The sequence below is a fragment of the Adiantum capillus-veneris genome, chromosome 25 (assembly GCF_014529385.1).
Source record: "Adiantum capillus-veneris isolate H3 chromosome 25, ASM1452938v2, whole genome shotgun sequence".
Taxonomy (NCBI): Eukaryota; Viridiplantae; Streptophyta; class Polypodiopsida; order Polypodiales; family Pteridaceae; genus Adiantum; species Adiantum capillus-veneris.
In genome coordinates this window covers 90518278-90662456 of record NC_140955.1, presented here as the reverse complement: position 1 = coordinate 90662456, position 144179 = coordinate 90518278, and the positions used below count along the sequence as shown (strand labels likewise).

Below are 144179 nucleotides of genomic sequence, written 5' to 3'. Positions count from 1 at the left end.
ACACACCACCTTCACCTACATTCCATCATCTGTAGGTCTAGACCCCACCTTTTGGCATTCATTAAGCACCTCAGCTTGCTCTGTTCCCTGCTCTTCTTGCACATGTGCTATTACCATATCATCAAACATATAAGAGGGCAGCTTTACCTTTACCAGTTTGGGTTCATCAGATTCCGTCTCTTCGTCATAGGATGTGGACTCATCCGCTCTATCTTCCTCTCTTGTCTTCCAACAAATCGAGCTTGTGTCATCATCGGCATCAGCATCATATACCGACTCCGTATCAGCATCTGCATCCACTTGCTGCTCCACAAAATCTTGACCATCTTCACCACTTTGCTCACTTTCTCCACCAGCTTTTGAACCCTCGGTATCTGCATCTCGATTGCATTATGCTACCATTTCATGCAAACTTTCCACAAGACCATGCTTTACCTCTTCAATCTGTATTGGAACCTCCACATCTGCTACCACTTTTGCATCTTGGTTCACCTCGACATGGAGCTTCTCCTTGTTGACAAGCTCTTCCACCCTCGGTACATGCACATCACAAACTGGAAACCTCCAAGGAACATAACCAATAGTAGGTGTTACCTCCACAGGCCTTGCATCTTGCACCACTGGAATCACCTTTGGTTGGACCAAAGAGCACTTCGCTACCTCTGCAACATGCATATAATCTGTTGGCTTTAGCATACCCACCTCCAACTTCCGCTTCACCTTTCTGCTCTTTACCTTTGCCAAATAGACCATGTCTCCATAGGTATCGGCACCATCTTCGACCTTTTCTCTAATCCTCGAATGCAAGCACTCTAACAGCTTTGACAGCTTCAAAGATTGATTGCTTTTGACCCCAGTAGCAATCTCTAACTGCTTCCAACACACTTCAAACTGCTCAATGAAAAGAGAGAAATCTTTACTTACATCCTGGCGTACCGCCTTCAGCTTTTCACCGGCTTTTTCCGCCGTAATCACCTCTCGAAATCGCTTCAGAAACTGACTCTGCAACCTTTGTCATGTTTCTCGATCATTGCTCTCTAAGCCATCGAACCACACCTTGGATCGTCCTTGCATCAACAACGGCACCGTCTATAATCTTTGTGCATCCGTCGACATACGCATCGATAGCAACCATAATTCGAAATCTGATAACCAATCCTCGGGATCTTCCACGCCCGTAACTATGGGGCCAAAACCTGGCTCCACCATCTCTGTCACCTTCAACCTTGACCATCAAACATCTCAATCGTGAGCCAACCGTTTCGTCGGCAAAAAAACACCACTTTCAACCGCAAATTGGAGCATCAAACAACTCCTCAGTGGGGGCACCAGAAGATGGAGAGGGGGAAAGGGGAACACACCCAGCACACAACACAATGCCTCACTATAGACAAGGGTATATGCAGCGCCCTAATCCACTAGAGTTCACCTTTAAAACTGAAAATTATCCGCAAGCAAACCATTGCTGTCCCACTATCATACGCACATAGTACTTGGAATGCATCAGACAGACTCAATCACTCCGCTCCGCTCAATTCACAACCTTCCACACTCACAAAACCTCTCTCTATCTCTCTTTGCACGACCAACCTCGGGGGGCACACAAGCCTACACACACCCGGAAACACACGCACACAAGCAGAGAAGAGAAGGGGGAATGAAGCCTTCAAACAGTAGGGAATAGTCTACTAGCATAGGCAATATCATGTACAACCAACACACCGCCGGCATGAACCTCGGCAACCAAAAAACAAAAGCTCCAAAAGCCTTGGAAAAAAAACCCTCCTTGGTCAAAAAGCCCTCTTTGGCCAAAGACCCTAACAAATGAACATAAGCACCCTTTTATAGGGGTGTGCCTAGAAATCTCAAAAAAGAAAAATGGGGTCCCCTTCCATGTCATGTCGTGCACTCCATTTGGAGTTCCTTTTAGAAGTTTTATGCATTGCCAACACTTGGCTTAGTTATTTTGGAAAGCTTTGCATGCAACACCATGGCCCTTTCCCTTTGGCCGGCCGGACTTTCCTTCTCCCTTTGAGCATCCTTAGCCTTACACTTCAACTACCCTTAACGGCACCTCCTTGCAGTGGGACCCCTCCCCCTCATCGAGGCAATAGCGGTGTCGTTATAGGGGGCGGCCCTTCCCCTCAAAAAACTTTGCCGCTTACGGGCGTGGGCACTGCCCCTTAACTGCCAGCCACGTCACCACAGAAATCACCATCACACCTCCATGCGGCCACCCACGGGTGCACCACCACCTCCCAAAGCCGCCGTCGAACCGGCCACGCAGCGCCACAGCATCGCCCATCTGGGCTTCGCCACCGGCGCCATAGCCATGAACTCCCGCTCCCTTCATATCTCCCAAATGGGCGCCCAATTGTGGCCTTATACCCCGGACACAACAGACGCGCGCCCGCATGTGGGGCAATAGCATGCCACGTGGCGCCTTCTCAAGCAAAGCCCCTTGGGCTATCCAAAATCCTTCAAAAAAAAACCATGTTAATAAAAAAAACCCATTTTTTTGGGCCTCCTTCTCTACATGTCCTATTGCCGAGCCGCAAAGCCTGGGTGAAAGCTTGTTCTGCCGCCTTGCTTCTCCATAATCCTCATTGCTACCCGATTTTTCCAGGCCCAAGATCCAATGCGACCAAAACACGAGCAAACCATCTGCAATCAACTTCGGGCAAAGATACCCAATCTTACAACTGCCGTAACTTCTTGCTCCAGACTCCGTTTGGCATGCAGTCACTTCCTGTTAGCTCCGTGTAATGTACACTCCGCTCTAGAACTTCATCGCGGCTCAGAAGATGCCAGATGGCACATTCTCCCATGTGGCTAATTGGGCTCAGACCCCGCCAAATTCAACTGACCATATCTTGCAAACCATGGATCCAATCCGCAATCCGAAAAGATGGGTAGGCTCCATGAATTGAGCTCTACACATCTATACCTCAAGCTCCACTTGGACCACCTGTCTCCAGCCACCCTGTCCGGCAAGAATCTGCAAACCACTGAAACTTCAACCTTCAATAACTTGGGATTCGTAGCTCGGTTTGATGAATCGTCTGGACCTGTTCCTTCAGTACTTCAAGCTCATCATTCCTGGATCCCATAACTACACTTTGAAGCTTTTTCACCTGCTACCCTAATTAGCCCATTATGTAGCCTTTCTTGGCCTATAAGCCGCATCATGCATACACTTCCGTTGCTACCTGTCATCCCATGAACTTCCTAGCTGCATCATCCCTTTGCCATGTTCTGCTTTCCTGTATACACCTGCCCATGCCACCTTCTAGCATCGACATACTTTGGCTGCACCATCATTGCCCAACCCCCTGTTGACAATTTATGCTCAACCACAACAAAGCTTTATTCCACTATAAACTGCAAAACCTTGCACACACTATCAGAAAAATGAAGCCATATGTACACTGTTTTATTATACCCTATTGCCAAACCTTCAAGTGGGTTGCCCCACCCCCTGCATCACATAGCTTCCACCTGGCTCTGTTCACTTGCATCCATCTGCAACAATCTCCAATAGTGCCCTACCCAAGCACATAGCCATCCATGCACACAAAAGGCCCATAGCACTTTAGCACCTCTTCGAACATCATCTTGCCTCATCAACCGATATGGCTCTGCAAGCACATCATCTGTACGAACCAACACTTATGACCCCCCCTCCCAGCCATGTAAAGTAGAGATCCTGTAAAAGGAACCCCGTATCTGATGGATAATATACTGCACAGCTGCACTTACAAGCATACCTTTCAACCATGGGTTGCATATCTCTTTTGAAAGCTTGGACACATCCTGGGAACCTCCTTCATATGCCATAGAACACATCTCTTGCACTGGCTTCATGCTCTCTTGTACCTCCGCTTCGAACTCACTTACACTGTCATCAAGCCCTTCATCATTGATTGGCCCTTCAAGGTTTCTCAGCACTTCCTTCTGTCCAGCTTCAGTCTCCTGCTATTCAATCACCTCTTCTACAGCTGCATCATGCTCCTCTAAGGAAAAGAGAAACTCGTTCTCTACTGCATCCATCTCAGGTTCCTCCATAGACATGGCTACTTTATCACCCTTGGCAAAAGTCTGCACATGTTGCATCACCATGGCAAATTCCACCACCGCTACTTTCATCAGCACAGCCATTAGCATGGCACCACACACCACCTTCACCTACATTCCATCATCTGTAGGTCTAGACCGCACCTTTTGGCATTCATTAAGCACCTCGGCTTGCTCTGTTCCCTACTCTTCTTGCACATGTGCTATTACCATATCATCAAACATATAAGAGGGCAGCTTTACCTTTACCAGTTTGGGTTCATCAGATTCCGTCTCTTCGTCATAGGATGTGGACTCATCCGCTCTATCTTCCTCGCTTGTCTTCCAACAAATCGAGCTTGTGTCATCATCGAACGTGTATGCCAAACTTTGGCATTTGAAACAACCTTTGAATCCAAAACTACATTTGAAAAATTCTTCCCACACTTGTCATACAAAGTGAGATTATACATCCCATGGCACAAAATACCAGATGCAACAATTTCATCACCAAAATTGAGATCATGAACCGTACATCTGTCATCCATAAATTTCACAACAGACCAAGTCTAGCAATTTTAGATGTGCAAGCCAAAATTACTCAACAACTTCGTGCTTATGGGATTTCCTTTCCTCTCAAAGAGCAGAGAGAGAGATCTTAGGAGGCCTCTTGGTGAGACCCCCAAAAGAAGACTCTCTCCCATAGGACAGGAGGAATCCAAAGAACGAGGAAGTAATGACTCCGTAAGTTCCTCAAAAGATGTGGCTCCATGAAGATGGTGGTCTAGATGATCGCCAACTCGTCCCAAGATGAAACGGTTAACCCATAGTCTTTCTCCTCATCACTCCAAAAGGGAAGAGAGGAAACAAAGGAAGAAAAGGGCAAGAAAGAGGTCACCCTCTTCTCCTTCTTCTTCACCTTCCTCCTCTACCGATGAAATCTATGGCTATTCTCCTAGAGAATACAAGAGGGGAGGACATCGCAAATCTTACCCTGCATGGCGAAGGTCACAAAAGCTAAAGAAGTTCAAAGAGGGAGGAAAGAGTATCTCTTTTCTCACCTATGATGGAACCTTTAGTGCTACCGACAAAGTATTGGCCTTCATCCAACAATTTGATGGGCATTTGGAGATGAGGTCTTCACGGAGTCCTCCAAGCTACACCATGTAGCTATGCACTTCCAAAAATTGGCTCGTCAATGGTGGGCTAGCCTTCGTGGCAATGGCAAAGCCCCAAAGACATGGAAAACTCTATGAGTTTCCATCATGAAGCAATTCCTTGCAAGTGATGCAAAGGAAAAAGTGCTTACTAAATGGTGAAGTTTAAAGCTTCTCTCTCATGAGTCTATCCACAAATATGTGGACAAGTTTTGGGATTTACATCTCAAGGCCACTATCTTTCAAAAGATAGATTTTGTTGAGCAAAAGCAAAAATTCTGTGCGGGATTACCCAAAGAGATGGCCGAGTGTGTCAACTCTCAACGGCCTGGTTCTATCACCAAAGTAATCCATCACACCATGTTTGCTGTGCACATCAATTTCCAACAAGGGGCTAGACGGAATTTCAAGCCCATGGAAAATAAAGACAAAAATGATGCCTAGGGGAAAACCAATGCCCAAAATTTTTACCAAGGCAATGCACCACAATCTGGAGGCTAGTTGCAAAATTTCTTCGGTTTTAACTTTGATGCAAGGGTGGTAGAGGAAATGTTTTTGGCAAAAAGAGTGAATGAATTTTTCAAAATCAAATCACATGGAGAACATAATCATATGAATATGCAGGAGGTTCAAATTTGCAAAGGGTCAACTTGTATATGCCTAGATTTTCAAGATTGTTCAATGTGTAAGCAACTGTATCTTACTTGTAATCACATTTACTTCATATTTCTGTGTGTGCTAGGTTTAAACCAGAACGAGAATATATTTATCCACCAACTAGTTATCGGTTGGTGAGGTCCAAGTATTCAATGCACACAACAGAGAGCGCGCCTATGCTACCATAGATATGTAATTGGTTTTTGATCCTCTTTTCTCTACATTGGATTTTGTTGTCTCTCCTTAATGTATTTTCCATGTTAGAATTCCATGGATGAAGGTTTTTTATAATATATGTTTTTTGTTCGGCTCACTTGCACAGAGTGTTGTTTAGAAATATGTCTTTTGCATAGTGTCATAAGGATTAATGAGACTATTGAGATGTCTAATCAGTCATCTATTCAATTTAATAGCCTCTCAAATGCTATAAAAAAGCTTCATGTTTACATCTTCTTTTGTTCACCACTTTAAAAAACTAACGTTGTGCACTACTCTCTCTAACCACAATATTTGACTATCTTGAGACGACCATCAAATTTACTTTGGGGGGGAGAGAGAGAGAGAGAGAGAGAGAGAGAGAGAGAGAGAGAGAGAGAGAGAGAGAGAGAGAGATGTGCTTTGATTTGTAGCCCATTTAAACATACACATTCTACCCAAAAAATGTTTCCAGGAGGGAGGAAATGCAAAATATTTGGTCACAATGACATCTCATAATGAAGACACTCGTCATATCTTTTGCCAGGCTTACATTGGATCTCACTCACACCATTACAACTCGCTAGAAAAATCTTCCCACATGTCCCCCCGAGCCCTTGATGACACCTTCTACCGTGCCCGCATCCTCTATCCCTCCTTCTTGCACCTTCTTCACTTGCCCGCACGCTCTACCCGTTGGACATGTCTTGCACATTCTCCCATTCTCTTATGCACACAGCTTGGAGAAGACAAAGGAAGCTCAAGGCACACAATAGAGAGTGTGTTACTTTTTGTGCAATGGAAAGATAGATAGCCCTAGAGTGATGGGCGCATATACAATGCACGGGTGAAAAAACCTCCTAAAGAGGGAAAAAATGCCCGGTGGTCCTAATGTGTTCACACACATCACTACCACATGTATATTGTAACTAAAAGTTGAAAAATCCCAAATTTTGTGTTTGAAATGCCTGTTTTGTTGGTTTTGCACTAACATCAATTTTGAGTGATTTTTAAGTTTTTCTTTCAAGCAAACTTGATTAGAGCAATATCCCACTGATGCTCAATATCACTGATCACTTTTCAACAAAAATGGTCTCTGGAGTACATGGATTGCTATCCATGTTCCTCCACAGATTCTGGCCAAACTTTACAGTTTGTTTCTAGAGAGTATGTTGATGCCCTTGATCCACAAATTTTTGAATTTGGATCACTTTTGAGGTCTCTACCATCAAATTTTCATAATTTCAGAGTTATGGTCATTTTGGCCAAAATATGGTTTTCACCCTTTTTTCCCTCAATCTTTTAGCCCAAATTTGATGGTGGTAGTTTCTATTTACCCTACTCCTAAGTACTAAAATGAAACATGAAACGAAAATAAACAAAACAACACAAAATAAAGTCAAAATGAAAAATGGAACAACACTCTGAAAGCATAGAGAAAATCAAAGAATGAAATGCTTTTGGCTATCTCACTCACAACGCTCTTTACTTCTCAAGAACAGATCTAGCAAGTCCTTGACTTCTAGACTGTATCAAGCACTAAACCCCGTATCTAGCTGCTTCACTGCTAATGTGTAAATGGAATGGAGAGACAAATCTTCAAAAAAAGAACGCTCTAAATACGCACTAGGTCCCTCACCATCTAAGGATCATATCCCTGACAACAGCACCAATGTTAGCGGGTCGCTATGACGGATGTTTGTAGCATATCTATTTGGCACTAACATAATGCCAATACTCAGGGAAGTGACTCGAATGGGGCACAAAGACTCTTTGAGGTCCTCAATCTCAAGAAGTGAACCTTAACTAGCAAAAACAACAACTTTACAAAAAAATCAATCACTCAATGATCGAGGAATTTTGCCTATGTCCTTTCTCATAGCTCTAGGTCATCACGCGCACTCAAATGGACTCGAAATGCAACAAAACTTTGGGAGGAGGTCTAGGACACCTAAGGACACTATCTTACTAAGTCTGGTTGCAATCCGACAAGGTACCAAAATCACAATCCATCATGAAAAAGGTCTTGAAAACTACAGCAGAACATACCAGAAATGTCACCCTATGATCTAGGAACACTCTCTTACGATCAAAACAATTATAAAAAATGATTTAAGCACTCAAATTCAAAAATTAGGCTCACTAACGCGTAGTTGCGAACCTCAACAAAACTGACAATGCTTACACTTGAATGAAAGAGCAAAGAAAGAGGAACACAATGCAAGTTTTGGTATTGAAAGCTGATTACCCAATTGTTACAAAAGTCGATTACAAGTTGGAGCAGCTTCGTGGCTTGAGCGCACGTTTTCAAAGATCCCGTTTTCTCTAAAGATAAGCCTCCCTTTCACATTAAGTTTATTGACCTTTATACCTAGGGCATTCTAAATGGCTAGTGGCCGACTCACACAGACCTTTATAATTATCATGACATCATTACAACTCAAGAAATCGATTGCTACTCTAGAATTAGGATTTACACAGAGTATCACTACACTAGCTCGACAAAATAATAAACTACAATTGTGGTGTCAGGCTACATGTTCGGTTAGGTGGGCGCCCGTTTGATTTGTCTCTTAACTCTCTCTCTCTCTCTCTCTCTCTCTCTCTCTCTCTCTCTCTCTCTCTCTCATTTCTCTCTATCTCTCCCAAGCACATTATGTGTGGCTAGCACTCACCACACATGATGAGCTTGGGAGAGATAGAGGAAATGTGGGGGAGAGAGAGAGAGACGGAACATTCCGGAGTGAAAGAGGGAGAGATAGATAGTATGTTGAGCACCTCAATTGTATGGTTAATCTCTTTGGTTGTGCTGGTCAACTGGATCTGGTCATGAAATTGATAGAGAATTTACCAGTGGAACTAGATATGGTGTTGTGGTGAACTGTTATGGATGCTTGCTCTAAGAGTGATGACACCTATTTTGGAAGCCAGGCATTTAACCAAGCTCTTATTCTGGATGGAAGACAGACTGGGTTCTATGTTTATATGGCCAATCTATTTGCACAGGAGGTGCACATGGGTTAAAGAAAGATTTGGAGTTTGTTTTTATTTGCATGTGCCTTACGACCGGCATTGGGAAAATAAAGGTTAAACTTCATACATACCTACATTTCCAAAGTGAACGATTGATCACTGTGTAGAGTATTTAGAGGTTGTCTGGTGTGGAAGGTTCTGCATATGATATGTATCCTTCATATGCATTGGTAGGATTTCTTATCTTGCTGAAAGTGTAAGAATTATGGGAATCCATACCCAATCTGGGTATGTACATGGATTATTCTTATAAGGAGAAGTGACAAGTCTAGAGTCATGAGTGCATATGTGGATATACGATGATGTGAATGGTTTGCAAAGGTAGTCAAAGAAGCACAGTGGTTTGTTGGTGGCCTCTGAAAGGCTTGAGTTTTATCTCTAAGAAAGTTGTTTTGATGTATGTGATGTACTAGATCATGCTAGCTATGGGAGTTATGTGGACGTGTAACAAAGGACAGAGTTAGATGCTCTCTTGAGCTCAAGCTTGAGAAGCACAAAGCAAGACAATAGTCTAAACACTGTGACACACCTAAATTTAATGAAGGCATCAACATATAAACATTGAAAGACCATAATAATGGAGGCGCTTTGACATGATAGGTTGTGAGGAGTCTTACACCACAGCTGGGAAAAGATTCACATGGAATGATTGTAATGATGCTGCAAGCTGTAGTCTAATGGATGCATGTTTGGGAAAATTTACAACAAATGGAGTGCCTTGTCAGGACGAATTAATTGGGTGGCACATATATTTCTGCAGGTGGGATGCTGCTCATTTATTCAAGCCCCTTCTCTTAGTAGAATGCAAATCTTCAGATAACGGGCGCGTGCGCATTTGGTTGATAGGTGGGAGGTATACAGGAGCATTCTATCCACTCTTTAAGTTTTCTTTAAAACATGGTTTGTGGGATGCATGCTGCCCACCGGCTAGCCTCAAATTTCTCTCTTCAAGCAATGGAGCCAATAAACAAAGAAGTGAGACAATGCAATTAAAGCACAATATTACTCATAAACCAAAACCATGCAATTGAATGATGGATGCAAAGATAAAAACATGAGCAAGAAGAGGTGAAAGATTGTTAGTGAAAGCTTTTGGAGGTGCTTTAGGGCTATTGGGGCTGCCCATGTGTGAATGGATGGTCATAAAACCTAAGGTCCCATACATGTGGAACTTTTGTGAGTATGACAGATGAGGATGGGGTCACATATAAAGAGGCCCGTTGTTAAGGCTCTGCCCTGGTCCTGGTCAACATGTCTGAAAAAACCCTTGCAAATTAAATCTAGTCCACTTCATAATACTACTTACAACCTCGCATGTTGTGTCTCTAAAGTTAAGGGTGGCCAATCCTCAACCAACAACCAAAAAAGTTGACACAGGAAAGCAAATGCATGATGAGAGAGTTTGTTAGAAGCTATTGGAGAGTAATATTGTTCTTGAGCATGTGTCGATCAAAGTGTATGCCAAGTGTGGTTCTCTACAAGTGTTTTATCTTTAATGTACCTTCTCTCTCTCTCTGTCTCTCTCTCTCTCTCTCTCTCTCTCTCCCTCCCTCCCACATTTCCTCTATCTCTCCAAAGCTCATCATGCGTGGTGAGTGCTCACCACACATGATGAGATTTTGAGAGATAGAGGAAATAGTCCCTCTTGGAGTATATATGGATCACGTAAATCCCCGTTAGTCAAGGTTGACCACGTGTGCCAACTATAGTAGCAGCATCTACATCTATCATGCTAGGTAGATATTCTAAAATGATTTGGATTCTTGTGCATTATAAGAGATCATAATTTGCATAGGTTTGGTTTCCCAAAATGTAAGAAACAAAGAAAAAATACATAATAAAAAATGAGCATACCTCATTCAGTAAAAGCAAATATCTCTTTGGCAATTCTTCCTTCCCTAAAAGAAGAGCAAGTATGGTTGCATAAATTGTCTCCTTGTTCTTTATCCTTCATGAATGCATCTAAAAAATCAAGCTCTTTGTAGAAATTCATTGATAAGATGATCAAGCTCGTGTTTGTGTTTCTCTGCTTTGGGTTTCATCTTACCAGTATAGATGCTTTGCCTTGTATTGTTTTGATGTTTATGTTGCTACCCTTGTCTTTTGATTGCTTAGATAAAACATTAAAGAGGAAGTAGACACTCTTTTTGGAAAGAAATTCATGGCAATATGCATGGTTTGAATCTCTTTTCTTGCTTTAACGACTTTTGGGAACCTCAACGTGACTTCTTTCCTCTCTTTTAGAGAAACCCATATGCATTCAAGATTTGAGCTACTAATCATGTTATCCAGATTGCTTGGCAAATAAAAAAGGGAGAGCTTCCCTCCTTATCTAATTGGAAACACAAGAGAATTAAACTTTGAATGATAGATAATAAATGTTTGCACTCTTTGCCTTAATTTTCTCTTACAATTGCTAATTACTCAATGAAATATTTTTGAATCTTGCCTCAAGAGATGATGGAGTCTCTTAGATTGGGCCACTCCATAGCCTTGATTTCCATTAAAGAATTTCTAATTAGTAAATGAAATTAAGACATCCTTTTTATGTGATCATAATGTTTCTCTTTCTTACTTTGAATCATCTTTTGATTTGATAAAGAGAGAAACCTCTGACATCTTTTAGATATCACTGTAATGGCTATTGCCCGCACAGGAGCAATAGGCATTACGGGAATGAATACCCTCAAACTGCCTTACATTCTGTGAACATCAAACACATAGAAAAAGAATAGAAGACAGTACACAGGAACATAACACCTTCTTCTTCATTCATAGGTAATCCGGACACACATAGTTACAACAGAAGATGTATGGATAACATAAGGTAAGGTACATCAAAGATAGGTATGCCCCCACATATACAACCGTTGCTCCAGTGCAGATCGGGAACGGTGCAAAACCTCCTACTGTCCCATGATATCTTGTGAAGAAGTGCCACCACGGCCGCCGCATGATTTCTGATCCGCAATGTCCAGACCACCGCATTGTGCGACTTATGCCGTAACACCTGGCACGCACGGTGGATTGCGCGAACCCACACTCAGCCCCTCCGGTTGGAAGGTTCCGGTTGCTGATCTTCAAACTGTTCTGGTGAAGACAAAATGTAGATTGTTGAGCCAGCAGAGGATCACACCCGCATTTTTGCTCACACCCATCATTTTGTAACCATTGATTGTAATAAATGTCTTTCCGACATTAATTTTGATTTGAGCCATTCATTAAGTAACGGGACTCAATTGAGTTTCCAGCTTGTAATCCCAAAGTAATTTCACTTGTTGATGTAATTAATTAGAGATGTTCTCACCTCCAAGGCTGAGGTATATAAGCCAAAGTTTTGTAACCTAAGGGAGATTCAATTATTAATCAAAGTGAGTTTTTGAGCGCCGTGACTGTGTCTGAGAGAGAGAGAGAGAGAGAGTCTTATCTTCTTGCTACGCGAGCTACGGGGCCGCCATTGGAGAAGCGTCACCGCCATTGTGTTAGCAACGGTGAGAGCTACGCACAGATACCAAGAGTGCGCGCTATCGACTTCTACGTGTGGTAAGTTCCTACGAGCTTCGGTGTGAGTTTTCTTTCAACTCGTGTGTCGGAATAGAGCGTGCAGCATATCTATAGAACCACAACGAGTAGAGCTACACATTAGTACCATCGGGGTCAAGTTTCGGTCACCTGTATTTTTCGGCCTGTCTTCATACGCGTTTGCCGCACGGAGTGGTTATAGGTTGATTTTGCAGTTCAAGTCTTTAGGGTGTTGTTCTTACCTAGTGTCTAGACTTCCCCTTGAGTTTGAGATCGATTCAATGATTCTAGATCCTGTTTCGTATAGCATTTGTTCGTAGTACGGATTTCAGTCACTTGCGTATTCTAGAACTTAGATTTGATTTCCTTAGTAGTGATTGTCATTAGAAGGTCGAGTAGGTGATTTGACACCCACCTAGTTGTTTCCATGCGCCTGCGGGTCAAGCTCCGTCCTCGTCTGACAAATTCTGTTGTTGGTTGAGTTCTCGCTATTTAGCTTCCGCTAGCGGCGTAACCGCCTTAACATTTGGCGCCGCTGCCGGGGACGAGAGCCCTAAGTAGGTGACCTTAGACTAATCCTACGAGGTGAGTCGTATAAACTACTTTGTATACTTTAGTTAGAAAAGATCTAGGAGTGGTGGACTCCGAAGGTCTCGAGAGATACTAGGAAGTGGGGTATTCCTGGGTCTTCCGTGTTGACAGTATTTTTAGTTTAGCTTAGATTAGATTGTTTTTGATGGTGTTTAAGTGGTTGTTGACATAAAAAGCATTTGCTACTCCTTGTGTGGTAGTAAATCTCTTTATATTTTCAATTGCAAAAAAATCCATTTTATGATTAGAAGTAGCTTAGGAAGGGCCTGATTTGATCCTGATCTAGAGCTATCAATTGGTGTTCTATTTGCTTGATGTGTTTGATTGCATGTTAGATCACTGAAAAAGTCGCTTTGGTAGTGAAATATGCAATAAACAAAGTTCAGAAAAATTTTCTGTGTAACTGATTGTTGCTGAGCACTTAAAAGAGCTATTGGAAGAGTTCTGTGCTGAAAAACTGGAAATCTGCAACTTTAGACATCATACGCGTATGATGTCTCAGGACCTAAACAGAGACTAAAATTGAAAATTTGACATTGCCAGAGTGTTTAGAAGGGGGGTTTTACCTTAAGATCAACTTAAAACAAGAGCATTAACACTCAAAGAAACCCAAAAAGACAAGTCGGAGTCCAAGAAACGCAAAGAATAGGAAATTTTGGATTCAAATCTTGTTTTTACATTCAAACCTGACAAAAACACTTGAAACTCAATTATAAACATTGGAGAAGGCTTAAAACCAAAAATAGTCGAAATCTGGGACAAAAGACATCATATGCGTATAATGTCTTTTGGCATAACCACTGCTTATTTTTGATATCTGACCTGACAAGATTGTTACAGGCACTGTTGGAAGCATAAATATCAAGTTTGGACCCAAATTGATGAAAAAGACATCATACGCGTATGATGTCTTTGACCTAATTTTGGACATATTTTGATACTTTGCTAACACAGATCCATTGTAATAGCTGTCTAGAGGTTATATTTCAAGTTTCATCCCATTTGGATCACAATTGACCCAAAAAACAAGTCAAAAGCGGAAAATTGCCAAGAAAAGCCTAAATTAGCCATAACTTGCTCAAACAGAGTTCAAACTGAATTTTGTGAGTGAACAGAGCATAAAGGGGTCACTGAGAGTGAGCATAACCAAAATAGTCAAAATCTGTAAAAAAAAAAGACATCATACGCGTATATTGTCTTTTTCAGCATAACTGCAACAAAATTCTCACTTGATGAAACAGAAGTTGTCCAACTGACAAGATTAAACACTTGACCAAGTATCAATCAGTTTGGATCAATTCTGACCACAAAAAATTGAGGAAAACAAATTGCCGAGACGGAAAAGTTAAAGTCCTTTAGGGGAATTGATGAATTTGAGATCGGGCAGGAATCTCCGGAATAATCAACCAAAACAAGGGGAACCAGCAAGTGTCATATCAACCGAGGGAAGTGTAAACCAAAGTTGGGTGCAACCATTAGATCCGATCTTTGAAGGAAGTGTCTCTGATACTTCTTCGGAGAAATCTTACGAGATTTTCACCGAAAACTTGGAACACTTGAACCTGAACAACAGAGAAAATATGGCAGCAGGATCATCAAACCCTTCCGCCACCATGAAGCTATTGTTCATAAAATACCAGTACGACAATGAGCAAGGTGCCAAGATCTACTAAGATGGAATGGACCGCTATTGTGTAAAGATAGAACAGAGACCTAGTGAGTTCAGGGACTTAGTGCCTGTGAGCTATAGCGGAGATAGATATCTAGATGACGAGGGTACCATGTACTTGGTAGTCCTAAACCCTAACATTGTGGACAAGTGGGGATTGATGGGCACCAAAGCCAAAATAGATGAAGAACTCGAGGAGAAAGCACCAATAATGAACTTCCCTAATGCGAGGTTAAGAAGAGAGAATGAAACTACAAGGATCAACACTGATAACATCTATGTGGGGCTATACAAATATAATAATGGGGAGCAAGATCTCTATTATAGATGTGAAGAACCCTACACCGGAGAGTTGACAGACCAAAAAAGACTCTATGTCTTTACCTACAAAGAGGGATCAGAAGTGAAAATTGCCGCTTACGATAAGTATGGCAGGCAATACTCAACAATGGGCAAGAAAGAATTAGAAGGATATACATACTTTGGGGGACCACTACATCAGTATTATGTTACTTCTAGCTCACATAGACCAGCACCAACAACTGGAGTGCAAAACTCAATGACAACAGGAGGACAAAGAACTCAGGTTGCTGACTCTTTCAGCCAACCTTGGAACTCGAAGCTTGGACCAATGGGATCATTACATTCCAGAGAGTCAATGGAGACGAATTGAGGTAGTGCAGTTCCAATCCCCACCTATACCACTCCAGGTCCAAGGTTTGAAGCGGAACCATCACATTTACCTCCCAGTAGTAGATTCAGGGCAGAGGAACCGACAAGGGTAACCCATGAAGTCCATGATGCTAGAGAAAGCTTTAGCCGAGACACAGGAGCAATGAGATTGGTAGCAGATCATAGATGTATGAGACCATCTCAAGTAGCCAAGTGTATGCCAAAGAAGTATGGTGGTTCAGGAGATCCGTATGCACATGTGTCACTCTTTAAGCAAGTCTTAAGAGCTGAGCAGATAACAGATTTCCATACACAATACGAGGGATTCGGTCTTACTCTAGAAGGTACTGCATTGACATGGTTTCAACCAATGAACATAGGGGGATTCCATGACATTGACCATTTGCTAAGAGAGTTTGCTGAGGAATTTTCAAAACGAGGGATTAAGCACAATACGGTCTCACAAATATATGCTTTTAAACAGAGAGAACACGAAAAAGTGAAGGAAGCTTCACTTCGCTTCAAACAATACATTGAGAGATGTCCAGTACGTGAACGACCACAAGATGACAGACTATCTGTTCTCTTTATTGAGGGATTGAGGAACGACACTCTCAAGAAGGACTTGCACTTGAAAGCTTGTACAAGTTTCGAGCAAGTAACGAGAGAGGCATTGTACTTAGTGGATAACTGTATGGTTTATGGAGAGGTGTCAGCGGATACAGATTTTGCATCCAGTAGCTCCTCCTCCGCAGCGAGCGAGACTACCACTAAAAAGAATGTTCAAACAACAACCATGCCAAATGTAGAGCAAATGATAGAAGATGCTCTAAAAAGGATGGCACCATACCAAAAACCATTGCCAAAACCACTGAAATGGTGTGCTATTGAACAAAAATGGACAAATCATCCAACAGAGGAGTGCTATTACAACAAAGGGTATGTAAGGGAGCGCCAGTATGCACCTCCTGCTCAGTTAGCACCACCTCAGATACATCCAGTACCTCGATACCCAACGGGAAATGTACCGGGACCTATGGGGATAGAAAGACCACAACCGGTATTGGGACAACAACCACCTTTACCAGGAGCAAGACCAGTGGGCATTAGATATGCACCAACCTTAGAGAATCAGGAAGAACAAGCCTTAGTGCCTGTTCAAGCCTATTACGAAGAATCGGGTGCACACACGTCTCCGACAGTGTATTACCCACCAGAAGAACCAAAACAACCAGAACCATGGGGCATGATGGGGAATGTTGGAACACCAACAGTTACAAGTGCTTCTGATGAAGAGAGATACAATATGGACGCAAGAACATTGATGTTCATAGCTCATGGAGGGTTAACAGGACAAAGACCATCCTATCCACAAAGGACGAATCAAATGGAACCAAGACCAGCACTAGGACCCTGTTACAAGTGTGGAGGTGACCATCTGATGAATGTTTGCCCACATACGGAAATCATTAGAATAAACGCTTATTGCACTAAGTGTGGGGTTACTCACTTCATTGAGGATTGTTCAAAGAATCCAAACAAAGTGCAAAAGACGACATTGAATATGTTAGAAACTATTCCTACCAGCAGTGGGTCTGAAAATGAAAGTCTGATACCAACGCAAGTTGTTACTAGAGCTCAAGCTAAGAAAACCACTAGAGAACCTGAGAATGGAAAGTTAGCGACTGACGTGGTTAGTCAAGGACCGCGGAGTCAGAAAAACACATGGAAAGCTAGAAAAGCACGCATGAAGTTGAGAAAAGAACGTGAAGACGCTATTCTAGCTGAGGAACTAAAGCAAACTAAAGCTAGATTAGAAAAACTTGAGAGTCAAAACGGAAAACGAGAGATGAGCCCGGAAAGAACGAAACAAAAGAGTATCAAAGAAACAATGAGCTTAAGCTCAGGGGGATCAGTGCTAGTCGACAAAGTACACGAACCATTGGACGCACTGATGAGAGCTTACGAAGCTAGGTTAAAGAACAACCAAACACAAGAACAGAGGTGGATGACATACCCAAACGCGGAATTGGAAAAGCAGAGACTTGAAATGTGCCAGAGAATGATCGAGACTGCACAAGCCTTATTAGAACCACCAAAAGAAACAATGAATTGTGGAAAGGAAAACCCAATTCAGCAAGAGACTATCGTTTCACGGGTAGCTGAAAAGACTCCCAGTGCACAAAAGCCTGAAAATACACAAAAGGATGACCGCATAGTATTGAACACAACCGATCAGGAGATAGAGAGTTTTCATCCAGTCATACAGAGGAGTTACGGAAAAGATGAGGATTACAATGAATTTTGGAAACAAGTGAGAGAGGCAAACTTTGCAAACGAGCTAAGTTGCCAAGCTAATCAGACAAATTGGGAAAAGGACATCAGGAATCCTCCCATAGTGGAATTTGAGGCAGGATCTCAAGTGGACTTGGATCTGCAATCTTACTGGGGAGATGGGGGCTCTGTTAGAACAATGGAGAGCAAACCTCATTCACTGAAAACCTTACCTTCATACTTAGGAGAGTATGAAGCAAAATCCGAGATTAGAGCACTTCCCTCACGAAAAATCTCATCAGAAAAAGTCATGGACTCGCACGGATTGATAGAGATTTTGTCAACACCAGTGACATGCACTATCACTCTAGCTGAGCTTTTGCGGCTAAGACCACATATGTGGACCACTGTAGGAAAATGCTTGGAGAAATTCGGGATAAAAGATCCAACATCGAGATTGCAAGAGAGCATAGAGGAGCTGAGCAAGCCACAAAAGAACGCTAAGCCTGTACCCTTAAACAAGGTCGGAGAGTATTGCGAAGGTGAAGAGGGGAATACAACCTTACCAGTTGAATTCCAAGGAGTGAAGACGATGGCAATACTAGACAGCGGATCAGGAGTAGCCATTGCTACAAAAGAAATCTGAAAAAAATGGGGGAAACCAGCAATAAGGAAGACTAGGTTGAAACTCCAATTAGCAGATGGACACATGGAGAAACCTATGGGCTTATTAGAGAAAGTCGCAATGACTTCTTGCGGCATTGAATACGAACATACTTTTGCTATTGTCGATTTTGCCAAGGAGAATAACTATAATATCATATTGGGAAGACCATTCATGAGACAGTTGAAAATGGTCCAAGATTGGGGCTACGATCACATATACTTGAGAAATATGGAAACCACTACACGTGTGAACCTGAAAGACCATAGCTACAAAGATGTGAACTGAACACCGGTGGAGGAGTTTGATTCAGCTACTTTGGCGGGATCCGAATTTCCAGCTTGGTTAGGTAAACCCAAGGAGTTATGGATGTGTGGAGCTTCGAAATGTGGAAGTCTGAAACGAGAAGATTGTGTTTTAGAAAGGGCTATCGAAGACGAAACTTATGTAGGAGAACCCTTTCCAGAGGACACGTTTGAACCATTAGAATGGACACACATTCTAGCAACCCTAGATGTTTGTGCAATTCCGGATGGTCCCACAACGAAATTTTGTGACAAGGACGGGTACGACGTGGTTCTGTATTTCATGTTGAGAACTGTACTCGAAAAAGAAACTGAAAAGAACGATACACTGGAAAAGGAAGATGAAGAAGAGGTGTTTCACGACATTCCCAATCATCCAAAGTGGGGAAATGAAGCAGACAACGAGTCAACGGACAATTCAAGCGGAAACGAAGAAACTATAATGGATGTCCGATTTTATGATTTTTCGAACCAAACTAAACAACGCCAGAAACACTATAGAGCAAAGAAAAAAACAAAAGGGGTTAGAACCAATCCGATGCCTAGAATAAGAGGAAAAAATCAATTCCTAATGCTAGTAAAGGCTGAAGATTGTGTTAAGGATAAGATTTCTGGAAGAATGAGAGGCAGTGATCAAAAGAGCTTACGAAAAGACAAAAGAGGCTCAAGAAATCAAGTTCAAAAGAATGGAACGAAAACTGAGACAGAAAAATCAGAAAAGAACAAGCGCAACAGAGAATACACGGAGTCCAAGTTAGAACGTAGAAACAAGTACAGAGAGCTCAAGAAAACTCTGAAGAAAGTTTGGACGACAGAAATTGAGAGCGGAGAGGACGAAAACGTCAAAATCAAGGAAAACATGGATGTTCCCTCTCACTATAGGAAATTCACAATAGAGAATAGGAAGGTGATATTAACCCCACCTATTCGAGAGAGGAAGGAGAACAAATCTTATGACGGACCGGAGGATGCAAAAAAAGTTGATTTAGCAGCTCCAGGTGAGCCACCTAGACCGGTCTACATAGCCACAGATTTGTCTCCAGGCGAGGAAGAGAGACTTTTGAGTCTTCTCAGAGAGTATAGGGATGTGTTTGCATGGTCTTATAAGGACTTAAAGGGAGTTGACCCATCGATATGCCAACACTCAATCCCACTGAAACAAGACGCAAAGCCTAGCAGACAGAGACCATACACATATAATGATACTTTTGCTAAGCGAATCAAGGAAGAGATAGATAAGCTAATGGAAGCTGAATTCATATACGAGATTGAACACACCGATTGGGTATCTCCGATTGTGGTAGTACCTAAGAAGAACGGAAAACTCCGAGTGTGTGTCAACTTAAAGAAAGTGAATGCTGCAACAATCAGGGACATTATCCCCTGCCGATAACTGATCATGTTCTAGAGCGTGTATCAGGGAAAACAACATACTCCTTTCTTGATGGTTTTTCAGGATATAACCAGCTAGCATAGCGCCAGAAGATCAACATAAAACAGCTTTTGCAACGGAGTGGGGGATTTATGCTTATCGAGTTATGCCTTTTGGTCTAACCAATGCTCCCGTAACCTTCCAGAGGCTGATGACACATGCTTTCAAAGCATACTTAAGGCTGTTTCTAGAAATCTACATGGATGACTTATGTGTACATTCTCTACTGAGAGATGAGCATCTAGAACACCTAAGAAAAGTATTTGAGAAATGTAGGACATATCGCATTTGTCTCAATCCTGAGAAATGTGTGTTTATGGTCCGACAGGGCAGAATTCTGGGACATATTGTCTCACAAAACGGAATATCCACGGATTTAGAGAAGATAAAAGTTATAGTGGATATGCCTAGACCAACCAATGCGAAACAAGTACAGAGCTTTATGGGACATTGTGGATATTATAGACGATTCATTTACATGTACGCTATAATAGGCCAACCACTTTACAGGCTAATAGTGAACTTTGAATGGACAGAGGAGTGTGAGGAATCGTTCAAGAAATTGAAAGAGGCACTCATTACTGCTCCAGTCTTGAAATCACCAGATTGGGAGAAGATATTCCATGTGCATATAGATGCTTCGGCATATGCAATAGGATGTATTCTGGCTCAGCCAGAAGAAGGAAACATGGATTTTCCTATCTGTTACGCCAGTCGACAGCTCAACAATGCAGAGAAGAATTACACCACAACAGAGCGAGAAGGATTAGGAATGATCTATGCTGTGAAGAAATTTCGGCATTATCTTCTAGCCAACAAGTTTGTGTTTTTTACGGATCACCAAGCCTTGCTCTACCTAGTGAATAAACCATGCAATACCGGGAGAATAGTGAGATGGTTCATTATCTTACTGGAATTCGACTTCACGGTAGTAGTAAAGAAGGAAAAACACATCTTAGAGCTGATCATCTTTCGCGATTGACGAATGGAGAAGACCCTATAGGAGTAGATGACGACATGCCAGACGCGTACTTGTTCAACATAGAAATGATACCGAGTGGTCTCAAAATGTCGTTAACCTATTAACCTATGGAGGAGAGTTCGATAGAAGAGAATACAACCTGAAACATATTGCTATTCAGCAATCCAAGAATCTTCAATTGGTTGCAGGAAGGTTGTATCAATTGGGAAATGATCATGTTTTACGACTATGCATCAATCCTGAGGAATATAGTATATATCTGCGCGAAGCACATGTTCAGGAATGTGCATTTCATTGTTCAAGAAGGAACACATATAGGAATTTGTTACAATTGGGAGTCTATTGGCCAGGAATGAAAGAAAGCGTACATGAATATGTCACTGTATGTATTGTATGTTCATCAAAACCGCCAGCCGAGTATTCGACATTATATCAGATAATGATCGCTCCAGAATGGAGTCAGTATATTGTTGAATATCTCACAAATAGAACTTTCCCAGAAGGAACGTCAAAAGCTCGTCAGAAATCTGTAGAGACAGAAGCTAGAGATTACGCTTTAATAGGAGATCAACTCTATAAGAGAGGTAAAGACAACCAGCTTAGGATTTGCGCATCAGAGTCTGAGTATGTGATAATCCTGGAGCAAGCTCATGGAGGAGTAGGTGGAGGCCATTTCTCAGGTGATAAGACAGCAAAACTTGTCTTAGCCGCAGGAATATGGTGGCCAACATTACATATGGACGCTGAGGAATACGTTAAACGGTGTGATGACTGTCAGCGGACCAAAGTACCACTTAAAAGAGATGATATGCCGCTTAGACCAATGATGGGGGCAAGAGCTTTTGCAAAATGGGGGATTGATTATGTCGGACCCATTTCACCTCCTGCATATAAGACTCATGCACAATACATCATTGTGGCTACAGACTATCTAACAAAGTGGGTCGAAGCAAAGGCAACTCAAAAAGCAGATGCCAGGACCACGGCACAATTTCTATATGAATACGTCTTTGTACGATATGGATTGCCAATAGAAATTGTGAGTGATCGAGGCACACATTTCATAAATGAAGTGATAGAGATCCTTCTAGATGAATTCATGGTAATCCATAGGAAATCAGCCCCGTATCATCCACAAGCAAACGGACAAGCTGAAGCAACAAACAAAACCATATGCACGGTCCTTACGAAGATTGTATCTGAGTCGAGAACTGACTGGGACCAGAAGTTGCATTCAACATTATGGGCATATAGGGTAGCATATAAAACATCAATAGGAACGACCCCATATAACATGGTTTTTGGGCTAAATGCTATCTTACCAATAGAATTCTTGATTTCAACCTTAAGGGTGGCTAAGGATCTAGAGTGGACAGGGCACGAGCTCTCTGATAGAATAGATGACCTGGAAAAGCTAGATGAGCTTCGCCTAAAAGCAGTAGCTTCCATCTACGCTCAAAAAAGGCGACAAAAGGAATTTTTTGATAAGCATGTGCGGACTAAAGAGTTTAAAGTTGGGGACTATGTCCTAGTTTACACTCTGAAACAGCATGCTAAGAAGCTTAAAAAGCGAGGGATGGGACCTCTGGTGATTAAAGATCTATCACCAAGTGGAGCCGTCAAGCTTGCTACATTAGACGGAGAAGAAATGCCAATTGGATTAGTGGATGCAGAGTGAAAAAGTATCTGTTGCCGCTAACACAAGACATGCTTCTCAAAATACATCAAGAAAAGCTGCGTGTCCAGAAAAAGAAAAAGATTGAGGAGGAAGCGCAAGCCGAGGCGAAGGAAAGAATGGAGAAAAGAAGACTACTGCGTCAGAAACAGCGCAATGAAGGAGCAATACGAATAAACGCAGTCAGTATAACAGAAATGGATAATGACAAAGAAGAACCCATCATTGAATGCAAAGTAGGAACCAACCAAATCAAAGCCAGAGCACTATTGGATTCAGGAGCTCAAGCTAACCTACTTTCACTCAGTTTGTATAGACAATTGACAAATGACACTAAACTACAAACTGCCAAGCAAGAGTTAAAGAGTTACTCTGAGAATTCAATCAAAACTGTCGGATGCACAGTTTTACATATACAGATTAACCAATATGTGTATCCTCATATGTTTTACGTGGTTGAAGACCAAGCTACACAACATCCATTATTGCTAGGACAACCATGGCAGAAGCAATACAATGCAATGATTGACTGGAGTTCTAATTCAGTGCTTATCAAATACGAAGGTGAAAGTCAATCAGTTAAGTTCACCAAAGGAGAAGAGCCAACTCCAAAGGACGAATCCAAAGACAAAGATAAACAACAACCAGAGAAAAAGAAGAAGCAATGGCAACCAAAAGTTTCTATACAACCGGATTACTCTTCGACGAGGAATTCTCAACAGTGGATAAGGAAGACAAGCAATAATATAACAGCTCAACCTTGGAAAAAAACGGAGTCAAAGTTGGTATGGAGACCAAAAAAGGCTGTGCCAGAGAACACAAAGGTGGAAAACAGAGTCTTCAATACCAGACAACAGAGTGATTCCAGACAATCAAGGACAGTGAAACAGATCTGGATTCCAAAGAAGTTCATGACGGCACAAAGCTATAGCAAGCAAATTTGGATCCCAAAGATTTGTAAACAGGAACTCCCTTCAATACAATCAACGGAAACTCCTAGGTATTTCAAGGCGAGGAAATCAACACACAGAACAAAGCAGGTTTGGGTCGCAAAGAGTTTGTGGCAAGCACAAGCAAAGCGGAAGCAGATTTGGATTGTGAAAAAAGACAACAAGGTAACGAAGAATCCATCTACTGATTCTACTATCGAAGTGCCAAAACCAACCCAAAACCCGACCACCAATCCTTCAATCAAACAAAGAGCAGCTTTATTGGAAAGACTGTTGTATCATCGCTCTACAATTGCATTGGAAACTGATGACCAAAACAACTACAATGCTTCACCCACAGACACTTCATAGTCGTCCGGGAGGACTCAGACTAGGAGGGGGGGAGGTATACAGAAGCTACAAAGCAGCTACAAGCGGAAAAAAACAAAGAAAAATAAAAATTATATTACAAGGGCAGTGTCTTACATGATTTTGCAATTTTTATGTTTGATTGCGGATATTGATAATATTTATGCCCTTATATACCTTGTTTTGCAACAAGAAGAGATCAAATGATGAATTTGGGTCTCTAGATGTGTAAATATCACTAAATAAGAGTGTTTTTGGAGCTAAAAAGTGGAAAAAAGTGGTAATTCAAATCCAGAAATCACAAAGAAGTGTATATTCATATACACAGGGTTACCAGCTATTTATCGTGTATGTTTGGAATTTTTTGGCTTCAATTTGCTATTTTCCTTTATTTTTTATGATTTTCTTAATAAATATAAAAGAAAAATAAAAAAGCAGGTGAAATGAGATCGGAAAAAAGAAAAGAATAGACGGTGATGATCCTAATGACAAGGGCAACCCATGGTAAAAATGGGGTACAATTCTGAAAAAGTTGCGGAAAGCCCGAAATGACAGAATTTTGGCAAAGTGGACAATTTCTCAGAAACAGGTCAAACGGAGTCCAAATTGAGAAATTTCAAATCCTAAAGTGCATTTCACGACGAGATAGGAGCACATGTCAAATTTGGTAACAAGTGATCCGGGAAGCCCGAAGTTAAGTATTTTTCACTCACTATCAAGCTCATTTCCACTATTACCTTCTTGGAGAGAGCAAAGAGCACACAGGAGCATCCGACCTTCTACCGCCTTCTACGACTGCTACGAGAGCTCAGAGGACACCAGACATGAGAGGTAGACTCGTTGCCATAAGCTTTTGATGCTTATTGTTAACTTTTGTCGCGAAAACTCACCAAAACCAAGAAACAAGAGCAGACGGGGAATGGGGAGGAACGCTAGGTAGGGGCACAACCGCCTAACCAAACCTTGCAAGAACTTAGAGGTGGGTTACCCTAGTATAGGAGATGAGTTTCTAGCACTCAAAGCTCGAGAAAGAACGACTGGAAAAACCCTAGGTCAACAGAGCCTGCAAGAGGCAAACAGAAAAAAATTGTCGGAACGACACAAAACTTCTCAGGAAGCTTAACAACATCGAGGGCAATGCAACCATGGAGTATCTCCGGGTTTGGATCACCAAAAGTAGGTCGGAACAACCGATTCGGCTGCGGACACACAAAGCGTCATTTTGGCATAACGGCTGAAATTGACGACCGAATGACATGAAACTTCACGAGCAGTTTCAACTATACATGGATGACTTATGTTTGCAAGCAAAACCCAAAAGAAAGCTGATTCACTTACCGATGGTGAAAAAGACGCTTTCGGGCAACCAAATGGAGAAAGATGGAGAACGGGGAGCCAAAGTCAAGTTCAACCAAATAGGTGGCTTCACAACATATCCAATGAGCTGGAAATGCAACTCTCGAGAAGAAAAGTTGAAGAAATTCAACTCCAAGGCAAAAAGACGACTTCGGAGACTGAAATGCCTATAAGGGGGCTTTTTAGCTAAACTGATGACTTTTTAAGTTGAAAACTAGTTAGCAGGGCTTAGGGCACTAGCACAAAGCATTCTTTGCACAAAAAGACCAACATTTCAAGAAAAGACATCATACGCGTATGATGTCTCACAGCATAATTTTCACATCCATTTCAACATTTGAGTGCATAGCCTCATTCCACATGTTAATCACATCCTATGAACCAAGTATCATGAGAATTGGAGTTAGAAAACCCAAGGAAAACCAAAAAGACGCAAAGTAGGCCATAAAATTGATTTTTGGTCCTAATTTTGTCAAAATAACTCCAAACTCATTGAAACTTTGTAGGATTGTTGATTAACACATCTACAAGCTATCTGGAACCAAAAAGCACCATTTTGACACAAAAGACATCATACGCGTATGATGTCTATTTGCACTTACAGAGCCAAAAATGCTCATTTGTCATCATACATCCATTATATATATCTAATACATGCTACATATGAAGTTTGGAACCATTTGGTCAAGTGGATCACCCCATTAGCCCAATTAAGAGAAAATCCTTCATACAAAGCCTATTTTTGTCCCAAATCCAACATATTCAAGTCCAAACCAAGATTTGAGTATAAACAGTCCTTCACTAGCACATGGAGAGTCCACAGAACCAATCCCATGAAAAATTGATGAAAAAGACATCATACGCGTATGATGTCTCCAGAGCCATTTTTAGTCCAAATTCTATCCAAACTTGATAAATCCACTGAATAAACCTATCTAAAGCCAAAACCAAGCTTATAGAGAAAATTGGTCCAAAAATGCACTAAAAGACATCATACGCGTATGATGTCTCACTATGTGATTTTGGCACCTCAGGGCTTCAACCACCAAACAGAAGTGATCTACATGCCATTTGAAGGTGAACCACCAAGTTTTATCCAATTTGGATCATAAAATCCATTTCCCTTTCAAAATTTTGCCAAGAGCCTGAACTGGACTGAACTGGCCAAAACTTGACCAAATGGGATCCAAACTCAAATCCAAGCATATGACACTCATGTATACACTATCAGCTACAAGCACAACCAATATGAAGTCATTCTGACACAAAAGACATCATACGCGTATGATGTCTCAAGCATGTTTTTGAGCCCAGTTTGCATAGTTTTTCACCTATATTGCATCCTTAGGCCCTGAATAGCTCATGTTTCAATTTTCAAGTCATTTGAATAGTTAAAAGCTTCATTTCGGCTTTCAGTACTAAAAAGACGCTAACTTCTGAAATTGGAGTTACAGGATCCATGGATTCCGCTAAGTCATCGGCAACTAAGAGAAAAAGACCAACCATCAAGGATGCTCTTGCAGAAGCAGAACCTTTTGATATTCCCACAGAAACCCTCAAGCCAACCAAGACTTGGGTGGAGGAAGCAGTACTAGAAAAGGAAGGAATAAAGATGTACCTATGATCCCACGAGAATTAGTGGATTATAGCAGATCAGAGAACATCAGCAGATACCTGGAAAAGGCTGACTTACACAGGTTCTTCACCTCGAGACCATCAGGTGTAGACACAAGAAGAGTGTATGAGTTGGCAACATCCATTCAGAAGGATGGGAAAGCCACGTTGACAGCCATGGATGGAGAAACAGTTGAAGTACAGATCACTCCACAGCTCATTGCAGATGCATTGAAGCTGCACAACAAAGGGAGTTCTGTCAGAGAAAGAAGGGAGGCCATAGAGGTCTATGGATCAAAGAAACAAAATACAACCTACGAAGATATGGCAGATCAACGAGCGGCAACCATTTGCCGATTATACAACCAGTTTTTCTATGTGTGCAGTAAAAGACCGCAGAAGTATACTACACCACCCCATGCCATTGCGACAACCATCACATGGGCACTGAAGAGCAACATGCCAAAAGAGGTGAATTATGCTCAATACATCCACGAGCAAGTAATCGCCATGCATAACCAGAAGCCAAAGTACATAGGAGGAGGAGAAATCCTAACAAGAATAGCTTATGAAGCTATTGGAGCTAGGGATCAAGGGCCACGGGTTCCCTCCCAGAATGAGTGGCTTAGAGAAGCCGATGAAGAGAAAGAACAGCAAGAAGTATCCAAGAGGGCGTCCACAAGAGCACGCCGAAAACTAGAAATAGTTTCAGAACCTGAAGAGTCTGTGGTCGAGCCGCTAAAGAAGAAAGCGAAGAAGAAGGCTGATCCCAAGCAAACCAAAAGTCAAAAAGCCGCAAGAATGGAAAGGCTGGTGGAGCAGTTTAGAGCGGAAAGAGCTCTAAAGGGGGACTTTGAAGAAATGTGGGTGCCAGACCCCACTAAAGTCGGAACCAGCTCTGCCAGGCCACATGTTGATCAATATGATCAATATATTAGAGCTTATGAGGAGTCGGAGGCCATACTGGAGCAGCAACCTGTCGAGCCTTATACTGAAGAGGAAATACAGCTTTTAAAAGCTGAGCTGAAAAAGGACGACAAGGAGAAGAAGGAAGTAGATGAGTCTACTGAACTTCGAGAGAAAGACGGGCAAGCAAACAAAGGGAAAGCCAAGATGTCTGAGGACAATCAGGCCTCTTTTACTGATGTACCAAGCCCGAAGAAGATGGAAATTATTGTGGGGGAGACCACAATAGAAATAGAAACAGAAGTTATGGAAAAGCCGGAGGCCGGGACCAATGTAAAGGAGATAGATCCAGTTCAGCAAAAGAAAGATGATTATGAGGATCTGGTAGCGATCGGATACAGTGAAGAAGAGGCCCTGGAGGCAGTTTATGGGATATCCCTACGAAAACAAGATGATCGGAAAGGGACGAAGGAAAAGACAAAAGGTACAATGGAGAGTGAAGAGAAAATGGACGAACAGAACATACTAGAAGAGCCGAAGCCATCGGAGGTGGTGGCAGAAAGAGCTGTCAAGTTGACAGATGAAGATGAAAAAGACATGCACATGGTGCATGAACTGCTCAGCAAGATTAAAGAAAGATCCAGAGCAAAGGAAGTAGCAATTGAGACAGCAAAACAAAAGGAATCAGAGTTGCAGAAGAAGTTAGAGAATGCTATGATTGAATCTGAAAGTCATAAAGCATCACTCTACGACGCAAAAAACGAGAGAGACGGCTTGATACTCCAACTAGCCGAAGCTTCAAGAGAGGTAGCAAGTTCACAGGAAGCAAAGGAGGGAATAGAAGATGAGCTGGAGGCAGTCAAGGATGAGAGCTCATTGAGCTAAGGGAAAGAGTCGAACTTCAAGAAAGGACAATCACGAGACTCAGGACCACCCCTAGAGCTAGCAGAGCAGGAAGAGAACAAGAGGGAGCCCTCGTACCAGCTATGGAAGATCAGGTCAGAAGTTTGCAAAGAGAGCTAAGGTTAGAGCAAGTGCAAAGATTGCACATGGCGGAGGGATCATTGGCTGCAGAGGAGAGGCTCACATCAGAAAACCAAACACTAAGGACAGAAAATGAGGCCCTCCGCAAACAGCTCCAAGACCTCCAGGAGCAACAAAGAAGAGAGACAGAGCCACCACAAGAAGAAGCAGGGGGAGCAGCCATAGAGCTACCAGAAACTGGAGAGGCAACCACAATTGAAGATCCAGCCCCAGTTCAAGAAGTGGCCTCGACTTCAGGAATCTCTGAAGAAGAAGAACAAAGGCTCCAGAACCAAATAGAAAAGTCAACAGAGGAAAGTGCCAAGGCGGAAATGGAATGGAAAAGGAGACTCCTCATCTCCATTAGACTTCAAGGTTTAGACACAAAAGTGCTCCATGAAGAGTGGATGCAACCCAGCCTGCCTTTCCCTCTGATGAAATTTGAAGTAATAAAGACGAAAAAGAGAATAGAGGAGGAGCAGTACGTCGCTCTTTACGAAGGCGACATCACAAAGGATGAACAATCAAAGAAGATTGTAGATTCTCAACCTAGATGGAGGAAAGGTTGGCTGAACAAATACCCAGCCTACCTCATCTACTTGGTAGAGGCTCCAAAGGAGATTCGGGAGGATGCAACCTTCTGCCCGGTGCCAAGAGTCAGAAACTGGAAAGAGCATGGCAGGATTGCAGAAAAGAAGCCAAATTGGCTTAATTATCCTAGGATGCCAGGACCAAAGGAAGGAGAGAGAATAGGTAAAGCCTACATGGTGAAAACCCTAACGGGCACCATCAAACTCTTTACTAGCTCTCCTGACCTTTCGTGTCAGATGCTAAAGAAAATCTGCAGGACTCTCTTAGCATGCATTGAAGTGTTCGCGCCTGATAAAGCCACGACCTCGAGTCTACTATCGACGGCCGACACAGTGACGGATATGATGTATGATCTTTCATTGCAGCCATCACCAAAGGTGTTACATCTCTTGTACCAAAGAATTATGTTTTTGCCTAGCTTCCACATGCAAACATTCGAAGAAGCTTTCTACACCGGCTTTTTCACTCACGAAAGCAAAATATTCGGCCCAACCTTGACCATCGGCAACCTACGCTACGAATCACATTTGCAGATGCTCAAGACGACAGGACTCTATTGATCAAGCCTAAAAGTCATGTCAGGGACGACATGAACGCGGAGGGGGGGAGTGTTGAGCCAGCAGAGGATCACACCCGCATTTTTGCTCACACCCATCATTTTGTAACCATTGATTGTAATAAATGTCTTTCCGACATTAATTTTGATTTGAGCCATTCATTAAGTAACGGGACTCAATTGAGTTTCCAGCTTGTAATCCCGAAGTAATTTCACCTGTTGATGTAATTAATTAGAGATGTTCTCACCTCCAAGGCTGAGGTATATAAGCCAAAGTTTTGTAACCTAAGGGAGATTCAATTATTAATCAAAGTGAGTTTTTGAGCGCCGTGACTGTGTCTGAGAGAGAGAGAGAGAGTCTTATCTTCTTGCTACGCGAGCTACGGGGCCGCCATTGGAGAAGCGTCACCGCCATTGTGTTAGCAACGGTGAGAGCTACGCACAGATACCAAGAGTGCGCGCTATCGGCTTCTACGTGTGGTAAGTTCCTACGAGCTTCGGTGTGAGTTTTCTTTCAACTTGTGTGTCGGAATAGAGCGTGCAGCATATCTATAGAACCACAACGAGTAGAGCTACACATTAGTACCATCGGGGTCAAGTTTCGGTCACCTGTATTTTTCGGCCTGTCTTCATACGCGTTTGCCGCACGGAGTGGTTATAGGTTGATTTTGCAGTTCAAGTCTTTAGGGTGTTGTTCTTACCTAGTGTCTAGACTTCCCCTTGAGTTTGAGATCGATTCAATGATTCTAGATCCTCTTTCGTATAGCATTCGTTCGTAGTACGGATTTCAGTCACTTGCGTATTCTAGAACTTAGATTTGATTTCCTTAGTAGTGATTGTCATTAGAAGGTCGAGTAGGTGATTTGACACCCACCTAGTTGTTTCCATGCGCCTGCGGGTCAAGCTCCGTCCTCGTCTGACAAATTCTGTTGTTGGTTGAGTTCTCGCTATTTAGCTTCCGCTAGCGGCGTAACCGCCTTAACATAGATATATATCCAAATCCTCAAAAATCTGCGGTATGGGCCCGATACACCTCAGCCAATAGATGTGGATCTATCTCAGTGTGCTCCGGCCAAGGAGCCTTGGTAATAAACTGTGTCGGCAAGGAAATAGACTGCGGCGCTTGCGGAAAAGGGGCAAGAGGCGTATGCAGAGGATAATAACGAGAGAGGTATCTATTGAGGGCAGACCAAAATGGAGGACATGGGGGTAAACTGAGGGAGAAAGAGTGAGACAAAGTCTCCACCCAAACACACCCTGCGTCGCTCCTTACAAAATCGATGAATCACTCTCTGCAAACGAGAGAATGAGCCTGGGACTCAGCACAATCCTCTGTAGCTTGCGCCCAATCAACAATATCAAAACCTTCTGGAACGACACTCTTACCTCTGTTAGTGTTCGATGGCTCAGGTTTCCGCATCACATCCTGCTGAGTTGGTTGCTGTGCTATCACCTCAGCAGACAGCCGTGTGCTCCAGCTCTGTATTTGATTTTCCAAAAAGATGTGGAGGTCCTGTTGCATCTCCACTGCTAAAGCATCCAAATCATTCATATTTATCGTGACATCACCAGGATGCGAGGCTAAAAATATGGCAAGGCTATTCTACGTTCGCAATTGAAGCAACTCATCTTGAATGGAAGCCACAAACAAAAAATTAGCCCCCTAAGCGTTTGTATTTCTTCATTTTGCTTGCGAGCCGCCGCAGTCAAGTCTTCATTTTTCTTGGTTAAATTGGCAATGCGAGCCTGCAAAGCTGTTACCTGCGTTTCCAGCTCATTAACTCGGGCCTCTCTTGTGGGAGCTGGCCAGGCCGCATGAATAGACTCCGTAAGTCTATTCAAAAAAGTACCGCAAGCATGGATTTGGTCAGCAGGGTTTGTGGCCATCGCCTCCCATGGCAAAACTGCGGAAAGAGTACCGCACGTTGAAGCAGCCGCATTGGTGGTTCTAGAATTCCCTGGTTGCGAGGGAGTGTCCGCACTCGGAGAGCCCGTCCTAGTTAGAGTAGCAATTGCCTCCCTTTCCTGCATTCGACGTCTCCAGCATGCCACCGCAGAACCCTCCGACACAGTAGATGTAGTCGCAGGAGGTGGTGAGAAAACAGATGTTCCTCCCGCACGCGCTTGCGCCTCGATAGTCTTGCAGTGGCCATCTCTTGTGCTCCAGAGGGTACCACTGCAGTCGATGGTCCCGGCATATCCTCAATACAAACATTTTGCTGTTTTACCCGCCTAGCAGGAACTTCCAAACTCTAAGTTTGTGATAGAGGTGCAACAGTACCTTGGACCATCAGTCTGTCATCCTCAAAATGGCATAGAGGACGGAGGGCAAGAGGGAAAAATTCTCGCAATGGAAAATCAGTGTCAATAACTGGCCGACTTTTGTGTTGGTTGGGGTGCTTTGCCCCAGCTGTGCCACCACTCTTTGGCATTCTGGAAGCAGTCTCTCTCTGACAACTGCTGCCCAAGCAACTGGCCCAAAGTTGGCCGAATGCAACACATTTCGCGCTTTGGCCGAGATGGCATAGGTTTTAGCTTACAGCCAAATTGCCTCAAGAAACCAGCTGTAAGCATCCCTTGTCGCTGCATCTGTTAACCCTGAAAGCTTGTATTCCCCTTTCACTTTCAACCCAAATTCCTGCTCGACATCGGTAGCAGGAATCACATGCGATGCTCACACGACTCCATCATTGGGCAAACAACAGCACCTTGAAATTCTTTCCGCTGTCAGCTGAATCTGTTGGGTATTAAACTGCACCATATCCCCAACAGCAAGTTGCTCAATCAATACTGTGGCCTGCGGGTGGACAAGTATCCCTTGCCAATCCAAGTTGGCAAACACTCGTAGCCGCAAATCTTGCAGCCAGGCATCCACTCGGTGAAGTGCTAACTGCTGGACTAGAGTAAAGGGGATGCATTGCAGAAGGGAAGCCGTCATGGCAACGAAGAGATTCAGAAGCAGAGAATACTGAGGTAAGAACACCTTGAGAGCGCGATCCACAAAACAGGAGAAGCACAAAAGTAATCGACTGCATGCAAAAAACCCACTCACAACGAGTTCCCAAAATAGGGCGTGCCACGGTGTCGCAACCATCATTGCCCTTTTCCCACTTTCCAAGATTGCATGCAAAAGAATTTCCAATCATTATTAGGGCGGCTTCCAACTCTTGTACCACAGCAAAGGGGCACTGAATCGGGGTAGGCGAAAAGTAATGACGCAGTCTAAAACCATTGACCGGTAAGAAATTACCTCCCTCCGTAAATCCGCCAAATAAAAAGAGATGGCCCCGCATGCTTTAAAGATCCAAAATGGTCCTGACCACCGTAATTTAAGCTTCCCAGGCATCTTCCCAAGGCGGGAATTAAAGACAAGGACCAACTGTCCCCGTACAAATTGCCGTGCTTTCGGGTGATCCAGCCATTTTTTTCGCCTGGACTGCAGATCCTGCAACACCGCAAAACTATGCAACCGCTCTTCGTCTAGTTCCTGCAAAATATCCAAACGATAAATAACCGAATCTTCCGGAAGAAACCGATCCACAATCAGCATCCGCAGACTTGGAATCACATGCTCCACTGGGGTAATTGCCTCCATGCCAAACGCCAACTTGAAAGGAGTCAACCTGTTGCCACTTTATAAGCTGTCCGATAGGCCCATAAGGCGGAAGGAAGTCTCACATCCTAATCCATTCTATGCATATTCACTAACTTTGTTAATATCCGAACCAATTTCTTATTAGTTGATTCCGCTTGCCCATTCGCCTGAGGATAATATGGAGAAGATTTCTTGTGCAATACAAAATAAAACAGTATCATTCTCTCCATCACTTTATTCAAAAAATGACTTCCCCGATCACTAACCAGCTCAATAGGGCAGCCATATCTGGAAAAAATATCCTTATATAAACACCCAACCACACCGAAAATGCAGTATTATCCCTCAAAGGCCATGCCTCCACCCATTTGGTAGCGTAATCCGTGGCGGTCAAAATATATATATTACCCGTGTGAGCTGCAACTGGTTTAAAAGGTCCAACAAAATCCAATCCCCACTTTTGAAAAGGCTCCAAGGGCAAGACCGGTTGAAAAGGCATTCTGGACCTTTTAGTAGGTTGCCCCAACCGCTGACACACATCACATTGTTGCACATAACTTCTCGCATCCTGAAACAATGTAGGCCACCATAATCCAGATTGGAGAACCTTTTGAGCCGTGATCAATGCTGTAAAGTGGCCTCCCGCAATACCGGTATGGACTTCCTCCAAAACCGCTTCCTGTTCTTGTGGTAGCACACATGTGAGTAATACATCCACCACCGTACGATAATAGAGATTCCCCATAATAATCTCAAAATTCCTACTTCTGATAGCCATATGTTTCCTCTGATGACTGGACAAGAATGAAGCCATTTCACCACTGTCGAGAAAATGAAACATCTCCTCATACCATGTCCATGGAATGCTAGGGATGACCCTTGCTTGTTGCGGAACTTCCATATCCCCTGCAACCACACCTGTTAGAAATAGAGACGCATCCGAAAATTCATCAGCTACATCCGTCGGCGGCTCACTGGAATCTAACCTGGATAGGTAGTCAGCCACCGCATGCTGAGTTCCTAGACGATGTATGACCTCAAAGTCAAATTCCTGCAACAAAAGCACCCATCTGGCCAATATTCCCGTCAAATTCTGTTGACGCACCAGGTATAAAAGAGCCGAATGATCCACATGGAAGAAAAACCGTCGGCCCAACAGATAATGTCGGAACTTCTTCACTGAATAAATCATCCTTTAACATTCCCTTTCTGTTACTGAATAATTCCTTTCTGCGGATGATAATCGTATGTTGGCATAATAGACAGGCCGGAACCATCCTTGACTTTGTTCCTGCATCAACACACTGCCAATATCCCGGTCCGAAGCATCCACAAACACATGAAAATCCTGACCCCAATTCGGAGGAAGAATAATCAGAGCTTTGGACAGCTAAAGTTTTAATCTTCGAAAAGCCAAATCACATTCCTGCGTCCATTCAAAATCTATAGCATGGGCTGCCTGAGTAATCAGGATTGCCAAATGCGCAACAAACCTCAAATGCCTCCCATGCCAACGAGCTTGGCCCAGAAAAACCTGACAATGCTTCTGGTTCACCAGTGGAGGTGCTTCCATAATTGCGGCTATTTTATCCGGATCCACGGAAATGCCATCCTCGGAAATTATATGCCCCAATAGCTGGCCACTGCGAACAGCAAATGCACACTTTAAAGGATTCAAACTGAATTTCACCTCTCTGCATTTCATAAAGCATAATCGTAATTGCTTCTAGTGCTCTAATTGTGCTCCAAGAACACTGAGATCATCCAGAAAAATTCTCATAAAATCCGTCAAATAAGGACCAAAAATTTGAAACATATCCCATTGAAAAGTTGAAGGCGCATTCCGCAATCCGAACCACATCACTGTGCATGCAAACACACCCCATGCAGTAATAAAAGCTGTTTTTGGCTGATCTTGCAATGCCATTCTTATTTGGTTATATCCACTAAACCCATCCACAAAAGTATACATCTCATGTCCTGCTACATCATACAAAATAGAATCCAGAAATGGAAGAGGAAAAGGATCTGGAACAGTAGCCGCATTCAGTTTTCTGTAATCCACACAAATTTGGATTTGCTTGTTTTTCTTTGGTACCACCACAATGGGAGAAATCCACTCCGGATTATCAATAGGGGTAATAAAACCCACCTCCAAAAGACGATCAATTTCCATCTTAACTTGCTTTGCCACATTCGGATTCATCCTATATGAGTGCTGCTTCACTTGCACCGAATCCGGTTTCAGATTTATCGTATGCTGATAAAACTTAGGGTCCAATCCCTGCATATCCGCATATTCCCATGCAGAAACATCCTTAAATTATGTCAGCAACTTAATCAAATGGCCTCTAAAAATTTCCTCAAGCTTCTTATTAATATATATGGGCTGCGACTCCGCTTGCTCCCCAAGAAAGACCTTCTCCAATTCATCTTCTTTAACCCTTGTAATTTTCCCCATCTCTGCTTCAAACGCACGTTCTTGCTGATTAACGTCCTCGATTCAGGACTTGGCAACGCTTGTTGTTGCTCCCCTATCCCTGCTCGAGTTCCTAAAACCCCTACCGAGTTCCCCTTCGGAATCAGAGAAATATCTGTCGGATATAAAGAAACCAAATCTGGGTTAGCTTTTAGAAATTGCTCCTCTTCTAATTCTTCCACCATATTTATGGTCTCTGCTATCACAAGCCATGCTGCCTGAACTGGTTGTCTGCATGTTCCCAACATCACCCGCACTTTCCTTCGACCCTTTTTTACTGTAAGCATATTTGCTTCCCAATTAGGCTTTACCCTGGCTTGTCTTAACCAGGGTCTCCCCAAGATAATGTGATAATCCTGACTATGATCCTCAATATTCAAGACTACTGAGGAAACAACAAAAGATAAGCCAGCCACATCTAGGACAATGCCCCGAAGTAACCCCACTGGTTGCACTCTTCTTTGATTTGCCATGCGAACTACAAAGGGTGCAGGCTCCTAATCACTGAGTCCAAAACTCTCACAAGCTACTTGAGTAATAATGTTTACTCCCACTCCTCCATCCAATAGTACCTTGTCAATGTATGTTCCATGATATCTAACTGAAAGCTCCGGAATGCGGGTATCCGTGATCCTATTTTCCGGCAACGGGGCTAAATCATCCTCCTCGCCTTCAGCTTTCGTGATGGCTACTTCTCTCAGCTCTTTGGAATTTTGTCTTAGCAAGGCATTATGAAAATTCGGGACCAATTTCAGTAATGAACCCAAAGGTACTTCTATTGGTGACTTGAGGATCTCTTTCCAAATTGAATTCCAATCCTTTTCTTCTCTAGTATCATCCTTGTTTCCAGCTTTTCCTTCCTTTGTTTCCAAACCCACGGTTGATGGCCCTGATGATTTCAATGGTGGTGCGGACTGTGGCAACCAGGTCACAGTCTTTTTCCGCACTTGTTCTTGAGCCGTCCAATCCGAAATCTTTACATCGGGTGTTGGGACCACATTTTTACTAGATCGCGTGATTAATGAAACCACCAGATCGGACTCCTCCAATCCTTCAATCTGAACCATAGCCACACTAGGATGTTTCCCTGCAGCGCATTCCTGCTTCTTCCGATCATATTCCATAGCTTCGGTACACTCAGATCTCCAGTGCCCATCCCCCAAACAAAAAAGGCATGTCTTGGATCGAATAGGATCTCGGCCACCTCTTCCGCGACCTTGTCCTCCCCCTTGACCCCGTCCTCCTGCTTGACCTTGCAAAGGCGTCTCTTATGTATGAGCATGAGCCATCACCACAGAAGGCTCTTGTCCATGCCCTGTCTGTGGTGGTTGCCATGTAGAAGAGTCTCGACTCCAACGACCCCGACCATTGAAATATCATTCCATTGTATTATGAGTGTTGGCTGTACAAATCGCACACCACTTCTGGTTCATTGCGCACTCTTGAGCAGCATGGCCCGGATTCCAACACTGGGTACACCACAGTTACTTCAGACTTTTAACCACCGCAGTAGATTTTGACGATCCGGATGAAACACCTTTCCCGTGACGCTGGGATTTTTTCTGAGGTGTCTCCTCCAACTCTTTCCCCGAATTTTTGCTTCCTGAGTTTGAGGAATCTGATGCTGCGGACTCCGACTCTGAACTATCACTGCCGCTGTCTTGCGACTTACGATGAGATTTCTTCCTCTCTTTTTTCTTTGATTTGTTTGGGGATTTCGTATCCTCCAAAGCTTCTCCTGCTACTACAGCCCTAGCAATTACATTATCCAGTGGAGTAGTTACCTTATCCACTATTGCCATAGCAGTTCTGAGATCCTTGTTGAGTCCCCGCAAAAAATAATCATTCAACACCTCTGCTGCCGACCTTTGTGCCTGAGGTACCCTCTACAAAAGCATCTGAAATTTTGCAGCATAATCCTCCACTGGAAACGACTTCTGCCGTAGCGTTCGAAGCTTTTCCAAATGTTGAGGGACCGTCTTTTCCATTCTAAACCTTTGTAAGAACGCTCTTGATCCTTCATCATACGTCTGAAAATGATCATCAGGGTACTCTGACAACCATTTAGCAGCTTTCCCTGAGAGTGTAGATTCAAACACTGATTGTTGATGGAGAGGGATCACCACCCCAGGATGATTCAATCCATAAGCTTTATTAAATTGGCACAAATGTGCATCAGGTTCTTCTTTGGAAAGACCTCGAAACCGGCTATACTTAATCTGAGGATGTGCCATCATCCCTTGCCCAACTGTACCCCGGAAAAAGCTGTCGAACACTAGGAGGTGGGGACAGTGGCAGAGACACCCCCAGACTACTTACCAGAGACGGTGGTGGAGCAACATGTGTGGGTGAGGGTGAACGTACGGGAGGAGGACATTACTGACTGTGTGGAGTATGCTGCGCCCGCCGAAACCGCCTACCACGCACCGAACTTGGTGATGGAGATACATATTCCTCAGCCTACGGTGTAGAAAGAACAAATTTATCCGAACCACCTCTCCTCCGACGTCTCCCTACAATTGGACCAAAGGGTCAAGAGGACCTTGCGACCTAGTGTGCATGCATATTCATTGCAGGTCGCCCATCGTGCATCGTGGTTGCCAAATGTAATGGCTATTGCCCGCACAGGAGCAATAGGAATTACGGGAATGAATACCGTGAAACTGCCTTACATTGTGTGAACATCAAACACATAGAAATAGAATAGAAGACAATACACAGGAACAGAACACCTTCTTCTTCATTCATAGGTAATCCGGACACACAGAGTTACAAGAGAAGATGTATGGATTACATAAGGTAAGGTACATCAAAGACAGGTATGCCCCCACATATACAACCACTGCTCCAACGCAGATCGGGAACGGTGCAAAACCTCCTCCAGTCCCATGATATCTTGTGAAGAACTGCTGCCACGGCCGCTGCATGACTCTTGATTGCAATGTCCAGACCTCTGCAAGACTGCACTGTGCAACTTATGCCGTAACAATCACTTTGAGTTGGTGGATTCTCTTCGATAAAACCACTCTATTGAAGAAGAAGCCAGTTTGGTCTTTAATACCAATGTAATGAAGATTGAATGATTCAATGACATTGTCACTTGTAAATAATCAAAATAAGAACCTAGTTTGGTTGCTAATATCAATGTAACAAAAATTGAATAACTGACAATTATCATCACTTGTAGATAATCAAAATAAGATATCCATAATACATGGACCTAAACATAATCAATTGGCAAAAGAAGACCATTGCATGCATAAAAGACCACTCAAAGACAGTTCATGATAGAGATAGACAATACATAGTATTGAGGGTCATAATGGCTGATGTCCCCTCTCTTGGTGGGCTTTTTGTACTACTATATAAGCTTACAATGAAGAAAAATATAATAATGATACATTATCTTGCCAATAAGTTGGTCTTTCATTATATTCTTTGATCAAGCCAACAATTTTGACCTTCTTTGATTAGAAACATAGACTCACAAAGTAATCTCATATCATCTTCTTTCTTCTTTGACATCTCTTCTTCCTCCTGTAGAAGCATCACAAAAGTACACAAAACTCATAGAAACATCTGCATGCTTATCTTTAACACTAGTTTGGTACCAAAATAGGACACTTCAGTGTCCTTTTTTTACAAATTTAAATTAAATCCTACTTGTATCAAATCATGTATTCAAGAAAACCCTTTTGGTATGCTTAAATATGTCAGCTAGAAAGTCTTTTAAAAATACAACCTTGCATTTTAGAAGTTATCATGATTAAGAACTATACTCATCAAGTGGACCCCCTTAAGATTGCTATTGATGCTTTGAATAAATTGACTTTATAAGCTCAAGAACAAATGAAGAGACCTTGTAGAAAATTGTAAGTGAGTTTTCCACAATTGTGCTATAAATAATTGCAATTTTCATGTGAAAAAAATCTTACTTGAGAGTATATAAAATAATGTAAAGTTCTACGTGTTTGATATGGCCATTTCAATCATATTGTTGTATACAAAGAAAAATATGTTTTTGATGTATTTGTGCATTTTATAAAGTGATACATTGCTTACCTCTCCATTGAGGACTCAAGGAGGCGAGTATTAAGTGCTTTGGTAAACAAACATTAATGGATCATTTGAAATATTCAAAAGTACACATGAGAAAGTTTGATAATTTAATTCCTAAAACACAAGCATTCAAAACCTCAAATAACTTCAAATTCTCCATGTAGATCAACTAAATTTATAAAAGTACATAGTACGAACACAATTTGGACACCTTAAACCTTGATCTCAATGTTATTGTGGAAGATTCAAGATTTTTAAGAGATTTTGCAGAAGAAAAAAATCAAGATAGGTTTCAAGAAATAAGATTTAACTAAGTTTGGGAGCCAAAAAAATACTTATTTTCTTGGTTTCAATGTAGAAATTCATTTTTAGTTGTCAAACTCTACTATAAGAGCCCCAATCCATGAGAGGACATTTGGAAGGCCAAAATTATTCTCTTAGTCAGGAAATACTCAAGTATGTAATTATGTCTATAACTTGCAAGTGACTTGGAAACTAGTCCTTGAAGGAAATTCCATTGTTTTGTAACACTAAGTACTAATACTTGGATTTTACAAACATAAAAAAGGTCATCTCTACAAAACCGTATAAGCATTTTATGGTTTTTTTGACAAAATAGCTTGAATTTTTTCTAAAATTTATGACTTAAAACTTACCATAATTTTGTCCATAGGACTTGTATATTGATGTGGCAAAAATTACCCAGTGTTTTCTTTCCCTCATAACCCACCTATGGTAGAAGCAATGTGTAAAAAAACTTGTTTCTAGCTTGACAAATAAATTGCCAAAACTTGGTAGGAAAACAGGACACCTTAGTGTCTCAAGTTTCTCCAAAATCTTCCACATGTACATGCCTTTGCTTGGACAAAAACATTGATTCTTTACTTCCCATCATCTTCTCTTCTTTTGAATCAATGCCTTGTATGTATGCAAATGACTTTGATAGTTGTCTTCGTCCATAGTTGCATCAAAATTTATCAAGGAATTTTGAGCGTCTTGACATTCTTTATCAAACCACCTTTTCCGTTATCTATTTTTGTTGATACCATGGACATGCTTTATGGAAAAGCATTCTTTGAAACTAGAACAAATAAATTTCTTGAAAGCTTTCCATGTAGTTTTTCCAATGGTGCATCATGTTGAAGCTTTGTCATCCATAACTTCTGATCAACCATTTCAATATACATTGATGCCCGTTTGAAATCCATAAAAAGTGATAACTTCTCTTCCCTTTGGCTGAGATTATCATACTAAGTTGCTTCTTCACATGCAAGTTCAATATATAAGGATCAATGGTCTGATTTTAGGATCCATTGGCCATGCATATAACTATTTATGTAATATATGATGGCTTTGGAGACTAGCATATAGTCAATCACACTATTCCCATTATGTTTTCTACATGTAAATCCATTAGTTCCACTCCACAAAGATACAACATTGGAAATGAGCATACCCGCGCTAATACACATATGTAAAAGTAACTTTCCATAGTGATCCGGCTCTTTCTCATCCATTGCAGTACGATCATACAAGCGAACTTCCTCCACTCCCTTGAAATGTATGGCATATCAAATTATTGAGTATCATGTTGCAATGTTTTTGTGAGAGGAGTCATATCTCCAAATACAATAATATCACCTTTGCCTTTGAAATAAGCAATGTCCTCTTCTAAATCAAAAAATGGATGATGTCTATCCATGCAAGCATAAAAGGGGTAATCATGATGAGGAATGTAGCAACCGGCTACAAAAATGGATGCTCTTTTTGGTGTCATAATTTTCAGCCATACATAGAGTTTGTGCTTGTCATCTCTCACAATTGATACAAAATCCTCCAATCCTTTCTTAACCATACATGCTACCCCTCCTTGCCCTCTTTGTTACTTGAGATTATTTGACCACATCAATGAATGTAAATTGTAATCATGCAAGTCTTTAATCCTTTGTGTATCATTCTCCCAAGTTTCAATAATAAGTACAACATTGTCTTTGCTTGTTAGTTCATCAATGCCAACCCCCACATTTGATGGTTATTTATCGCAATTCCAAAAGCATATTTTCAATTGTAACTCGACCTCATAGATCACGCATTTCTATTTGCTACTGGGAATTGCCTCCTCCTTGGGCACATTTTCTTCATGAGAGATCTCCTTGTTTTTTAAAATTTCTCTCCTCATATACCTTGCAAGGCATATTTTGTTGCTTGATAGTGCGACCTTCACATACAAAACATTTTTTATTCCTTAAATAGATCCAACTATTATCAATGATAATCTTTTGTTTGTTCTCATCCGGCATGGTGCATACAATTGGCCGTTCTCATGAGCGAGTAGGTCCTTGCTTACCAACTCTATCTGCTCCATAACCCATAACTCCTAGCATGCCAAAGTGGGTTTGAATACATCTTTGATAACAATGACAAGAGCAGGGGGTGTCTCTAACTTCTCTTTGTGAAGTCCACGAATAATCATGTTCTTGGAACGTCACTCCCGTTCCATAAACTCCTCTATATCCACACTCTCAACATTCTTTGTTTGAGCCATAGCTTGCATGAGGGACGGATTAGAAGCCACATTATTACCACATATATCAACCCAAAACTTGTTTGTGTATACAATTTTCATGTTGCATACATTATGGCTCACGGTGTCAAATTTTTCTTCTTTCAATATATGGTCATGCTCTACTTTGCTCATGCGTTCCTTCAAAGCATTCAAGTCCACAAGAGAGCGTTTATATTCCGACTTCCATTTCAACTTGCAACAAACTTACTTGTACCTCAAATGTCCTCTTGAGATTTGGATTCTCAACCACAAGAACCCTTAAGTTCCATTCTCCACTGCAAGTGCTCGTAAGTCTTTCCTTGTTTGTAGATGGTCTCTTGCAACGATACCAAGTATGTCATGATCATGATTTTTGATGTTGTTGATTGTGTGGTTGTGTTGCTATCTACACACTTAGGAGAGTTTGGATCATTTTCAACAATGTTTGTGGACCTTGTTCAAGAAGAAGAACCCTTGCAAGTGCCGAAAGACATTATATTTAAAATAAGAGATGAGAGTCAACTTCTTCAAACCTGTTCACTAAGAAATATTGTTGCAACAAGGCCTTCCATATCTCTGAATTTATTATTTTTACATCAATGTGTTGAGGGCATTATGCTTCTTGATTGAGCCTATAGATCACCCAAATTGAAGTTTGGTTGAAGAAGTTATGATCCAAAGGATGAGCTGTTGTCTACTAGGTCAAAACCGGTTGCACTAGAGAGAGAGCGAGAGAGAGGGAGGATATAAAGCTAGAGAGAGAGAAGGAAATATCTATCTATCTATACTTCTATACTATATATAAAGCGGGGAAGAATTTTGGCTCCTCCCCCTAGCCACGTGTCACAAGAATGTTGATTTGACGAGTGCTTTTTGCAACCTAGTGACACAAAGTGAGTGAGAGAGAGAGAGAGAGAGAGAGAGAGAGAGAGAGAGAGAGAGAGAGAGAGAGATTAGATAGATTGTATTATCATCCGTGGAGGTCAAATATGACCCATGGAACCGGGTGCAAAACAGTACAGTGGCATGCTTGAATGTAAAGACATAAGATACATATTAGTTAAGGACTGAGGGTCCATCAGGAAGGTAAAAAGAAAGGGGAAAAAAAAACCTAAGGGCGGGTAGTTGAGGGGAGAGCCCCTTTGGAAGTCCAGAACTCCTAAATGATAGTTTTACCACCTCGGTAGACTGCCCATTTACCTTGTTTGCGAGGTTTATACATCTTCTTGAGCTCGTCCTTCTTACTTTTCAGTTGATTTCAACTCCTCTGTAATCCAAAGCTTTGTTCCTTTGAGGACACGGGATTGGTGTAGAAACTTCAACCGCTTGTCTTTGTCCTTGAAAGTAAGGACAAAATGCTCGAGACGCACATATCAATCATTCGTCATTGATCCAAGCGACGACCTTTGACTTGATGTTGGTTGGTTGATGAATGACGTTGAGCTTAGAAATTGATTCTTCAAGGGTGTCCTCAACGGTGCACCACATCAAGGGAAGCCCACCGATGTGGACCTTGAGGGCATTCTCTTCTTGAAGTCTTCGTTTGTAGAGCTCCTTTGTTATAGAAGTCTTCACTTGGGTGATGGTTTCTGAGTGAGCTTGGCTAACCTTTGCCTCCACCTCCTTTACCTTGTCGATGGCGAGGTCAACCATGGAATTGAAGCATTCTTCTAACTTGTTGAGGCGGTTTTTGAGCTCAAAATACTCTCCTGTGACTCGGTCAAGTGTTGCTTGAAGCTGGCTAATGCGATCAAGTTTGCTAGGGGCTGCTATCACCACTGCAAAACTCGGTCGTGTTCTCGTAGGTATCTTTGGGGTATTCATCCCAATGCTTAAGATGGTATACAAATCCAAGAAAAGCTTAAGGGAAACCTTATCAGAATCTCAAGCAGTCCGTGAAGGGAGCAACAAAGAAAAATTGCAAAACTTGCACAGGCCTGCGTCGAGTAGCTCGTGCCAAGAAGAGTTGAGCCTACTAGGCCAGATGTGGAGCAACAGAAGCCCCAAAACGCGGGCCTGTACTACTGTGGAGAGGCTGTGGAGCGGCTCCTGGAGGTCACGACCTACCGATACTGTTGCTGAGAAACTGTGGTGTGACAGACACGGGGTGCACTTTGCCTAGGGCAGGGCAGTGGAGCCCGATGCCCTCCCACAGGGCCACCCTTCGCCCAGGGGAGGACAACCTCAGAGCGACTTCTCGTAAACCCTAGATAGGGAGTGGGGCGAGAGAGAGAGAGAGAGAGAGAGAGAGAGAGAGAGAGAGAGAGAGAGAGAGAGAGAGAGAGAGAGAGAGAGAGAGAGAGAGAGAGAGAGAGAGAGAGAGAGAGAGAGAGAGAGAGAGAGAGAGAGAGAGAGAGAGAGAGAGAGAGAGAGAGAGAGAGAGAGACAAGAAGCCCGACAAGACTCCGTAGCTTTGAATCTGACCACAAGGAGCAAAAGCACGGTGTAGGAGGACCATCACCCTAGAAGATGACCGGTTGTATGTTTGTGCTTCTTGCACCCTACAGATCGTGGCTTGTCTTCTACGGTTTATGCTATATACCACGTGTTGTTCCCGCTTTGTTTCTCCTATTTTCTGGATGTTTTCACATCAGGTGCAACATTTACCATGGCTGACAACAACACAGATGTGTTCAAGATGTTTGCTACTAAGGACAGGTTGGATGGGGAAAATTACCGTATGTGGGCTTATATGATGCAACATGTTCTTGTGTCAAAGGGCGTCTAGAATATTGTGCAAGGCATTGATGTACGTCCTGGTTCTGAGGATGCAGGTGATGTTGAGGATGTTACAGGTCTTGTCCAAGGATTGGTGCTATTAGAGTTGTTTTGCCTACGACATAACAATCTCGTTGGGATGTAAAGGATGCACAGGCTCATGCACTGATTGTGTTGTCTGTGAAGCGCACCATTTTTTCTCACATTCGTTCAACAAAATCTGCAAAACGGGCTTCAGATATTTTGGCTGGTCTTTATGCAAGTCGCAATGAGGCTAAAATTGCTTTGTTGTGTAAAGAATTGGAATCAAAGATTATGCATGAGGAAGATGATATGGACACTTTCCTTGCTGGTGTCAAGGATATCAATGAGCAACTTATTTTTGTAGGTGAAGTCATTTTAGACAGTTCCCTTGTGCAGACTTTTGCTAGTACTTGGAGACTTATGACCCAAGGAAATCCTGAAGTTGTCAAGGTTAATGCATTATGCACATTACTGTTGCAAGAGTCACTTTCTAGAAAAAAAAAGACCAGGCAACATGCAATTGAACAGGCTTTTATTGCTTCTCAAAGAAAGGGTGGTAATAGCAATGCAGCCACTTCTTATGGTTCTGCTGCTCCGAGTGGCAAAACTTCTGTTCCTAATGCTTTTGCTGGCAGCAATTCGTCTCGAAATTCTGGTGATAAGGGAAAAAAGAAGATGCTTTCCCATTATTGTAAATCTAATGATCACTTGATCAAGCAGTTTCCTAAGTTGAAGGTCAAAGAGGCTAAGAAGAAAGAGGGTGGTTCCAATGCAAATGCTAGTTCCACTACAAATGCAACCATTGTTAAGTCTTCTGTGAAAGGAGACTATGTTGCTGATGTTGATGCAAAATGGGCTTTTAGTGCAGAGTGCACTTACAATCCTGTTGTCCATGATGCATGCATGTCAGTTGTTGCAGATTCTCATGTGTGGTATTTTGACAGTGGTGCTACAAAGCACATTGCTACATCTAGGCTTTTGTGTCGTGGGCCGTATAAGCTCACTTTGTATGACAAGTGTGGAATTTTTTTTGCAAATGCAGTTGAAGATTCAAGGGCTATTTCAGATGCAAAACTTTGGCATGCACATTTTGGTCATCTGAATTTTGCCAGTTTACTGCGTTTATAGAAATCTGATATGGTTGCTTCTTTGCCGTCTCTTGAAGCACATGTCAAACATGTTTGTGAAGGCTGTATTCTGGGTAAAATACAACGTTCTAAGTTTCCAAAGGAGGGTTCAGCTAGGGCCACATGCAGGTTGCAGCTTGTGCATAGTGATGTTTGTGGGCCCATGCAAACTCCATCCTTGGGCAATTACCTATACTTTGTGACTTTCATTGATGATTACTCCAGGCATGCATGGGTATTTTTGCTTAAAGCAAAGTCCAAAGTTTTTATGTGCTTCAAACAATTTCTGGCTATGACTGAAAATGTCTCCAAATGTAGTATGGGAACCCTCCGTTTCGATCGAGGGGGGGGGTATATGTCTCATGAATTTAATGCAGTTTTGGCTAGTTGTGGGATAAAACACCAATGTACAGTGCCTTACACACCTCAACAAAATGGTGTTGCTGAGAGGAAAAACAAGTCACTTACGGAAATGGCATGATGTATGGTCAAAAGTCAAGTTTTGCCACATTCTTTTTGGCTTGACGCCATCATGTGTGCCACGTTGTTTACCAAACTTTTGTTGGATGCCTCATTTATGTATGTAGCACAAGGCTAGATATTCAGTTTGCAGTCTCACGGGTCAACAGATTTATGCATAGCCCAGGGTCTAAGCATTGGCAGGCTGTCAAGAGGATTTTCCGCTACCTTAGTGGCACTTTACATCTTGGCTTGTTTTATCCCAAGGGGGGATCATTGCCGCCAGACTTACAAGCTTTTTGGACTTAGATTGGGCTGGTTGTTTTGACAGAGAGTGTCTACAAGTGGTTTTTGTTTCATGCTTGGCAGTTCATGTATATCATGGTTGATCAAGAAGCAACCTACTGTGGCCACTTCTAGTTGTGAGGCTGAGTGCAAGGCAGTCTTCACAGCTACGATTGAGTGTGTATGGATCAGACGCCTTATGGTTGATTTGGGTGTTGGACAGGACACTATCAACACTATCTACACTGACACTCATAGCGTATTGGTACTTGCGAGGAACCCAGTTTTTCATGTTCGCACAAAGCACATTGAGGTGCATTACCACTATGTCAGGGAGAGGCTCTCAGCATGAGAGATCAGCTTGTCTTATGTGCCAACACAGGACAACCTTGCAGATCTTTTCACAAAGGCATTGTCTCGTGAGAAGCTTGAAGCTTTGGGCTTACTCTCCTTTGTGGACTGATCATGTCCTCAGGGCATGGCAATTCCCTTTACTCATGTGCTATCTCTCGTTCACCGCATCCCTCCAAGGGGGATTTGTTACCATATACATGTGGTAGTGATGTGTGTGAACACACTATCTCTCGTTCACCGCATCCCTCCAAGGGGGATTTGTTACCATATACATGTGGTAGTGATGTGTGTGAACACACTAGGACCGCCGGGGCATTTTTCCCCTCGTGCATTGTATATACGCCCATCACTCTAGGGCTATCTATCTTTCCATTGCACATTAAATAACACACTCTCTATTGTGTGCCTTGAGCTTCCTTCGTCTTCTCCAAGTTGTGTGCGTTTCCTTGCAACCCTAATTCCAACACTTTTTGGGATCCAAATTCAAAATTGGGTGAGAGTTGGCTTGTACAGGGGATAGAGAACGTGCAGAACCAAGTTCATGAAAAAAATGCTGCCAAACTGGATCGTGATCCATGTACTTTTTGACATCTGGGACTGATATCTGACAAGCACATCCCTGATAACTAGTGGAACAACTTTGCCAAAAGGGACCATAGCAAAAAACTGTAAAGTGTTGATCAAAACACCAAAATTTTTCCAGATAGCCAAAAACCGCAGGACACATATAAAAAATCAGTTTTGATTGGGCAAAAGTGATCGAGATTCAAAACGATTTGGGGAAGAGTGCCATCATAACATGAACTATGATATGACCAAGTTTCATATCAAAATGAGGTCAAACATGGATCGCGATCCGTGTACCTCATGAAAAAAATTTGAAATTTTTTTTGGCTGATATTTGAGCAGTAGGTAGCTCCCAGGGGATTCACTAGTAATACTAGGAATAAATCACCTGCGTGCACCAAAATTGTCATTTTACCCCCTATATACGGGACCCTCCTTTGTAAAATCCACCTTTTTGGACTTATAAACCCTCCCTATTGTACACTCACATGACATCATACGATAATCCTTAGTGAAGGCCCCAGGAGGTAGCTGAGACATAGACAAACAATTTTCCCAAAAGGCACAATGTCAAAAAAGTAAAAAAAAGTTGGTCAAATTAGCCAAATACAGAAACTAGTCAAAAGCTGCAAGAAAGACAAAAAAAACTTGCTTTTTAATGACAAAAACTAGTTCGAATCCAAAACTTTTGATACCATAGCATCTAGTAAACATGCTGATCCTAATGGTACCGAGAAAAGTCAATTTGGCTTCAAAACATGGATCGTGATCCATGTACCTTTTTGAAATTTTACACAAGAACTAGACCAATAGCTAGCTGGTACCATTTGGAACAACTTTCCCAAAAGAACCATATGAAAAAAAGTTATAAAAAGTGGTCAAAAGAGCCAAAAACTGGACATTCTCAAAACTATCACAGCAGACTATAGAAGTCAGTTTTGGTTGGGCAAAACTGCTCCAAATCCAAAAGTTCTTTGTAGAGCAAGCTACCAAGATCATAAGCTTTCAGGACACCAAAGATCAAGTCCAAAGGTGGTGGAACATGGATTGCGATCCATGTACCCCTGAGAAATTTTTGGACAGAAACTTCTCCAACCTATAACAAAGACCATTGTGAACAAAAGTCCCCAAAGAAATTTGGTCAAAAAAGTTCAAAAAGTGAGTGAAAAGAGCCAAAAAAAGTGCAAAGAGAAAAACCCTAAAACAGACCCAAGGATTGACTTTTGCCTGACCTAAACAAGTTCAAATCATACAAAAGCCATATAGCAGGGATCAATGGACCAAGGGGAAACTGTGTGCCAAGTTTTAGTACATTTTGACACATAGGTACATGGATCGCCATCCATGTTCCTTTGTCACAGACTGATAGCATACTTGCCCCGTAGCTAGAGGACATCACAAGAATCTAGTGGTCTTTTCAAAAAAGTGGATTTGGATATCAAAAACCAGAACACAAGCCCAGAACTGTCAAGTACTCTGAGCAAGTGCCAGAATTGACATAACTTCGATCCAGAGGTCCATTTTCAAAAAACTTGATACCATAGGACCTACTAATCATGTTGAATCTGATGGTACCAAGAGAAGTCAATTTGGGCTCCAAACATGGATCAGGTCCATGTACCCATAGTGACATCTTGACCTAAAAGTTTCCAGATTAGTAGTGCATACACAAGGAAACATATCCCACATCCGATTCTGAAAAAAAAAACAAATTTGGGTTAAAAGGGAGCAAACACATTGAAAACCACAATGCAAACCTAGTATTGGGCATTTGACTTGTCAAAACAAGTCCAAATCCAAAAAGATCTGAGATTTAGCTTGTGGACATAGTCAGGAACAAGCTGCCAAGAGCTCAACTTCAGATGTGGTTGAGCATGGATCACGATCCATGTACCTCAACCTCATAATTTGATAAAAACTGGTATATAGCCTGCATATGACCTTGTCTACACACAATCAAAATTTGTGGGAATTTTTTTGACAGAGGAACATGGATTGTGATCCATGTACCTCAGCATATTGGGGGTATCTGACTTGATGATCTCGTAGACATACTTGAGTACACCCCAAATCTCAAGTTTGAGCTAAAAATACCTTCTGGAGACCAAGAGCACCAACCAAAGTTTCTATGTTCTAGTCCAATGACTGTTTTGAGTGTTGTTTCAAGTGTAGTTCACTAAAATTGCTCTAATTTTTTATAGACAACTCCAAATTGAGTAAGGTATAGCTAGGAAGATAGCTTGTAGGCAATAGGACCCACCTAGCCATACTTTAGTTTTAGAGCTGAGTTTTTTCAGGTTTCTTAAATCCAAACTTTTAGGGTACCCCAAAACCAATTTCTAGAGACCAAAAAGCCATAAAGACTTGACTTTTGAGAGACCGGTTTAGGGTCAAAAAGGGGATAAGTTGCACTAAGCCAAAGTGGGCTTGTAAGAGACTATCTAGAGAGTTTTGAGTGAGTCTTGAGCATGATAAATCATCCACCACCAGGGTTCTCTACTCCACTCAGAGAAAATGCAACAAACGCTGTAATGCCAACAACAGTGGGATTGGGAGAATACCTAGAGGAGAGGCATCCTCTGATCAACAAACCGAATGTGAGATTCATCTAAGCCAATGAATCCATGACAGTGCTTATGGATTATTTTCATGAGGGCTTTATATAGGTTCACAAATGGAGATCCATATATTTTCTACAAGTGTGTTAAACCCTATGGTAGAGAGTTGACCACCCATAAGAACCTCTATGCATTCATATACAGATGCCCATGAAGTGCAAGTTTTGATGGTAGATAAGTATGGAAGAGAGTACAAACTTGTCAACCCAGTTGACTTGAAGAGATATACATACAAGGGTACTCCGATCCCTACTTACTTTCAAACAAAACAATGCCAGAACATGCATCAGAGAGGATTCCACCGGGGTTTTCTCCAAAACGAGAGGAGACAACGAGACGTCTTTCCACAAGACCACAAGTTGATTAGATTATGGATGAACACAAACAATTAAGACCATATCAAGTGGCTCAATGTGTCAAGACAAAATACGATGGGTTAGGGGATCCATATGCTCATGTCTCACTCTTCAAATAAGTTTTGAGAGCTGAACAGATTGCGGATTTCCATACTCAGTATGAGGGATTTGGATTGACATTAGAAAGGATGGATTTGACGTGGTTCCAACCTCTAAACAGAGATGATTTTCCCAGCATAGCACAACTCTTACAAGAATTTGTAGAGGAGTTCTCAAAAAGGGAGATCAAACACAGCACAGTGTTCTAAATCTACGCTTTCAAACAAAAAGCAAACAAAAGAGTGAAGGAAGCTCTGCTTTGCTTCAAACAATACATATCTAAATGTGATGTGATCACCCCACTCCATTATGTAGCACTCAACCAAAGCCGCAACAAATGCTAGGGTAGCAACCGCATCTTCTAAACAATGATATAGTAGTAGTCAACTACACTCAGCCAACACACATGCCACAACCTACAAGAAATCTGTACTCCATGGATACAAATACGTTCATGTTCCTTACCAATCAGGAGTATGATTTGAAGAACATTCTTACCAGGCCAGAACAACCATTGGCTGGATCGTCAGCTATGAAACAATAAGGTCCATGCTATGAATGTGAAGGTGACCATTGGGCACAAAGTTGTCCAAACAAGGGTCCACAAATAGAATTATTTGTATTCTATGAACGTTGTGGTAGAGACAATGTACGCCAAAACTATGCTAAGAATCCAGACTACAGGGGGAAAGCAACAATGAACGTTGTAGGTGTGATGCCTTCTTCAAGCAGATTTGAGGTAGAATCCACACTTCCTGTAAACGTGAAGACTCAAGCTCAAGCTCAAGCTCAAGAAGCTGCCAAAAATGCAATCGAGGAGGAGGAAGCCACATTGCCACCTCAAACAAAAATCAAAAACATATCGATGAGAACTAGAAGAAGATCATGGAAAGCCAAACGAGACAATATGAAATCAAAGAGGTTACATGAGAAAGCTGCTTTGGAAATTGAATTAAATTAAACAAAGGAACAACTTAAACAAGATCAAGAAAGCAAGAAAAATGCAAAGGGACCTAAAGAGTCAAAGACTAACTCGAGAGGTTTAGTCCATGTCGACAAAGTCTTTGAACCTTTAGATGGAATTTTGAAGGCTTATGAAGCTAGGCTAAAACCCAATCAAACCCAAGAAGATAGATAGTTGATGTATCCTCATCCAGGGTATGAAAAAGAGTGGTTGCAAATGTGCAAGGAGATCATTCAAACAGCCCAAGCTCTTATGGAACCACATGTTCCAGATGCTCCAAAAACGGAGGTTCTAATCCGCAAAAGTATCCAGGAATTGAAGAGCCATGGTATTGTAAACAGAGACCAGGAAGATTCAAGAGTTGAGGCACCTTTAGATACAAGAGAAGTAGCCAATACCACAGGTGGGGTGGGCTCACAAGAAATAATGTCAATTTTGGAGGTAGAAGAACCATGGCCACAATCCTTATGGGAATCAATTAGAAACCAAAAATATGGTAGTACTACTTTATAGTCAGCACCTATCCCTGAGATAAACATGGATCACAATTTATTCCCAGGGGATATAAAATCTTTATATGGGGATGCCAGGTTTGTTGCATCTGAAGAGAGTAAACCACGCTCTCTAAAGACTTTGCCATCTTTCATAGGAGAACTTGAAACAAAATCGGAGGTTAAAATGGTACCTTCTTAGTGGAAAGCCACACAAAAAATGATGGATACCAAGAGCTTGCATGAATTGATGTCTTCTCCTATACAATGCACACTTTATCTCTCATAGCTACTAAAAATTAGACCACATCTATAAGGCCAAATGGGTAAAATCCTGGAAAACATGGGGTTGAAAATCCCTTCACATGACCAACTTGCGGACAAAAACATGGATGACACCTTGCCTAAGAAGCCACAGACAAAGCCAATACCAATAAATAAAGTGGTTGATTACTATGAAGGCGAAGAAGAAAACACCACCTTACCACTTGAGTACAAAGGAGTAAAGATGGTTGTGATATTACATAGTGGGGTAGGAATTGCCATTGCAATCAAGGAAATGTGGGTAAAATGGGGAAATCCTGCTCTAAGAAAAACACAACTGAAACTGCAATTAGCGGATGGATACATGGAGAAACCGATTGGAATATTAGAACAAATCATTGCATCCTCTTGTGAAATTGAGTATGATCACACCTTTGCCATAATGAATTTTGACAAGAGCAGCAACTTTGATATCATACTGGGTAGACCATTCATGTGTCAGCTCAAAATGGTACAAGATTGAGGCTATGACTATATCTACTTAAAATTAGTGTCAAAAATCATAGTTATAGAGATGTGGAACAAAACCTTGGAGAGGAATTAAACTCTACAACTAACCAAGAAGGAGAAATACCGGCTTGGCTGCAAAACAAAGCTCACAATTGGACATGTGGAGCTTCTAAGGGTGGTAGTTTGAAAAACGAGGATTGCATTTATGATAGGTCAATACAAGACAAGGCATATGTACTAGAGCCTTTTTCGAAAGAGATGTTTGAACCTTTTGGATGGGTTCAAATACTGGCAACTATTGATGTTTGTGTAAATGAGGCAACCAACACCAAATTTTGTGATGAAGATGGCTACGCTATAACTCTCTTATTCACAATAAAGGTATTGAAGGAAGCTAACGAAGTTTGTGAAAGTGAAAGCAGAAACGTTGATGCAGATGGCTACGTCTTGGAGGATGAGGTAAAAGTGAAAACAAAGGAAGCAGAGCAACCACGAGAATATGTCATCATTAACATACCAAAAGAATTAACAAAATCTATTTCAAAGAAGTCGACTCTAGGAAAAGCACAAATGAAAGCAGATGAAGGAAAATAAGTTTTTTAAGTTCAACGTCAAATGTTTAGCAAACACAAGACCAAAAGAAGAACAGGAACCAGGAAGAACGTCGATTGTCTCCTACAACAATCAAATTCAGCATATGCAAAGAAACAAGACTCAAAATCACATGTTCAATATTAATAGATCCAAAAGCAACAAAGAATCTAATGTCTTATGGAACATGGATAATGATGGGAAAGCCGCCAATCAATGAGCTAGAGTACATGGTCATTACAAGTTCTAAAACGGTAGAAGCTGTACTCAAGTTGAATACCGGGGAGTATAAGGATACTCTCCACATAATTGACTCCCATCACATCAAGGAGAGTCTGATCCTGACAGGAACATCTTCTTTCGACAACAATCAAAAGATTCAACAACAACAACGGTAAGACTCCATGAAGCTTCTCAAACCCATGCGAAGAAGAAATCGCCAACCATCACGGAAAAAGGTAAAACAAAGGTAAACACTGAAGTATATCAACCTCGCAAGACAACCTTACCTTCAACAATCCTACATTAAACTTCCAACAAAACTTCAAGAGCCAAACCATCAACAATGCAATGGAAACCGAAACAAAAAGTTTATCAACCAAAGTTTCCATCACAAAAAATCATTAAGAAGAAGCCAAAGGGAATCAATTAAGTGTTACTATCCAAAGAACACATCCAACTCAAAGACCCAATTTGGATACAACAAACACCAGCTCAACCTCAACAATATAAAGTGACAAGGTGGGTAGCATCAAACAAGTCAATCACTGCTTAGGGATACTTCCAAGGAAACGCTAATGTTTAGGCCAAAAAGTTTAAAGTAACATCCTCGATCTACTCACCTCAAGAAAGAAGTTCTACAAGGATAAAGCCGAGCAATCAATGAAAGACCAACAACTCACGCAAGAGAAGGAACAACAACAAAACGTGGAAAAAAAGATCTTCCAAACAAGCAAAACGACAAATATGGGTGTCGAAGTCAAATTTTGGCATAGCTACCCAACACAAACAGATGCAATAGTGGATGATTCCAGTCAAGCTACTTGAAGCACAAGGATTTTATGAAGGTAACACTCAAATATGGTTACCAAAACTTGTAGCTCAATCTGGAACAACAAAGAGAAGTCATGCAACAGAAGGTTCTACGCAAAGTCAAGCAATGACAACCAACAGCAAACAGAAGCCAAATGCAACCAAGGCTAATACAATCTCTAGATGGATATCGTGTCATCTACTCCAAAATCAAGGCTTCTACAAAGGAAACAGTCAGATATGGATATCGAAGCCTAGTCTCCATCAAGCCAAAGCAGAAGAGAAAATGCCAAAGACGGACCCTGGCCTGAGCCCTTGTATAATATACGCGAGAGTGTCTCCTACCCCTCTCAGACATTCATCATCCCTGAAAAACATCCATACACAGAAGAAGAATACCAGAAACTTGCTTATGTCCTCACAAAAAGAGAACATAACCCGCAGGATCGCCAAATGTGTTATGGTTCATCAACACAGAGAAAACTGAATCATCATACTACCCTTAACCTCACATAACTCAGAATTACATTCAGAAACACTGAAGTATTACACAGAAGATATGAGATAAAACAAGAAGTAACCCAAAACAAAATTCAAAAATGCTTCATTCATCAAGGAAGAGCTACATAGTCATCCCCTTATAATCGTATCCTTCACAGAGTGTAAAGCACACTTATAACTAATTCACCAGAAACTGGTATAACAACCTCAGTCTTTGATACAAACTAACTATTAAATATTTGATTCACCACAATCCGACTGACTACAATCCAATTCATCACAATCCGACAGAGCATATCCGGCTAATCAGCAGAAAATATTTGACTGACTACTAAACTAACATACTAGTGTGTCTATCAACAATGGTGTGCTACAAGAGTTTTGGTGTTGCCTAATATGATGGGTATTTTTGGAAATTTGAGGGGTATTTCTGAGAATTTCCACAAATTATAGGGGTATTTTGGTAATTTCTCCTAAAAAAGAACAGGTTTCCCTCAAGTGGCATGGGAATGCATCGATCAATCACTCACAACAATTAGTGGTGTGCTACAAGATTTTTGGTGGTGCCTATTATGATGTTAAACCCTTCTAAATCAATTGAAACCCTTATCTCAGTGAGATCAAATTCTTTATGTACTACCCATAACTACCATACATACAACAATTGTTAGCTACCATCCAAACTATTGCTATATAGGACTATCATACCAAGGTGCTATTGGTCCAATTTATTTTGATTTGAAATATAGAGGGTGCTTCCTTGACTTTAAAATAGTGTAGAAAACCACCTTAAAGACTCCATTTTCATACTAAGTGCATAATAAGAGGTATGTTCTTCTCTTTCAGAGCTTTGATGGCAAGATCTACGCAAAACAAGAATTTCTCTAACTTCATTGTTCTAAAAGACTGTAACATTAAATGGCCTAGTAACTTGTGTGTAGCGGAAAATAGCCTGAACATAGTGAGCATTTCATTAGAATAGAGTCCTAATGAGCATAACAAGAGTGCTTGGGTGGAGAGAGCAACAAAAAGCATAACATCTAGTTAGATAGGCATGAACAATACTTCAAAAGAGAGAGAAATTAAGCTGTTGACAATAGTTGAGGACCGGATTTACATGGAACCGGTCCCCCCTCCAAAAGGCTTTGTATTATAGGTTTCCCCCATCAAGAGAAACATTTTACAATACAATTCTTTGTGTTCCTTCAATAACCAGCTAGTGCAATGAAGATGGAAGCTTCAAGCACCAATCAAAATACTTATCAAATACAACATCAATTCCCTCACGGTCTCAAACCCAAGACCTCACACACCTTCGAAGAGATGGTGAGAGCTAGCGGGGTATGAGAGTAGATTGAGAGGAGAAAGGAATAATCTTTCGAGAAAGATGTACATCTCCTCACATAATGACTGATAATAGCTTAGCATAGCTTAGTAATTAGCATGGTAGAGGAGATGAGGATGCATTGAAACTTGGATCTTGGTTGGATTTGCATCACAAAGCCAAGAGTTGTTGGTGTACTCCTCCCTTCTCCAAGCTTGGAGTAGATGATAAGCTTTCCATTAAAGCTTGAGAAGGAGAGAGAGAGTCTTCTTGCTTCACACATGAGCTAGTGTGAGTGTGTGTGGAATAATGCCTTTGAAAAATCAACCCCCTCTCTCTCTTGGTCGACCCCTCTTGCTAATTCCTCTTGATGGCTTCCCATTGTATCCCTCCATGCTTAGCCAATAGGATTTAAGAAGCATAAGTGATAGTCTTGTGACATGTGTCCCCCTTTCCCCTTTTGTGCGAGCATTAGGTATTTAATTAATGCAACTAAACTCTCATTGGACCCCTTTGTCTTTTGGCCAATAGGAATCAGGCAAGCCATTGGGCTGTTGAATGCTCATTGGACCCCTTGGGAGACTGTCCAATAGTCTTTTAGAGAGCTTAATTCTTTTTGGTTCTTTTATTAAGTGTTTTTAAATTAATCAAACTAGATTAATTTAGCCTAATTCTCATTGGTCCACCTCCATGGCCATCCAATACGATTTGAGTGCACCTTGTGGGCATCTAGGCTAGGGAGCTGACATGTGTCCCTCATTCCCTTTGTGTAAAGGGAGCATGTGAGTGTGTGTGTGTGTGTGTGTTTCTCTCTCATCCCCTACTTACAGGACTCACCCCCTCCTATGTAGGAGTCGTGAAGACTTTTTTGTACACACACACAATGAATCCAATCCAATTCCACTAAACTTGACCATTTGGACTTACCTTTGAATTTTGGAACCTTACCATTTTGGAAGTCTTAATGGGCTGAACCCTAAGGTCTTTGGAGCCTATTGTTGCACATTTCTCTTTTGCAGATGGCCCCCCCTTTGGATCCCTATATTCTCTCCTTTGGATCCCTATTGTGGCCGGTCTGCCAGCTTAACCAATATTCTAGCTTTTTCTCCCCTGACACTTCCCCATATTAAATGATCTGTTTAACATGAGAAAATCATTTAGGAGAATTAAATATTAGTTTTTATGACATTATCTCTCTCTTGAAATCATAGTCATCCTCGACTATGGGCTACAGAAGATAAAGCCCATTCATTAGTCATTTTCTAGCGGGTAGAGGATCCCTATCTTACCCTACAACATCGTTCCAAAATGGATGACTAATCCATTTGGTGCTTGAGAGCTAAAGATGCCACAAGCATGTCTGCACATTAGTCCTATCAATCTTTCATAGTAGAGTGACAAGCTCTACCTGGCGTTTGGGAGACGTCGTCTCCGCAAACTTGATTATAAGCATGCATACTACTTCATTTTTGTGCACAATAAAGAAAAAGAGAGTCTTATAAGACAAAAACTTTGTTCATTTTAAATATTTGTACATTTTCTTACTCTAGAGAAGCATTGTAATCATTGACAAGGTTTAGGTTATCCTTTAATTGTATGCCTTGCATCCATCTAGCCTCTTCAAAAGGAAAATTTTTAAACTTAATAAGATATCGTTGGATAGTCTTACCGCCTCTTAATACCTTGTATTCATGTCGGAGAATGGACTCGGGTTGCAGCACCTCTTCTTGGCCCTCGATCTCCGGTGGATCTTCAATAATTGGTTCTTCAAGTGACTCTCCTTTGTAAGGCTTTAGTAGGCTCACGTGGAAATCATTGTGTATGAGCCAATGGCTGGGAAAACTGAGTTGATAGGCCATCTCATTGATTGGTCTATGAATTTGGAAGGGACCATAGTACCTTTTTGCTAACTTAGCATAGTACTTTTGGTGTCCCGTAGGATTCTTGGCCATCGTGTGCCTTAATCAAGCCTTGGAAAATTTAAGTAAGACCCAATCATTTTCTTTGAAGGCTTGGACTCTTCTGTGCATCAACATCAGCCTTTTGCCTTTGCTGTGAGATATAGATAGCATCCTTAATCTTTTGGAGATATTCTTGTAGGTCTCGGCTATACTCATCTGCAGCGAAGATCTTCCCGTGTATCTTAAGTAGCAGGGGACTTTTTTTATCTTCCCTCAATTACCTCGAAAGGTGCTTTTCCCGTGGAAGTATGTACAGTGTTAATGTAGGCATACTCTACTAAGGGTAAGTACTTCTCCCATTGGGACCTTTGATCTACTTCCGTTACGTAGGCTTTCAATCGATCAAAAATTGTTAGGTTAGCTATTCACTTTCGCCATCCATTTGCGGGTGATAGGCCAAAGAGAAGTTTAGCCTTGTCCCTAAATTCTCAAAGAGACCCTTATAAAAATTACTGGTCATTCTAGGATCTCTATCCAACACTATATACATTGGCAAGCCATGGTACTTGAAGATTTGTGAAATAAAGAGAGTTTCCATTTGATGGGCTTTGATAGAGTTTGAGGACAGATCTAACGGGCACCCAACTGGCCGAACACGTAGCCGGACACCACATTTGTAGTTTATTATTTTGCCGAGCTAGTGTAGTGATACTTTGTGTAAATCCTAATTTTAGAGCATCAATCAATTCCCTGAGTTGCAATTCTGTCATGACAATTGTAAAGGTACATGTGATCCGGCCGCTAGACATTTAGAATGCCCTACGTATAAAGGTCAATAACCTTAATGTGAAAGAAGGCTATCTTTAGGGAATAAGAGGGAGCTCTGAAAACGTACGCTCAAGCTACGAGTTGCTCCAACTTCTAATCGATGCAACTTGTATTTAGAGCATTCTTTTCTAAGATTTGTCTCTCCATTCCATTTACACTTTAGCAGTGAAGCAACTAGACACGGGGTTTAGTGCTTGATAGAGTCTAGAAGTCAAGGACTTGCTAGATCTATTCTTGAGAAGTAAAGAGGGTTGTGAGTGAGATAGTCAAAAGCATTTCATTCTTCGATTTTCTCTATGATTTCAGAGTGCTGTACCGTTTTCCTTTTCGACTTTATTTTGTACCATCCTGTTTGTTTTTGTTTCATGTTTCATTTTAGTACTTAGGAGTAGGATAAGTAGAAACTACCACCATCAAATTTGGGCTAAAATATTGAGGAAAAAAATGGTGAAAATCATATTTTGGCCGAAATGACCATAACTCTAAAATTATGAAAATTTGATGGTAGAGACCTCAAAGTGATCCAAATTCAAAAAATTATGGATCAAAGGCATCAACAGACTCTCTAGAAGCAATCTGGAAAGTTTGGCCAGAATCTGTGGAGGAACATGGATCGCGATCCATGTACCCCAGAGACCATTTTTGAAAAAAAAAGTGATCAATGACATTGAGCATCAGTGGACATTTCTCTGATCAAGTTTGCTTGAGAGAAAAACTCAATAATCACATCAGAATTGACTGTTAGGGAAAAAACAACAAAAACAGGGATTCAGACACAAAACTGGGCAAAACTTGAGATTTTGGTATCCAAATTCAAAAAGAGGTGAGATTTGGCTTCTACAGGGGATAGAGAACAACAGAACAAAATTCATGAAAAAATGATGTCAAACATGGATCGCGATCCATGTACCTTTTGACATTTGGGGTTGATATTTGACAAGTGCATCCCTGATATCATTTAGAACAACTTTCCCAAAAGGCACCATGTCAAAAGATTGAAAAAAGTTGGTCAAAATAACCAAATACAGAAACTAGTCAAAAACCATAGGACAGACAGAAAAACTTTCTTTTGAATGACAAAAACTAGTCCAAATCCAAAACTTTTGATACCATAGCATCCAGTAAACATGCTAACTTTAATGGTACCAAGAAATGTCACATTGGCTTCCAAACATGGATCGCGATCTATGTACCTCATAAAAAAAAATTGAACTTTTTTTGGCTGAGATTTGAGTAGTAGATAGCTGAGACATAGACAAACACTTTTCCCTAAAGAACCATATGCAAAAAAGTTGTAAAAAGTGGTCAAAAGAGCAAAAAAAAGAACATTTTCAAAATTATCACAGCAGACTGTAGAAGTCAGTTTTGGTAGGGCCAAACTGATCCAAATTCAAAAAGATTTGTGGACCAAGCTACAAACATCACAAGGTATCAACACACCAAAAATTCAGATCCAAAAGTAGTGGAACATGGATCGCGACCCATGTACCACTGAGGAATTTTTGGACAGAAACTTTTCTAGCATGTAGCAGAGACCATTGTGAACAAAAGTCCCCAAAGATATTTTGTCAAAAAAGTTAAAAAATTGGGTCAAAAGTGCCAAAAAAAATGCAAAGAGGAAAACCCTAAAACATACCTAGGGATTGACTTTCGCTTGACCTAAACAAGTCCAAATCACACAAAAACCATATAGCAGGGATTAGGAGACCAAGGACAAGTTGTGTGCTAAGTTTCATTACCATCTGACACATAGGTACATGGATCATAATCCATGTTCCTCTGTCACAAATTGATACCATATTTGCACCATAGCTAGAGGACGTCACTAGGAGTCTAGTGATCTTTTCAAACCTAAAGTTGGATATCAAACCAAACCAAAAGCTCAGAACTGCCAAGTACTTGAACTAACCTAACTTTCAATCCAGAGGTCCATTTTTAAAAAAATTTGATACCATAGGACCTACTAGTCATGCTGAATCTGATGGTACCAAAGAAAATCAATTTGGTTTCCAAACATGGATCGTGATCCATGTACCCATAGTAACAACTTGTCTTTAAACTTTCCAGATCATTAGTGTATACACATGAAAACGTATCCCCGAGGCCAGTTTTGGAAAAATTGAGCAGATTTGAGTCAAAAGGGAGCAAAACAGGTGACATACTGAAACCGTAGTGTAGACCTTGTACTTTGCATTTGACCTGTCAAAACAAGTCCAAATTCATCAAGATTTGAGATTTAGCTTGTGGACATAGTCAGGAACAAACTCCTAAGAGATGAACTCCAGATGTGGTTGAACATGGATCGCGATCCATGTACCTCAACCTCAGAATTTGCTGAAAATTGGTATATAGTCTGCAGATGACCTTGTCTCCACACAGTCAAAATTTGAAAAATTTTGGAGAAAACAATCTGACACAGGAACATGGATCACGATCCATGTACCTCAACATAGTGGGGGTATCTGACTTGGTGATCTTGTAGGCATACTTGAGTACATCGCAAATCTCAAGTTTGAGCTAAAAATACCTTTGGGAGGCCAAGATACAAGCAAAAGTTCCTGTGTTCTGGTCCTAGAACTATTTTGAGTGTTGTTTCAAGTGCAGTTCACTAAAAGTACTCTAACTTTTGATAGACAACTCCAAATTGAGTCAGGTATAGCCAAGAAGAAAGCTTGCGGGCAATAGCACACAACTTGTTTTGGGTTTAGAGCTGAATTTTTCTAGGTTTTCTAATTCCAAACTTTTAGGGTACCCCAAAACTAGTTTCCAGAGACCAAAGAGTCATAAATTCTTGACTTTTGAGAGACCTGACCAAGGGCAAAAAGGGATAAGTTACACTAAGAGACTATCTTGAGAATCTTGAGTGAGTCTTGGCCATGACAAATCATCCACCACTAGGGTTCTCTACTCCACTTAGAGACATGAAAAATGTTGCAAGGCCGACAACAGGGGGATTGGGAGAATACATAGAGGAGAGGCATTCTCTGATGATCAACAAACCGAACGTGAGATTCATCCAATCCAATGAATCCATGAGAGTGCTTATAGATTATGCTCATGATGACTTATATAGATTATGCTCATGATGGCTTATATAGATTCACAAATGAAGATCCATATATCTTCTATAGGTGCGTAGAGCCCTATTCCAGAGAGTTGACCACACATAAGAATCTCTACGCATTCACGTATACAGATGCCCATAAAGTTCAAGTTTTGATGGTAGATAAGTATGGACGTGAGTACAAACTTGTTCATCCAATGGACATAGAACAATACACATACAAGGGTACTCCAATCTCTACTTATTTTCAGTCAATAACGATGCCAGAGCACGTTGTCAGGAGTTTTTTGGAGCAAGGGATTGCGCATATGTACATACCCATGCATGGTGCATCAAATAAAGTATTGCCCATTTTCCAGAGCTAGGTGGTTACATGGGGCCCACATGTGTACAAGTAGGACAGCATGTACATAGTGCATCGATTTTCACTATCACCAGTACCAGTGTGTTTTTTCTACAATAAGGAGGAGTTGTTAGCGTGTAAAACTTCTCGAGGAAGCTATCCGTGGGCCAACGACATGAGGTAAGCAGGTGCGTCAGATGGCATCTAGTGGCGTCAGGAGGCCGAACGGGGTCAAGACTTGCACGTGGATAAGTACGGACACGACGTGGATGTTTTCTTGTGATAATTATGCAGAGAGGTCATCATGAAGACCATATTTTGGGGCCACTTCACGTGGTGACGGGATGCATTATTGAAAAAAGTCGAGTGCCAGGTGTGCGGATGATGCAAAAAGGTGACAACTATGCACTACGAGGTCAGTTTTTGGCCTGTTCGGGGTCCGTTTGAGGTCATCTAAAAGGACAAGGGTGCCCAACTAATAAAGCTAAGTGTGGGAACTGAAAAAACAGAGAGAATACCAGAAAAAACGTGGAGAAGAGAGGAGGAACAGCCGTAGGTGTGTTTTTGGGGTTTTTGGAGCCTGTTTTGGCTGTAAACTGCTCATCCGAGGTCGGATTTGAGCACTTTGACATTGTAGACTGGGGTTTTGGGCCGTTCCGAACGCGATAGTGCTGTCCATTTTGCCAAATTCCTCAATCTTTTCTTGCTATTTTTCTGTGTAAGTTTCTCCTATGAGCGAAGTTTCTGCTCTAATTTGTGATTGTATCTGGCTTATTTTACCCATATTGTGTGAGCTGTTTGCCCCATTGGTGTTGGCCCAAGCTCATTTGTATCTAATTATCAGAAGTGCTCCTCTTTTGAGCTGAGTTTTTTGGGTGTGTGTGTGTGTGTGTGTGTGTCTGTGTGGAGTGGGCAAGTGGATAGTCTCTCTCCTCTCACTCCATAGGTGTGTTCCCTGTCTCGGCCAGGTGTGTTGTGTAAGCCGAGTGGTGCCCCATAGTGTGTGTGTGTGTATCTTCCCATGAGTGTGTGTTGGGTAGTTATAGAGGCGTTCTGTGTGTTTCCATCCCGCTCACATTCTTTTGGCGCCCCCACGGAGGATCTTCTTCGAGTACCTTCTGCTTCGAGCTTCGAGCTTCGCGCTTCGGGATTACAGGTTGCAGGTTGCAGATTACAGGTTACAGGTTACAGGTTACAGGGACAGCTACAAGTATAGGTGATTCACACAGGTACAGGTAGCTGGAGTACAGTGATATACTAGCATTGGTGTCACTTACAGTTGTTTTGGGTATGCATCACTTGGAGCCTGTTTGAGCGCATTGTCTGTTGGATTGTACGTTACTTGTGGAAACTGCCATGGTACCCCTTTGTGGAGCCATATATGGTTTTATTTGGCAATCCCAACCATTTCTAAGACTTGGTCTGGAAGATAGTCCTTTCTGAGACTTGACTATACGCGATTTGCAGTAGCCTTCGTGTGAGGGTCGATAGCGTGAGGTTTTATTGAGCTGGGGGATTCTCAAATGTGGAGATCCTTTCGGTGATATAGGTAGCTGGAGTACCCTTTTCGTGACCTCGCCATAGGCTATGTACTAGTGAGTCCTACTTGATGCTCGGGTTCTATTGTTGACAGTTTATGCATACATATACATTGTATATTTTGGGTTCCTACTGATCTACTTCTGGGGAAACTCTGTCAAAATTTTTCCAAGTTATGATGGCTAGTTTCTTGGTCTTTTGAGCCATTTATGTTTTTATGCTGCTGAAATTTTGGCAAAATCAGAGGATAAGACGGGTGTGCTTTCTTGGGAGCTTCATGGTTGGCTTTAATGGATGATCAAAATGGCCCTCAATTCACTCCTTTTCATTTAACTCAGAGAATCCAAATCAATGTTCATGTGTCCAGGAAGATTTTTTTCCAGCAGCGCATAGTCTTTATGTTCGGGCCAAGAAGATTAAGAGAGATCCTGGAATGTTCTTTGCCTGTTGTAATTCCGATGATCAACTATGAAAACTCATTTGATGTGCATGTGTTTGTCCTTATCTAAAGCTGAGCTCCATTGAAGTTTCTGGGGATTGGGTAGTCAAAAGTTTTGGGTTCTTGCACGTGTGTTCGAAGGGGTTCTTAAAGCATAGTAACTTGGGTAGCCATGGCTTTCTCTTATCCGGAATTTCATGGAAGAAGTGGTGAAGATGCGGAAGACTTTCTGGAGCAAGTCGAGGTGGCATGCATAAGCAACAATATGTGTGATGAGGAGAAGATTTTGAGGCTATTTGGATTTCTTTTGAAAGATGAGGCCCATGTTTGGTTCATGGATTTGGAAGCTAAAGAAGCAGTGTCTTCTTCTTATGGTTTGAGTCTTGACAAGTTTATAGAAGCTTTTTTAGAGCGTTTCCAGGTTTTTGAAGATGCAAATGCAATATGGAATGAGCTCAATGCTCTTAATCAAGGTTCTTGTCAAGGTGTTGATGCCTATGTACAAGGTTTTACAGATTTATGGACTCGTTGGTGTGTTGCTCTTAAGGATGAGACCCCCCCTTGTTCATTGAAGAAAAGTTTTTTTGTTGATGGTTTGTCACCTTGGTTGCGGTTCGAGGTTGAGTTGAAGACGCCCGAGTCTTTTGAAGATGCAGTATGCATTGCAAAGCACAAGGAATGGAAGTTTAAGCGTCTTGAGGAACATGGTATCAGTACAAGTATGCATGTGCAAGATAGATTTGACATGGAAGATGAAGTTAAGCCTAAGCAGGTGAAAAGTAGCCTATCCTATGATGTTTCTCGTTTCTTCCCAAGGTCTATTGTGAAGCGTAAAGAGGTCTTGCAGGTTGACAGGTTTATGGAAGAGACTAAAGAGGTGAGTAATGCTTTCGATACAGGATTGAAAAGTCTTGAAGAGGATGCATTGGCTACTTGTGTACCTTATGATTCTGGGTGTGAGTGTGAGGTCGAGGTTATTGATGATGAGCACGTATCTTTGGATACTAGTTCCTTGGAAATTAGGGAAGAGGGCAAGGTTGAGAGCCATTTTGTGGATTTTTTGGATGTGGAGCCTGTTTTGAAGCCATATTTTGATGTATGTGCAGTGATTGAACCGATTTGTGAGCATGATTGTGGTTTAGAGCAGGGATCTGTATTCTTGGAGACTGATGAACCCATGCTAGAAGCTATGGATAGTGGTGCTAGCCATGATTATGATGTGGATGAAGTTATGTGTGATGATGAGTATGCTTATGATGATGAGAGGGGGTTTGGAATATATGAGTCCAATCTCAGCTATGTGGATGCCTATGCTAGGGATATGTGTGCTGCGGGGATACTTTTGTGCTTTGGATATCAACAAATTTACCTTCACACAATGCTTTTAGCTACTTGGGTGCATGATTTGCACGTTGTTGCTATGGCTAGCGAAGCCAAGATGCCAGGTGATGAGTCACTTGAGTTGTCTCTATCGGTTGGGTTGGATGTGGCTGCTTTTGGAACTCTAGACAGGGCGGATGTGTTAGTTGGATATACCTATGGTGCATTTTGGTTGATTGGTGACAAATATATGTGTGGTGTTATGATGCTTCCTGTGAATCAGGCGATATGTCTTTGGCCTTTTGATCCAGGTGGAATGAATATCTCTTTTTGCTGCCGCTGAGCATGAATGCTCTAGCAGGCTAGGGGGTGGGCAAATTATGTCAGGAGTTTTTTGGAGCAAGGGATTGCGCATATGTACATACCCATGCATGGTGCATCAAATAAAGTATTGCCCATTTTCCAGAGCCAGGTGGTTACGTGGGGCCCACATGTGTACAAGTAGGACAACATGTACATAGTGCATCGATTTTCACTATCACCAGTACCAGTGTGTTTTTTCTACAATAAGGAGGAGTTGTTAGCGCGTAAAACTTCTCGAGGAAGCTATCCGTGGGCCAACGACATGAGGTAAGCAGGTGCGTCAGATGGCATCTAGTGGCGTCAGGAGGCCGAACGGGGTCAAGACTTGCACGTGGATAAGTACGGACACGACGTGGATGTTTTCTTGTGATAATTATGCAGAGAGGTCATCATGAAGACCATATTTTGGGGCCACTTCACGTGGTGGCGGGATGCATTATTGAAAAAAGTCGAGTGCCAGGTGTGCGGATGATGCAAGAAGGTGACAACTATGCACTGCGAGGTCAGTTTTTGGCATGTTCGGGGTCCGTTTGAGGTCATCTAAAAGGACAAGGGTGCCCAACTAATAAAGCTAAGTGTGGGAACTGAAAAAACAGAGAGAATACCAGAAAAAACGTGGAGAAGAGAGGAGGAACAGCCGCAGGTGTGTTTTTGGGGTTTTTGGAGCCTGTTTTGGCCGTAAACTGCTCGTCCGAGGTCGGATTTGAGCACTTTGACATTGTAGACTGGGGTTTTGGGCCGTTCCGGACGTGATGGTGCTGTCCATTTTGCCAAATTTCTCACTCTTTTTCTATTGTTTTTCTGTGTAAGTTTCTCCTATGAGCGAAGTTTCTGCTCTAGTTTGTGATTGTATCTGGCTTATTTTACCCATATTGTGTGAGCTATTTGCCCCATTGGTGTTGGCCCAAGCTCATTTGTATCTAATTATCAAAAGTGCTCCTCTTTTGAGCTGAGTTTTTTGGGTGTGTGTGTGTGTGTGTGTGTGTGTGTGTGTGTGTGTGGAGTGGGCAAGTGGATAGTCTCTCTCCTCTCACTCCATAGGTGTGTTCCCTGTCTCGGCCAGGTGTGTTGTGTAAGCCGAGTGGTGCCCCATAGTGTGTGTGTATCTTCCCAAGAGTGTGTGTCGGGTCGTTATAGAGGCGTTCTGTGTGTTTCCATCCCGCTCACAACGTATCCTCTCACAGAGCACGTATCTGAGGGGTGAGAGCGAGAGACGTCTTTCCAAGAGACCACAAATTGGTTAGATTAGTGACTGAACCACAACAATTAAGATTAAGTGGCTCAGTGTATCAAAAAAAAATACGGTCAAAGGATCCATATGCTCATGTCTTACTCTTCAAGCAAGTTTTGAGAGTTGAAAAGATTGCAAATTTTCATACTCAGTATGAGGGATTTGGGTTGACATTGGAAGGAACAGCCTTGACTTACTTGGTTCCAACCACTAGATAGAGATGAATTTCTCAACATAGCACAACTCTTACAAGAATTTGTAGAGGAGTTCTCGAAAAGGGGGATCAAACACAACACGGTGTCACAGATCTATGCTTTCAATTAAAAAAAGGACGAAAAGGTGAAGGAAGCTCTGCTTTGCTTTAAACAAAACATAGAGATATGTCCTGTAAGAGAGTTATCACAAGATGAGAGATTATCAGTTTTCTTCATAGAGGGCTTGAGGAATGAAACTCTCAGAAAGGACCTACATTTGAAAGGATGCACGTCATTCAATCAAGTCACTAGAGAAGCTCTATATCTAGTTGACAATTGCAAGGCCCACAGAGAGGTGACTGAAGATACATACAACACGACTAGTAGTGCCTCTTCTCCAAAGAGTGAATCAACAACAAAGAAAGATGTTCAAAATCCTTGGGAACCGATCATTGATCAAGTGGTCGAGGAAGTAATTAGAAGAATAAACCAAGGCTACATACAGAACCCGATTATATGACAGCCTCAATTGAGGACATGTGATACTTGTGGAGGGGATCATCCCACTCCATGGTGTAGCACTCAATCGAAGCCACAACAAATGCTAGGGCAACAATCGCATCTTTTGAACCATGGGAGAGTGATAGTCAACTACACTCAACCAATGCATGTGCCACAACGCATGAAAAACCAGTACTCCATGGATGCAAATACGCTCATGTTCATAGCCAATCAGGAGTTTGGTTCGAAGAACATTCTTACCATGCCAGAACAACCATTGCTGTATCACCAGCTATGACACAATAAGGTACAAGCTATGAGTGTGGAGGTGATCATTGGGCATGAAGTTATCCAAAAAAGTGTCCACAAATAGAATTATTTGTATTCCATGAACGTTTTGGGATAGACCATCTACGCCAACACTGTGCAAAAAATCCAAACTACAAGGGAAAAGCAACAATGAATGTTGTAGGCATGATGCCTTCTTCAAGCGGATCTGAGGTAGAACCCACTATTCCTTTTAACGTGATGACTCGGACTCAAGCTCAAGAAGCTGCCAAAAAACACAATCATTGAGGAGGAAGCCACATTGCCTATTCAAATAGAAATCTAAAACCTTGTCAGTGAGACAGGAAGAAAATCATGGAAAGCCAAAAGGGATAAAATGAAAGCAAAAAGTCTAAAGGAGAAAGCTGCTTTGGAAACTGAACTGCACCAAACCAAATAACAGCTTAAACATGAGCAAGAAAGCAAGAAAAATGCAAAGGGATCGAAAGAGTCAAAGACTAACTCGAGAGGTTCAGTCTTGGTCGACAAAGTCTTTGAACCCTTGGATGCGATCTTGAAATCTTATGATGCTAGGTTAAAGACCAACCAAACCCAGGAGGATAGATAGCTAATGTATCCTCACCCAGGGTATGAAAAAGAGAGGTTACAAATGTGCAAGGAGCTCATTCAAAAGGCCCAAGCTCTTATGGAACCAGTTCCAAATGCTCCAAAAATGGAGGTGCTCATCCACGAAAAAATCCACGAATTAAAACTTTGTGGTATTATAAACAAAGAGGAAGAGCCGAGAGTTGAGGCACCTTTAGATATAAGGGAAGTAGCCAATACCACAGATGGGATGGGCTCACAAGCAGTGATGCCTATTCCGGAGGTAGAAGAATAGTGGCCACAATCTTTATGGGAATCAATTAGAAACCAAAAAGATGATAGTGCTACTTTACATTCATCACCTATCCCTAAAATAAACATGGATCACGAATTTTTCACAGAAGATATACGATCTATATACGAGGATGTCGGGTATGTCGCATCTGAAGAGAGTAAACCACGCTCTCTAAAGACTTTACCATCTTTCATAGGAGAACTTGAAACAAAATTGGAGATTAAATTTTCAGTGGAAATTTACACCAAAAATGATGGATACCAAGAGCTTACATGAATTGATGTCTTCTCCCATATAATGCAACACTTTCTCTCTCAGAGCTACTAAAAATTAGACCGCATCTATGGGGCCAAATGGGCAAAAACCTGGAAAAGATAGAGTTGAAAATCCCTTCACATGAGCAGCTTATGGACAAAAACATGGATGACGCCTTGCCCAAGAATCCACAGACAAAGCCAGTACCAGTAAATAAGGTGGGTGACTACTGTGAAGGAGAAGAAGGAAACACCACCTTACCACTTGAGTACAAAGAAGTAAATACGGTTGCTATATTAGATAGTGGGGCAAGAATTGCCATTGCAGCCAAAGAGATATGGAAAAAATGGGGAAGCCTGCTCTTACAAAAACTCAAATGAAACTGGAATTAACGGATGGATACGTGGAGAAATTGATTGGAATATTAAAACAAATCATTGTATCCTCGTGTGGCATCGAGTATGAGCACACCTTTGCCATAATGAATTTTGATGAGAGTAGCAACTTTAGTATCATATTGGGCAGACCATTTATGCGTCAGATCAAAATGGTACAAGACTGAGGCTATGAATATATCTACCTGAGACACAAAGAAATTACTACAAAAATCAATGTCAAGATCATAGTTATAGAGATGTAGAACAAACCCCGGGGAAAGAATTAAAATCCACAACTGATTTCAAAAGCAAAGCGCATATTTCGATGTACGGAGCTCCTGAGAACGGAAGTCTTAGAAAGGAAGATTGCATCCTATAGCATTCAGTAGGAGATGAGGCATATGTACCAGAACCATTTTCAGAGGAGTTATTTGAACCCTTTGGATGGGATCAAATTCTTGCCACTCTTGGAAAGTCAAATCATTACAAAGATAAGGGTGTGCAATACAAAAAGAGGGGTAACTTCGGCTAATGCTCGAAGTCTCGTCACAATCGAAGTGCAAACTGCATATCTTTTGGCTGTATTGTCACTCGTTTGCATGAATGGCGCATAGGTTGATATCTTCCAACACCGAAATGATGTGGACCTCTGCAGCTTTTTGAATAGCCTCTAGCGCTATTGCTTGCATTCTATACTGATTTCCATAGCTTTGAAGCACCTCCTTCCCTGTGCGAGCAAAGGGGGCGGGTCAAATCAAAAGCTCCATCGTCTTCTGGTAGTGGCGGATTTCTGCAAATGCCCTTGCTATTTTTCGGCGGTGCTGCTGTTGTCTTGGGGACACTTGCACATTTGCTGGCGGGCGGCATTTAGGCTTCTTGAAAAACTCAGACTTGCATCTGTTTACATGCTCAGGGGCTGGTTCTGCAGCCTCTTCTGATTCTTCCTCTTCCCTTGGCTGCCGATCTTGTCGTGTGGGTAGAGCTCCCTGTCCTCGAGGAAATGTCTTCCCCCCAACGACCACCCGGTGTGTGCGCGGTGTTTTATCTCGCAGCCATGGTGGCTCACTCTATGATTCAAGGTCTGTATGGACCACCCGAGTCCTGGATGGTCCTGCTTGTGATTGGTGGCGCGACGGCTACTCCCTATCGGACTTTGTTGTTTGCTGGCCCTCTTCTTCTCTCCAGTGTTGGGCACGTTGCTTCATTCTCTTTCTAGGTGTTATATCTTGAGGAGGTGGAGATTCAACAGTCCTCAATGACTCTCGTGTCCTACCACCATGCCCACTACCAAAAGAGTTCCTAGAACGGCCAGGTGTTCATGGCCATTTTCTTGTGCCTTTAAGCCATGACGGCTTCTCACATCCTTGGAGAGTGTTTTTGTTGGCAGGCAGATGCTCTTTCGCGGTTTGTTTGGTGCGCGCTATTTTGTTGGTAAGAGCTCACCTGTTCTTAAGAAATGAGTGGTTTATGAGAGCATGAAATATTTATAAGGGCCCATTTAAAAAGGGCCCTGTTCACACTAATTTTTCTAAAAAAAGTATTATTTTTTAAATAAACATGTGGCTAAGAGTTGGACCCTGCGTTCACGTTTAGTGACTCGCGTAGTATCCATTTTGATCCTTGCCGCACTCTACATCGCCGCCATGCAGCATGCTTGGTGGGACCTTGCGACATTTTCCACTTGTTGCTATGCTCTTGACGACTCCATTTCCGCACTTCAATAGCAATCTTGGATTGTCGCGCACGCTCCATTGTGAGCTTACGAGAAAATGTTGTGCGAAAAAATCAGTTGAACATCTCCTCCTAATAATTGAATTGCACCATTCCACCACCATGTCGAGTATTTTTGAAGTACACTCCCCTTGCCTTATAATGGGACTTCTCCATGCCTTGAGTGCTAAAAATTTCAAGCGATCCATACTTGTGCATAAAAAATGCACCATGCGCAAACAAGATATGTTGTTCACATGAGTAAACGATCCACATTATTAAATAAAAACAATCCCTTGTAATGAATACACCATGTAAAATGACTTACTATGTAATGTGTGATGTTATTTTCACCCCAAGAAAGGGTGAAGGCCTTGGTAAAATCCACCAAGGCTTCTTGAAATGATTGGCGTTGTTCTTCTGTTGTGCTGTTAAGGCCCATAAGCTTGACCATTTTATCAAAATGTGCCCAAAATTGTTTGCGCTTGTTTGCAAGCTCGCCATTTGAATCATTGTCAGTAGTAGCTTTGTATAACTCCTTCCAAAGCTCCCAAAGGTTACCTGCCTGCTGGTTGGAGCTGTTTTGAGCATCATATCGACCTGGCTTTCCTTGGGAAACTTTCTTCAAAAAGTGTTTAGCTTTTTGTCCACTCATTGACACTTGTTGAGCAATTTTATGGGCCTCCCCTGTGTTCTTTGCAGCAACGATAGACACATTTCCACCGTGACAGCCAATGGAATTCAAGAGTACTTCCACTCTTTCGATCGCTTCCTTGGACTTTTCCAACGTTTTCATTGTGAAAGCATAGTCAATGTGGAGCTTCAATAGCCTATCAAAAATGCGCATGAATGCGTGTAATGTACAAAAATGTACATTCGATAGAGGAAATAGAAAGATTGGATTCCAAGCGTGGTCCTTTTGATCACGGTCTGGGGCATTGAGCATGGGACATCTCAGAATAGACACTTCCCATTCTCTACCTTCATCTCCGACATCACGACAATCTAACCCTTGTTCTCCATGCCCTTGCCATGGAAGCATGGAACCGACCTTTGCAGTGCTCTTATGTGATTTTTGTCCATTAGGTTTGTACCCTCGAGTGCAAAATGGACAAGGCATGAGAGAAGAAGCCCCTTGTTTGTAGCCAAGCAAACACTTTATGGTCTTCAAATCCCCACCTAAGTGCCACTCCACATCATAACTACCAAAACCCTCAATATCCAACTTCTGACCTGCAATTTGGGAGTGTATTAATTCTGTGATCCATGGATTTCTCTCAAAAATCCATGAAAGTACTCCATTGGTCTCTTTGGTCACCTCAATAGCACCCAACCACCAAATATCTTTCTCTGATTGCACGCTAAAAGATGGGGTGGGAGATGGCTCGCTTGAATCCCTTCTCTTGGTTTGCAGAAGGGCCTCGTTCATTAGAGTGACACTTAGCCTCTCTAACCTTCGGCCTTTCACTATTTGACACTCATCGAGTTTCAGCACAAAAGCGACTTTTGTGCCAAGCACTACAAAATAAATAGTGCTAAGACCTTAAACTTCAAAGTCTATGATAAGAATAATACCAAAAAAAAAAGTAAAGTGTGTCACCTTCTTCAGGTAACTTGTAAAATCTAAGCATGGCTTCTTGAAGCCTTCTAAGATCCACGAAAATATTGTTCCACACTGTGTAAGGAAAGCCCTTCTCTGAAGTTCTTATGGATTGTTTCTTACCTTTTATCCTTGTCTTTGTAGCGCACGAAGCATAAAGGGAAGTTGGCATTGTGTCCTCAATGTGTAGGTATGTCCCAATGCGGGAGAACACATCTTCGTTTGTGGCCTTCTTTGCGAGCTTGACCTTGTGAGGAACGAGAAATAGGTTTTCCACAATGCCATGTTCTTTGAGGGCATCCTTTAGGAGTTGAAAAATAGCCTGATAGGCTTATCACAAGCTTGTTGAACGTCATCGTTACTAACCACATTTCTTAATTTACGCATAAGGTCCTTGGTGAATGCATCCTTGATGTGCTTACCTCCAGGTGATTTAAGATAGAAATCACGTCCTGGGTATTGAGACAACTAGTGAGAAGGTTGACTCAATCATCTTGGTTTCTTCCACCGCATGCCTCCTGGATGAAGTTTCTAGCAACAAATAAACATAAATGTTAGAAAATAGTGTGAAGTAAGAATGCATCATGCAAGTAAAGACCAAATCACCTTGTGCCTGTAACTCGTCGTTTGCGTGCTCCTTCCGAATGTGCAAGAGTTTCAATGGATGAATATGTGCGTTTGCGTTCCCTTGCACCAAGGGGTGTTTCTTTCAAGTATGTGATGGTGTTGGTAAGCTTCTGGATGTGGAACTCCTTTTCTTGCATTTGTTGTTCAAGAGTTTTAACTACCCTCTCCGAAGAGGCAACACTCTCTTATAATGCCATCGTCTTGAGGTGAAGAGCTTGACATTCGTGCATCCACATATGCAAAGAAGCACCTGCACCCATACACAACTGCTTGCAATAGCCTAACAAGCCTGCTTCTCCCCTCCCAAGAAATTGAAGAAATGTGGAAAGGCTATTAAACGATGGATGGAAGCGACTTATAGGATCGTAAGGGTACAAATGGCCATCCATCCAAATGTCAACATTGGTCTCACAAGCGGTGCGACGTTCCTGTGATGACCTTTGATCACGCTCACTGGTGGTCTTCGGTGCAAATGTCGTGGGTAAGCGAATATGTATGCTTTTGGTGTGCGGACTACATGGTGGTGGAAGCAAACCATTTGTGATGTCTGTGAGCACCATGGAAGTTGTTGCGTGAGGAAGCAAATGATGAAAAGATAGAGGGGGAAGGGTAGAGAGGTTGAGGAAGATGGGAGGAGAGAAGGAGGGAGGGTGGGGAGGGAGAGATTGGGGAGGAGGAGGAAGGTAGGGAAAGGGAGGGAGAGGAGAGGGAGAGGGAGGGAGGAGGGAGGAGGAGGAGAGAACAAAATGTTTATTACTTTTTGGGAGCAAAGATTTTTGAAAAAATGGACTTTCTAAGCTTGTGGGTTAAAAAATGGGTCAAAAAATGAATTTTGGATATGTATATATGTTGGAGGGAGTGTTAAGTAAAAAACAAGTAAAAATGATTTTTTTTAAAAAAAGTCAAGTTTTGACTCTTTGTGACCCACGTTTTTGCTGATGTGGACACACCCCTATGCTTCCTTCACTTTAATAAAAGCTAGAGAGAGAAAGTAACCCTTTAGGTCCACATCCTGCATTTGTCTAAAAAAAGGCTAGAAAAGCCTACTCAAAACTACCTTCTTCAATGCCCTTGCCCCCTAAACCCCACACAACATTAGCCTTAATCCCTAAAAATTAGGATTCCTTACAATGCCCATGCAAGGTTCATATTTCTCCTAATGAAAATGAAAATGAAGTAAGCAGAGCAATCAGAAGAATATGTCATCATTGACATACCTAAAGAATCGACAAAAGCTATTTCAAAAAGCAGACTCCAGAAAAAGTGCAAATGAAAGTAGATGAAGGAGAAAAGTTTCCAAGTTCAACGACAAATTTTCAACAAAAACAGGGACAAAGACAAAAATTGATTGTCTCCTATGATGATCAAATTCAGCATATGCGGAGAAACAGGACACAATATCACATGTTCAGCTAAGATAGATCCAAAAGCAAAAAAAAATCTAATGACTTATAGAATGTGGATCATGATGGGAAAGCCACCAATCATAGAGCTAGAGAAGATTGTGTATACAAGTTCAAAAATTCGGATTCCTAGCTTCGGAGTGGCAGAAGCTGTACTCAAGTTGAGTACCGGGGAGTATAAGGATACTTTCCATATAATCGACTCCCATCATATCAAAGAGAGTCTGATCCTGACAAAAAGCTGGAGGAACATCTTCTTTCGACAACAACCAAAAGCTTCAACAACGACAACAGTAAGAGTTCATGAAGCTCCTCAAATCCATGCGAAGAAAAAATCGCCAACCATCGCGAAAAAGAGTAAAGCAAAAGTAAATGCTGAAGGAGATCAACCTTGCAAGACAACTTTACCTTCAACGAGCCTCCATCAAACTTCTCACGAAGCCTCTACATCGAGAGACAACTCATTGACAATGCAATGGAAACTGAAGCAAAAAGTCTATCAACCAAAGTTTCCATCACAAAAAAGCATTAAGAAGAAGCCAAAGGGAATAAACCAAATGTTAGTATTTAAAGAGCACATCCATGTCAAAGACCCAATTTGGATACATGAAGCACAAGCTCAACCACAACAACAAAAAGTGACAAGGTGGGTAGTATCAAATGAGTCAATCACTACTCAAGGCTACTTCCAAGGAAATGCTAATGTTTGGGCCAAAAAGCCTAAAGTAACAGCTTGGACCTACCCACCTCAACCAACGAGTCCTACAAAGAACAAGACGTTCTATCAATGAAAGATAAACAAATCAACCAGGAGAAAGAACTACCACAAAAGGCAAAAGCAAAAATCAAAACAACGAGAAATACGAAAAGTATGGGTGTCGAAGTCAAACCTTAACGAAGCTACACAACACAAACGTGTGAATCAGCGGATGATTCCAGTTAAGATACTCAAAGCACAAGGATTTTATGAAGGTAACACTCAAATATGGTTACCAAAAATTGTAGCTCAACTTGGAACAGCCAAGAGAAATCGGGCAGCATAAGCTTCTGTCCAAAAGCAAGCAAAGACAACCAACATCGACCAATGGAAGCCAAATGCAACCAAGGCTGCTGCAATCTATAGATGGATACCTCGTCATCAACTACAAAATCAAGGCTTCTACAATAGAAACAATCAGTTATGGATATCGAAGCCTAGAGTCCATCAAGTCATCAAGCGAAAGGAGAAAATGCAAAATACGGTCACACACAGACCAAAGACAAGGTGGGTTCCAAAATCGCTCATGGAAAATCAATCACAAAGTACCCCCACATCTCGAAAACCGCTTCTCATGGGAGATAAAGAAAAAGCTCTATCAGTCCCTACAAGAGCTGAAGGACTTGTTTCACAAAGCAATGTGAACATACGACAAGCAAGTCAAGAGGAGCCAAAACATGCCAGCCTACTCGATAAAATGGTGGCATCCAAAGACCAACACAATGGAAGAAGCCTAAAATTCCAGAATTTATGGAATTGGATTTCTGACCTTGAACAGGTAGGTCCAAGTCGTGATTAAAAATACAGGGAATAAAAGTCAGAGTCGAGCAGCTAAGTCACTAAGTGAGCGAGGCTTAGTCCCAAACCTTTATGTAATATTCTTTGTGATATAAGCGTTTTAGCTATTCTAGGTACTGCTCAAGCTGGAAGAGTTGAGCATAATTATGTTATGTCGCTCATGCTGGTATAGGTGAGCATAAGAGTCAAAGTCATTGTAGTATAGTGGTAAATGAAGGAGGAAGTTCAAAAGACACTCACGCACTTAATACAGTGAGGAATGAGTGGAGAAGCTTCTACATCAAAAACCCTTCTTGGAAACATGGAAGATATTGAGACGTCCTTTGATGTCACATGTGCTACATTTGTTCCTTGGAGCACCCATCAACTCCATCTCTTACACTACATGCTTTTGTTTGACAAATCTCTCATAAGCATATAGAGTGTCCCATAATTGGCACTTTCATTAGATACTCTTCCTTTGTTTCTCCCAAGCACTCACCTTGCATGACAGGTACTTCAAGTCCAAATGCTCAACTCCAATAAGAGCATATATCAAAGGCACTTTTTTACCACTGGGTTTTTTCCCTTTGGTCATCCAAGTTTTAGACCCTAATCTAGAAACCCTCATCATTGACTTCTTGTATATATTTCTTCTACATCAACAATAAGAAAATGGCTACCCAAATCAATCGACAATGACTTGGAGCAAAAACTGTAGGTCTCCATATGCTTATCAACAGCATCTTTTATCTTCAAGGGCAACAGCAAAGCTCCATAAAAAAATAGCAAGTCAAAAAATGGCCTACAATGACAAGCAATGAGAAATTCAGCAAGCGAGCTATCCCACAACAACCATACGTAGCTCAAACAGTGCTTCAACATCGGAAAGCCAAGAGTTGTTGGTGTAGGCATCCCTTTTCCAAGCTTGAGTAGATGATAAGCTTTCCATTAAAGAAGGAGAGAGAGAGTCTTCTTGCTTCACACATAAGCTAGTGTGCATGTGTGTGGAATAATGCCTTTGAAAAATCAGCCCCCTCTCTCTCTCTCTTGGTCGACCCCTCTTGTTAATTCCTCTTGCTAGCTTCCCATTGTACCCCTCCAGGCTTAGCCAATAGGATTTAAGAATTATAAGTGATAGTCTTGTGACATGTGTCCCCTTTTCCCCTTTTATGAGAGCTTTAGGTATTTAGTTAATGCAACTAAACTCGCATTGGACCCCTTTGTCTTTTGGCCAATAGGAATCAGGCAAGCCATTGGGCTGTTGAACGCTCATTGGACCCCTTGGGAGACTGTCCAATAGTCTTCTAGAGAGCTTAATTCTTATTGGTTCTTTTATTAAATGTTTTTAAATCAACTAGCCTAATTCGCATTGGTCCACCTCCATGGCCATCCAATAGGATTTGAGTGCACCTTGTGGGCATCTGGGCTAGGGAGCTGACATGTGTCCCTCATTCCCTTTGTGTAAAGGGAGAGCCTGTGAGTGTGTGTGTGTGTGTTTCTCTCTCATCCCCTACTTACAGGACTCGCCCCCTCCTATGTAGGAGTCATGAAGTTTTTTTTGTACCCACACAAAGCATTCAATTCTACTAAACTTGACCATTTGGACTTACCTTGAATTTTGGAACCTTATAATTTTGGAAGTCTTAATGGGTTGAACCCTTTTGCATCCCATTGTTGCACATTGCTCTTTTCCATATGGCCCCCCCTTTGATTCCTACTATGGCCGGTCTGCCAGCTTAACCAATATTCTAGCTTTTTCTCCCCTTGCAATTCCCCATATTAAATGATCAGTTTAACATGAGAAAATCATTTAGGAGAATTAGATATTAGTTATTAGGACAAAGACAATGGCACTATCACACACTACAACTACTTCTACGAGGAGGACACTGCATGTTCATCTTAGGCAAAATGTCAGATGCATAGCCTTCCTAAAAGCACAACTATAAGGGTCAACAATTGGAGTCATGTATTTTAGGGATTTATGTCCCTTTTTTTTTGGCAAAACTCACAAATATGAGTGAGATTAAAGTTAAAATATCAAAAAATTACATGCCAAGCCCTGCTCATAAACCAAGCCAAGGCATCCAATAGACCATAGAGAATCTCAAAATGAAACTACCAAACATAGAGTACCGTCAAGAGGCTGCCACGGATTCCATCAAAGCTACCACCCTTGAAGGAAACCCCCCCAAGAAATCAACTATTGCATCTTAGTTGTTCTTAAACAAGTTCTTTATGACTCTAGTACGTTGTGCTCTAGTACGTTGTGCTGAGGTTTCTAATTCTGACCATCCCCCTAGAAATTTGGATGCTTATGATTTACTTCTCATCGAGAAAGGAAGCATAAATTGTTACCAATTATGCTTTTAATGAGAATGTGCTTTAAAGGCCATTTTGATCATAAAATCAAAACATGCAGGACAATTTCACGATCGAGAATCTATCCTTGGATGTAAAGTTTGTGAAGGCCAAGTACTCGCTTTCTAAGGTTAAATATTTTGCATGTCTTTTTGCTAAATTATAGCATGCATGTCAAGTTTGGTTAGAAAATAATGAAAAGAGGCTATTAAAAGAGGCCAAAAGCTTTAAACAAAGAGAAGCAAGGGCATTTTTGCATGTAGAGGACTGTCTCCTTTAGAGAAATAGGTTGTGCAATAGGGTAGAAGAGCCAGGATAGAGACGCCCAAATCTTGGCGCCTCTAAAACGAGCTATGCATGGCCATTCGAGGCGGAAGAGGGTGCACCTGGTGCATCATGACTTCACGCATTTGTAGCAAAAGAACACGCCGCGAATGGTGCTCCACAGCTCATACGCGATAGGAAATTCAAAAAGCTTTGTAACAAAAGGCGGGGCGAATAAGCAGACCCTCAGGGGGGTAAATAGAGAAGCGCATGCCAACAAGGATTGAACCTATGCCTATGCAAATGAATGCTCAACACCTCTACAGTAAGCCAACCAATTCCGGTTGTGTTGTGTACTTCAACTGGTCCCGACTACTATAAAAGTAATGGGGGTGGATTGGTCCTTACACATGACCCTCATTTTTTAATGATGCCTCTACCCCTACAACCCTTCACAAAAAGAATCCATAACTTGAGCTTTGGTTGTCAAAATCGTGCAACCCATGACTTAAATGAAAGCTCTATGCATCTAAGGTATTGTGCTATTTTCCATGCATGAACCATTCGTGAAACTCTATAAGTAAAACTCTTTTAAAGAGAAGCATGCCTATTTTGTAGCGGCATTTTCTTGTCAAGCATTCTGACCATTCTCAAAGAAGACGATCAAGAATCTATTTTTCCATGCATGAACCGTTCATGAAATGGCAAGTGGGATAGAGTTTTGGTAACTTGAGTTTGTGAATATGTTCAAACATTGTAGGTAACTATATGAGCAACCAAATGCGGAAAAAATGCCATTTTATGGTTCACTCCCATGTATATCCTCTTTTTTTACTATTAAGATTGTGTGCAATGAGCTCAAAAGTTGGCCATTCGCAAAGGGAGAGATCTTCAAGATATCAAGCTAGAAATGGACGGGAAATTTTACACATGAGTGGATATGTGATATGTTCAACCATGCATTTCAACATGGTATGCCTTGTGATTGGAGTACTAATTGGATCAAGCCTTTGCATAAAGGAGGGGATGTATAAATATAAACAACTATGGGACTATAATGATTGGGTCTCTATGGCAAAGTTTGGATACATAATGGAGATAAAATTGAGTGATTGGATTGAAGAGAATGGCAAGCGTCTCTCTCTCTCTCTCTCTCTCTCTCTCTCTCTCTCTCTCTCTCTCTTTGCAAGCTTACCTTGCACCTGCCTTCACACGCCTGTGGGTCATCCCTCGGACACCAACGCATGTCTGCCTTGCAACCACCTCCACAACCTGTAGCAAATCCATGCCAAGATCCCCTATTTAGAGGTTGCAAGCTCATCACAATCATCCAGGCGCTCATGTCTCCGTGTCGTTTAACTGCTCGAGCTTGCTCCTCACTGCCATCACGATCGTCCTCTTTCCCCCCCCTCCCCCCCCTCTCTCCAAGCCCTTCCTTGTCCTGACGCATAATTGCTCTTTTGGTCACATGAGCACATCCCTTCAAGTTGCAAGTGTACGTGATTGCATTTGGAGAGACACCCTCTCTCCATATCTGCAAAAAACAACTCTCTCTCTTTTGTCTCTGCATGCATCGCCTCCTACTTGCATTAACCAGCTTTCTTCCTGCTTGTCGTGGAGAGAGACACAAAGCAATGCTGCCTCCCATCATCACAGGTCCTGCCATGAGCATGGTCTATCATGCTCATTGCTTTCATCCAATGAAGGAGCTCCCTGCCTCGCGCTCGTCACATCTCCTGCCATGCTTGCATTGGAGCTCACTCACGCCATTGCTACTTGCTATAAAAATCCCCCACATCCCCCCCCCCAGCGCCCTTGACTGAACCTTCTACCGTGCTCGCATCCTCTGCCCCTCCTTGCACCTTCTCCCCCTTTCTGCATCCTCTATCCCACCTTGGACACGTCGCGCACCTTCTCCCTTGCTCCATGGAGCCACGATGTGCACTGTGAAAGAAACACAAACATACAACTACTCACCTCACAGGGCAATGGCCCTCCTATGTCGTGCTCTCTCTCTCTCTCTCTCTCTCTCTTTGTGTGTGTGTGTGTGTGTGTGTGTGAGAGAGAGAGAGAGAGAGAGACAAATCAGGTTGTAGAACTCACTCGCCGGATCAACATTCTTGTGACACGTGGCCAACGGAGGGGTCCGAATTCCTCCCCGCTTTATATATAGTATAAATAGATATTTCCTTCTTCTCTCTCTCCAGTTTTATATTTTTCTCTTTCTCTCTCTAGATTTATATCCTCCCACTCTCTCTCTCTAGCTTTATATCCTCTCTCTCTCTCTCTCTCTCTCTCTCTCTCTCTCTCTCTCTCTCTCCCTCCCTCCAATCTATTGGCTTCTCTCTTTCTCTATCTATCTATTTCTTCTTGTTTTTTCGACACACCAAAGGGGCCATAGGGGTAGGTGCTTATCCCTTCCAAATATTAGCCATGTTACATGGTTGGGCAAGGGCCGTGTACAATCGGGCAAGAGCCTCGCATAAGCATCTCCATGGCCACCTAATTGATGCACCACGTGCTGGAAATGACGGAGAGAACTCGTAGCAATCAGCTAGGAACCTCCTCCTCGGGTGACCCACCTCAAGAGGAGGATGCACTCAAGTGTCCAAGGGCAAGGACCCTAGCAACATGAACACCAGATGAGCACAAGGTGTCCCTTTGAGTGTGACCCAAGGGGAGATTTGAACCCACAACCCGCAGGTTGAGAGGCCAAATCCTTACCGTTAGACCAACTATTTCTGTTTCTCTTCCTACTTTGTACATTCCATCTCTCTCTCTCTCTCTCTCTCTCTCTCTCTCTCTCTCTCTCTCTCTCTCTCTCTCTCTCTTGCAGTCGTTTTTTGACCTAGCTGACAATATTTCACTGTTTTGACCATAACTTCTTCATCCGCACTCCGATTTGGGTGATCTATAGCCTCAATTGAAGAGCACGACGCCCTCTATGCATTGATGTAAAAACAGAACTTTTCAAAGTTATGAAATGTGTTTTTGTAAGAGCATTTTCAAAATGAACAAGTTTAAAAAAGTTGACTCTCATTTCTTATTTTACATACAATGTCTTTCGGCACACACAAGGGTTCTTCTTCTTCAACAAGGTCCACAAACATTGTAGAAAATGATTCAAAATCTCCGAAGTGTGGAGATAGCAACACAACCACTCAATCAATGACATTGAAAACCATGATCATGGAGTACTTGGTATCGTTGCAAAAGACCGTAAATTGTCCTTGATAATAGTTGGATCTATTTGAGGGATACAATTTTTTTTTTAATGTGAAGATCGCACTATTAAGCAACAAAATATGTGTCGCAAGGCATATGAGGAAAAGAATAAAAAAAACAAGGAGATCTCTCATGAACAAAATGTGCCCAAGGAGGAGGAAAGTTCCTCAAGCAAATAGGAATGTGCGACCTATGAGGCCGAGTTACAATTGAAAATATGCTTTTGGAACTGTAATGAATACCCATGGAATATGGGGGTTGGCATTGGTAAACTAACAAGCAAAGCTGATGTTGTACTTCTTGTTGAAACTTGGGAGCATAATACACAAAGGATTAACGGCTTGGGGGATTACAATGTACATTCATTGATGTGGTCAAAGAATCTCAAGCAACAAAGAGGGCAAGAAGAGATAGCATGTATGGTTAAGAAAGAATTGGAAGATTTTGTATCAATTGTGAAAGATGAGAAGTACAAATGTTATCTATGGCTAAAAATTAGGGGGGAAGGGGTTTTGGGGTTTTTTTTTTTGTATATTTTTGCTTTCTAAGGGAAACCTTTGTTGTGTTGGGTTAAGGAGACTTTTATTGTTTTCAATGCATGATGGAGACTTACTTTAAATGTTTATTTCATTTTCATTTCATATCCTAATATGTCTTGACTTTTTGGCTTGCTAAAGCCTTAGTGTTGGGCTCGCTTGGGCGTCCTACAACCTATGGCGTCCATGTGGAGGTTGTACTTTGCACAGCTTTAAAGGCTTAGAGATACTCGGCGAAGCGACGGTACTCAGCGACTAGGGCTACCCTGCACGTCTTTGATATGGTGCTTATAGGCGTGCGACAATAGGTGTATCGTGTCCCTGCAGGTGAACTCGCGAGCCTCTGCAAGCTGTGCAAGCAATCCAACGTTGCAATAAATGCAGTCAAGAAGAGTGAGTAAACCCCTGCAAGCAGAATTTCGCATGGCATCGCGTGGGAAAAGAAGAAAGTATTGGGCTTTGGGCTGCAGGCGCGGGCTGCAGGTGCGCGCAATGTAAAGGAGTCCCCTCACTCTGTCGTCTTCTGCACGCTGTCCACGCGTTTGTGGACGTGATTGCAAGCTTTTCCACTTGCCGTCTGCCAGAGGGAGGGAGCGCGCACGTCAGGCGAATCTTTTATGCCTTGGCTTCAGTGTTCGAGAAAAATCATTTTCACAAACATACAAAAATCCCTCGAAGGCAAATTTGAACCGGAAATTTTACAATTCTAGCCAGTATTTTTGCAAAATTACACTTTTTTTCATGTATTTTAAGCAGAATTTTCTCCTTCTTGCCCTCCCCGCAACCGGCTACTTTGAATTTGCAACCGGCTCAACGCTAAGCTGAGGCACATTTTTCCCGAACACTGCTTGGCTTAGTTAGCCTTATTTAAAAATAACATTATTTCTATTTTATTGAAAAGATGTTCTTATCTTTGTGTCTTTCCAGGCTCTACCTGATAAAATGTTTTTTTATCGTTGTGCTACTGAATTATGCAGCGTTTAAAAGACCAGAAACGGGGTTAAATTTGCCTCGCAAAATACGAAAACAGGTTTTTGAAGGTTTGCTATTGCTAAAGTAAATATTTTCACTTTTCTCAACGCCTATATAGGCCTATCTGGCTTCTTGGCGAAAGTAGTCGGGATTCTGCAAATCTGTAGGTTGGTCCTTAGCCGAAAATGAGGAAATTATTAGATGGTGTACATAGTAGAAAAGAAAGCACGGGAGCGTTTCTGCATTGGACCCGACGCCGGGGGAGCCACCCACGCGCTCATTTCAACCGCCAAAAGCCCCCACCGCCTACCGAGTGCCCCACTGCCTCTGTAATTGTAGCGTTAATGGGGACCATTCCTAGAATTTCTTTCCACTCTTTTTTTTGACCTGCTAAAGTGTTGGGCACAAGGGCTCATTTCAGCCGCCAACAGCCCCCACCGCCTACCGAGCGCCCCACGGCATCTATAAGTGTAGCGTTAACGGGGACCATTCCTGGAATTTCTTTCCACTCTTTTTTTTGACCTGCTAAAGCGTTGGGCTTAGTGTTGGGAACAAGGGGAAAAGGAGAAATTCCGCTCAAAAATAGAGGAAAATAGTGTTAAAAACCTAAAAAATTAAGGTAATTTTCTAAATTTTCCTCTTTGCAAAAATAAGGAAAGGTATTTTGCATGTTTGGGAAAATGGTTTTTCCCGAATATTGCATGTCGTTTTCGATTTCGAAAATGCTGTGAATCTCAAAAGAGAGATAGTGTTTCGTTGTAGGCATTGTCAAGGGAAAATGTGTCTCAACTGAATACCATGCCGTTTTTTATTTTGAAAATCTTGTCAACCTCAAAAGAGAGAAAAATAATGTAAAAACGCAAAAAATAGTACCTAATTTTTCAAAATTTCCTCTCGAAAAATTTTGTTAGGGAGAAATGTGGCTTGACCTAATACCATACTGTTTTCAATTTTGAAAATGCTCTCAACCCCAAAAGAGAGAAAAATAGTGTAAAAACCCATCAAAAAATTAGCATAGTGTTTAGAATTTCTCGGCATTTTTGGCATTCAAAATGGTATGGTGTTAACCCGAGGCATATTTTCCCCAAATATTGCTTGGCAATGTCCAGGCTATGGTATGAAAATATTTCAAGAGAAAACTTCAAAAAATTAGACTATTTTTTAAATATTTTAACACTATTTTTGTATAATTTGGGATAGCACTTCTCCTTTTTCCATGCCCTCAATCGGTAGTTTTAAAATTGGAAACGGCACGATATTAAGACGACACATATTTTCCCCGAACACTAGAGAGGAATTTCAAAAAATTAGGCTACTTTACAAAATTTCAACACTATTTTTTGTCTATTCTAGGGCAACGTTTTTCCTTTTTCCCAAATACTATCGTGCCCTCGAGCGGCGTTTTCAAAATTGAAACCGGCACACTATCAAGACGACACACAATTTACGATGAGTATTGGTTTTCGAAAATCTTTTCCCGACCAAGTGCTCAGGAAAAATCATTTTCTCGAGCATGCAAATTTCTTTTCGCTGAGTTTCTCAAGGGAAAATTTTAGGCTCGTTCATTCGTTATTTCTATGGTGTTCAACACATGAGTGTGGTGGGAACGCTAGACCACCAACACACACTTGTCCACTAGTTCATTAATCCCTTTGAATTTGATGTCACCTGTTGTATGTGTCTAAATATGTCAAATCCATTTGATAAATGTGATAGTAGGTTAGCTTTAAGATATAGTGTACCGTTGAGAAAGGCAAGGGAGCTTGTAGTATATAAGTGGGCTTGTTGCTTCAAAAATCAGTTCAAAAACATTCCTCTCCCTTAATTATCCTAAGATGCTTGTGACTGTGTGAAGTATTATTTGCATGAACTTATTCATCCTTTAGCTAAAGCAAGTGCTTTACCCTTTGCTTCTTTTGAACACAGCAAGTAATAATTGTGTGAACATTATTTACCATCCTCTCTTAATATGGCTGCCTCTTCTTCCTCGCGAAATCCACTCGATGGACATTATGATGGCTACGATGACAACGTTGAACCTATGTGCGATGAATCTAGTGATGTTCGCTCGATGGAGTTTGAAAATGGTGACTCAATAGCTTGCTAACTTATAGAAAATGGTTGATATGTGCTTGGGAATAATGTGACTTTCCTTTTTGTTTTTACAGAGTTACAAAAGATAGTGCATCGTGATACAGCTGCATCTTTTTTGGGACCCGATAGTGCCCTCGTTCTTGATCATGTGTCTCCACTCCGCACAAGGAGCGCTTCGAGCCTACCTAAGGTTGATGTTTCTTCTTCTCTTGGCGTTGGGCCCAAATCCCTCAAGTGTGTGGAACAAAGTGGGGCAATAGCACATACACTTTCCAAGACGTGTGAGGCGACAACGGAACTAAGTAAGACTTGCTTGCACCACAAAGATATTGTATTGTTGTATCCAATACTAGCATAAATTTAAATTTGTAAGATTTTTGAATTATTTTCTCACATATTTCACTAGTTTTTCTTCTCTTTACTATGGTTTGCAACCAGGTAGTCTCCATTTTCAACTAGCTCAAAGCTAAGCTGAGTCAATCCTTTCTTGAACAATGATTCTACTTAAACTCAATCTAATGATTTTTATCACGTTCTAATTATTTTAGAAAGCCATTGTGATTCTTGCACTTGTTTATTATCGTCCTCGATGGACAAATATGACCTGTAGGACCAAAGGTACATGTGATTTTTTATTATCGTTTTGGGTGGTCAAATATGATGTATGGGACCAAAAGATACATGTGATGAACTATATGGATAAGTGACTCTCAATGCTCAAGGATTATGTGACGAGACACAGTGGAGAGCCCACGCTATGGCTGGAGCGGAATGTAGTAGTATAGGTCATGGCTGAAAATGTGAGAAACAGTTTCAAAATTCGAAGGTGAATTCTTTTCAATCTAATTCATCACAAATATGAATGTGTTCATGATGCTCAATAAAAAGTCTACCAAGTACTACAAACCATCAAGTTTGCAATTCTTGAAGTTTAGTATGAACTATGCTCTTTTTTTTCCCCAGTAAAAGCATCAGATTTTGTATTAAGAGGGAGAGATCAAAAGCCATTTGAACAGGTCAAAACGTTGAGAGTATCGGTGTCCCAAACGGCAAATACCCTAGGTGTCAATGGCAGGAAGATGACATTCCTCATCTGTTCAAAGCTTTGGGCTTTATTCCTTCTTTGGGCTTTGTTCCCTCTTGGAGTCGGTTAGTCTTAGGGAATTCCATAAATCAGCTTTTGCAAGGAGAGATGCAACAGATTGTTTGATCAAGCTTACCAAAGTCCATGTATGAGAGTTCCTTGTTCTGGTTTGAACTTGCAGACAAGTTGAAGCTCGAGAAGTTTCAACTCTACAATATCAACAATCAACACGATAGTGTCAAACGAATGATAATCGACACTAGAGTTGTAGATGCCAAGATGGTCGGACAAATTGCCAATGCTGAGAGACTTATTTCTAGAATTGACGATGTTATTCAAGCCTTGCCTTGAGGTGTTTTTGATCCAATTTGAGAACAGCTATTTATCAACTACGTAGCTTGGGAGTGTACCGTCCTTTTGGATATTGTAATATTTTAAACTATGCTCTTGAACATGTAGTTTTGTGTGCCAAAGAACTCTATGACAAGCCTAGGACTTCAGACATATATGTTACAAAGAGGAAACCAAGATACCAAGCTACCACTTGGGTGATAAAGAAAGAGAGAGACTAGAATAGCTGCTTAACTGCCTTATCAGCAGCTTCACACCCCACAATTGTGGCCTTCATATCACCTGTATGACCCACCATGTCCCCATTTGGAAGATTCATCCGCACCTACAAGCACAAATAGCCTGATACGACATCAATCAAGAAGAAAATTCTTAACCATGAACTTGTAAATGTTATTGAAGTCTACCTAATCATACTTGCCACCTAAAATTGCATCCCTGGCTCTCTCACCAATTTGGAGGGATTTCATGCCAGGCTTTTCATTAAAAGTGATACCTTGGTCACTCTGTATCTCCACATAGGTCTCTAGCTTGCTATCAAATAAGCATGATCGATTCCCATTCCAGAAGAATGTAACATGTCCAAACTTCACTGTCTCGCTGTCTCAAGCACCCAAAACGATTAATTTCTAAATATATTGCATAGCCCTCCTTGGCATGAGGATTAACAACAGAAAGCTGACTCGTCAGGCCTCTTCCAACTGTACCTGCATGAAAAGGTTCGGAGTCCTTTCTCCGTGAAGTATTTACTTGATGTTCGGTCAATTTCGGGAGGGCTCACCAAGTACTTGCTAGGGAGCTTCAACTCGCCATCATATTGAAGCATACCCGCATAGTGAATTTTGGGCACATGCACCCTATCAAAGGTATCAAAGTTTGCATACTCGAGAGCTTTTGCCAACATGATCATTCTGTCTGCTCTAAAGTTGAAGGTTACAATTGCATCACCATCAACAATTGGACCAACACCATTTTTGTCCACAGTCACAAATGGAGGACAGTATTGGTCATTGAATTTTGGATTATCTGCCTTCAATTGCATAAGAGCTTTTATACCATTCTTGAACTTGTGAGGAGCTTCTCCCAGAACTTGTGCATCCCAGCCTCTTTTTACCACATTCCAGTCATTCTATTTCACAAAGTCCCAACAAAACTAAATCTTCAAGACTGCATTGCAGACCCAAATCAAAGTGAAACAATCAACAGTGACAATTCCTATTGATCTTGTCTTGGCTCTTAAGGTGTTTGCATGGATGCATTAAGACCCATATTGAAATCTTAGCAAGCCCTTTCAAACTAAAAGGCAACTATCGGTATTTGGTAATCACAAGGTACCTCATAGCAATTCATAGTTACATGCATACGCCCCCCTCCAGATGCCAGTGAGGCATCCACTACTTGTTGTCGTAACTCTTCTAAATATTTCTCGAGCAAAATATTGGAAACTATAAATGCCATTTCAATATTTCTCAAGTGAAAAAATTTATGAACGGATGAGAGAGAGAGAGAGAGAGAGAGAGAGAGAGAGAGAGAGGCTACCGATTGCCATGGTTCAGAGGTGTACCTCGAAAGAATGAGATACTGATCGTAGTGCTTCAAAGGGGTACCTTGCAAAAAACCACGAGGAGGGTTAGAGGTTTGTCAAGCTCAATGTTCGTAATAATACAAGATGTCAATGTTATTAATTGTTTGTTGTTCCACTTTTATGTTTTTTTTTTTTAAAAACATGCAAGTTTCCTTGCACGGGGGATTTTGCACAGTCCTCCCCAATTTTAATAATATGAGGGAACGTGCCATTCTCACGGCAGCGTGCAATTCTCAGTGTGTTCATTAATTGCATTCGTAGTGTCAAAAAATATAAAAAATCACAGAATGATAATGCTTACTCATCGCGTGATTGAATGTATGTCGTCGATGCACCTTGCATCAACGATGCTGGGCATCTCCTGCTCTTAAACCGCTACAAGAAACGACAATGGAGGATGAAGGAGATAGTCTTTTGACTATTTTGGTGGAGGAACTTTTATAGGAAGAAGCATGAATTCTTATATTTCACCTTGTGTCAATTCAGAGCCTATCAAAATTCACTCATCGCTTCATACGTCCAAATCAGGTGGAAGCAAGAAGGATGGTGCTCAACTATGAAAGGCACATTAAGAGTGGGCGATCAATATCAACTGGTGTAAAAAGTTCAAACCATATTGTTTTTCCATCTGCACTATATGTACTCTTGTTCTGATTAGTTCCAAACTGAAGTTTGGAAAGTTGACATCATAGAACAAATCAATCTCGTCCTTCATGTGTGTAACCTGCTAACACCATAGTCCATGTTGTCAAGTAGTGTTTTGGACTCATCAAGCTTGCCACATTGCCAAGCACAAAATGTTTCTGCAATAGCCCCACAATAGCCCCTAATTGCATAGGTGATTGCATTTGAAGGAAGGCCTTTCCTTCGCATCTGCTAAAAACATCTCAATGCTTCGTTGCCACAGCCATGTTGTGCATATCTCATGAAAACCTAGCCATGAAAAAACACCTTTCTTTTGCATCTGGTGAAAAATCTGATTACTTCGTTATTGCCATAGCCATGTTGGGTATATCCTGTAGTGCAACACATTTGGCATACATAACCTGAGTGGCTACATGCATAGAGCACATTGACATAAGTGATTGCATTGGGGGAAATGCCATCTTGCTGCATGCATTGAAAACAATCCAGAGATTCATTGGCCCGCCCTTGTTGGGCATATCCTCCTATAAGTGCAATCCAAGAAACTACATTTGGGGAGGAACCCTCCCTTCACATTCACTAAAAACACCCCTTATCTTCCTGGCCCTGCCCCTATCGGGCATATCCTATAATCAGTGCATTCCAAGAGACTTCATTCCCGACATAAAGATGGTCAAGAACTTGTTGTGCTTTCAAAAGTACACCACACTTGGCATACATGTCAGCAAAAGCATTGCCAAGCATGACATCTTTTTGTAACAACCCCTGCCTAACAATCTCATCATGACTTTGCTTGCCCATGATAGAGTTTTTCATAATGCCACATGCCTTCAAAACACAAGCATAGGTGACCGCATCCGGAGAGAAGCCCTCAGTTTGCATTCAATGAAAACAGACAATCACTTCCTAAACCCTGATCTTGTTGGGCATATCCTGCAATCAATGCATTCCAAGAGACTGCATCCCGGACATAAAGCTCGTCAAGAACTTGTTGTGCTTTGGAAAGTACACTACACTTATTATGGAAATTGCCTATGAACTTTGAGAGTAGCGGAATTAGAAAATTAGGTGAAGCACTTTTGAGAGATTCTTTGTGAGCATAGTGGTTGAACTTATTTGATGGTAGCAACATAAACATGGTACTTAGTTAACTTGGCATGAACAATACTTTTGCAAGAGAGAGAGTTTAGAGAACATGACAATAGTTGAGGACCGGATTCATATGGAGCCTCCCCCCTCCAATAGGCATTTGTATTATAGTTTCTCCCATTAAGAAAGACTTGGTACAATACAATCTTTGTGTTCCTTGTGACCTGCATGATGCAATGAAGATGGAAAGTTTCATGCATCACAAGCATAACATAAACTTGTAGAAAGCATTAACTATCCCAAGCCTCAATCCCAAGGCCTCAAACACCTTCGAAGGTGGAGAGAGCTAGCGACGAATGAGGATAGGGAAGAGGAAGAAGAAACATTCCATAGGAGAAAGAAATAGTTCCTCACTTATCATTACTCTTCTTTCTAGGATACATAATAGCATAGTAATGAAGATGGAGAAGATGACAAGCTTAAGCATTGAAGCATGACTCTTGGTTGGATTTGCATTCCATAGCCAAGAGTGTTGGTGTAGGCTTTCACTTCTCACAAGGCTGGAGAAGGAGGTGGAGTTTCTCAACTTTCCCCAAGTGAGAATGCCCTTGAAAATGAGTGTGTGTGTGGAGTATCTCCCCCTAGCACCCCCCCTTCCTTGCTTTGGGTGAAATTTCTACATGCTACAAGCTCATTGGACCCCTCTCCCCCTAGCCAATCACATGCACCATGCAGTCAAGCACATGGGTAGTCTTTTGACAAGTGTCCTCCTTACCCCTTAGAGAGAGAGAGCTTGAAAAAATCTAGATATTTTTTAGCTGGAAGTAGAATCTCATTGGACCCCTCTTTAGCCCAACCAATAGCATTCAAGCACACCATGTGGTTAAGCTTATTGAGAGTCTCACATGTGTCCCATGTGCTCTTTTAAAATTCCACTAACTTTGAGATTTTTATGCATAGGAAGTTTCTCAAGCAACTTCTTCATTAAGTGTGTAGGTTCTCTTTTTGACTCAAGCATCTTACCCCCCATGCATAGGAAGCTTCTCAAGAAACTTCCTCATTAAATGTGACAAGTACCTCAAGTACCTTAGTCATCAAGCATGACAAGCACCTTAGGTGGAGTTCCCACCTCAAGCACAGCTCTAGCTTACTTATGTTTAAGTCGGGTTCCCACCACAAGCACAACCCTATCTTGCTTAAGTTTAGTTTGAGTTCCCACCTCAAGCATAGTCGTAGCTTGCTTAAGTTTAGGTCGGGTTCCCACCTCAAGCTCAACCCTAGTTTGCTTAAGGTCAAAGGACTTTTAACACTAACCATTGGAGGTCTTTAATAAAGCTAACCCTAAGGTCTTTTAAGCTTCATTAGTTAACCTTGCTCTTTTAACAGACCATCTCTCATTTGGGCCCCTTCACCATTGGCACCACGTTGAGATAGATCCGTAAGCACATGTCTATAGTCTAACCCTTGTTCCCATTTATTATACCATATTAAATGATCAGTTTAATATGAGAAAATCATTTGGGTTGGTTAGATATTAGATATTTAATGACATTACCTCTCTCTTGAAATCATAGTCGTCCTCGACTATGAGGTAAAAGAGATAAAGTCATAGCCATTAGTCAATTTGTCTTAGCGGGTAGAGAATCCCTTTTTACCCTACGACATCATTCCAAGATGGATGACTAATCGATTTGGTGCTTGGGAGACGTAGATGCCACAAGCATGTCTGCTCTTTAGTCCATATCATACTTCCAAAGTAGAGTGACAAGTTCTACTTGGTGTTTGGGAGACGACGTCATCACCACAAACATGATTCTAAGCATGCATACTATTTAAATTTGTGCACAATAAAAAGAGAACTAGTCTTATAAGGCAAAAACATTGTTCATTTAAAATGCATTTTCATATGCTTACTCTTTTGCATCATTGTAAGCATTGACAAGGTTCATATTATCCTTAAGCTAGGTTCCTTGCATTCATTTAGCATCTTTAAAAGGATAATTCTTTAACTTAATAAGATATCGCCAGATAATCTTACCGTTTCTTAATACCTTGTCTTCATGTCATAGGATGGACTTAGATTGAAGTACTTCTGCTTGATCTTCGATTTTTGGAGGGTCTGCAACTATTGCTTGTTTTGATGGCTCTCCTTTGTAAGGATTATGTAGGTTCTCCTAGAAAACATTGTGCATGAGCCAATGGTTGGGCAACTTCCATTGATAAGCTATCTCATTGACTGGCTTAAGAATTTTAAGGACCATAGTATCTTTTTGCTAGTTTAGCATCATACTCTTGGTGGTCCGTAGGACTCTTGCCCGTAGTATGCCTAGAATTGCCTTGAGAAACTTTAGCAAGACCCAATCAGTTTTCTGAAAGGCTAAGGCTCTTTTGTGCTTATTAGCAGCATCCCTTTTTGCCTTTCTTGTGGGCTGGATATAACCCCTTTAATCTTTGGAAAAGATTCTTGTAGGTCTCGGCTATATTCATCAGCAGCGAAGATCTTCCCATGTACTTTTAAGTAGTAAGGGACTTTTGGATCTTCCTTCTTTAACCTCAAAAGGTACTTTTCCCATAGAAGTATGTACAATATCATTGTACGCATACTCTATAAGAGGTAGGTACTTCTATCATTGAGAACATTGATCTACTTCCGTGACATAGGCTTTTAGTATACCAAGAATCGTTAGATTTAGTTATTTCACTTTGGTCATCCTTTTGTGGATGATAGGCCAAAAGATAAATTTCATCTACTTCCTAGATTCTCAAAGAGACCCTTCTAGAACTTACTCGTCATTCTAGGATCTTTGTCCGACATTATGGGTGTTGGAAATTAAGCCATGATGCTTGAAAATTTGAGATCCGAAGAGGGTTTCCATTTGATGTGCCTTAATAGTCTTTTTGACAGGCATAGAGTGTGTTTTCTTGTTAATCCTGTCGGCTGAAACAATCCAAGTTGCTTCCCTCAATCAAATTTCAACTTTTGGTATACCATGCATTTTGAAACATACTCTTGTATGTTTACTTTTCATGGTAGACCAACATAAATACATTTCTACTCCTTGAAGAGTAGATTATGGATTCCCTCTTTGCCCCGCATAAGGAGAAGTATGGGATTCATACATGACTTTCTTATTGTATGGGTGAGTAACACATAGCCTATTGACATTTGGAAGATAACCATCCTTCAAGCTGAATGGTTCTTTTTTCTTCCCTATTGCAAAGGCTATAATTACATACTTAAAGTTTTAGTCAGTAGCATACTCATTTATCATAAAAGATAGATCATTGTGAGTTGCTATAGACACCACATTTACCCTTGGTCGTTGTGAAAGTGCATCGACCGCTTGATTGTGCTTGCCAACAATGTGAGCAATATGAAATTTAAATTGCAAAAAAAATAAATTTCCCACCTCATTTGTTTGTCGGAGATCTTGGTTTGTGTCATGAAGTTCTTGAGGCTTTGTGATCCATTTGTAGGATGAATGGAGTCCCCAAGAGACAGTGTTTCTACGTGTTTAGGGCATATAAAATATCTAGTATCTCTTTTTCATATTTGCCCAATACTCACTTATCGAAGTTGAGTGTTTGACTCTCATATGCTATGGCATGCCCTTCTTGCAACAAAATAGCTCCAAGGCAATTACCACAAGCATCACATTGGACCTCAAATGGCTTTGAGAGATCTAAAAGTGTGAGCACATGTTGAGAGATAAGATTCTCCTTAAGCTTCTCAAAAGCTTCTTGCACTTTTGCAGTCCATGAATACTTAACGCTTCTTTTTGTTAAGTCATGTAATGGGCTTGCTATTACCGAGAATTTTTTCTATGAAGCATCTATAGTATGCACACATACCTATGAAGCTTCTTACCTCATGTAGATTCCTTAAATTAGGCCATCCTTTTATTATCTCTAACTTTGTTGGATCCATACGGGTGCCATCATCAGAGATAATGTGACCTAAATATTGAATCTCTTGTAGGAAAAATTCACTTTTTTTTTAATTAATGAAAAGCTTATTCTCTCTCACAACTTGAAATATTACCTGGAGGTGTCGCTTGTACTCCTCAAGAGAATTTGAATGGCCTGAAAATCTTTGTCCATCATGATTTTTGAATGCGTATGGAACATTTGTCAGGTCAAAACTTGTAGCTTATCAAATAGATCTTCTTTCCACGGCACGGAAAATCTATTTTTGATAGTGATCTTATTTAGTGATCTATAGTCGACACATATGTGATATGTGTCGTCTGTCTTTTGCACTAAAAATAATGGTGAACAAAGGGAGAGGAGCTAGGCCTCACCATCCCTTTTTCCACCAAATCATGCACTTGCCTCATGATCTCCTCTTGTTGAGCTTGGGAAACTCGATAAGGAGGATTGTTAGGTGGTAAGCTTATTAGTAGGAGCTCAATTGCATGGTCATCATCCCTCATTTTAGAGGTAGCTCACTAGGGATGTCATCAATGAAAACATCTTGGAATCCATTTAGGAAATTAGATAACTTTAAATCCTCTTGATTTCCTTTATTGCAGGGATATGGTGTTCCCCAACTCATTAGCATCTATGTACATGCTCTTTTCCCTGTAGGTGAAGTAGATTCTTCTTTCAAGGAAATTCATGTTGGAAGCCATGCGGTTAAACCATGGTGCCCCAACAATAACAGTCTCATGTTTGAGAGGGAGGATGAATAAATCCTCTTTGTCCACATAGCTTTGGACATGAAGCCTCAAACTCCACCATTCGGTGAGCACTTTGTCCTTTGCATCGCTTGCAAGAAGTTGCTTCATGATGAAAACTCGTAGAGGTTTTCATGTCTTTGGGGCTTTGCCGTTGCCACGAAGGCTAGCCCACCATTGACGAGCTGATTTTTGGAAGTGCATAGCTACATGGTGTAGCTTGGAGGACTTCGTGAAGCCCTCGTCTGCAAAAGCTCATCAAATTGTTGGATGAAGGCCAATACTTTGTCAGTAGCACCAAAGGTGCCATCATAGGTGAGAAAAGAGATACTCTTTTCTCCCTCTTTGAGCTTCTTTAGCTTTTGTGACCTTCGCCATGCAGGGTAAGATTTGCAATGTCCTCCCCTCTTGTATTCTCTAGGAGAATAGCCATAGCTTTCATCGGTAGAGGAGGAAGGTGAAGAAGAAGGAGAAGAGGGTGGCCTCTTTCTTGCCCTTTTCTTCCTTTGTTTCCTCTCTTCCCTTTTGGAGTGATGAGGAGAAGGACTATGGTTAACCATTTCCTCTTGGGAGGAGTTGGCGATCGTCTAGACAGCCATCTTCATGGAGCCACATCTTTTGAGGAACTTAGGGAGTCATTAATTTCTCGTTCTTTGGATTCCTCCTCTCGTATGGGAAAGAGTCTTGTTTTGGGGGTCTCACCAAGAGGCCTCCTAAGCTCTCTCCCCTCTTTGAGAGGAATGGAAATCCCATAAGCACGAAGTTGTTAAGTAACTTCGGCTTGCAAAGAGGGGTTGCCCATAGCTTGTTGCAATCTAGTGACAAGATAATTAACAAACAAGGGGACATCATCATTAACACCTTCATATGCAAAATCAAAGTTATCAATGTTCATTCTACTCTCTTGGTTATTTTCAGCCGTGTTAATTAAACTTAGGTGTTTACTTAGTGTATGCTTTGGAAATTCAAAGCCTTAGTTGCTACTCCTCTTAGCCTTTGAAAGTAGGCACTTAAGTATCTACACCCACAGCTTGAATTGGTTAATTATAGAGAGTAGTGGAGTGAGTCTAACATAACAAAGTTGCCGAGGGATAACTCCTTTTGGACTTCTTATGGCTCAATAATGGTAAAGCTGTAGGCAAGTCTAAAAAGACTCCATTATTAAAACCAAAGCTCCCGACATGTGCACCATCTCCCACATAGTGGGCTCAACCAAACCGATAATAGATCCCAGTTCCACATACCCTAATATAATTAACAAAATCAACCATTAATAGGCTAGTTAAGGACCTCTCTTCTTAAACAAGAAAAAAGAAACCAAATGCTCTGATACCAATGTAATGGAAATTTCCTATGAACTTTGAGAGTAACGGAATTAGAAAATTAGGTGAAGCACTTTTGAGAGATTCTTTGTGAGCATAGCGGTTGAACTTAATTGATGGTAGCAACATAAACATGGTACTTAGTTAACTTGGCATGAACAATACTTTTGCAAGAGAGAGAGTTTAGAGAATATGACAATAGTTGAGGACCGGATTCATATGGAGCCTCCCCCCTTCAATAGGCATTTGTATTATAGTTTATCCCATTAAGAGAGACTTGGTACAATACAATCTTTGTGTTCCTTGTGACCTGCGTGATGCAATGAAGATGGAAAGCTTCATGCATCACAAGCATAATATAAACTTGTAGAAAGCATTAACTATCCCAAGCCTCAATCCCAAGGCCTCAAACACCTTCGAAGGTAGACAGAGCTAGCGGGGAATGAGGATAGGGAAGAGGAAGAAGAAACATTCCGTAGGAGAAAGAAATAGTTCCTCACTTATCATTGCTCTTCTTGCTAGCATACATAATAGTATAGTAATGAAGATGGAGAAGATGGCAAGCTTAAGCATTGAAGCAGGACTCTTGGTTGGATTTGCATTCCATAGCCAAGAGTGTTGGTGTAGGCTTTCACTTCTCACAAGCTTGGAAAAGGAGGTGGAGTTCTTCAACTTTCCCCAAGTGAGAATGCCCTTGCAAATGAGTGTGTGTGTGGAGTATATCCCCCTTCCTTGCTTTGGGTGAAATTCCTACATGTTGCAAGCTCATTGGACCCCTCTCCCCCTAGCCAATCACATGCAGCATGCAGTCAAGCACATGGTTAGTCTTTTGACAAGTGTCCTCCTTACCCCTTAGAGAGAGAGAGAGAGCTTGAAAATATCTAGATATTTGTTAGATGAAAGTAGAAGCTCATTGGACCCCTCTTTAGCCCAACCGATAGCATTCAAGCACACCATGTGGTTAAGCTTAGTGAGAATTTGACATGTGTCCCATGTGCTCTTTTAGAATTCCCCTAACTTTGAGATTTTTATGCATAGGAAGTTTCTCAAGAAACTTTCTCATTAAGTGTGTAGGTTCTCTTTTTGACTCAAGCATCTATCCCCCCATGCATAGGAAGCTTCTCAAGCAACTTCCTTCATTAAATGTGACAAGTACCTCAAGTACCTTAGTCATCAAGCATGACAAGCACCTTAGGTGGAGTTCCCACCTCAAGCACAGCCTTAGCTTGCTTATGTTTAGGTTGGGTTCCCACCTCGGTCGGGTTTCCACCTCAAGCACAACCCTAGCTTGCTTAAGTTTAGGTCGGGTTCCCACCTCAAGCACAGCCCTAGCTTGCTTAAGTTTAGGTCGGGTTCCGACCTCAAGCTCAACCCTACTTTGCTTAAGGTCAAAGGACTTTTAACACTAACCATTGGAGGTCTTTAATGAAGCTAACCCTAAGGTCTTTTAAGCTTCATTAGTTAGGCTTGCTCTTTTAACACACCATCTCTCATTTGGGCCCCTTCACCATTGGTCCCGTGTTGAGATAGATCCATAAGCACATGTCTATATTCTAACCCTTGTTCCCGTTTATTATCCAATATTAAATGATCAGTTTAACACAAGAAGGTCATTTGGGTTGGTTAGATATTAGATATTTAATGACAACACTTGGCATACATGTCAATCAAAGCATTACCAAGCACGACAGTTTTTTCCAATAGCCCCCGTTCATCGTGAATTTGTTTTCCTGTGTCGACGTCTTTTGAAGTGCTACATGCCTTCAAAATGCAAGAAGCCCTCGCTTCGCATTCGCTGGAAACATCCCAATGCTTCTTGGCCCTGCCCCTGTTGGACGTAACCTGCAATCAATGCATTCCAGGAGACCGCATCTCGATCAGGAAGCTCGTCAAGAACTTGTTGAGCTTTCAAAAGTACACCACACTTGGCATACATGTCAACCAAAGCATTGCCAAGCATGACAGTTCTTTCCAATAGCCCCTGATTGACAATCTCATCGTGTATTTGTTTGCCCATATCAATGTCTCACATAATGACACATGCCTTCCAAATGCAATCTTAGGTGACTGCATCTGGAGAGAAACCCTCACTTCGCATACAATGGAAAAAATTCAAAGCTTCCTGGCCCTGGCCTTGTTGGGAATATCTTGCAATTAATGCAGTCCAAGAGATGACATCTCGGTTGGGAAGCTCGACCTAAACTTGTTGTGCTTTCCAAAGTACACCACAATTAGCATACATGTATACCAACGTATTGCCAAGCACGACATTCTTCTCCAACAACCTCTGACTAACAATCTCGACATGAATTTGTTTGCCCAGATCAACGTCTTGAATAATACCGCATGCCTTCAAGGCACAAGCATAGGTGACCGCATCCGGAGAGAGGCCCTCGCATCGCAAACGGTGAAAATAGCCCAGAGCTTTGTGACCCTGCCCATGTCGGGCATATCCTGCAAAAAGTGCAGTCCAGTTGACGACATCATGGACTGGAACCTGCGAACTGCTTGTGGAGAAGATCGAATTGTTGTGGCTGCAACTTGCGAAATGCTTACTTCTAGGAACCTACGAACTGCCTGTGGAGAAGATCGAATTGCTCCTGAGAGCAACGCAGAATGCTTTTTTTTATTTTATTCACTTGGTAGCTTTTGACGGCATAGCTTTTTTTAGAGCTTTTCAGCACTGGGGGTTTTTTTTTAAAAGAGGAGCCACGACAGGCCAGGGATTTGGAATTGATGTGGCTGCAACTTGCGAAATGCTTATTGTTGGGAACTTGCGAACTGCTTGTGGAGAAGATCGAATTGCTGTGGCTGCAACTTGCAAAATGCTTACTTCTGGGAACCTGCGAACTGCTTGTGGAGAAGATCAAATTGCTCCTAAGAGCAACGCAGAATGATTTTTTTAATTTTGTTGTAAGGTCTCTGACCCCAACCAAAAAGAGCACCCTTGTACCATGAAATGATCATAATGGAGAAAGTTACTATTTTTAGCAGTTTTTCGAATTCTGTCAGTGCCATGATGTTTAGAATGTTATAAAGCTTCGAAATGTGAATTAAAATAATTTTAGTGAAAATTTTCCAAATATAGTAAGTTTTTGGTCACCCGACCCATCCAGTTTTGACCGTCTCGAAAAATTGCACCCGTACTCCAAATTTGAAAAAATGCATTTTCGGACCCCGAGGGCTGCTAAATATGGCAGGTACTCGGGCCAGTAAGCTTTAGTTAGAGCTTTCTATATCAATTTTCGGCATCAAATTCCGACTCGTATGACCCGTTTTAGCCTAGAACCAATTTTCCTAAAAATTGTCCGGGGAGGTACCGGGGGCCCGGGACTGTGTGGGAACAGGTTCCAGCCCACTCTATATCATCTTTAGCAGCTAGGGGGCGCCCTCTTGCTTTGTGGGAGTCCTGGGAGGGTTTCCAAGCCAGTAACTAAGTCTTAGAGTCAGTTAAACTAGCCAACCTGACACTTGGTGAGTAGGCAACTAGACTTGCCAATGCAGTGAACTCAGTGCTCCTCCAGATGCTAATAGCAGGGCTGGTCGATTTTCAGCCTGTAGGAGCCTATTTAAAGGCTTGCACACACACACACACACACATACACATGCTCACACACACATAGTGCACACACACACACCTACACACACTGGGAAGGTGCTGCTGGTACACACACCTTTTGAAGGAGAAGCAAAGAGGGAGGTGCTGTCGAATTCTCGCCTCAAGAAGCTCGATTAGATCAGAGAATTGAGAAGATTATCAGCCCTTAATCACGGTAACCACGGTTTAATTAATGCCTTCTGTAAATTCTTTTCATTATCATCTAAATTCCTCGTCTATTATGCTTACTCCTAGTCGTAATTCTCTATAATTACTCTCTAATTTCTCCTCAACCATATTCTAATATGTAATCATATCACCATAGCTGAATTATCAGCCATCCATGATCTTTAACTAATGATTAGTGCATGATTAATAGAATTTTCTCTCTCTAGATAGCATAGTAATTAACCAGTAAGCCGGTAATTGTGTAGACTCATGAGAGTCACACTCTTTTATCACTCATTAATATTGTAGCTGAATTAGATTCATTTCTCTTATGCATTAAGATATAATTAAGGTAGATTAATGTGTCATTACGTCTCTAAGAGGTGGTTTTTTTCACACCTATGTATGTGGTGATTCTGCACCCTCTAATTGCTAGGAAATAGTTTAATCATACTTAATCCAATTCTCTGGTAATTCCAATAGTGAAATCCTAATTATTCTTGATCATGTAAGCCGAATAATTATCTTAGAGCCGGTTCCCATAGGATTATGTGTCATCCATAATGATTGCTATATGGAAAAATCTAAACCTCTCATGTAGCAGGCATTGTTTGATGTTGCTAATCTATCATTTGGCTTGTTATGACGCTTGCGGACATTAGCTATTTTCTCCAAGTTAATTATTTAAAGTAGTGAGTTTAAAATGGCCCCGGTTAAGAGGACTCGCCTTGGTGGAGCCCACGACCAAGAGGCGGGAACGAGCAATACAAATGGAAAAGGAAAAGCTCCCATGGTCGAACAAGCACCGGCCATCTCACGAGCCAATGACGAAGAAATGGAAGAGGTAATCACAGTTTTATTCAAGTTGTTTAATTTAACATTGCATACGTTTAGCTAGGAATGAACATATCCCCAAACATGTTGGAGAAATCTGACGAAAACCTCGGCAATTGAATTCATTTATATATTAAAGTCTAAAGTAGGAAAGAAATGATCGACGAATATACTATTTGCAATAGGAAAGAATGTCTGCTAGGGAAAATTTAGCTCGGCATGTTCATTCTATTTCCAATGTTGAATTAGTCATGAACCCCCTCATGATCACAGGGGGAAGAGTTCCTGGTTAAGGGCTCTTGAATCCACGACTGCTGGTTAAGCGGTGGATATCCACGTCTGCTGGTTAAGCGGTGGGAACCCACTTCTGCTGGTTAAGCGGTGGGAATGTCCATGTCGTGCTTTCTATGCGGTGGACTTACCTAGTTGTATGGGCAGCTAGGCGACAACGGGAGGAGTGAACTCTCGCTGGAGGGGGGATGTTGTACCTCTAGAACATTGGAATTTTAATGAATAAGTTTGAGTAGAATTTTTACTAGAATATTGTCTTGGTGTTGTTTGCAATACTGGTTGAAAGGTTGTCTTAACGAACAATGTGCTTCGGAATTAAAACAAGGAATGTTTATGTTGAACAACTTTTGTGGTAGTAATTAGGTCACACAAGGAAGTGTGAGTGTGGGGGTGGAAAGTGGGGGCTTGGCTCAGGTTGCCAATGCTTACGAGATGGGTGGCCCCGATTGGTCGGGAACTCTCTGTCCCCACAGTGCTTACTCGATATTAGTAATGCTCATTGCCCCTAGAGCGGGGAATTCTCGAGAGTACGTGCCTCTGAAACATGGGAAAAAAGGCACTCGAGGATTCTCTCCTCTTGGAAGGTGGGTCTTAGGATCGCTAGATAGCTCAAGTACGCTTCCCCTGCGAGGTGGAGCTAGATCTCCCTGTTAGTAGGCTCGAACTCGACTCACTTTGTGATGAGAGATCGTCCGCTAGTCGAACCCCGAACCATTTTGTTTGCTTCCGCAATAGATCTAGTGGCCACAAGGTTCACCATCAGATCCGCCGTTGATACGGTAGGGTGGGGACCTCACATTTATTCACTTGGTAGCTTTTGACGGCGTAGTTTTTTTTAGAGCTTTTCAACGCTGGTTTTTTTTTTTTAAAGAGGAGCCACGTAGGCTAACGACGGGCCAGGGATTTGGAATTGCACACTAGCTAACGAAGTAACAAGGGGTCTTAGTGAGGTATGTACGGTGGGATCGACGGCGAGCTTGTTGCACGGGAATCTCAAGGCAAAGGAATCTATCTATACTATTATAAAAAGCCCCTTCTTTTATAAGTGACACTGGGTGTCACTCATGAGATCTACGACAGGGGGGTTTTGGACCGTCGGATCCACGCGACAAGGGGGGACAAGGATTTGTATGCACGGCCTCGCATTGCTTGCATGGATGCATGATAGATAGGGTGTCGGAGTTTGTGGGTTGAGGTCGGGGGCTCAATGCGCGAACGCGACGATAGGAGCCTAAACTTTTTAGGTCACGCATCAAGGATCAACAGTGGATTGGATGCACACCATTTATCCCTCGAGTCCACCCCATGTACTTTATTAACGAGTCCCCTCCTCCCCCTCAGCACTCAGGCCAGTGTGCCCTGGACAAGCGACACAGTAGACAGGCAGTGGGGGCCAGAGAGAGAGAGAGAGAGAGAGAGAGAGAGAGAGAGAGTGGGGGGGGGGGGGGGGGGGGGGGGGGGGGGGGGGGGGGGGGGGCTGCGTTGACGACGATGACCCGCGCTTTCCTCCTCCACCATTGATCCCATTTGACCATGCCCGTGTGATATAGTGATGAGGCATTACTATGAGGTATCGAACGTGACATAAAAGGGGACGATGAGGAAGAGACCACCTCGCACTCTTGCTCATTAGCACGACAGAATCGGACCTCCACCTTCGAGATCTTCGCACAATTCAACATCTGAGAAAAGACCTAATCTCATATAGATCAGAGGTTGCAGTGGCCGTGGTGCGAGCGCTTGCTTGCATCGACCTGAAGTTTTATTGTTGCTGCAGGAAAAGGGATTCGGAGTTGTGAAAGAGGAACTGAAGAGACTGGCCTGCCTCATGATGAGGATGACAGTGATGATGATGATGAGGACGACGAAAGACCTGCAGAGGAGTAGCGTGGGCGCTGATGGGGCTTAATATCACGAGTGGATTGCTGTGATTAGAGCACCATGAGAGTGATCGACCAACTGAAGCTGCGAGTGGAGCACCATGAGAATGATCGACTAGCTCAAGCTCGGCGATTAGCTCAAGCTTCAATATATTGATTCAGAGGTAAACATATATACAGCTTGCCGCAACATTATCCTGAGGCTTGCAACCATGATGAGATTTTATGTCTGTTGTGCTGATGGAGGAGGGTACTTTTCCACATTCAATCTTATTAATGCCTTCAATCATACCATATTGTAGATGCGCACACCTCAACTTTAAGTGTTGTGCTGATGGAGGAGGGTACTTTTCCACATTCAATCTTATTAAGGCCTTCAATCATACCATATTGTAGATGCGCACACCTCAACTTTAAGTGCCACGGGATCCCAACCATGGGATCAATGGCTCTTGTGCAAAATCAAGGGCGCTCATGGATTTCGATCGTCGATGCGTAAAAACTAAACTAGAGATCCCGAGTTTAGTTTTTATAGTGCGGTCCACAAAAACTAAACTCGACATCGCGAGTTTAGTTTTTATGTCGAAATCTATTGTTTTAAGTTTAAGTTTGTGTAAAAACATCTATTTCAAGAAAGCGCATGTGGGCGTGATGGTTCAAGCCCCATACTTTCAAGCTAGTGGTGAGGGTTCAAATCCCAGCTGGGGAAGCGCAGACATCCCGAGATTAGGCTCCGCATGGCCGGTAAAACTTAAACTCGGGATCTCGAGATTAGTTTTGAAAAATTTAAACTCGGGATCCCGAGTTTAGTTTCAATAGATCGATGATCCAGATTGATCTTTCACTCGGGACTATTGATCCCATGCTTGGGACCCCATGGCACTTAAAGGGGAGGATGCGCAACAATTGAAACATATCCATTTTAACACTTATAGTAGTAATGCAATTTAAAGAAGATCAATAATTAGTAGCTAGCATCTTATTGTAACAACCTCAAATTAACTGAAGCGTTGTGTAAAGCCCTTTCAACCATTAATCTACATAGGCAAGAACAACTCTCTCTCTCTCTCTCTCTCTCTCTCACACACACACACACACACACACACACACACACACTCAAGATGCTGATATGGGCAAAATAATTCATTGTGATATTGTTAGATTGGGGTTGTTGAACGAAATTGTGGTGCTTGACACTGCCTTGATCGACATGTTTGCCAAATGTGATGCACTTCATAAATCACAAAAAATGCTTGAGAAGCTTCCTATCGGGGATGTTATCTCTTGGAATGCATTAATTGTTGGATGTGTCCAACTTGGGTAGGGTCAAGAAGCTCTGGACTATTTTCAACGGATGTGAAGCGAGGGTGTCTCTCTAGATGCAATCACATGTGCTTGCATCTTGAAGGCAAGGGTGAGGGTCATGAAGCTCCAATCTATTTTCAAGACATACAAATAGAGGGCATCTCTCCAAATGCAATCATGTACACTTGCACCTTAAAGGCATGCAATGTTACACAACATACTGATATGGGCAAAAGAATTCACGATGATATTGTTAGAATGTGTTGCTGAAAGAAAACGTGGTGATTGGCACTGCCTTGGTCGACATGCATCCCAAATGTGGTTCACTTCATAAAGCACAAAAAGTGCGTGAGGAGCTTCCTGTTTGAGATGTCATCTTTTAAAATGCACTAATTGCGGGATATGTCCAACTTGGGTAGGACCAAAAAGCTCTCTATTGTTTTTGATAGATGTAAAGGAGGGTGGCTCTCTAGGTGCAATCACATTCGCTTGCGTCTTGAAGGAAAACATGGAAAGGCGAAGGGAGAGATCTACTACAAGAAGTTTGTACCTTGAGCTCCAAGGCACAGTGTGATGACGAGGTGGACACGTGCTCCAAGACTATGCTAAGAAGAAGGATTTGTACCAAGGAAATAGGATAAATGATGATAATCGTGATAGCGGTTTCTTGAAAAGAACACACAATCTATCTATACTATATTTAAGGAGGGGAGGAATTGTGGCCCCTCTCCTAGCCATGTTTGCAATCATCTTGATCTGGCTATGTTGCTTGCAGCCTCAACGACACAGGCAGATAGCATGCATGCACGCACACGTGCACGTGTGCACACACACACAGGCCGTCGAAGGTGGCCGGCCATACTCGTGGCTTTATAAAAGTCAACACCATGGACAACAGCTCAGGATTTGAACCCACCATCCCATAGGTGGGATCTTGGTGAGCTAACCACGTGGGTGCATGTGGGTTGTTGAAAACTTCATGAGTGTCCTTAATGAGAAAGCTAGTTTATGTCCCCCCCCCCCCCCATGTCCTTGTTTATTTTTCAACAACAGACATCTGCACACACATTTGATTTTGTGTCGGCACTTCCCCGTCGATGATCCCACCGCCTTAGCTTCATTTAAGACCCTGTGTTAGATAGTGCTGAGGGTAGTTGTCATAATAATCAATATCTAATTCTCCTAAATGATTTTCTCATATTAAACTGATCATTTAATGTGGGGAAGTGCCAAGGGAGAAAAAGCTAGAATATTGGTTAAGTTAGCAGACCGGCCACAGTAGGGATCCAAAGGAGGGAAAATAGGGATCCAAAGGGGGGGCCATCTGCAAAAGAGCCATGTGAAACAACGGGCTAAAAAGACCCTAAGGTTCAGCCCATTAAGACTTCCAAAATGCTAAGGTTCCAAAATTCAAAGGTTGTGTCCAAAGGTCAACCTTAGGGAAAATTGGATGCTTAGTGTGTGCCCAAAAAGTCTTTCTACATCCCTACATGGGAGGGGGCGAGCCCCAAAGCTAGGGGATGAGAGAGAAAGCCACACACACATACACAGGCTCCCTTTACACAAAGGGAATGAGGGACACATGTCAGCTCCCTAGGCCAGATGCCCACAAGGTATGCCCAATTCCTATTGGAAGACCCTTGAAGTGGACCAATGAGAATTAGGCTAGAGTAAATCTAGTTTAATTAATTTAAAAACATTTAATAAAAGAAACCAATAAGAATTAAGTGTCCTAGAAGACTATTGGGCAGTCTCCCAAGGGGTCCAATGAGCATTCAGGAGCCCCATGGCTTGCCTGATTCCTATTGGCCAGGAGGCAAAGGGGTCCAATGAGAGTTTAGTTTAATTATTTAATTATCTAAAGCTCTCACAAAAGGGGAAAGGGGGACACATGTCAGAAGGCTATCACTTATGCTGCTTAATCCCTATTGGCTTGACCTGGGGAGGTCCAATGAGGCAAAAGCCAGACTAACTTAGCAGCTAGGGCTCGCCCAAGAGAGAGAGGGGGCTGATTTTTGCTTGGCATGGACACACACACTCTCACACTTGACCATGTGTGAAGGAAAAATACTCTATCTCCTCCCAAGCTTTAATGGAGAGCTCATCACCTACTCCAAGCTTGTGAGATAGAAGCCTACATCAACACTCTCTTGGCATGTGGATGCAAATCCAACCAAGAGCCAAGCTTCAATGCATGCTCATCTTCTCTACCAAGCTAATTACTAAGCTAAGCTATGCTAATATGAGTGATTATGTGAGGAGATGTACTTCTTTCTCGTAAGATACTTCTTTTTCCTCTCAATCTACTCTCATACCCTGCTAGCTCTCACCATCTTCGAAGGTGTGTGAGGTCTTGGGTCTGAGAACGGGGATAATTCCAGTTGTGTTTGATTAAGTGTTTTGCTTGGTGTATGAAGCTTCCATCTTCATTGCACTAGCTCGTCTTGAAGGAACACAAAGAATTGTATTGTACAATGTCTCTCTTGATGGGAGAAACCATAATACAAAGCCTTTTGGAGGGGGGACCGGCTCCATGCAAATCCGGTCCTCAACTGTTGTCAATAGCTTAATTGCTCTCTCTTTTGAAAGTATTGTCGATGCTATCTAACTAGGTGTTATGCTTTTTGTTGCTCTCTCCACCCAAGCACTCTTGTAATTCTCATTAGGAATCAACTCTAATGAAATGCCCACTATGTTCATGCTAAATTCCGCTACACAAAAGATTTTAGGCCATTAAACGTTACATTGGTATCAGAGCTCAAGGTTTCTCTTTTCTTGCTCAAGAAGGGAGGTCCTCAAGCTAGCTACAAATGGTTGGTATTATTAATTGCCTGTGAGTAAGTAGAATAGGGATTTTTCAGCCTTGCAGTGCGCCTGCCTTTGTGCAGTTAACGGGGCATCACCGTCGAGAGCTATGGTCTTAATAGTGGAGTCCTACGGGGCTTGCCTACGGCTTAACCACTATTGAGCTATTAGAAGCTTGACAGGAGCCGGTGCTGTTTTGGTGTCGAAAGACCCTCTCTTCTATTCCTTGCAATTAATGGTATTCGAGCCGCGGGTACAGTAGCTTGAGTGCTTTTTCTAAAGGGGTAAAGAGGAGTAGCAACTAGGGCTTGAAGTGCCAAAGTACACCTAAAAGGTTTACACCTAAAAGTTGTTAGAATGGCTGACAATATTAAAGAGAGTGAAATTAATGTTGATAACTTTGATTTTGCTCATGAGCAAGCTACTAATGATGCTTCAATGCTTGTTAATTATCTTGTTTCTAGGCTTCAACAAGCCATGGGCAATCCATCTCTCCAAAGTGAAGTGCAACGGCAGCTCCGTGCTCACGGGATTCTCCAAGCTCATCACCATGACGAGAGAACACCTAGGAAGCCTCCTTGTGAGACTACCAAAAGAGGTCTCTCTCCGATTTGGGAAGAAGAAGAGAATCCATATGAAGGGCTCAAGAACTTACTTCTTGATGATGCATCTCCTTCCCAAAGGAGAACTCAAGAGCCTCCACCGAAGGAACGAGAAAGAAGCGAGTCTCCCGCCACCTCGGCGGAGATGGCTCCACGAAGACGGCGGGCTAAACGCTCTCCATCACCACCAAAGCGGAGAAGACCATCACACTCTTCTCCACGCCATAATTCAAAGAGGGATGATAAAAAGCAAGAGAAGAAAAAGGCGAGAAAGAGGACACCCTCTTCTCCATCTTCTTTATCCTCTTCCTCTTATGAAAGCTATGGTGAAGACGACAAAGATCAAGACAAGAAAAAGGCGAGAAAGAGGTCACCCTCTTCTCCACCTTCTTCAAATTCTTCATCTTCTGAAGAAAGTGATGGTGCAACTTTTGAACCATCAAAAAGAAGAGGCCATAGGAAATCCTATGCCGCATGGAAGAGGTCGTCCAAGCTGAAGAAATTCAAAGAGGGAGGGAAGAGCATCTCTTTCCTTACCTATGATGGCACCTTCGGTGCTACAGACAAAGTTTTGGCCTTTATCCAGCAATTCGATGCGGCGTTTGGAGATGAGGGCTTCACGGAGTCCTCTAAGCTACGCCATGTAGCTATGCACTTTCAAAAATCCGCCAGACAATGGTGGTCTAGCCTACGAGCCAACGGTGAAGCTCCACGAACATGGAAGGCTTTAAGAGCATCCATTATGAAGCAGTTTTTGGCCACCGATGCCAAAGACAAAGTACTCACCGAATGGCGAAGCTTAAAGCTCTCTCCCAATGAATCCATCCACAAATATGTAGACAAGTTTTGGGACCTACAACTCAAAGCCACTGTCTTCAAAAAGTTGGATTTTGGAGAGCAAAAGCAACAATTTTGTGCGGGCTTAACCGAAGAAATGGCGGAGTATGTCAACTCCCAAAGGCCACGTACCATATCGGCGGTAATACACCATAGTATGGTGGCCTCGCGAATCAATTTCCAAACGGGGGGTAAAAGAAATAATAAGCCCCCGGAAAACAAAGGTTCCAATGAGCCTAAGGGGAAGGACAATGTCCAAAAGTCTCCTAAGGGCAATTCCAACAAAGCTAAAGAGAAGGGAGTTTACAAAGGAAAGAATAAACTCTCTCCTGAAGAGCTTGAGCGTTATCGTAAAGATAACCGGTGTTTCAAGTGCGGCGAACAAGGGCATGCGTACCGCGCTTGTCCCCAAAAGAACAACCGCCAAGATCCTCCTAGAGCTTCTTTGGTTGAAATCCAAGAGGAGGAGATTCACCAAACTCACCACAAAGGATCTCCTCTATGCCATGCTTGGGGAAAGGTAAGAGAACATGATGCTTTTATTCTCTTTGACCCTGGTTCTACTCACAATTTCATATCTATGGAGTTAGCCACCAAGCTAGGCATACAATCCTACGAGATGGGAGATATCCTACCCGCAGACAGTGCCTTCAAGGGGCAAGAAGCTTCAGTCACTCCCTTAATCGGGAAATTGAGGCTTCATGTCCAAGGCTATGTGGACAAAGAGGATTTCTTTATCTCTCCTCTCAAGCATGAGGATGTAATCCTAGGGGCACCATGGTTTGACCGTCTGGCTGCCCATGTTAAATTTCCTGAAAGGAGAATCTCCTTTAAGTTCAGGGAAAAGGACATGTATATAGATGCTAGGGAGATGGGTAACACCATCCCCATTGTACATACACCAGCTTTCAACAAGTCAATAAAGAGCTCTATTTCCGTGTACATGATTTTTGTTAAAGATTCTCAAAATGAACCTAATGCTTTAGCAAAAGAAAATAAAAGCAACCAAAAGGAATTAGAGTTATCCAATTTTCTCAAGGGTTTCAAGATGTCTTTATTGATGACATCCCTTCTGAGCTACCTCCTAAACGAGGTAATGACGACCATGCAATTGAACTTCTTCCAGGAAGTTCACCGCCTAACAGACCTCCTTATAGAGTTTCTCAAGCAACAAGAGGAGATTATGCGGCAAGTGCATGAGTTAATTGAGAAGGGCATGGTTAGGCCTAGCTCATCTCCATTTTGCTCACCTGTGCTATTAGTGCAAAAGAAAGACGGCACATATCGTATGTGTGTCGACTATAGAGCACTAAATAGGATCACTATCAAGAATAGGTTTCCCGTTCCACGGGTAGAAGACCTATTTGATAAGCTACAAGGATCGACCTACTTCAGTAGGATTGACCTAAAAAGTGGCTATCATCAAATAAGGATAGTTGATCAAGACATTGTAAAGACCGCATTTCGTACTACATTTGGTCTTTACGAATACATTGTCATGCCTTTTGGCTTGACTAATGCACCAGCCACATTTAACCGCTTGATGGAGAAGCTGTTCAGACCTCATCGAACCTTCACTGGAGTGTTCTTTGATGATATTATCATCTACTCTAATTCATTAGAGGAACATAAGCAACACCTCCAGGTAATATTTCAAGTTTTAAGAGAGAATAAACTTTATGTTAATCGAAAGAAAAGTGAATTTTTCTTGCAAGAGATTCAATATTTAGGTCACATTATCTCTCAAGATGGAATCCAAATGGATCCATCCAAGTTATCTCTCAAGATGGAATCCAAATGGATCCATCCAAGTTAGAGGTAATAAAAGGATGGCCTAAACCAAGGAATCTTCATGAACTAAGAAGCTTTATAGGTATGTGTGCATACTATAGACGCTTCATAGAAAAGTTCTCACAAATTGCGGGACCATTACATGACCTAACAAAGAAAAATGTTAGGTATACGTGGTCTGCTAAGGAGAACAATGCTTTCGAAAAGCTTAAAGAAAAGCTTATCTCTCAACCTGTGCTTACACTACCGGATCTCTCAAAACCATTTGAGGTCCAATGTGATGCTTGTGGTGATTGCCTTGGGGCTGTTTTGCTCCAAGAAGGGCACGCCATAGGCTATGAGAGTCGAAGGCTCGATCCTGTTGAGCAAGCTCTAGTCATATACGAAAAAGAACTCCTTGCAGTTCTACATGCCTTAGACTCATGGAAGCACTATTTATTGGGGACTCCTTTCATTCTGCGAACGGATCACCAAAGTCTTAAGTACTTCATGACGCAGACCAAGCTCTCCGACAAACAAATGAGGTGGGCAAATTTCCTTTCGCAATTTCATTTTCATATTGCTCACATTGCTGGCAAGCATAATCAAGTAGCCGATGCACTCTCAAGACGACCGAGAGTGAATGCGGTTTCCATAGCAACTCACAATGATCTATCTTTAATGATAGATGAGTATGCTATTGATCCCGATTTTAGAGATGTGATTTCAGCCCTTGCCTTAGGGAAGAAAGAAGAACCATTTACTTTACAAGATGGTTATCTTCTCTATGGCAATAGACTATGCGTTACTAACTCACTACGTGAGAAAGTAATGTATGAATCTCATGCTCCCCCATATGCGGGGCATAGAGGGATTCAGTCTACCCTAAAGGGAATTGAAACATATTTCTATTGGCCTACCATGAAAGTGAACATACATGAGTATGTTTCCAAATGTGTGGTATGTCAAAAGACAAAATTTGATAGAGGGAAGCAACTTGGATTGCTTCAACCCTTGCCAATCCCTAATTCACCATGGGAGAGCATATCCATGGATTTTATCTTTGGATTGCCTAAGTCTATCCATGGGAATACGGGAATATGGACGATAGTAGACAGGTTCAGTAAACAAGCTCATTTTATACCTGTCAAAAAGACTATCAAAGCCCATCAAATGGCAACCCTCTTCATTTCACAAATTTTCAAGTACCATGGCTTGCCAATGTCCATAGTGTCAGATAGAGATCCTAGAATGACCAATAATTTCTGGAAGGGTCTCTTTGAGAATTTAGGAACAAGGCTAAACTTCTCTTCGGCCTATCATCCACAAACTGATGGCCAAAGTGAAATAGCTAACCTAACTATTCTCGATCTACTAAAAGCCTATGTAACGGAAGTAGATCAAAGATCCCAATGGGAGAAGTACTTACCCTTAGTAGAGTATGCTTACAATAACACTGTACATACTTCTACAGGAAAAGCACCTTTCGAGGTAATTGAGGGAAGATCAAAAAGTCCCTTGCTACTTAAGGTACATGGGAAGATCTTCGCTGCAGATGAGTATAGCCGAGACCTACAAGAATCTTTCCAAAAGATTAAGGATGCTATCTCTATCTCACAGCAAAGGCAAAAGGCTGCTGCTGACAAGCACAGAAGAGCCCAAGCCTTTAAAGAAAACGATTGGGTCTTGTTAAAGTTTCCCAAGGCTCGATTAAGGCACACGACGGGCAAGAATCCTACGGGCCACCAAAAGTACTATGCTAAACTAGCAAAAAGGTACTATGGTCCCTTCCAGATTCTTAGGCCAATCAATGAGATGGCCTATCAACTTAAGTTTCCCAATCATTGGCTCATACACAATGCTTTTCATGTGAGCCTCTTAAAGCCTTACAAAGGAGAGCCACCTCAAGAACCAACTATTGAAGACCCACCGGAGATCGAGGACCACGAGGAGGTGCTGCAGCCCGAGTCCATTCTCCGACATGAAGACAAGGTATTAAGAGGCGGTAAGACTATCCGACGATATCTTATTAAGTTTAAGAATTATCCTTTTGAAGATGCTAGATGGATGCAAGGCATACAATTAAAGGATAACCTAAACCTTGTCAATGCTTACAATGCTTCCCAAGAGTAAGCAAATGTACAAAATGTTAAAAATGAACAAAAATTTTTGTCTTATAAGACTCTCTTTTTCTTTATTTGTGCACAAAAATGAAGTAGTATGCATGCTTAGATCAAGTTTGCGGAGACGACGTCTCCCGAACACCAAGTAGAGCTTGTCACTCTACTATGGAAGACTGATAGGACTAATGTGCAGACATGCTTGCGGCAGCCTCAGGCTCTCAAGCGCCAAATGGACTAGTCATCCATTATGGAATGATGTCGTAGGGTAACATAGGGATCCTCTACCCGCTAAGAAAAGGACTCATGCATATGCTTTATCTTCTCTACACCATAGTCGAGGACGACTATGATTTCAAGAGAGAGGTAATGTCATAATAATCAATATCTAATTCTCCTAAATGATTTTCTCATATTAAACTGATCATTTAATGTGGGGAAGTGCCAAGGGAGAAAAAGCTAGAATATTGGTTAAGTTAGCAGACCGGCCACAGTAGGGATCCAAAGGAGGGAAAATAGGGATCCAAAGGGGGGGCCATCTGCAAAAGAGCCATGTGAAACAACGAGCTAAAAAGACCCTAAGGTTCAGCCCATTAAGACTTCCAAAATGCTAAGGTTCCAAAATTCAAAGGTTGTGTCCAAAGGTCAACCTTAGGGAAAATTGGATGCTTAGTGTGTGCCCAAAAAGTCTTTCTACATCCCTACATGGGAGGGGGCGAGCCCCAAAGCTAGGGGATGAGAGAGAAAGCCACACACACACACACAGGCTCCCTTTACACAAAGGGAATGAGGGACACATGTCAGCTCCCTAGGCCAGATGCCCACAAGGTATGCCCAATTCCTATTGGAAGACCCTTGAAGTGGACCAATGAGAATTAGGCTAGAGTAAATCTAGTTTAATTAATTTAAAAACATTTAATAAAAGAAACCAATAAGAATTAAGTGTCCTAGAAGACTATTGGGCAGTCTCCCAAGGGGTCCAATGAGCATTCAGGAGCCCCATGGCTTGCCTGATTCCTATTGGCCAGGAGGCAAAGGGGTCCAATGAGAGTTTAGTTTAATTATTTAATTATCTAAAGCTCTCACAAAAGGGGAAAGGGGGACACATGTCAGAAGGCTATCACTTATGCTGCTTAATCCCTATTGGCTTGACCTGGGGAGGTCCAATGAGGCAAAAGCCAGACTAACTTAGCAGCTAGGGCTCGCCCAAGAGAGAGAGGGGGCTGATTTTTGCTTGGCATGGACACACACACTCTCACACTTGACCATGTGTGAAGGAAAAATACTCTATCTCCTCCCAAGCTTTAATGGAGAGCTCATCACCTACTCCAAGCTTGTGAGATAGAAGCCTACATCAACACTCTCTTGGCATGTGGATGCAAATCCAACCAAGAGCCAAGCTTCAATGCATGCTCATCTTCTCTACCAAGCTAATTACTAAGCTAAGCTATGCTAATATGAGTGATTATGTGAGGAGATGTACTTCTTTCTCGTAAGATACTTCTTTTTCCTCTCAATCTACTCTCATACCCTGCTAGCTCTCACCATCTTCGAAGGTGTGTGAGGTCTTGGGTCTGAGAACGGGGATAATTCCAGTTGTGTTTGATTAAGTGTTTTGCTTGGTGTATGAAGCTTCCATCTTCATTGCACTAGCTCGTCTTGAAGGAACACAAAGAATTGTATTGTACAATGTCTCTCTTGATGGGAGAAACCATAATACAAAGCCTTTTGGAGGGGGGACCGGCTCCATGCAAATCCGGTCCTCAACTGTTGTCAATAGCTTAATTGCTCTCTCTTTTGAAAGTATTGTCGATGCTATCTAACTAGGTGTTATGCTTTTTGTTGCTCTCTCCACCCAAGCACTCTTGTAATTCTCATTAGGAATCAACTCTAATGAAATGCCCACTATGTTCATGCTAAATTCCGCTACACAAAAGATTTTAGGCCATTAAACGTTACAGTAGTAGAACTCATATAGAGCTTTTTGCAATCTTGTTTGGTTGGCCCACACAAGAAATTTTTTGGATATAGTTTAGTATTGATAATGTGTTGTTGCCGTTTAGAAATAATTTATTTACGTATGGTAGATTGTAGTGTAGAGAAATGCAAAAATTAACTTGGACTTCTGACCTGGTTGTTGAGTAGGTGTCTTGTCTGCAAGGTTGTTTTGTCAAACTATAAGAAAACCATGGGAGTAATCAAACTCTTAATCATGCAATGAGAAAATAACACAAATTACAGACCTTATATAATGCACGTCGTTAAAAAATGCCATACAAAAGTATGGTGAAGAGTTGTCATAATAATCAATATCTAATTCTCCTAAATGATTTTCTCATGTTAAACTGATCATTTAATATGGGAAAGTGCCAAAGGAGAAAAAGCTAGAATACTGGTTAAGCTAGCAGACTGGCCACAGTAGGGATCGAAAGAAGGGAAAATAGGGATCCAAAGGGGGGGCCATCTGCAAAAGAACTATGTGCAACAATGGGCTCAAAAGACCCTAAGGATCAACCCATTAAGACTTCCAAAATGCTTAGGTTCCAAAATTCAAAGGTTGTGTCCAAAGGTCAAACATTAGGGGAATTGGATGCTTTGTGTGTGTCCCAAAAAGTCTTTGTCAAGCCCTACATAGGAGGGGGCGAGCCCAAGAAGTAGGGGATGAGAGAGAAACACCCACACACACTCACAAGCTTCATTTGTACACAAGGGGAAAGAGGGACACATGTCAGCTCCCTAGGCCAGATGCCCACAAGGTGTACTGAAATCCTATTGGATGGCCATGGAGGTGGACCAAGGAGAATTAGGCTAGAGTAAATCTAGTTTAATTAATTTAAAAACAATTAATAAAAGAAACAATAAGAATTAAGCTCTCTAAAAGACTATTGGACAGTCTCCCAAGGGGACCAATGAGCATTCAACAGCCCAATGGCTTGCCTGATTCCTATTGGCCAGGAGGCAAAGGGGTCCAATGAGAGTTTAGTTACATTTATCAATTACCTAAATCTCTCACAAAAGGGAAAAGGTGGACACATGTTAGAAGGCTATCACTTATGCTGCTTAATTTCCATTGGCTAGGCCTGGGGAGGTCCAATAGGACCGTAGCATGAGCATTTAGCAAGGGGGGTCGACCAAGAGAGAGAGGGGGGATGATTTTTGCAAGGCATTATCACACACACACTCACACAATCTCATGTGTGAAGCAAAGAAGACTCTCTCTCCTTCTCAAGCTTTAATGGAAAGCTTACCACCTACTCCAAGCTTGTGAGAAGGGATGCCTACACCAACAACTCTTGGCTTTGTGATGCAAATCCAACCAAGAGCCAAGATTCAATGCATGCTCATCTCCTCTACCATGCTAATTACTAAGCTAAGCTATGCTAATATGAGTGATCATGTGAGGAGATGTACATCTTTCTCGTAAGAATACTCCTTCTTCCTCTCAATCTACTCTCATACCCCACTAGCTCTCACCATCTTCGAAGGTGTGTGAGGTCTTGGGTCTGAGACCGTGAGGGAATTGATGTTGTGTTTGATAAGTGATTTTTCTTAGTGCATGAAGTTTCCATCTTCATTGCACTAACTAGTATTGAAGGAACACAAAGAATTGTATTGTAAAATGTCTCTCTAGATGGGAGAAACCATAATACAAAGCCTTTTGGAGGGGGGACCGGCTCCATGCAAATCTAGTCCTCAATTGTTGCCAATTGCTTAATTTCTCTCTCTTTTGAAGTATTGTTCATGCTATCTAACTAGGTGTTATGTTTTTTTTGCTCTCTCCACCCAAGCACTCTTGTTATTATCATTAGGAAGCTATACTAATGAAATACTCACTATGTTCATGCTATTTTCCACTATACACAAGTTACTAGACCATTAAATGTTACAAGAGTTGGCACTAAAAATTACAAGGAATCGAAGGCGTGCGTTGCCCCATAGGATAGTTGTGTCATCCAAGAAAATGCATAGACAATAAGATTTGGAGGTAGATGATAAACCTTTATGACTTGTTGATGCAAAGTTTTGTTCGTTGGTTTGTAGACATTCTCGTAGTCAACATCGAATTTTCTCTTAGTCATGCAATGAGAAAATGACACAAAGTATAGACCATATATCGTGCACATCATACAAAAGTGTCATACAGAAGTACAATGGAGAGTCGACCAACTTATAAGGAACAAAAGCCATGCTCTACCCCGTAGTCTAGTTAATCATCCAAGAAAACAAATAAACATGAAGATTTGGATGCACATGAAAAACCTTTATGAATTATTGATGCAAAGTTTTGTCCGCCGGTTTGTAGATGCTCTTGTTGTTGATATTGATTTACTCTCGTTATTATGGATGGATCTAGCTAACCCATTTTTTATCTTGTAAATGGGAAGAATTTTTCTTCGGTTCTGTATTGATAGCATAGTGAATAGAATGGAGAGGAGCTAGGCCTCACCATCCCTTTTTCCACCAATTCACGCACTTGCCTCATGATCTCCTCTTGTTGAGCTTGTGAAACTCAATAAGGAGGTTTATTAGGTGATGAGCTTCCTAGTAGAAGCTCTATTGCATGGTCATCATCCCCTCTTTTGGAGAAAGCTCACTAGGGATGTCATCAATGAAAACATCTTGCAAACCATTTAGGAAATTAGACAACTCTAATTCCTCTTGATTCCCTTTATTGCTACTTGTGAAAACATTAGAATCATTTACAAATTCTCTAACAAAAATCATATACGCAAATATATAGCTTTTTATTGACTTATAAAAAGCAAGCATATTTACAAGGGATATTGTGTTTCTCGACTTGTTAGCATCTATGTACTGATGCATGGTTTTTAGGACCCCTTCTGAAGATGCAATAAAGGCACAATCAGTTGTTGGGGAGATGAGGATACTCTAGTCCAAGGGATCTCGAAAGAGAAGAAAAATCTACTTCACAAGCACCAAAGAGTAAAAAGTGCCATGGACAGAAGATACGTGGGAACGAGCTCTTATGCATGCCTACAACCTATATCTTACAGAATAGCCCATTCTAGGTGTGAATTTCTAGTGAAATTTACACGAGGATGTTCGTGTGGACTCACAGCACAGCATACTCTGTTTTCACTTTTTTTACCGACAGTAAATATTTTTTACCACAATAAATATTTTTTACCTACAGTAAATATTTTTCACCTACATGGTAAATACAAATCACTTTTTACCTACAGTAACTTTTTTAACCCATGGTAAATATTTTTTACTGCACCATAAGTATTTGGTAGGTAGCAGTTCACTGTTACTAGAAGCAGTGATTGGGCATCAACAATGCAGTTACAGGAGGAGAAAAGGGGAAAATCTTATGGTAAAGGTGAGTCAACAGGGATAAAAACTTTTGAGTTGAAAAGAGACATGCTGATTTTTTAAAGAACACATGTCAAAAGAAGCCATGGTGGAGGATTTTTTGAGAATTTGATATTCAGGAGGACCCAGCTGCCACCTCCCCCCCGCAGGTCCCCCCCTGACATGTGCAGAACCTCCAGTTCCAACAGCCACCTTATCTGCTCTTAAATGTTGGTCAAGGCCTTATCCCCATGTGTCACAATCAGAAAAATCAGCATTTACCCTCCCCTCTCACATCACTCTAGAGAATATCTTGATGGTGACATATCAGGTGACCTCAATCTGTTGACCACCCTAAGCACAAAGTAACCCCAATCAGTGGATTTAAGCATGTTTATCCCTAATCCTAAACCCTCTCAGAAACGTATATAAGGAGGCCTTCTCTCACTCAAAACCAACACTTCACCCACTTCACCAAGCAACGAAGCTATGACGACATTGCTCACAACGAGGAGCTATGGATGGAGCTCTACTCTCTCTCCCTCTCTCTCTCTCCCTCTAGTATGCTACATTACTAGCCCTAAAACCTAAACAAGGAGTCTTCTCTCATGCTCCATGGCCACCATCCTCGCCATCATTCTCTAAGGTATTGATGTGTTGCTAGTAGGATCATACCTACTTGCTGGGTTGATTGTTTTTGACAAGGGATTATGCCATCCTTGGCTTGCTTCTCTATATCCTTGTTATGTATGATCAGATGCCGTTGTATTGTTAAGCTGATTTCTTGTGTATATATATGCTACATAAGGTCCGTAAGCTTCGTTTCTATGTGTTTTGACATATGTTTTGATGCCATCATAATGCCATAAGTCTCACTTGCCTATGTGCACTATGTGTGAGGTCCCTAAACCTCTTAATTTAGGGTGGTGCCCCCTTTGTTTTGTTCTTTGCTTGTTTGCATGAGGCGTGGTTTGTGGAGTGTGCACGAGTACAGAGGCCACCCGATTGCACTGCTCTTTTTCCCGCTATCATGTACATGCTCTTTTCCTTGCAGGTGAAATAGATTCTCCTTTCAAGGAACTTTATGTTGGAAGCCATGCGGTTGAACCATGGTGCCCCTAGGATAATATCATCATCTTGGAGAGGAGAGATTAAAAAAAAGTCTTCTTTGTCGATGTAGCTTTGGATATGAAGTCTCAACTTCCTAATCAATGGAGTAACGGAGGCTTGCTATCCCTTGAAAGATGTGTCAGCATCTATAGTATCTCCCATCTCAAAAGCTTGAATGCCCAACTTGGTGACTAACTCCGTTGCTATGAAGTTGTGAGTAGAGCCATGGTCAAACAAGATGAAGGCATCATGTTCCCTTACCTTTCCCCAAACATAGGAGAGGAATGAGCCTTTGCAATGAGTATCCTCTTTTGGAGCTTCAACCATGGAAGCTCTAGGAGTGTCATTGCGTACATTTGTTTTGGAAAAAGAATGATAACCATGTCTTTACTCCCCACACTTTAATGGTGTTTACGAAAGGCCTCTAATTCTTTGGGAGAGAGCTTATTTTTAACTTTGTAAGCTTAATTAACTTAGCACGAACAATACTTTTGCAAGAGAGAGAGTATTAGAGAACATGACAATAGTTGAGGACCGGATTTACATGGAGCCAATCCCCCCTCCAAAAGGCGTTTGTATTATAGATTCTCCCATCAAGAGAGAGTTGGTATAATACAATCTTTGTGTTCCTTGTGACCTTGGTGATGCTATGAAGATGGAAAGTTTCATGCATCACAATCATAATATAAACTATGCAAAAAGCATTAACTATCCCAAGCCTCAATCCCAAGGCCTCAAACACCTTCGAAGGTGAAGAGAGCTAGCGGGGAATGAGGGTAGGGAAGAGGAAGAAGAATCACTCATAGGAGAAAGAGATAGTTCCTCACTTATCATCACTCTTCTTGCTTAGCATAGCATAATAGCATAGTAATGAAGATGAAGAAGATGACAAGATTAAGCATTGAAGCATGGCTCTTGGTTGGATTTGCATTCCATAGCCAAGAGTGTTGGTATAGGCTCCACTTCTCAACAAGCTTGGAGAAGGAGATGGAGCTCTTGCACTTTGCACTCCACACAATGAGAGAATGTGTATGTGTCTGGGAGAGTATACCCCCTCTCAAGCTTGGTCCACCTCTCTCTCTCTCTCTCTCTCTCTCTCTCTCTCTCTCTCTCTCTCTCTCTCTCTCTCTCTCTCTCTCTCGTATTATTTATGTTGGGGTATAAAGCCCAATGTGGTCTCCTAGGTAAGTGGGCGGGCCGCCAAGTATGTACACATATTCTTTTGTAAAAACCTAATAAGAACTCACTATGCTCTACACATTACAGTAGAGCGAGTTCACCATATAGTCGTGCTCTTCTTCTCGCACACTCTCTCGCGTCGCACTTCCGCTCGTACTCCTTCAACTGGTATCACAGCTCAGATCGAGGCTCGGGGCAGCACTGCAGGAGGCTAGAGTCACCAACTCAGATTGGAGTGAAATTCGACAGGCGAAGACACGGCCCCAAATCTTGTGGGAGAACCCAAAGGGCTTGGTGTTGTCAGAATTTCATTCTGAGGTCATCTCGGCCACCGTTCGGCTTCGACAAAGGTCTGCGCAGGCCATTTTCGACTACGTGGTCTCGACGGGTGCAGATCCGACTCTGCAAATTTGGGGTTTTCGGCCTACGACTGCAGGTGCTGAGGATATCGACACTCCCAGAGTGTTGATTTGTGGCTGTCTACACATTGAAGGACGGCTCACAGTTCTTGGAGGCGTGTCACATACGACACGGGCGCATCTACACACAGACTGTAGGCGACATCCACTAGTTCATCAGGTAGCTTGTGTTTGCTGCTTGATATTCTAGATTTCATCCTGAGATTGCAGGTACTTCCACATGGGATGTATTGTCAGAGATGATGTATGTCTGTTGAGGGTTTGCTGGCTGTGAATAACGCAGCAAACAACCGTCGCAGCGGTTACATCATACAGTGGGAAATTTGTGGATGTATGACTTTGCGGGAAGTCTATGTACTGTCAGATTTATTGCAGCCTTTGTTGAGGGTTGAGTGAGGTTTTATTGAGCTGGGGGATTCTCGAATGTTGAGATCCTTTCGGTGATACAGGTCTTGGAGCGATCCCTCGAGCACCCTTAGATAGGCAGCTAGGATGTATTGACTGTGAGTTAGACAGTTGGGATTGCATCTTTGCTTTACTTTCGTTGAGGCATTGTCGCAGTCTATGCTTACAGGACAGTCAGAGACAGTACAGGTGCAGGACAGGTTTACCCGCAGCTTACAGTGTCAGAGAGACAGTGTTTTTTGAGCTATTTTTTGGTCTGTTTTTAGTACACCATAGCCATTTTACAAAGGAGACTCTGCCAAAGTTTCTACAGAATCTGAAGCTTTCTTGGTTCATTTGACAGGTTGATATTGGTTCAGAGGTCAGTTTACAGGGGAAACTCTACCGAATTTCTCCCAGAAAAGTAAACTGCTGTGAAGCGTAGCTATGGCTGGATCACAGGACACTGCTCTTTACAATATCAAGAAGCTGGATGGAACCAATTTCCCATTGTGGAAGAAGCATATTTGGCATGTGTTGGTACAAAAGAAGCAGATAAAACCTATAAAGCTCAAGGGGATAAAACCAGAAGATATGGACGAAGATGAATGGAGCGAAATGGATGAATTGGCACTTTCTACCATTATGCTAACTTTGGCAGAAAGCGTTTACTTCAATATAGCAGACGAGATGTCGGCTTATCAAGCATGGTTAAAGCTGAGTGTTTGCTTGTTTGCATGAGGCGTGGTTTGTGGAGTGTGCACGAGTACAGAGGCCACTCGATTGCACTGCTCTTTTTCCCGCTATCATTTTGGTGCCCCCACGGAGGAGGGCTACACAGACCTTCAGTCCACAAGCAATGAAGATGTGCAATCTACAACATGGACGAATGGCGTGAGGAGTTTGCAAATTGGAGAACAGAAGAGGAGGAGGCTTTAGAGGCCTTAAAAGCTTTCATCGAGGTCTTGTTACCAGGTTGCAGTGTCATTGAAATTCAAGAAGTAAGTTCTTTTACATGCCTTGTTCGTGATCGTCGCCAACGAAGGAGAGTAAGAAGAAGAGCTTGATATACCTCTCCTCTCAACCTATGAGTGCTCCAGAAACCTCCAACGCACACGAGCTTGAAATATTCTACATCAACATACACGAAGGTACTGTGACACACATTAAGGGAAGAGAAAGCATCACCAGACCTCTCTTTCCTGAGGAGCCGACTAAGAGGAGGAAGATCACCTCTACACCTAAGTGGCCCAAGGCCGCAGCGCGTGCTCAAGCGTAAGGTAACATTTGGCTTAATCTCATTAATAAGGGATTACATGACCACTACAGGCAAGAAAAAGGCTAGTGAGAAACCAACTTCAACCTCCAACTTGCAACCACGACTCTCACCCCTAAATCCTCCTGAAGCAAAGAGGCGAAGACTTGCCTACAAGATTGCCGCCCGTCTGCGAGTGCTCCCAGTGCACTTTGTGAATCGAGACACCACCAATCCCAAGCCAACCTCCTGTCCGCGTGAAGATCACTTTGGATATTGTCCAAAGTGCTTTGGAGACCGGGTGATTAGTTGATGATGTGCTGCACATTAATGGTGTCACTTTCATTCGCCATGCTGATTATGGTAATAGAATCCAATTGTTGCTTGCTAAAAGGCTCAGCATTGTACAAAGTGTTGCCATCATGCCTTACGTCTTCACAGATGCATCAGGAAGAGTTGAAGTGATCCGAGGTGCTAACCTTCTTTGGCTGATCAGGCTCATTGGTCCCAAGGTGGTGCAACTAAGCTAGGCTCTTGTGTGTAAGTATGGATGCCAATAATGAGAATGATGATCCCCGCATGTTTCCTTTCCATTTTGTGCGTCATATCCGTGTGAATATTTGTATTGATAGAAAAATATTTTATCAGCAAAGAATAGCCCTGTTGTTTGGAGCCGAGAGACTTGGGGAAATCTTGCGCTCTCCTCATCATGTCATTCTACCCTTACTAGACTATTACCATTCTTTTGATGTGTCGATCTTCATCCTATTTTGAGCTAAGTTGTGCTAAAGCTCCAAATTGTAATTACCATACTCTATTTTAAAATAAATTGGAGCTATTTGTGTAATTGTTTACTCTCTCACTTATGGCCTTCCCTAATTTTTATGGTAAGCCTGGGGAGGTTGCTCCAGACTTTTTGGATAATTTGGAAATGGTCTTTCTGGTATCGGGAAGGGATGACGAAGCTACTAAGTTAAGGGCCTTTCCTTTGGTCTTGAGGGAAGGTGCAAAATTATGGTATCAAACTTTGGCACCTGAAGAAAGAAGAGACTGGGAGTCCTTAAAGATGGCCTTCATCGAAGAATTTCGCCGCCATGAGCCTCCAGAGGAGATATGGAGACAGCTCTTAGAGCTACGCCAAACATCACCCAATGACTATAGAAGCTATGAAGGAAAGTTTTCCAACCTGTGGGAGAAATGGTGTGCATCACTAGGTGAAGGAGAAAGGGCGCCAGAATGCCTAAAGAAGGACTGTTTCCTGGCAGGGCTTTACCCCATCCTTCCAGAAAAGGTAAAAGGTAAATTCCCAGATACCTTTGATAAAGCTATGACTTATGCAAGGGAGAAGGATAGGAAGTTAAAATTCCAAGCTCAACTACAAGGGGGAATGGAGCCTCCACCGCTAGCTCAACCTACGGCAAGGGTAGTAGCAGGGACAGGAGCAACAGACCAAGAGTCCTCTCAACAAGAATTACTTCAACAAATCACCAATCAACTAGAGAGCCTGTCCATCAATCTGGTTCAAGGTGTAAGGGCTCCCTAGCCAGGAAATGAACGAAATAGACAAGAAGGACAAAGGCAAGCACGTGAGTACATTTGCTACAATTGTGGAGAGGTAGGTCACGGCATGTATTATTGCCCCCATCCACGACGCTATCAAGGAAATGGTAATCAAAGACGGTCTCCTCGCCAGCAAGTCACTCCTCCTTGAGCTAGGCCACTAAATGGACAAAATGCACACGTGGCTCCACCAATCCAAATATTGAGACCCCCTCCTCCACCACCACAAGCACCAGCAGAGATCCCTCCACTACCATCGGGAGGGGAGGACAGGGCTGTCTCTGTCATAAGTCTTGACAATGGTAAGGATAAAGGGAAAGAAAAAATGGAGGAAGCTATTGCCATGCCAATAAAGAGAGTTAGGAGACAAAGAACTGATGAAATGGAAGCTTCAGAGCCGGATAAAGGGAATGAGGGTTCCTCCCAAGTGATAGGAGACAAGAAAAGGAAGAGTAGGTCAAGGAGGCAAATATGAGTAGAAGACTTTCCACTTGGGGTAGGATCCATACCTTACGACCTGGTAGCAGATGTGAGTAAGCAAGGACCAAAGATTTCATGGCAGTAACTCCTCCACCTTTCCCCAAAGATGCGTAGAACCTGGTCTAAGATGGTCAGCATCAGGAGGGCTAAGGCAAAGTCAGTTGGGTCTATTAGTGCAAGAGGCATGAAGGATATCGTGCCAGTCATTGATGCAGAGATTAAGAGTCAGTGAGTCTCCAATGTGTACGTAGATGGTGGAGCCGAGATTTGTGTTATGACAGAGAAATTAATGCACAGGTTGGGTTTGGAAGTAAACGAGCAAACTTCCTTACCAGCTAAGATGGCAAATAATGTAAGGGTGGCTTGTGTGGGAAAGGTTAATGGAGTGAAGGTTTCAGCTTTTGGTGTGGCAATCTCAATTGATGCTTATGTGATCCCAACTAAGGGGGAGGGCTATCCGCTAATCCTTGGAAGACCTTGGCTTATGGCTATGAAATCTAGGCAAGATTGGGAGACAGGTTCCCTTGAGTTGCGACCAAATCATAAGGTAGGTGGCAAGCAACAAAAAATTGTGTATGACATGAAGCAGGGTAGACAACAAGACCTAGAGATGGAGACTTCTATGGATGAATGGAGCACAAGCAGCTGCTCTTCATCTGAGGATGAGTCATCTGAGGAGGATGCTATCTCTTTGGAAGTCATGGGTATAATACTGCGAAACCCAGAAGGAGAAGGTGGTCAAGACTCTCTAAACAAGGAAGAAGCCACAGGCTTAGAGGAGATGCTAGCTAAGGACCTACTAGAAGAAGAGAGAGAACCCTATTTGCAGGTACTAAAGAAGCATGCTGGCCTCTTTATAACTGATTACGAGCACATTAAAGGAGTGACTGTAACCCAACACCATATCCAATTAAAGGAAGGTGCCAAACCAGTGGTGCAAAGGCTAAGGAGATTAGGGCTAGTGCAACAAGATGCACTCTTAAAAGAAGTAAAAAGATTACTCAAGGCAGGATTTATCTACCCAGTGGAAGATTCTGAGTGGGTGTCTCCAGTTGTAATAGCACCAAAGAAAAATGGGAAGTGGAGGGTATGTGTGGATTACAAGCCTCTAAACGCAGCCACAAAAAGGGACCATTTTCCTTTGCCTTTTCAAGATGAAATACTAAATGAAGTGGCTGGTCATGAAAGGTACACAGTGTGTGATGGGTACTCAGGCTACTTCCAAATCAGAATTGCACATGAAGACCAAAGAAATACTACCTTCATAACACCTTGGGGGTGTTTTGCTTATAGAGTTATGCCTTTTGGTTTAACTAATGCCCCAGCTACTTTCTAGAGGTTTATGAACTTGGTGTTTCAACCTTACTTTGGTAAGTCCATACGAGTCTTCATTGATGATTTTTGCATTTACAACTCTAGGGAAGTACATCTGTCCAAGGTTGATGAAGGTTTCACCCGTCTGGCCCAATTGGGTGGGCAATTGAATAAAGACAAGTGCCACATAGGTGAGAGCAAGGTCACTCACCCTGAAAAGGTAAAGACATTGTTAGCTTTACCTACTCCTTCAAACGTGAAGCAACTAGTCTCCTTCATTCAAAAGGTTCGCTACATGGGACGATTCATACATCTCCTTTCTCAGGCAATCTATCCTTTGCAGAAGCTCACTAAACACACTACATTGACATGGAGTGAGGAGGGTGAAAGGTGCTTTCAAGAAGTTAAAACCATTTTGAGCTCATTGCCTGTCGTCCTACAACCCACATGGGGTGAATTATTCTATGTAAATCCTAGTGTAGGTCCAGAAGCTCTAGGAGCTGTCTTGATGCAAAAAGACCCAAAGACATCTCTCATGAGACCAGTCTACTTCTCTAGTAGAGTGATGACAGCTGCTGAAAAGGGTTTCAGCGCAACTGAGAAATTGGTGCTAGCTCTTAAGTTTGCAGTGGAGAAGTTTCGGGCTTACTTACTTCCGAGACAATTTGTGGTGATCACAACTGAGGAGGTTTTTCCATATGCCCTACAACACATGGAATTGTCTCAAAGAATAGCAAAGTGGGTGGTGCAACTTCAAGAGTTTGACTACACACTACAAGTAGAGGATTCCACCCGTGCTTGTTTGGCAGATGTCCTCACACAAAGGTGTTATGAGAAGGCCAAGAAAGAGGCACCTAGTAAGGTACCGCCTATCCCGGAGCCTAAAGTTCTACTGGGAGCACACAGTCTGTATTTTGATGGGGCTTACAAGAGGACCAAAGACAAGGCATCAGCATGCATAATAATATTAGGTCCAGAGAAGGAGAAGATCTTTGCAAAAGGGTTTCATCTAAAAGAGGTTCATTCTAACAATGAGGCAGAGTACCATGCCCTTGTTTTAGGGTTGCAATGTTGTCTTTCTCAGGGCATCACAAAGCTAAATGTTTTTGGTGACTCCATGTTGATTGTTAAGCAAATGGTTGGTGTATGGGCCTGTAAAAATGACAAATTGTCTCTTAAGATGAGGGAAGCAAAGGCCTTGTTGAAGGGTTTTAAAGAAGTTCAAGTGCACTTTGTACCTAGAGATCAAAATCGAGAAGCAGATGCCTTAGCAGGTGAAGAACTACAAACTCTCATAGTAGGTGCTATCCTTGTGAAAAGTCCTTTATACCAGGGAAAGGAGGAGCTGCATGATTTACTTTACTTTCTTGAGCATTGTGAAGCACCCTCTGGTATGAGTAAAAGTGAACGTAGGTGGTTGGAAAAAAAGGCTACCAGCTATAGCTTAGTGAATGAGAACTTGTATTGTAGAGGGAAAGATGCTGTCTTAAGGAGAGTTCCTGCATCCTAAGAGATAAAGGATATTTTGTTTAGTTGTCATGAAGGTGTGTGTGGTGGCCACTTTGCACAAGAGATTACTAGAAGAAAGATTTTATAAGCAGGGTTCACGTGGCCAAGCCTCCATCGAGATGTACAACATTGGTGCCGCACATGTGAGGTTTGCCAAAAAGCTGGACCAAGGTGTCTTACCCATGAAAATCAGCATCCAATCAAAACCTATGGGCCATTTGAAAAATGGAGGATAGATACAATAGGGCCACTACCTTGCACTCAATCAGGGAAGGAATACATCATTATGGTGTGCCATCTTTATTTTGCACTAAAAATTCCAGTGAATAGAATGGAGAGGAGCTAGGCCTCACCATCCCTTTTTCCACCAATTCACGCACTTGCCTCATGATCTCCTCTTGTTGAGCTTGTGAAACTCAATAAGGAGGTTTATTAGGTGATGAGCTTCCTAGTAGAAGCTCTATTGCATGGTCATCATCCCCTCTTTTGGAGAAAGCTCACTAGGGATGTCATCAATGAAAACATCTTGCAAACCATTTAGGAAATTAGACAACTCTAATTCCTCTTGATTCCCTTTATTGCTACTTGTGAAAACATTAGAATCATTTATAAATTCTCTAACAAAAATCATATACGCAAATATATAGCTTTTTATTGACTTATAAAAAGCAAGCATATTTACAAGGGATATTGTGTTCCTCGACTTGTTAGCATCTATGTACTGATGCATGGTTTTTAGGACCCCTTCTGAAGATGCAATAAAGGCACAGTCAGTTGTTGGGGAGATGAGGATACTCTAGTCCAAGGGATCTCGAAAGAGAAGAAAAATCTACTTCACAAGCACCAAAGAGTAAAAAGTGCCATGGACAGAAGATACGTGGGAACGAGCTCTTATGCATGCCTACAACCTATATCTTACAGAATAGCCCATTCTAGGTGTGAATTTCTAGTGAAATTTACACGAGGATGTTCGTGTGGACTCACAGCACAGCATACTCTGTTTTCACTTTTTTTACCGACAGTAAATATTTTTTACCACAGTAAATATTTTTTACCTACAGTAAATATTTTTCACCTACATGGTAAATACAAATCACTTTTTACCTACAGTAACTTTTTTAACCCATGGTAAATATTTTTTACTGCACCATAAGTATTTGGTAGGTAGCAGTTCACTGTTACTAGAAGCAGTGATTGGGCATCAACAATGCAGTTACAGGAGGAGAAAAGGGGAAAATCTTATGGTAAAGGTGAGTCAACAGGGATAAAAACTTTTGAGTTGAAAAGAGACATGCTGATTTTTTAAAGAACACATGTCAAAAGAAGCCATGGTGGAGGATTTTTTGAGAATTTGATATTCAGGAGGACCTAGCTGCCACCTCCCCCCCGCAGGTCCCCCCCTGACATGTGCAGAACCTCCAGTTCCAACAGCCACCTTATCTGCTCTTAAATGTTGGTCAAGGCCTTATCCCCATGTGTCACAATCAGAAAAATCAGCATTTACCCTCCCCTCTCACATCACTCTAGAGAATATCTTGATGGTGACATATCAGGTGACCTCAATCTGTTGACCACCCTAAGCACAAAGTAACCCCAATCAGTGGATTTAAGCATGTTTATCCCTAATCCTAAACCCTCTCAGAAACGTATATAAGGAGGCCTTCTCTCACTCAAAACCAACACTTCACCCACTTCACCAAGCAACGAAGCTATGACGACATTGCTCACAACGAGGAGCTATGGATGGAGCTCTACTCTCTCTCCCTCTCTCTCTCTCCCTCTAGTATGCTACATTACTAGCCCTAAAACCTAAACAAGGAGTCTTCTCTCATGCTCCATGGCCACCATCCTCGCCATCATTCTCTAAGGTATTGATGTGTTGCTAGTAGGATCATACCTACTTGCTGGGTTGATTGTTTTTGACAAGGGATTATGCCATCCTTGGCTTGCTTCTCTATATCCTTGTTATGTATGATCAGATGCCGTTGTATTGTTAAGCTGATTTTTTGTGTATATATATGCTACATAAGGTCCGTAAGCTTCGTTTCTATGTGTTTTGACATATGTTTTGATGCCATCATAATGCCATAAGTCTCACTTGCCTATGTGCACTATGTGTGAGGTCCCTAAACCTCTTAATTTAGGGTGGTGCCCCCTTTGTTTTGTTCTTTGCTTGTTTGCATGAGGCGTGGTTTGTGGAGTGTGCACGAGTACAGAGGCCACCCGATTGCACTGCTCTTTTTCCCGCTATCATGTACATGCTCTTTTCCTTGCAGGTGAAATAGATTCTCCTTTCAAGGAACTTTATGTTGGAAGCCATGCGGTTGAACCATGGTGCCCCTAGGATAATATCATCATCTTGGAGAGGAGAGATTAAAAAAAAGTCTTCTTTGTCGATGTAGCTTTGGATATGAAGTCTCAACTTCCTAATCAATGGAGTAACGGAGGCTTGCTATCCCTTGAAAGATGTGTCAGCATCTATAGTATCTCCCATCTCAAAAGCTTGAATGCCCAACTTGGTGACTAACTCCGTTGCTATGAAGTTGTGAGTAGAGCCATGGTCAAACAAGATGAAGGCATCATGTTCCCTTACCTTTCCCCAAACCCGCATACATAAACAAAGAATGCACACACACATTGAGAGAGGAAAAGAGAGAGAGAGCATGCATAAACAAAAAACGCACACATTGAGAGAGGAAAAGAGAGAGAGAACATGCATAAACAAAAAACGCACACATTGAGAGAGGAAAAGAGAGAGAAAACATGCATAAACAAAAAAATGCACACACATTGAGAGAGAGAGAGAGAAACTAATTTAACGTCGTAGGAAACTAATTAAAATTAAAAGACCTAAAGATCTAGCCGACGAGGAGTTGAACTCAAGACCTATTATTCATGAGGGAAATGGCATAACCAATCTATCATACTTGGCATGGGTGATAGAAAGGTTATACCATTTATCTCTTTTTATTGGCACACACATCCACACACGCGCACACACACAAGAAGAAGAGAGTTATAACGTCGTAGGAAACTATCCTAAAAGATGTTAAAGATTAGGTTAGATGTAGACTTACGTTAAATTAGATTTAGGTTTATTTAAGTTAAATTAGATTAGATTTAGGTTTATTTTTAATTAGATTTACATTTATTTACGCTAGATTTAGATTTACGTTATATTAGATTAGATTTAGGTCTCCATAGACTGCGATGCCTGCATGAAGCGGGTGAAGAAAGCCCTCAATGGAATATAGGGTATTGCTACCTTCACTCATGGTGGGCTCCATCGATCCAAAAGTACTGGTAAAATGTCTTCAGAAGATAGGGAAGAAGGTGGATCTTTAGGGCGGCAAGAGTCACTACATCCCCGACACAATGACCATCTAGACAACCTCTAGTCATTCAACAGCAACTTCAAAGTTAGTAACAAGAGCAAGAACGGTTTAAAGGGCCAATTGCTGTCATCAGATGTGGATGGAGATGAGGCAGCGTCACCGCCGGAAGTTAACTCTCACATCTTTAGTGATGAGAATGCCAACTCTTGCCGAGTTATGTGAAAAATTATGTGTTAAATCAGTTTTAAGGTTCTTATAATCCCTGTTAGTTTAGTTCTTTGTTTTTAATATAACATAATTTACGTTAGATTTAGATTTATGTTATATTAGATTAGACTTATGTTTATTTAGGTTTATTTAGGTTTACCCCCCCCCCCCCCCCCCCCCCCCCCTCCCCACACACACACACACACACACACAAGAAGAAGAGAGTTTTAACGTCGTAGGAAACTATCCCAAAAGACGTTAAAGATTAGGTTAGATGTAGACTTACGTTAAATTAGATTTAGGTTTATTTTTAGTTAGATTTACGCTTATTTACATTAGATCGAGTCCACGCAAGAATTACTTACAGTTTAGGGTTTAGAGTTAGACGAACAGTGAAAAGATCTACTGTGAAAAGTTGTTAAGATGCTGTGAAGTGCTACAGCTAGAGAAGAGGCAAAGGGGTTTTGTCCACTACATGCAGTATCATGTAGACGTGGGTCTGTAGATTTCTTGTACCCACAAATATAGGTATTGACCAATAAAGACGAGATTATAACCCGGTGGTTCTGATCTCCGTGCACCTCTAGACCGAGGTGTGTGGGGATTGGACATGACTAGAGAATGTGAGGTAAAGAGAGAGAGAGAGAGAGAGAGAGAGAGAGAGAGAGAGAGAGAGAGAGAGAGAGAGAGAGAGAGAGAGAGAGAGAGAGAGAGAGAGAGAGAGAGAGAGAGAGATAAGACGAAGAATGCCAATAGAATATTAAATTTGTTGTCCAGGTTATAAGATTTTTATCCTCATTATGAGTAGTGACGAGGATGTGGGACCGTCCAACCGAAACACCTATCTCTCAACGAGGGTCTTATGTCCTTGTAATCAATGCAAGCATGCTGTGCGACGGACAAGACGTGTTTCTTTGCAGCACGTTCGCGAATTTGGCGAGTTTGATCCATCTATTATAGATCGAGTTGTTGCCAATTATAACTCGTCGGACTCTGACGCTAGCCAACAAGCAGCAATCTTGCAACCCAATAGACGTGTTCGCAGGCGCTTTGGTCAAGCAGCATATCTGAGGCCACAAGATGTAGCTTCTGACAACTCGGGGGATGATCATGCAGAGCACATTCCCAACGAGTCAATGTTTGAGCCCGAGATTGATGAAATGATCGAGACGATCATGGATTCAGAAAGGCTTATCTATGATGATATGAAAAGTGAAGCCGATATGCCATTGTATAATGGAGCACGTATGTCTAGATTGAAAGCACTCCTGGTTCTTCTCAACATGCAGGCAAAGTTTGCTATGGAGTGACACTAGTGTCACAGCGCTTTTCAGGTGATCTATTACAATTAGTTTACTTTAATAAAACTCTAAATGTATAATGATCTGATAGATTTTTACACGACTGTATCGTATTTTTATGTTGTGTAGATTGCTTAAAGAGCACATACTACCAGCTGACAATGTGATGCCAGATTCCCAAGATGAAGCAAGAAAGATTTTGTGAAACTTGGGGATGGATTACAATTCTATCCACGCTTGTCCTAATGACTGCATTTTTTTCAGAGGGGAATACATAGACATGGAGAAGTGTCCGAAATGTGATTCCGAAAGATATCGAGTAGATCTCCACGGGACAAAAATTCCACAAAAGGTTTTGCGCATTTTCCTATGCTTCCTCGCATCAAGCATTTCTTCGAATGTAAGTCCATGGCCGCCCTAGCATCATGGCATGAGGAGAATAAATCTTCGGATGGTGTGCTACGAATTCCTGCAGATTGTGCAGCCTAGAAACATATAGATGAAACATGGTCGGATTTTGCCAAGGAAGCTCGAAATTTGCGCTTAGGCCTAGCTATGGATGGCGTAAATCCATTTGGTCAAAGATCAACATCTTACAGTGTATGGCCCGTTGTCATCGTCAACTACAACATTCCCCCGTGGTTGACTACGAAGAAGGGGCACCTATGGCTAAGCTTGATTGTGCCAGGGCGATATAAAGTGGAGAATATGGATGTGTATCTTCGTCCACTATTGGAAGAGCTACAGCAATTGTGGATTGGCATAGAGGTGGTGGATATGAGCCGACACACAGGACGACGGAATGCTTTGATCAGAGGCATTCTAATGTGGACCATGCATGACTATCCCGGGCTAACAGAATGCTCAGGTGATCTATTGACACTCCTCACTCAGACACTGTAAATCTTGTTTTTTCCCATAGTTGATCTATTATCATGTGTATACATGCAGGGCTCCAAACAAGCGGATACAGATCATGTGTCACATGTGGACCTAGACTGAATGCACGTAGGGCACCCTCACTGAAGAAGCAAATCTACGAAGGTCATCATGCACGACGGGCAAGAATCCTACGGGCCACCAAAAGTACTATGCTAAACTAGCAAAAAGGTACTATGGTCCCTTCCAGATTCTTAGGCCAATCAATGAGATGGCCTATCAACTCAAGTTGCCCAATCATTGGCTCATACACAATGCTTTCCATATGATCCTATTAAAGCCTTACAAAGGAGAGCCACCTAAAGAACCAACTATTGAAGACCCACCGGAGATCGAGGACCAAGAGGAGGTGCTGCAACCTGAGTCCATTCTCCGACATGAAGACAAGGTATTAAGAGGTGGTAAGACTATCCGACGATATCTTATTAAGTTTAAGAATTATCCTTTTGAAGATGCTAGATGGATGCAAGGCATACAATTAAAGGATAACCTAAACCTTGTCAATGCTTACAATGCTTCCCAAGAGTAAGAAAATGTACAAAATGTTAAAAATGAACAAAGTTTTTTGTCTTATAAGACTCTCTTTTTCTTTATTGTGCACAAAAATGAAGTAGTATGCATGCTTAGATCAAGTTTGCGGAGACGACGTCTCCCAAACACCAAGTAGAGCTAGTCACTCTACTATGGAAGACTGATAGGACTAATGTGCAGACATGCTTGCGGTAGCCTCAGGCTCTCAAGCGCCAAATGGACTAGTCATCCATTGTGGAATGATGTCGTAGGGTAACATAGGGATCCTCTACCCGCTAAGAAAAGGACTCATGAATATGCTTTATCTTCTCTACACCATAGTTGAGGACGACTATGATTTCAAGAGAGAGGTAATGTCATAATAATCAATATCTAATTCTCCTAAATGATTTTCTCATATTAAACTGATCATTTAATGTGGGGAAGTGCCAGCGGAGAAAAAGCTAGAATATTGGTTAAGCTAGCAGACCGGCCACAGTAGGGATCCAAAGGAGGGAAAATAGGGATCCAAAGGGGGGGCCATCTGCAAAAGAGCCATGTGCAACAATGGGCTAAAAAGACCCTAAGGTTCAGCCCATTAAGACTTCCAAAATGCTAAGGTTCCAAAATTCAAAGTTTGTGTCCAAAGGTCAACCCTAGGGGGAATTGGATGCTTTGTGTGTAACTAAAAAGTCTTTGCATATCCCTACATGGGAGGGGGCGAGCCCTTCTTCTAGGGGACGAGAGAGAAAGTCACACACACAGGCTCCCTTTACACAAAGGGAATTATGGACACATGTGACCTCCCTAGCCCAGATGCCCACAAGGTGTGCCCAATTCCTATTGGATGGCCTTGGAGGTGGACCAATGAGAATTAGGCTAGAGTAAATATAGTTTAATTAATTTAAAAACACTTAATAAAAGAACCAATGAGAATTAAGTCTCCTAGAAGACTATTGGACAGTCTCCCAAGGGGTCCAATGAGCATTCAGGAGCCCAATGGCTTGCCTGATTCCTATTGGCCAAGAGGCAAAGGGGTCCAATGAGAGTTTAGTTTAATTATTAAATTACCTAAAGCTCTCACAAAAGGGGAAAGGGGGACACATGTCAGAAGGCTATCACTTATGCTGCTTAATAGCCATTGGCTTGACTTGGGGAGGTCCAATGGAGAGCCTGCAAGAGCAATTAGCAAGAGGGCTCACCCAAGAGAGAGAGGGGGCTGATTTTTGCAAGGCATTATCACACACAAACTCACACACAGTCTATGTGTGAAGCAAAGAAGACTATCTCTTCCCAAGCTTTAATGGAGAGCTCATCACCTACTCCAAGCTTGTGAGATAGAAGCCTACATCAACACACTCTTGGCATGTGGATGCAAATCCAACCAAGAGCCAAGCTTCAATGCATGCTCATCTCCTCTACCAAGCTAATTACTAATCTAAGCTATGCTAATATGAGTGATTATGTGAGGAGATGTACATCTTTCTCGTAAGATACTCCTTCTTCCTCTCAATCTACTCTCATACCCTACTAGCTCTCACCATCTTCGAAGGTGTGTGAGGTCTTGGGTCTGAGAATGAGGATAATTAAAGTTGTGTTTGCTAAGTGTTTTGCTTAGTGCATGAAGCTTTCATCTTCATTGCACTAGCTAGTCTTGAAGGAACACAAAGAATTGTATTGTACAATGTCTCTCTTGATGGGAGAAACCATAATACAAAGCCTTTTGGAGGGGGGACCGGCTTCATGCAAATCCAGTCCTCAACTGTTGTCAATAACTTAATTTCCCTCTCTTTTGAAAGTATTGTTGATGCTATCTAACTAGGTGTTATGCTTTTTGTTGCTCTCTTCACCCAAGCACTCTTGTAATTCTCATTAAGAATCTATTCTAATGAAATGCCCACTATGTTCATGCTAATTTCCTCTACACATAAGTTTTTAGGCCATTAAATGTTACATAAAACTTACTCTTTGGCCCCTCCAAAAACCCTAGGGGGCTTTCTTATTCATATTCCTACTTAGGTTTTTCACTGTGCTGTCGCGACAGCCATACTACATCACTACCCCGCGCAAACAAACTCGCATAATGGAAAAGTCGCCGGCCCTGGCCTCCCACTCATTGATGGAATCCTACCCATATTACCTTTTACACTCTTCGATTCTAGGCGGCCGCGGCATCACCACTAATGAATATATGTCGGATTGCATCCCTGCTTCCTCCACTATGAAAGATGAGGGTGTTTTCCCCTCACTTAGGTTTGGTCTTCCTTAGCTGCCTGGAAAATTACTTGGCATGGCGACTGCTCACAGGTTCTCGTTGATCTCATGCTCTGATATCTGACTATAATACAGGATTAAAAGAAACCTTTTTTAAGAAATGATCTTTTGGGATTCTTTTTGTATTTTCACATTAGCAAAAGATCTCTCTCTCTCTTTTTGGCTGCTTGACTGGTAAAAGATGACTGTAAAGCTGGTAATGTTGCTGGTTATGCACTAACTCTGGTGATGATACTGATTTGAGCTTCTATATCTGATACTGATTGATCCTCTGCTAAAAACCTGGTGATGGTACTGACTATGCAAAAAACTCTCTGGTTAACTAGAATACTGCCATATTCGGATACTGGTCTTTTTGGGATTCTTTTGAGAAATTGGATACTGGCTGCTCACATTAATACAGGGATTTATTTTTTTGTTGTTGGCTTCTTGACTGGTGGTGAATTGCATGCTGATATCAGATATTTCATGTATATGGTTATTATTCTGGTTTTTGACACTAATGGTAAGGATAATGGTTGAATGCCTGGTGGGGATGTTGGATATGCATGCAAGATTCTGATTACTAGAAGGTAAGTTGCTGGTTATGCTGCCATATTCTGATGGTTGCAATAAGTTATGATACATTCAACAAAAAAAACAGGGGAGTTCATACTTGAGGATCGGGCTTGGTCGAGCTGATTGCTTCTTGCTTTTACCTTGGAAATTTGTTTGCAAAGGGGAATGCTCTATGTCCTTTTTTGGTTGCTAAGGCAAAGAGATAATATATTTTTTTGCTACTGAGATTCTGATGGCATTGCAGTAGGACTTGGTATCATTTGTGATTAGAAGCACAAAATAAGATTCTCTCTAAAAACCTATATGGTATGCTTGTTGGCTTTGTTTTACCTACAAATATGGATTAGTTGGCATTGGCTCTGTGGCTAGGATCTGACCATTTTCATGCATACTCATCTGGCTCTTAGAGATACTGCCTTAAAATGTATGAAGGCGTGAAGTTGACTTTCCAAGCTTAGGTTTCATTGAATTTGATGCATGGTATGGCTAGTCACTATCTGACCCTGATTTTTTCCCCATCTAGTTGGTTGAGGAAGGAATTCATGCTAACTAAACTTGATACTCAGATAATTGTCGACAGGATATCTGATGCTATGTACCTGCTGGTCTTTTTTACCTGATTTTTAGAGTACTTTCTACATTCATGAATAAGTTCGGTTGGGTAGGACTCGCTTAACCAACGTGAGGTTTTGCCATCCTAGTGACAGCTTGTGTTGAGTGTAGATAATTAGAAGTGGATTGGCCTGGAACACTGTAATAAAAACATTAGAAATCTAACCTTTCTGAGGCTTGATCTTCAGGTTGTGTTCACCACTTAAATCTAATGCTCTCGCTAAATGATACTTGGATGTGTTGCAAATTTTACATACTGTGATCTCCTTTTTACTATTAGGAAGATACTTCATGTTCTGAAGTCCGGGGCTATTGTGAGGAATAGCGTACATTGAAATATATGAATAACTCTAGCAAAAAATAAGGATGCAAAATCCTCGAGACTTTAAATGTGCAGGACAGTAGCTAGTTAAATTTTTTTTAAAGTTCGACATGGATAAAAACTGATAGATTCGTTGAAGTCTGCGATACGTAGCCAAGTCTAACATGTCTGTTGTCTTGACTATATGGATGCAGGTGAGAATTCTATCTTGGCTTAAAGAGGTTTAACTTGCTGCAGTCCGACTTTGGAAGCATTTGATGCTATAATTGGGATAGTTTTTGATACCTTTGTACAAATTCCTTTGGAATGATACTTCATTCTTAATATATTGTACAGTTTTGATTCAAAGACTGAATTGTTTCTGTACATATCTTTGCCTGGACATCTTTAGCCAATCGTCTTTTTGAACATCTTGTTCAATTGGTGTGTTATTTATTTAATTTAACAGCTACACACACACACACCTCTAAACACCAAGCCCTCCCAGGAAATTGGGAGGACTAGGATGCTGGCTTTAGATATGTTTTTGTCTATAGGCCTTGAGTGACCCACTGTCTGTAATTCCTTAACTGGTCGACAGGTGTTAGGTGGTCTCTCCTTGACTATAGATTGGATTCCCTCTCACGACTATTATAGTCTTTATGGCTGAGTCGTTTTTAAGTAGCAGGTTAATCCAATTCTACTTACCTATGCTTTGACAATTTGGTTTCTTGACTATTACAGATACGTGCCACTCATTTGTTGAACAAGATGACTTTTTGGAACAAGATGACTTGCCTTATGTTTCTCTTTCAACTGCTACTCAATGACAACCATACTTACTTCAAACTGGCTGACAAAGCCTTAAAACTCCTACAGGAGTGATGTCTTCCTTGAGGACTCTATCTACAGACAACAAATATCCCCTTTTGAGGGCCACTCATATATATATATATATATATATATTTATATGCTTATGAAATCAGAAATCTCATCTTTCTGGTGAGGTAGTAGGCCCATACACAATGGGACTACTGCCAAGACCCATTGTGTATGGCGCCTGGGTTAGGGCGGGTACACACACACACTATGTCACATCAGCTGACCATATCTATACACACACACACACACACACACACACTTGTCATGACTTCTGACTTAGATAGCATCTATGGGGCTCGATTAATGTTCTATTGTGGATTTCGAGGATTTTACCTTATGTTTTATATGCTAAATTACTGCCTTGGGGCTGTGGTGGCTCTAGCACCTCATCCGGAGGGGGTGGTAGACTATACTCCGAATCACTGTTTGAGCTCAAGCGGTTAAATTGAATTGTTGCCGGGTAAGGGATTACCCTGTGCTGTACAAATGATTAATTTGTTATGTGGATCACATTGGTTAAACATTCGAGCTAGTTACCATAAAGCTAAAGCTTTCCCATCATTTTGTTCTGGCTACCCTATGGGTACTATCCCCTAATCTACCTCCTACTAGTTTGAGTTTTTAGCTAAAACTTACTCTTTGGCCCCTCCAAAAATCCTAGGGGGCTTTCTTATTCATATTCCTACTTAGGTTTTTCACTGTGCTGTTGCGACAGCCATACTACATCAAGACCCCGCGCAGACAAACTCGCATAATGGAAAAGTCACCGGCCTTGGCCTCCCTACCTCCCACTCATTGATGGAATCCTACCCAGATTACCTCTTACACTCTTCGATTCTAGGCGGTCGCGGCATCACCACTATTGAATATATGTCGGATTGCATCCCTGCTTCCTCCACTATAAAAGGTGAGGGTGTTTTCCCCTCACTTAGGCTCGGTCTTCCTTAGCTACCTGGAAAATTACTTGGCATGGCGACTGCTCATAGGTTTTCGTTGATCTCATGCTCTAATATCTGACTATAATACATGATTAAAAGAAACCTTTTTTAAGAAATGATCTTTTGGGATTCTTTTTGTATTTTCACATTAGCAAAAGATCTCTCTCTTTTTTTGGCTGCTTGACTGGTAAAAGATGACTGTAAAGCTGGTAATGTTGCTGGTTATGCACTAACTCTGGTGATGATACTGATTTGGGCTTCTGTATCTGATACTGATTGATCCTCTGCTAAAAACCTGGTGATGGTGCTGACTATGCAAAAAACTCTCTGGTTAACTAGAATACTGCCATATTCGGATACTGGTCTTTTTGGGATTCTTTTGAGAAATTGGATACTGGCTTCTCACATTAATACAGGGACTTATTTTTTTGTTGTTGGATTCTTGACTGGTGGTGAATTGCATGCTGATATCAGATATTTCATGTATATGGTTATTATTCTGGTTTTTGACACTAATGGTAAGGATAATGGCTGAATGCCTGGTGGGGATGTTGGATATGCATGCAAGATTCTGATTACTAGAAGGTAAGTTGCTGGTTATGATGCCATATTCTGATGTTTGCAATAGGTTATGATACATTCAACAAAAAAAACAGGGGAGTTCATACTTGAGGATCGGGCTTGGTCGAGCTGATTGCTTCTTGCTTTTACCTTGGAAATTTGTTTGCAAAGGGGGATGCTCTATGTCCTTTTTTGGTTGCTAAGGCAAAGAGATAATATATTTTTTTGCTACTAATATTCTGTTGGCATTGCAGTAGGACTTGGTATCATTTGTGATTAGAAGCACAAAATAAGGTTCTCTCTAAAAACCTATATGGTATGCTTGTTGGCTTTGTTTTACCTACAAAAAGGGATTAGTTGGCATTGGCTATGTGGCTAGGATCTGACCATTTTCATGCATACTCATCGGGCTCTTACAGATACTACCTTAAAATGTATGAAGGCCTGAAATTGACTTTCCGGGCTTAGGTTTCATTGAATTTGATGCATGGTATGGCTAGTCACTATCTGACCCTGATTTTTCCCCCATCTGGTTGGTTGAGGAAGGCATTCATGCTAACTAAACTTGATACTCAGATAATTGTTGACAGGATATCTGATGCTATGTACCTGCTGGTCTTTTTTACCCGATTTTTAGATTACTTTCTACATTCATGAATAAGTTCGGTTGGGTAGGACTCGCTTAACCAACGTGAGGTTTTGCCATCCTAGTGACAGCTTGTGTTGAGTGTAGATAATTAGAAGTGGATTGGCTTGGAACACTGCTAATAAAAACATTAGAAATCTAACCTTTCTGAGGCCTGATCTTCAGGGTCACCACTTAAATTTGATGCTCTCGCTAAATGATACTTGGATGTGTTGCAAATTTTACATACTGTGATCTCCTTTTTACTATTAGGAGGATACTTCATCTTCTGAAGTCCGGGGCTATTGTGAGGAATAGCGTACATTGAAATATATGAATAGCTCTAGCAAAAAATAAGGATGCAAAATCCTCGAGACTTTAAATGTGCAGGACAGTAGCTAGTTAATTTTTTTTAAAAGTTCGACATGGATAACAACTGATAGATTCTTTGAAGCCTGCGATACGTAGCCAAGTCTAACATGTCTGTTGTCTTGACTATATGGATGCAGGTGAGAATTCTATCTTGGCTTAAAGAGGTTTAACTTGCTGCAGTCCGACTTTGGAAGCATTTGATGCTGCAATTGGGATAGTTTTTGATACCTTTGTAAAAATTCCTTTGGAATGATACTTCATTCTTACTATATTGTACAATTTTGATTCAAAGACTGAATTGTTTCTGTACATATCTTTGCCTGGACATCTTTAGCCAATCGTCTTTTTGAACATCTTGTTCAATTTGTGTGTTATTTATTTAATTTAACAGCTACACACACACACACACACACACACACACAATGCACACCCCACCACGTTCATGTGTGTGTATCGCGGTCATCGATTGATTGGGGAGGGGGCTTGTTTTTTGGCAGGTTTGTTGAAATTTATTCTTGTTTTCGTTCTCCTCCTATAACATCAATCCAACAATTGGCCCCACCCCAAAGTACATATATTAAATGGTATTGTGTATTATTTTGCATAACATTGGTATATAGGCTCCCTTGAAATGTGTTCACACTTCGCAAAGGCACCACGCACGCCTATACGATTGGATTGTTTGCTCTATGTGCGCCAATTTCGAGCAATGAATCACATTTTTTATCGTGGATAGATCGTTCGGATTTCACATGTGCGATCATGAGATCATGGCCTCCCCGCAAAAGTGTTTCAAGGGTTTTGAGGTTGTCCATCATTTTGTGGGCCTGAGAAAGAGTTTTTCCATATTTGAGTAATTAATTTATGACACCATAGACACACACCCCTTATTGTAAGCATTTCTTGTGTAGTCCGAACACCCTCATAGAGTGGGTTTAGAGGAGACTAGCAACTCCAAACAAAGGGTCAAGCCAAGGTTCCTCTCCCAAGGAGGCAATGAACTATATATAGGATGAGCCTATCTTGTTGGGTCTACTTAGCCTTCAGAGCCAAGGGATGGGGAGAAGGAGTTAAAGTGTAGAGCACGAGCAACAAAGCAAGAAACTACATCTGTATAATAAGTTGGCAAAAGGGATTTCAAAAGGGGCGTGGTGGCATTTTCGCCCTTCGGCCATCCCTCACTCCTATGGAGAGAGAGAGAGAGAGAGAGAGAGAGAGAGAGAGAGAGAGAGAGAGAGAGAGAGAGAGAGAGAGAGAGAGAGAGAGAGAGAGAGAGAGAGAGAGAGAGAGACTATAAAGGAAAATTTTAGAAGCGCTAGCATTGCCGTAGATTAACAAAGGAAAATAGAAGGAGAAAGTATTGCGTGTGCAGTAATAACAACGGCAAAGGACATGGTAGTGGTTTAACAACAATATACACGATAATAGGAGTGATAATATAGCCGCAATTATTATTGCATATATTACTTCGCATATTACCGCCATATGAATTTTCAAAAATAAAGATACTCATGTGGTCCATCCAATTTGGATGGCCCAGATGAGCATCTTTATTGTTGACCTGCATAAAGTCATCTGGTCTGTGATTGTCTTCTTCAAGCACATAGTTCACATCATCAAATATTGGTCGCTTCTTCTTAATACTCTTCTCTCACAAGGGAGATCTATTTATTTCAGGGGGTTTCTACACTCATCTTTGATATTGAAGAGTGAGTCAAATGAAACAGTGATTTGGCAGTTGATGCAGTTGAAGATTGACTTAAGAACCTCTGTGCATGATCATTAATTCTAGTACTAGGAGCAGGACTATAAACTTTAAGATAAGTATCATATTTGACACTTTGTAGCATTTCCATTTCCATTCTCGTGATTGTGCCAATTGCCTCAACAAGCTAATTTTCTCCTCAATACATGCATGCATTTCAGCATGTTTGGTCTTAGACAAGTTTGAACACATGTGGCCTCCAAACTGCCTAGTGAAAAGAACACTTTGAATGAAAGGATACTTGCATCTACTCTTGAGATCTAAAAAATCCTCCAACCCTTTTGCACTTATATGCTTTGACCTCTTAGTAGAATCAAAGGTCCTCTCTATTTGTTGCTGCATATTAAATATTTTTGGATCTCCCCTTTGGTGGATCGCATATGGGACCTACTTCTCTACCTTGCTAGGATATTTCCTTTGTGCTTGTTGACGTCCATTTGGCATTCTCAATGATTATGCATTTTGCTCATTA

The 144179-nt window shown here is 41.8% G+C and overlaps 1 pseudogene; it reads right to left on the bottom strand.

Annotated features, from left to right (window-relative positions):
• Nucleotides 1-37783: 37783 nt before the first annotated feature.
• Nucleotides 37784-89899, bottom strand: LOC147425265 (2,3-bisphosphoglycerate-independent phosphoglycerate mutase-like; annotated as a pseudogene).
• Nucleotides 89900-144179: the final 54280 nt, after the last annotated feature.